The 144179-nt window shown below is 52.6% G+C and overlaps 2 protein-coding genes across 2 annotated transcripts in view; one reads left to right on the top strand and one right to left on the bottom strand.

Moving 5' to 3' along the window:
• The first annotated feature begins 42661 nt into the window (after positions 1 to 42661).
• On the top strand, positions 42662 to 127109 carry LOC144952865 (cadherin-7-like). The gene is made up of 13 exons (XM_078883336.1): positions 42662 to 42754; positions 51363 to 51873; positions 58712 to 58810; positions 65913 to 66111; positions 71262 to 71381; positions 72866 to 73033; positions 85777 to 85964; positions 86833 to 87107; positions 100205 to 100335; positions 110340 to 110458; positions 114804 to 114912; positions 116529 to 116876; positions 121130 to 127109. Exons 2-13 carry the CDS (start codon positions 51592 to 51594, stop codon positions 121696 to 121698), a joined length of 2607 nt encoding a protein of 868 aa, XP_078739462.1. The 5' UTR covers positions 42662 to 42754; positions 51363 to 51591; the 3' UTR covers positions 121699 to 127109.
• Positions 127110 to 138437: 11328 nt separating this feature from the next.
• LOC144952849 (guanine nucleotide-binding protein G(s) subunit alpha-like) overlaps positions 138438 to 144179 on the bottom strand; it is a 56006-nt gene continuing 50264 nt past the window's right edge. Inside the window, exon 10 of the mRNA XM_078883319.1 lies at positions 138438 to 138633. Within this exon, the coding sequence (XP_078739445.1) occupies positions 138487 to 138633 (147 nt within the window). The 3' untranslated portion in view covers positions 138438 to 138486. The remainder of the gene's footprint in view (positions 138634 to 144179) is intronic.

Raw genomic sequence — 144179 nt, 5'->3', positions numbered from 1 at the left:
AAGAACCAGCGGCATCTACATCTGCAGAACATGAAGAACCAGTGGCATCTACATCTGCAGAACATGAAGAACCAGTGGCATCTACAGGAGGTTATACAACTCTTAAAGCCATACCCCGTGTTTAGTGTTACACGCCGTACGACGTGTTTGGAATCTATAGAGAGTAAAGTTTTGGACTTACGAACACATCGACTAAGGAACAGACCTTTGGAACCTATCTCGTTCGTGAGTTAGGGGAGTCCCTGTAGAGGTTGTTGGATTATATCGCGCAAAAATGAATGCGTCGTTAAATCCGCCACCACCCGCCACACAGCCAATTAGTAAGATGTTTTCCAGGCTAACAAGTATAACCCGTAAAAACAAAGTTTTTCACTATAAATCCTTTATATGCGTGGCGGCTAGAGTCCTTTCGTCCTCTGGCTTGAGATGGCTGCCACCTATGGGTCAGATGATTGCATTGCACTATTAAGCAATTGCTAATTAAATATAATATTTTAGTCCTAAAAAGTGGAAAATTTTGGAAAAAAATTTTCACGAACATTAATTGTCACGCACAACGAGTCTGTGTGCAAAATGTCAGCTCGATTGGATCACGGGAAGTGGGTTAAAAAACGACCGAAGGATTTGCACGGTCGTAAGCGCGCAAGCAAGCGAACTTAATATAAAGGATTTAAAAACCTGCTGATTCATGACGAGTGTGTTGGAGGGTAAACCTACCACTACACCATTTACAATCGAGTACCGTCGTGACGTTCCGCCGGTTAATTGCAACCGGCATCCTCAGGCGCCATCCAGAATTGTGGAGAAATCCTCCTCCTGTTTCGGTCTCGAATAGAGGCACAAATGTGACGTCGTCACTTGCGAGCCAATCGGGTTGCGAGGGCCAGGTCATCTAAAACGTGACGTTACCGAAAGAACCAATGAGTGTGGATTCCTGCAGTCACGAAAGCTTCAAATCTGGATTGGGTGATTAAAACTAGATTTTTGCAAAAGCTTCGCAAGGGAAGCGTGGGGCCACGGCCTTTATGGACTATTGGCGTTTTTAATTTTGGGGGCTTTTGAATCATGGGGAGATGCGTCCCTTGGCTCCCTGATGATGCAGGGAAGTGTATATATATATTCTAGATTTTAAGCTTTCGTGACTGCAAGGATTCATATTCTTAGGATTCTTCGGTAAAGTGACGTAGGTGTAAAAATAAATGTAAAATTAATAAAAGTAATAATTTAAATAAAGTAATGAATCATTTCGATTTAAAGCTTCTTTCGTGACTACAGAGATTCATCTTCTTGGTTCTTTCGGTAAAGTCACGTAGAATGGAAATAATAAAATAATACAAATAAAACATAATACAATAATTTTCACTATTATTTTATTATGTTTTATTTTTATTATTTTATTATTTCCATTCTACGTGACTTTACCGAAATAACCAAGAAGATAAAAAATCATTATTTTATTTCTATTATTACTTTTATTAACTTCAATTTTATTTTCTACCTACGTGACTTTACCGAAGAAACCTACGAGTATGAACCCTTGCCCCAGTTCCTCCGCTCTGCCTACACGCCCCGTGTGCCAGAGGTCGCAACCGGGTACCCGATACCCGTACCCTACCCGATACCCGGCTACCCGTAGCCGGCCGGGTACGGGTACCCGTTTGCGACCCTGGTGCGGCCGGGTACGGGTACAGGTAGGCCGTGAGTCACTGGGTGAGTCACCGTTTGTCACTCATTTCCCAACGTCTTGTCTCTTCTCACAATTCAAGTTCCTAGAATCAACCCACCCGCGCCTGCAACGTGGCTTCATCCCAGAGGTCGCAATCGGGTACCCGTACCCTACCCGATACCCGGCCGGGTACGGGTAGCCGGGTATCGGGTAGGGTACGGGTACCCGATTGCGACCCTGGTGCGGCCGGGTACGGGTAAGGAATCAAAACCCGTTTGCGACCTCTGGCGATCACTCATGAATCCCCTTTCATTCAATCCACTCATCATCATCATCATGAAGTGCCCGTCGTCAATTTCGCCTTCACCAAATCCACGCATCGCGGATTGGCCCCCATCGCTTCCTCCTCTCGTCTGTTTCGCTCCCCTCGCCTCCCACCGTCACAAACAAACCACAACGATCCCTCCCCGTGTAGCCTTCACAGACTGTAGGGGCAAGTGCTGTTAGCAAGTAGCACCTATGAAGGCCGGCACGGCACACGAGGGGGTGGGTGGCCAGCACCACGCCGGGCCGCCTTTGTCTCCCTAGTGGCGATGTTTACTACGCACCGCACCAGGTACTCATTTGAGGCTGAGTCGACCTAGCGGAGGCCTCCCCACACCAGACACGTCTTCAGCCACCCGCGTGGCTTGCCCCCAGCGCTCACGAACCCGGCGAACGGTGACGGTGAATGTCGGAACCGTTCCTGGCAATCCTGCATGAGCACCTGATGCGGGGTGTGTGACACGTGAGCACTGGGGAGACAAAGGCGGCCGGGCGTGGTGCTCACCACCCCCCCCCCCCGTTGCGTCCTTCATCGGTGCTGCCAGTAGCTCACCGCGCTTGCCCAAGAATAGCTTGTTAAGGCTACACGGGGGCTCTCTGGCCGCGACTGGGCAATCGTGAATTCTGTGCGCAATTTGCTTGGTGCCAGTCACTCTGTGCACGAGTGTGCAAATCGTGGAGAGTGCGTGCCAGTGGGAGCGGAGAGGGGGAGTGGGAGAGTGAGAGAGAGGGGAGGGAGAGGGGAGAGAGAGGGGAGAGAGAGGGGAGAGAGAGGGGAGACGGCTGACCCACGCCGTGCCGGCCTTCAAGGAGCAGTGGGCGATGGAGGAGGCCGTGTGCTCGGTGGCAGATGACGGGGAGCTCTGCGTGCTGATATGAGCTACCCGTCGGAGGCCGTCGGACTGCGAGAAGGGCTGCGTGCAGAGCGAGAGTGAGCGAGAGAGTGAGCGAGAGAGTGAGCGAGAGAGTGAGCGAGAGAGTGAGCGAGAGAGTGAGCGAGAGAGTAAGCGAGAGAGTGAGCTAGAGAGTGAGCGAGAGAGAGAGCGAGAGGGTGAGCGAGAGAGTGAGCGAGAGGGTGAGCGAGAGAGTGAGCGAGAGAGAGAGCGAGAGGGTGAGCGAGAGAGTGAGCGAGAGAGTGAGCGAGAGAGTGAGCGAGAGAGTAAGCGAGAGAGTGAGCTAGAGAGTGAGCGAGAGAGAGAGCGAGAGGGTGAGCGAGAGAGTGAGCGAGAGAGTGAGCGAGAGGGTGAGCGAGAGAGAGAGCGAGAGAGAGAGCGAGAGGGTGAGCGAGAGAGTGAGCGAGAGAGTGAGCGAGAGGGTGAGCGAGAGAGAGAGCGAGAGAGTGAGCGAGAGGGTGAGCGAGAGAGTGAGCGAGAGGGTGAGCGAGAGAGTGAGCTAGAGAGTGAGCGAGAGAGAGAGCGAGAGGGTGAGCGAGAGAGTGAGCGAGAGGGTGAGCGAGAGGGTGAGCGAGAGAGAGAGCGAGAGGGTGAGCGAGAGAGTGAGCTAGAGAGTGAGCGAGAGGGTGAGCGAGAGAGTGAGCGAGAGAGTGAGCGAGAGGGTGAGCGAGAGAGAGAGCGAGAGAGAGAGCGAGAGGGTGAGCGAGAGAGTGAGCGAGAGGGTGAGCGAGAGGGTGAGCGAGAGGGTGAGCGAGAGAGTGAGCGAGAGGGTGAGCGAGAGGGTGAGCGAGAGGGTGAGCGAGAGAGAGAGCGAGAGAGTGAGCGAGAGAGTGAGCGAGAGGGTGAGCGAGAGAGTGAGCGAGAGAGTGAGCGAGAGGGTGAGCGAGAGGGTGAGCGAGAGAGTGAGCGAGAGAGCGAGCGAGAGAGCGAGCGAGAGGTGGGGGTTTACATAAAACAAAGTTTAAGAAGTTTAAATTAAAAAAAATTACGAAATGATGAACGAAGCAAAGTGCCGAATACACCGAGCATCTTATTGTTTCCACTGATCATAAAAAAAAAAGAGATGGGAGAGAGAGGGGAGCGAGTGCGCTGATGTGAGCTGGGCACGGGGAGATTCCATCACCAAAACCACCTCCAGCTGATGTTGTGGACGAGTTGAGATGTTGACTACCTCGCCTGGTACACAGGAGGTCGTGGGTTCGATCTCTCACTCATCATCATCACTGTGGCTGGGAGATGTTGACTACCTCGCCTGGTACACAGGAGGTCGTGGGTTCGATCTCTCTCATCATCATCACTGTGGCTAGGAGATGTTGACTACCTCGCCTGGTACACAGGAGGTCGTGGGTTCGATCTCTCTCATCATCATCACTGTGGCTAGGAGATGTTGACTACCTCGCCTGGTACACAGGAGGTCGTGGGTTCGATCTCTCTCATCATCATCACTGTGGCTAGGAGATGTTGACTACCTCGCCTGGTACACAGGAGGTCGTGGGTTCGATCTCTCTCATCATCATCACTGTGGCTAGGAGATGTTGACTACCTCGCCTGGTACACAGGAGGTCGTGGGTTCGATCTCTCTCATCATCATCACTGTGGCTAGGAGATGTTGACTACCTCGCCTGGTACACAGGAGGTCGTGGGTTCGATCTCTCTCATCATCATCACTGTGGCTAGGAGATGTTGACTACCTCGCCTGGTGTACAGGAGGTCGTGGGTTCGATCTCTCTCATCATCATCACTGTGGCTAGGAGATGTTGACTACCTCGCCTGGTGTACAGGAGGTCGTGGGTTCGATCTCTCTCATCATCATCACTGTGGCTAGGAGATGTTGACTACCTCGCCTGGTGTACAGGAGGTCGTGGGTTCGATCTCTCTCATCATCATCACTGTGGCTAGGAGATGTTGACTACCTCGCCTGGTGTACAGAAGGTCGTGGGTTCGATCTCTCTCATCATCATCACTGTGGCTAGGAGATGTTGACTACCTCGCCTGGTGTACAGGAGGTCGTGGGTTCGATCTCTCTCATCATCATCACTGTGGCTAGGAGATGTTGACTACCTCGCCTGGTGTAAAGGAGGTCGTGGGTTCGATCTCTCTCATCATCATCACTGTGGCTAGGAGATGTTGACTACCTCGCCTGGTGTACAGGAGGTCGTGGGTTCGATCTCTCTCATCATCATCACTGTGGCTAGGAGATGTTGACTACCTCGCCTGGTACACAGGAGGTCGTGGGTTCGATCTCTCTCATCATCATCACGGTGGCTGGGAGATGTTGACTACCTCGCCTGGTGTACAGGAGGTCGTGGGTTCGATCTCTCTCATCATCATCACGGTGGCTGGGAGATGTTGACTACCTCGCCTGGTACACAGGAGGTCGTGGGTTCGATCTCTCACTCATCATCATCACGGTGGCTGGGAGATGTTGACTACCTCGCCTGGTGTACAGGAGGTCGTGGGTTCGATCTCTCTCATCATCATCACTGTGGCTATGAGATGTTGACTACCTCGCCTGGTGTACAGGAGGTCGTGGGTTCGATCTCTCTCATCATCATCACTGTGGCTAGGAGATGTTGACTACCTCGCCTGGTGTACAGGAGGTCGTGGGTTCGATCTCTCTCATCATCATCACTGTGGCTAGGAGATGTTGACTACCTCGCCTGGTGTACAGGAGGTCGTGGGTTCGATCTCTCTCATCATCATCACTGTGGCTAGGAGATGTTGACTACCTCGCCTGGTACACAGGAGGTCGTGGGTTCGATCTCTCTCATCATCATCACGGTGGCTGGGAGATGTTGACTACCTCGCCTGGTGTACAGGAGGTCGTGGGTTCGATCTCTCTCATCATCATCACGGTGGCTGGGAGATGTTGACTACCTCGCCTGGTACACAGGAGGTCGTGGGTTCGATCTCTCACTCATCATCATCACGGTGGCTGGGAGATGTTGACTACCTCGCCTGGTGTACAGGAGGTCGTGGGTTCGATCTCTCTATCATCATCATCACGGTGGCTGGGAGATGTTGACTACCTCGCCTGGTGTACAGGAGGTCGTGGGTTCGATCTCTCACTCATCATCATCACGGTGGCTGGGAGATGTTGACTACCTCGCCTGGTGTACAGGAGGTCGTGGGTTCGATCTCTCACTCATCATCATCACGGTGGCTGGGAGATGTTGACTACCTCGCCTGGTGTACAGGAGGTCGTGGGTTCGATCTCTCACTCATCATCATCACGGTGGCTGGGAGATGTTGACTACCTCGCCTGGTATACAGGAGGTCGTGGGTTCGATCTCTCACTCATCATCATCACGGTGGCTGGGAGATGTTGACTACCTCGCCTGGTGTACAGGAGGTCGTGGGTTCGATCTCTCTCATCATCATCACGGTGGCTGGGAGATGTTGACTACCTCGCCTGGTGTACAGGAGGTCGTGGGTCCGATCTCTCTCTCATCATCATCACGGTGGCTGGGAGATGTTGACTACCTCGCCTGGTGTACAGGAGGTCGTGGGTTCGATCTCTCTCATCATCATCACGGTGGCTGGGAGATGTTGACTACCTCGCCTGGTGTACAGGAGGTCGTGGGTCCGATCTCTCTCTCATCATCATCACGGTGGCTGGGAGATGTTGACTACCTCGCCTGGTATACAGGAGGTCAGTCGACCCATGGCACCTGCGGGGTTTGTCCCGTGACCTCTGGCAGCCTTCGACACTTCACATCATCAGCAGCAGCGGTAAACCATCGTCATCGTGGTGCGTATTTAATGTGGCGCTGCACTCTGATGTTGTAGGAGAAAACGTTTATTACAAAGTCCGTTTAATAAAGTAGAACGCGTCGTCTATATTTATTGAAAGTTGCGCAATTTTGATGTGACGTCACATTTCTCAAACTCATACCCCGCCCTCGTCACACATCGTCACAAATGTCTGACAATGAGAGACACAGTGAGACACAGTGAGACAGTGAGACACAGAGACACAGTGAGACAGAGAGACACAGAGAGACACAGAGAGACACAGAGACACAGTGAGACACAGAGAGACACAGAGTGACACAGAGAGACACAGAGAGACACAGAGACACAGTGAGACACGGAGACACAGTGAGACACAGAGAGACACAGAGTGACACAGAGAGACACAGAGAGACACAGAGACACAGTGAGACACAGAGACACAGTGAGACACAGAGACACAGTGAGACAGAGAGAGACACAGAGTGACACAGTGAGACACAGAGAGACACAGAGTGACACAGAGAGACACAGAGTGACACAGAGAGACACAGAGTGACACAGAGAGACACAGAGACACAGTGAGACACAGAGAGACACAGAGTGACACAGAGAGACACAGAGAGACACAGAGACACAGTGAGACACAGAGACACAGTGAGACACAGAGAGACAGAGAGAGACACAGAGAGACACAGTGAGACACAGAGACACAGTGAGACAGAGAGACACAGAGAGACACAGAGTGACACAGATAAACAGTGAGACACAGAGACACAGTGAGACAGAGAGAGACAGAGACACAGAGAGACACAGTGAGACACAGAGACACAGAGAGACACAGTGAGACACAGTGAGACACAGAGACACAGAGTGACACAGATAAACAGTGAGACACAGAGACACAGTGAGACAGAGAGAGACAGAGACACAGAGAGACACAGTGAGACACAGAGACACAGAGAGACACAGTGAGACACAGTGAGACAGAGAGACACAGTGAGACACAGAGACACAGAGAGACACAGTGAGGCACAGAGAGACACAGAGATACAGTGAGACACAGAGACACAGAGACACAGTGAGACACAGAGACACAGAGAGACACAGTGAGGCACAGAGAGACACAGAGACCCACGGAGACACAGAGACACAGTGAGAAACACAGAGACACAGTGAGACAGAGAGACACAGAGACACAGAGACACAGAGAGACACAGAGACACAGTGAGACAGAGAGACACAGAGACACAGTGAGACACAGATACACAGTGAGACACAGAGACACAGTGAGACAGAGAGACACAGAGACACAGTGAGACACAGTGAGACACAGAGACACAGTGAGACAGAGAGAGACAGAGACACAGGGAGACACAGAGACACAGTGAGACAGAGACACAGTGAGGCACATAGAGACACAGAGAGACACAGAGAGACACAGAGACACAGTGAGACAGAGAGACACAGAGAGACACAGAGACGTGAGACACAGAGAGACACAGAGTGACACAGAGAGACACAGTGAGAGACACAGAGACACAGAGAGACACAGAGACACAGTGAGACAGAGAGAGACACAGAGTGACACAGAGTGACACAGTGAGACACAGAGAGACACAGAGACCCACGGAGACACAGAGACACAGTGAGAGACACAGAGACACAGAGACACAGAGAGACACAGAGACACAGTGAGACAGAAAGACACAGAGACACAGAGACACAAAGAGACACAGAGACACAGAGACACAGAGAGACACAGTGAGACAGAGAGACACAGAGACACAGTGAGGCACAGAGAGACACAGAGACCCACGGAGACACAGAGACACAGTGAGAGACACAGAGACACAGTGAGACAGAGAGACACAGAGACACAGTGATACAGAGAGAGACAGAGACACAGTGAGACACAGAGACACAGAGACACAGTGAGACAGAGAGACAGAGAGAGACACACAGAGACACAGAAAGACACAGAGACACAGTGAGACAGAGAGACACAGAGAGACACAGAGAGACAAGGGGGAGACACAGAGACACAGTGAGACAGAGAGAGACAGAGACACAGAGAGAGACAGAGACACAGGGAGACAGAGAGAGACAGAGACACAGAGAGACAGAGAGAGACAGAGACACAGAGAGAGACAGAGACACAGTGAGACAGAAAGACACAGAGACACAGAGACACAGAGAGACACAGAGACACAGAGACACAGAGAGACACAGTGAGACAGAGAGACACAGAGACACAGTGAGGCACAGAGAGACACAGAGACCCACGGAGACACAGAGACACAGTGAGAGACACAGAGTGACACAGTGAGGCACAGAGAGACACAGAGACCCACGGAGACACAGAGACACAGTGAGAGACACAGAGACACAGAGACACAGAGAGACACAGAGACACAGTGAGACAGAAAGACACAGAGACACAGAGAGACACAGAGACACAGAGAGACACAGTGAGACAGAGAGACACAGAGACACAGTGATACAGAGAGAGACAGAGACACAGTGAGACACAGAGACACAGAGACACAGTGAGACAGAGAGACAGAGAGAGACACACAGAGACACAGAAAGACACAGAGACACAGTGAGACAGAGAGACACAGAGAGACACAGAGAGACAAGGGGGAGACACAGAGACACAGTGAGACAGAGAGAGACAGAGACACAGAGAGAGACAGAGACACAGGGAGACAGAGAGAGACAGAGACACAGAGAGAGACAGAGACACAGTGAGACACAGACACAGTGAGACAGAGAGACACAGGAAGACACAGAGACACAGTGAGACAAAGAGAGACAGAGACACAGGGAGACACAGAGACACAGTGAGACACAGAGAGACACAGTGAGACACAGGAAGACACAGAGACACAGTGAGACAGAGAGAGACAGAGATACACAGAGAGACACAGGGAGACACAGAGACACAGTGAGACACAGAGAGACACAGTGAGACACCGGAAGACACAGAGACACAGTGAGACAGAGAGACACAGAGAGACACAGGGAGACACAGAGACACAGTGAGACAGAGAGAGACACAGTGAGACACAGGAAGACACAGAGACACAGTGAGACAGAGAGTGACACAGTGAGACACAGGAAGACACAGAGACACAGTGAGACAGAGAGACACAGAGAGACACAGGGAGACACAGAGACACAGTGAGACAGAGAGAGACACAGTGAGACACAGGAAGACACAGAGACACAGTGAGACAGAGAGACAGAGAGAGACAGAGAGACACAGAGAGACACAGGGAGACACAGAGACACAGTGAGACACAGAGAGACACACGAGACACAGGAAGACACAGACACACAGTGAGACAGAGAGACACAGTGAGACACAGAGAGACACACGAGACACAGGAAGACACAGACACACAGTGAGACAGAGAGAGACACAGGGAGACACAGAGACACAGTGAGACAGAGAGACAGAGAGACACAGAGAGACACAGGGAGACACAGAGACACAGTGAGACAGAGAGACAGAGACACAGAGAGACACAGAGACACAGAGACACAGAGAGACACAGAGACACAGTGAGACAGAAAGACACAGAGACACAGAGAGACACAGAGACACAGAGAGACACAGTGAGACAGAGAGACACAGAGACACAGTGATACAGAGAGAGACAGAGACACAGTGAGACACAGAGACACAGAGACACAGTGAGACAGAGAGACACAGTGAGACACAGGGAGACACAGAGACACAGTGAGACAGAGAGAGACAGAGACACAGGGAGACACGGAGACACAGTGAGACAGAGAGAGACAGAGACACAGGGAGACACAGACACAGTGAGACAGAGAGAGACACAGTAAGACAATGAGAGTGAGGGGGGGGGGAGGGTAATTAATTGATTCTTTAAGTGCGCGCTCTAATTTGTTTAATTTCCTTCATCTTATTTCGGGGGCGCGCGCGCATCTGGCGCGCGCGCCCCGAGGGCACGTGACCCGCGTCTGTCGGCCCTGGTTAGAAGCGAGCACGTGACGTGCGTGTGTGTGTGTGTACACACGTGTGTGTGTGTGTCTGTGTGTGTGTGTGTCTGTGTGTGTGTCTGTGTGTGTGTGTGTCTGTGTGTGTGTGTCTGTGTGTGTACACACACGTGTGTGTGTGTGTCTGTGTGTGTGTGTCTGTGTGTGTGTGTGTCTGTGTGTGTGTCTGTGTGTGTGTGTGTCTGTGTGTGTACACACACGTGTGTGTGTGTGTCTGTGTGTGTGTGTCTGTGTGCGTGTGTGTGTGTGTGTACACACGTGTGTGTGTGTGTGTGTCTGTGTGTGTGTGTCTGTGTGTGTGTGTGTCTGTGTGTGTGTGTGTGTGTGTCTGTGTGTGTGTGTCTGTGTGTGTGTGTGTCTGTGTGTGTGTGTGTCTGTGTGTGTGTGTGTCTGTGTGTGTACACACACGTGTGTGTGTGTCTGTGTGTGTGTGTCTGTGTGTGTACACACGTGTGTGTGTGTGTACACACACGTGTCTGTAAACGTCTGTGGCAGTGTTGTGAGTTCACGTTTGTACGTGATCTTCTATCGGTGCGTGTGCGTGTGTGAGTGGGTGGGGGCTTGTAGCCCTCAACCCTAATGACATTACCCAAAAGGCCACGGTACAACACAACCGGAATTAGCGCGTGACGTAGGCCCCAGGGGGACAGGTGTCTGTGACGTCATGTGGCCAAGCCCCATTGGTTGGAGCCAGGAGAGTGAACTCCCACTCCCCAGACTCTCGTAGGTAAAAAATACAATTAAAAATTACTCAAAGTAATAATGGAAATAAAATATGGGTCTCTGTGTGATGAGTCTGTGGGTCTCTGTGTGGTGAGTCTGTGGGTCTCTGTGTGATGAGTCTGTGGGTCTCTGTGTGGTGAGTCTATGGGTCTCTGTGTGATGAGTCTATGGGTCTCTGTGTGATGAGTCTACGGGTCTCTGTGTGATGCGTCTGTGGGTCTCTGTGTGGTGAGTCTATGGGTCTCTGTGTGATGAGTCTGTGGGTTTCTGTGTGGTAAGTCTGTGGGTCTCTGTGTGGTGAGTCTATGGGTCGGTGAGTCTGTGGGTCTCTGTGTGGTGAGTCTATGGGTCTCTGTGTGATGAGTCTGTGGGTCTCTGTGTGGTGAGTCTATGGGTCTCTGTGTGATGAGTCTGTGGGTCTCTGTGTGGTGAGTCTATGGGTCTCTGTGTTGTGAGTCTATGGGTCTCTGTGTGATGAGTCTACGGGTCTCTGTGTGATGAGTCTGTGGGTCTCTGTGTGGTGAGTCTGTGGGTCTCTGTGTGATGAGTCTACGGGTCTCTATGTGATGAGTCTATGGGTCTCTGTGTGATGAGTCCATGGGTCTCTGTGTGGTGAGTCTATGGGTCTCTGTGTGATGAGTCTATGGGTCTCTGTGTGGTGAGTCTATGGGTCTCTGTGTGATGAGTCTATGGGTCTCTGTGTGGTGAGTCTATGGGTCTCTGTGTGATGAGTCTATGGGTCTCTGTGTGGTGAGTCTGTGGGTCTCTGTGTGGTGAGTCTATGGGTCTCTGTGTGATGAGTCTGTGGGTCTCTGTGTGGTGAGTCTGTGGGTCTCTGTGTGATGAGTCTACGGGTCTCTGTGTGATGAGTCTATGGGTCTCTGTGTGGTGAGTCAATGGGTCTCTGTGTGATGAGTCTACGGGTCTCTGTGTGATGAGTCTGTGGGTCTCTGTGTGGTGAGTCTGTGGGTCTCTGTGTGATGAGTCTACGGGTCTCTGTGTGATGAGTCTATGGGTCTCTGTGTGGTGAGTCTATGGGTCTCTGTGTGATGAGTCTACGGGTCTCTGTGTGATGAGTCTGTGGGTCTCTGTGTGGTGAGTCTGTGGGTCTCTGTGTGATGAGTCTGTGGGTCTCTGTGTGGTGAGTCTATGGGTCTCTGTGTGGTGAGTCTGTGGGTCTCTGTGTGATGAGTCTGTGGGTCTCTGTGTGGTGAGTCTATGGGTCTCTGTGTGATGAGTCTGTGTGTCTCTGTGTGATGAGTCTATGGGTCTCTGTGTGATGAGTCTATGGGTCTCTGTGTGATGAGTCTGTGGGTCTCTGTGTGGTGAGTCTGTGGGTCTCTGTGTGATGAGTATGTGGGTCTTTGTGTGGTGAGTCTACGGGTCTCTGTGTGATGAGTCTACGGGTCTCTGTGTGGTGAGTCTATGGGTCTCAGTGTGATGAGTCTATGGGTCTCTGTGTGATGAGTCCATGGGTCTCTCTGTGGTGAGTCTATGGGTCTCTGTGTGAGTCTATGGGTCTCTGTGTGAGTCTATGGGTCTCTGTGTGAGTCTATGGGTCTCTGTGTGAGTCTGTGGGTCTCTGTGTAATTCTATGGGTCTCTGTGTGTGAGTTTGTGAGTCTATGGGTCTCTGTGTGAGTCTATGGGTCTCTGTGTGAGTCTATGGGTCTCTGTGTGAGTCTGTGGGTCTCTGTGTAAATCTATGGGTCTCTGTGTGTGAGTTTGTGAGTCTATGGGTCTCTGTGTGAGTCTATGGGTCTCTGTGTGAGTCTATGGGTCTCTGTGTGAGTCTGTGGGTCTCTGTGTAATTCTATGGGTCTCTGTGTGTGAGTTTGTGAGTCTATGGGTCTCTGTGTGAGTCTATGGGTCTCTGTGTGAGTCTATGGGTCTATGTGTGAGTCTACGGGTCTCTGTGTGAGTCTACGGGTCTCTGTGTGAGTCTACGGGTCTGTGTGTGAGTCTACGGGTCTCTGTGTGAGTCTACGGGTCTCTGTGTGAGTCTATGGGTCTCTGTGTGAGTCTATGGGTCTCTGTGTGAGTCTATGGGTCTCTGTGTGAGTCTACGGGTCTCTGTGTGAGTCTACGGGTCTCTGTGTGAGTCTATGGATCTCTGTGTGAGTCTATGGGTCTCTGTGTGAGTCTACGGGTCTCTGTGTGAGTCTACGGGTCTCTGTGTGAGTCTATGGGTCTCTGTGTGAGTCTATGGGTCTCTGTGTGAGTCTATGGGTCTCTGTGTGAGTCTATGGTCTCTGTGTGAGTCTATGGGTCTCTGTGTGAGTCTATGGGTCTCTGTGTGAGTCTATGGGTCTCTGTGTGAGGCTATGGGTCTCTGTGTGAGTCTATGGTCTCTGTGTGAGTCTATGGGTCTCTGTGAGAGTCTATGGGTCTTTGTGTGAGTCTATGGGTCTCTGTGTGGTGAGTCTATGGGTCTCTGTGTGAGTCTATGGGTCTCTGTGTGAGTCTATGGTGTCTGTGTGAGTCTATGGGTCTCTGTGTGAGTCTATGGGTCTCTGTGTGAGTCTGTGGGTCTCTGTGTGAGTCTATGGGTATCTGTGTGAGTCTGTGGGTCTCTGTGTGAGTCTATGGGTCTCTGTGTGAGTCTATGGGTCTCTGTGTGAGTCTGTGGGTCTCTGTGTGAGTCTATATCTCTCTGTGTGAGTCTATGGGTCTCTGTGTGAGTCTATGGGTATCTGTGTGAGTCTATGGGTCTCTGTGTGAGTCTATGGGTCTCTGTGTGAGTCTATGGGTCGCTGTGTGAGTCTATGGGTCTCTGTGTGAGTCTATGGGTCTCTGTGTGAGTCTATCGGTCTCTGTGTGAGTCTGTGGGTCTCTGTGTGAGTCTATAGCTCTCTGTGTGAGTCTATGGGGTCCTGTGTGAGTCTATGGGCCTCTGTGTGAGTCTATGGGTATCTGTGTGAGTCTATGGGTCTCTGTGTAAGTCTATAGCTCTCTGTGTGAGTCTATGGGTCTCTGTGTGAGTCTATGGGTCTCTGTGTGAGTCTATAGCTCTCTGTGTGAGTCTATGGGTCTCTGTGTGAGTCTGTGGGTCTCTGTGTGAGTCTATATCTCTCTGTGTGAGTCTATGGGTCTCTGTGTGAGTCTATAGCTCTCTGTGTGAGTCTATGGGGTCCTGTGTGAGTCTATGGGTCTCTGTGTGAGTCTATGGGTATCTGTGTGAGTCTATGGGTCTCTGTGTGAGTCTATGGGTCTCTGTGTGAGTCTATGGGTCTCTGTGTGAGTCTACGGGTCTCTGTGTGAGTCTACGGGTCTCTGTGTGAGTCTATGGATCTCTGTGTGAGTCTATGGGTCTCTGTGTGAGTCTACGGGTCTCTGTGTGAGTCTACGGGTCTCTGTGTGAGTCTATGGGTCTCTGTGTGAGTCTATGGGTCTCTGTGTGAGTCTATGGGTCTCTGTGTGAGTCTATGGGTCTCTGTGTGAGTCTATGGTCTCTGTGTGAGTCTATGGGTCTCTGTGTGAGTCTATGGGTCTCTGTGTGAGTCTATGGGTCTCTGTGTGAGGCTATGGGTCTCTGTGTGAGTCTATGGTCTCTGTGTGAGTCTATGGGTCTCTGTGAGAGTCTATGGGTCTTTGTGTGAGTCTATGGGTCTCTGTGTGGTGAGTCTATGGGTCTCTGTGTGAGTCTATGGGTCTCTGTGTGAGTCTATGGTGTCTGTGTGAGTCTATGGGTCTCTGTGTGAGTCTATGGGTCTCTGTGTGAGTCTGTGGGTCTCTGTGTGAGTCTATGGGTATCTGTGTGAGTCTGTGGGTCTCTGTGTGAGTCTATGGGTCTCTGTGTGAGTCTATGGGTCTCTGTGTGAGTCTGTGGGTCTCTGTGTGAGTCTATATCTCTCTGTGTGAGTCTATGGGTCTCTGTGTGAGTCTATGGGTATCTGTGTGAGTCTATGGGTATCTGTGTGAGTCTATGGGTCTCTGTGTGAGTCTATGGGTCGCTGTGTGAGTCTATGGGTCTCTGTGTGAGTCTATGGGTCTCTGTGTGAGTCTATCGGTCTCTGTGTGAGTCTGTGGGTCTCTGTGTGAGTCTATAGCTCTCTGTGTGAGTCTATGGGGTCCTGTGTGAGTCTATGGGCCTCTGTGTGAGTCTATGGGTATCTGTGTGAGTCTATGGGTCTCTGTGTAAGTCTATAGCTCTCTGTGTGAGTCTATGGGTCTCTGTGTGAGTCTATGGGTCTCTGTGTGAGTCTATAGCTCTCTGTGTGAGTCTATGGGTCTCTGTGTGAGTCTGTGGGTCTCTGTGTGAGTCTATATCTCTCTGTGTGAGTCTATGGGTCTCTGTGTGAGTCTATAGCTCTCTGTGTGAGTCTATGGGGTCCTGTGTGAGTCTATGGGTCTCTGTGTGAGTCTATGGGTATCTGTGTGAGTCTATGGGTCTCTGTGTGAGTCTATAGCTCTCTGTGTCATGAGTCTATGGCTCTCTGTGTGAGTCTATGGGTCTCTGTGTGAGTCTATAGCTCTCTGTGTGAGTCTATGGGTCTCTGTGTGAGTCTATCGCTCTCTGTGTGAGTCTATGGGGTCCTGTGTGAGTCTATGGGTCTCTGTGTGAGTCTATGGGTATCTGTGTGAGTCTATGGGTCTCTGTGTGAGTCTATAGCTCTCTGTGTGAGTCTATGGGTCTCTGTGTGAGTCTATAGCTCTCTGTGTGAGTCTATGGGTCTCTGTGTGAGTCTATCGCTCTCTGTGTGAGTCTATGGGGTCCTGTGTGAGTCTATGGGTCTCTGTGTGAGTCTATGGGTATCTGTGTGAGTCTATGGGTCTCTGTGTGAGTCTATAGCTCTCTGTGTGAGTCTATGGGTGTCTGTGTGAGTCTATAGGTCTCTGTGTGGTGAGTCTATGGCTCTCTGTGTGAGTCTATGGGTCTCTGTGTGAGTCTATAGCTCTCTGTGTGAGTCTATGGGGTCCTGTGTTAGTCTATGGGTCTCTGTGTGAGTCTATGGGTATCTGTGTGAGTCTATGGGTCTCTGTGTGAGTCTATGGGTCTCTGTGTGGTGAGTCTATGGCTCTCTGTGTGAGTCTATGGGTCTCTGTGTGAGTCTATGGGTCTCTGTGTGAGTCTATGGGTCTCTGTGTGAGTCTATGGGTCTCTGTGTGAGTCTATGGGTCTCTGTGTGAGTCTGTGGGTCTCTGTGTGAGTCTGTGGGTCTCTGTGTGAGTCTATGGGTCTCTGTGTGAGTCTATGGGTCTCTGTGTGAGTCTATGGGTCTCTGTGTGAGTCTATGGGTCTCTGTGTGAGTCTATGGGTCTCTGTGTGAGTCTATAGCTCTCTGTGTGAGTCTATGGGTCTCTGTGTGAGTCTATGGGTCTCTGTGTGAGTCTATGGGTCTCTGTGTGAGTCTATGGCTCTCTGTGTGAGTCTATGGGTCTCTGTGTGAGTCTATAGCTCTCTGTGTGAGTCTATGGGGTCCTGTGTTAGTCTATGGGTCTCTGTGTGAGTCTATGGGTCTCTGTGTGAGTCTATAGCTCTCTGTGTGAGTCTATGGGGTCCTGTGTTAGTCTATGAGTCTCTGTGTGAGTCTATGGGTCTCTGTGTGAGTCTATGGGTCTCTGTGTGAGCCTATGGGTCACTGTGTGGTGAGTCTATGGGTCTCTGTGTGAGTCTATGGGTCTCTGTGTGAGTCTATAGCTCTCTGTGTGAGTCTATGGGTCTCTGTGTGAGTCTATGGGTCTCTACGTGTGTCTATGGGTCTCTGTGTGGTGAGTCTATGGGTCTCTGTGTGAGTCTATGGGTCTCTGTGTGAGTCTGTGGGTCTCTGTGTGAGTCTATGGGTCTCTGTGTGAGTCTATGGGTCTCTGTGTGGTGAGTCTATGGGTCTCTGTGTGAGTCTATGGGTCTCTGTGTGAGTCTGTGGGTCTCTGTGTGAGTCTATGGGTCTCTGTTTGAGTCTATGGGTCTCTGTGTGAGTCTATGGGTCTCTGTGTGAGTCTATGGGTCTCTGTGTGAGTCTATGGGTCTCTGTGTGAGTCTATGGGTCTCTGTGTGAGTCTATGGGTCTCTGTGTGAGTCTATAGCTCTCTGTGTGAGTCTATGGGTCTCTGTGTGAGTCTATGGGTCTCTACGTGAGTCTATGGGTCTCTGTGTGAGTCTATGGGTCTCTCTGTGAGTCTATGGGTCTCTGTGTGAGTCTATGGGTCTCTGTGTGAGTCTATGGGTCTCTGTGTGAGTCTATAGCTCTCTGTGTGAGTCTATGGGTCTCTACGTGAGTCTATGGGTCTCTGTGTGAGTCTATGGGTCTCTGTGTGAGTCTATGGGTCTCTGTGTGAGTCTATGGGTCTCTGTGTGAGTCTATGGGTCTCTGTGTGAGTCTATGGGTCTCTGTGTGAGTCTATGGGTCTCTGTGTGAGTCTATAGCTCTCTGTGTGAGTCTATGGGTCTCTGTGTGAGTCTGTGGGTCTCTGTGTGAGTCTATATCTCTCTGTGTGAGTCTGTGGGTCTCTGTGTGAGTCTATGGGGTCCTGTGTGAGTCTATGGGTCTCTGTGTGAGTCTATGGGTCTCTGTGTGAGTCTATGGGTCTCTGTGTGAGTCTACGGGTCTCTGTGTGATGAGTCTATGGGTCTCTGTGTGAGTCTATGGCTCTCTGTGTGAGTCTATGGGTCTCTGTGTGAGTCTATGGGTCTCTGTGTGAGTCTATGGGTCTCTGTGTGAGTCTATGGGTCTCTGTGTGAGTCTATGGGTCTCTGTGTGAGTCTATGGGTCTCTGTGTGAGTCTATGGGTCTCTGTGTGAGTCTATGGGTCTCTGTGTGAGTCTGTATGGATGTTGAACTTTTTTCGCTCCGTTCCTAGCCAACCGTGTTTGTCGCATGTGCTGAGGGAAGGACACGAAACTTTACACAAGAGGCAGTTTCACATAAGTGAGCGTGTCAATCTCGACTACGGCAATCTCGGTTTGAAGTTTTCGTGACTGCAGGGATCCATACTCTTTGGCTATTACGGTAAAGTCACGTGGCTAGACAAAAAACATTATATAAATCACGACGTTTCGATTGCAACACAAGCAATCGTCATCAGGTGCAGAAACCTCTCTCCCACTTCAGCAAAAAAATAATGTTCTTGCTGTGGTTTTGCGAATACAACACATAAAGTCAGCTAACATAACAGTCAACACCCTACCTGGTTGATTACGTTTTTTACTAAAAATATAGTTTACTAAAACCAAAGTTTACTAAAAATAAAGTTTACTAAAACTATAGTTTACTAAAACTATAGTTTACTAAAAATATAGTTTACTAAAACTATAGTTTACTAAAAATATAGTTTACTAAAACTATAATTTACTCAAAATAAAGTTTACTAAAAATATAGTTTACTAAAAATATAGTTTACTAAAAATATAGTTTGCTAAAAATAAAGTTTACTTAAAGTATAGTTTACTCAAAATATAGTTTACTAAAATATAGTTTACTAAAAATAAAGTTGACTAAAAATATAGTTTACTAAAAATAAAGTTTACTAAAACTATAGTTTACTAAAAATAAAGTTTACTTAAAGTATAGTTTACTAAAAATAAACACTATGAGATCTCTTTTACCAGTGGCAAAATATGATAGTAGGTTTTTACCCTTTTAACTGGTACAAAACTGACACCTTTATTCAAGGCATCATGTTTGCAATGACCACAACACAAGTAGTCAAAAAAGCAAACAAAAAGAAGCAACTCTGATAAGGATGATAATATGCACTGTCCTTGAAGTTGATTGGCCCACACCCGAGACGGCTTTCTTTAGAGCCTAGTCCCCATTGGTGTAGGGCCAGATGACACCAGAAGGCGTACAACGCATATTATCATCCTTATCAGAGTTGCTTCTTTTTGTTTGCTTTTTTGACTACTTGTGTTGTGGTCATTGCAAACATGATGCCTTGAATAAAGGTGTCAGTTTTGTACCAGTTAAAAGGGTAAAAACCTACTAAAAATAAAGTTTACTAAAACTATAGTTTACTAAAAATAAAGTTTACTTAAAGTATAGTTTACTCAAAATATAGTTTACTAAAATATAGTTTACTAAAAATAAAGTTTACAAAAAATATAGTTTACTAAAAATATAGTTTACTAAAACTATAGTTTACTAAAAGTATAGTTGACTAAAAATATAGTTTACTAAAAATATAGTTTACTAAAACTATAGTTTACTAAAAATAAAATTTACTTAAACTATAGTTTACTAAAAATAAAGTTTACTAAAAATATAGTTTACTAAAAATATAGTTTACTAAAACTATAGTTTACTAAAAATAAAGTTTACTTAAGTATAGTTTACTCAAAATATAGTTTACTAAAATATAGTTTACTAAAAATAAAGTTGACTAAAAATATAGTTTACTAAAAATAAAGTTTTCTGAAACTATAGTTTACTAATAATAAAGTTTACTTAAAGTATAGTTTACTCAAAATAAAGTTTACTAAAAATATAGTTTACTAAAAATAAAGTTTACTAAAACTATAGTTTACTAAAAATAAAGTTTACTAAAAGTATAGTTTACTCAAAATATAGTTTACTAAAATATAGTTTACTAAAAATAAAGTTTACTAAAACTATAGTTTACTAAAAATAAAGTTTACTAAAAGTATAGTTTACTCAAAATATAGTTTACTAAAATATAGTTTACTAAAAATAAAGTTTACAAAAAATAAAGTTTACAAAAAATATAGTTTACAAAAAATATAGTTTACTAAAATATAGTTTACTAAAAATATAGTTTACTAAAAATATAGTTTACTAAAAATATAGTTTACTCAAAATAAAGTTTACTAAAACTATAGTTTACTAAAAATAAAGTTTACTTAAAGTATAGTTTACTCAAAATATAGTTTACTAAAATATAGTTTACAAAAAATAAAGTTTACTAAAGATATAGTTTACTAAAAATATATTTTACTAAAACTATAGTTTACTAAAAGTATAGTTGACTAAAAATATAGTTTACTAAAATTTAGTTTACTAAAAATATAGTTTACTAAAAATATAGTTTACTCAAAATATAGTTTACTAAAACTATAGTTTACTAAAAATATAGTTTACTAAAAATATAGTTTTCTAAAAATATAGTTTACTAAAAATATAGTTTACTAAAACTATAGTTTACTAAAAATATAGTTGACTAAAAATATAGTTTACTCAAAATATAGTTTACTAAAAATATAGTTTACTAAAACTATAGTTTACTCAAAATATAGTTTTCTAAAAATATAGTTTACTAAATCTATAGTTGACTAAAAATATAGTTTACTAAAACTATAGTTTACTCAAAATATAGTTTACTAAAAATATAGTTTACTAAAAATATAGTTTACTAAAAATATAGTTTACTAAAAATATAGTTTTCTAAAAATATAGTTTACTAAATCTATAGTTTACTAAAACTATAGTTTACTAAAAATATAGTTTACTAAAAATATAGTTTACTAAAACTATAGTTTACTAAAACTATAGTTGACTAAAAGTATAGTTTACTAAAAATATAGTTTACTAAAACTATAGTTTACTAAAAATATAGGTTACTTAAACTATAGTTTACTAAAAATATAGTTTACTTAAAGTATGGTTTACTAAAAGTATAGTTTACTAAAACTATAGTTGACTTAAAGTATAGTTTACTAAAACTATAGTTTACTAAAAATATAGTTGACTAAAAGTATAGTTTACTAAAACTATAGTTGACTAAAAATATAGTTTACTTAAAGTATGGTTTACTAAAAGTATAGTTTACTAAAACTATAGTTTACTAAAACTATAGTTGACTAAAAGTATAGTTTACTAAAACTATAGTTTACTAAAAATATAGTTGACTAAAAGTATAGTTTACTAAATCTATAGTTTACTAAAAATATAGGTTACTTAAACTATAGTTCACTAAAAATATAGTTTACTTAAAGTATGGTTTACTAAAAGTATAGTTTACTAAAACTATAGTTGACTAAAAGTATAGTTTACTAAAACTATAGTTTACTAAAAATATAGTTGACTAAAAGTATAGTTTACTAAAACTATAGTTTACTAAAAATATAGGTTACTTAAACTATAGTTTACTAAAAATATAGTTTACTTAAAGTATGGTTTACTAAAACTATAGTTGACTAAAACTATAGTTGACTAAAAATATAGTTTACAAAAAATATAGTTTACTAAAACTATAGTTGACTAAAAATATAGTTTATTAAAACTATAGTTTACTAACAATATAGTTTACTAACACTATAGTTTACTAACTATAAAGTTTACCATCGCAGGGGGAATTCCCCAGTGTTCATGGTTCACATCAGCCACGCTTGATCCGCTGCTGGATGAAGGCCTCCGCACAAAGCGCTGTCGTCTCACACGACCCACAGACCGGCGCGGAATCAGGAGGACTTCAATCGTCGATGGCCACATCACTGCTGCAAAAGAGCCTTAGCTGCTAAAATATAATAAGTATAACCCGTAAAAACAAAGTTTTTCACTATAAATCCTGTATATGCGTGGCGGCTAGAGTCCTCTCGTCCTCTGGCTTGAGATGGCTGCCACCTATGGGTCAGATTATTGCATGGCACCATTAAGCAATTGGTAATTAAATATAATATTTTTGTCCTAAAAAGTGGAAAATTTTTTCACGAACATTAATTGTCTCGCACAACGAGTCTGTGTGCAGAATGTCAGCTCGATTGGATCACGGGAAGTGGGTTAAAAAACGACCGAAAGATTTGCACGGTCCTAAGCAAGCAAGCGAACTTAATATAAAGGATTTAAAAATAGTTTCAATGATGGCCAGGTGGCTTCAAAAAGACAGTTACATATCTCAGTGGGCCTTAGCGAATGAAATTAAATGTTGCTTGCTGTGGATTTCACACCTGATAATGATTGCTTGTGTTGCAATCGAAACGTCGTGATTTAATTGATGTTAAAGTCACGACGTTTCGGCCACAACGAGAGTAACCGGGAACGGCTGCTTGCGTTGTGGCCGAAACGTCGTGAGAAGTATTTTATTATGTTTTATTTTTATTATTTTATTGTTTCCCCTCTACGTGACTTTACCGAAAGAACCAAGAAGATGAATCCCTGCAGTCACGAAAGAAGCTTTCAATCGAAATTTTATTGATGTTATTTTCTACCCATGTGACTTTACCGAAAGAACCACATGGTATAGACTACGGCGTCCCAACAGCTGCGAGGAGGGAGAACGTTCCAGACGGCCACGCAACCGCAGCCGCTAGCGATGAGCCGTGACCGTCAAGTAGCCCCTCGGGAACGAGCGAACCTGGTTGTTTTTTAAATCCTTTATATTAAGTTCACTTGCGCGCTTGCTTGCTTGCTTGCCTACGACCGTGCAAATCTTTTGGTCGTTTTTTAACCCACTTCCCGTGATCCAATCGAGCTGACATTTTCCACGCAGACTCGTTGTGCGTGACAATTTCTTTTCCTGAAAATTTTTTTCAAAATTTTTACACTTTTTAGGACAAAAATATTATATTTAATTACCAATTGCTTAATGGTGGCAGGCAATCATCTGACCCATAGGTGGCAGCCATCTCAAGCCAGAGGACGAGAGGACTCTAGCCGCCACGCATATAAATGATTTATAGTGAAAAACTTTGTTTTTACGGGTTAATTTTTTTCTTCTTGGTTTTTTCGGTAAAGTCACGTAAAGAACCAAGAAGATGAATCCCTGCAGTCACGAAAGCTTTAAATCGAAATCTGGTTGTTTTTGTCGAATCGGAACTGAATGGGCATGGCAGTTCCAAGTTTAAGGAACTTACGGGGAGGGGTGGGACGGAGGGACCTCAGGCAGAGACAATGTGTGTTCGTGGGGAGGTCTGTATTCTAATAAATGGGGGGAGCGGTGGCGCAGTGGTTAGCGTGCTGCACTACGAACTTGGCGACCCGGGTTCGATTCCCGCTCACGGCAAACACCACTGACGATTATCTAAACCGGTCCTGGGCCTCCCCTAGGTCGACTCAGCCTCAAGTGAGTACCTGGTGCGGTGTGTAAACATCGCCGCTAGGGAGACAAAGGCGGTCGGGCGTGGTGTTGGACACCCACCCCCTCGTGTGCCGCGCCGGATTTCATAGGCGCTCGCTAACAGCACTTGCCCCAACAGTCTGTTCAGGCTATACGGGGGGGTCTTTGTTTTTTGCTCCGTAAGCTCTGTGTTGTGTGTGAGCCTAATCAGTGTCCTTCAGTTAAAGTTGAGCGTCCACTCTCCCCCCCCCCCCCATTGCCCCAAGCAACGTGGGCCTGACCTCCCCCATTTAAACACATTTACGATCCATCATCTGCATCAGCCCCTCTTAACAGGAGGCTGCAGATCAATTCGAGTGTCTCAGCACAAAGACAAAGATCCCCCGGGTAGCCTGAACAGACTATTGGAGCAAGCGCACATGAAGGTGGCGAGAAACCACGCCCGGCCGCCTTTGTCTCCCCAGTGGCGACGCTCACACACAGTGACCCAGGCAGTCGGTTGAGGCTGAGTCGACCTAGGGGAGGCCCAGGACCGATTCAGATACAGTGAGGGAAAAAGTATTTGATCCCCTGCTGATTGTGTACGTTTGCCCACTGACAAAGAAATGATGAGTCTATAATTTTGATGGTAGGTTCATTTGAACAGTGAGAGACAAAATAACAACAACAAAATCCAGAAAAACGCATGTCAAAAATATTGTAAATTGATTTACATTTTAATGAGGGAAATAAGTATTTGACCCCCTCTGAAAAACATGACTTAGTACTTGGTGGCAAAATCCTTGTTGGCAATCACAGTGGTCAGACGTTTCTTGTAGCTGGCCTCGTCAAGGGTGATGTTGGCGGTGAGCGGGAATCGAACCAACAACAACAACAACCGCCATTCGCTACTAAGTGGCGGTGACGTCACCACGACGCTTGTGCCAGGCCATGTGCACCTTGAGGCCACGTGAAGTGTCGAACGCCCGCTGGCAGGAGGTCACGGGGCAGACCCAGCAGATGCCGCGGGTCGACTGACTGAGATGACCGAGATGACTGACTGATGCACCACCTGTGCCCCCTACTGTACCAACTTGCTGTGCTTTAGCCACCCGGCGCTCCGCTCGTTGTTGTGAGCGTCGCTCCTCCGCCCTCCGTTGTTGTTGGAGGGCGACTGCATCCAACTGCCCAGTAGCGTCCTTCACGAGCCTCCTCCACTGAGGCCGATCTTGACACCACTGGTACCAGTCATTGGCAAGTCCACTCAGCTCCACGTCCTCCTGTACCACATCACTCCATCTCTTCTCTAGCCCGTGCCGCGCCCGTTTAGCCCCCTCGATCCGGCCGAACAAAAGCTGTTAAGGCATGCGGTGACTCGGCATGCGGGCTACATGACCCAGCCAACGCAGCCTTGCCTGCCGGAGGAGCTCACCGATGGGACTTTGCCCAGATCTCTCAAGGATTTGTGAGCTCCTCACACAATCCAGCCTGGTTAAACCCAGGATGGATCGTAGGAAGGCCAGCCTAAATGTTTCCAACCGTCGAAGATGCTCCATTAGGGGGGTCCACGTTTCACAAGCGTAGAGAAGGGAGGGAATGACCGTGGCCGAGAAGACCTGAAGCTTCGCGCGGAGCGACAGACCAGGTAGCTTCCACACAGCGTTACGCAACCGATGAAAAGATATTTCCGCTCGACTGATTCGGAGGGAGACCTCTGCTGTTAAACTGGAGCCGGTCATAAGCACACTGCCCAGGTATGGGAAACTCTCCACTCTCTCCACTACTGCCCCATCAACGATTGGGAGTTATGGGGGTGGAGTGTGCGATGGTACAAAATACCCAGGCAGGTGCTTAATTTTGGTGGGGCTGATGGTAAGGCCCCACCTCTTAGTGGCACGCTCCAGTCTCAGCAGCAGCGTCTCCAACTCCTCTTCTGAATGAGCAGCTATTACCAAATCATCTGCATACATAACGTGGTTGACCAATAGGGAGCCATCCCTTGATCGCACCCGGGCGTCGATCAGCCTCCCATTATATCTGTACCCAATTTAAAATTAGCTATTGAAGGCTTCATAAACTACGTGATCAAAATAGATGTTAAATAATGTGGGAGCCAGAGGACATCCCTGTCGCACTCCAAGGTGTACAGGGAAAGGCTCTGACTCCCGGCCACGTAGTTTTACCCGGGCCCGCTCACAATCATGAAGATCCTTAATGATCGTGAGCAGAGGGTCAGGGACTCCGAAAGCACGAAGAACAACCCAGAGCCCAGGCCTACTGATGGTCTCATAGGCCTTGACCAGGTCAATAAAGCAGAGATGTAGGTATTGTTGGAATTCCCTACACTTCTGCTGTAGCAGACGGACACAAAATATGGCATCTGTGCAGGACCGCCCTTTCCTGAAACCGCATTGGGGCTCCGCAAGCCTCTCCTCAGCATGCCTAGCAAGGCGATGTTGAATAATCCTTGCCAGGACCTTTCCCGGCACACTGAGGAGTGAGATACCCCTGTAGTTGTTACAGTCTGTGCGGTCCCCCTTCTTAAAGAGGGGGACCACCAGGGCATACTTCCAATCCTGCGGAACCCGTCCAGTGGTCCAGACTGTTGTTATGAGGTCATGTAGGGCAATCTGTGCACAAACGCCACCCTCCCTCAGCATTTCGATTGGGAGATCATCTCTGCCCGGTGCCTTTCCTGGTCTCAGACTCCGGATCGCCTTCAGTACTTCCTCAACAGCTGGCACCTCAGCCAGCCACTCACAGGGGGTGACCTCTTCCAATATTTGAGGCACCGCAGCCTCAGCAGGGTTATCCCCACTTTGTGCCATGATGTTTTCCTGGCTGAGAGATTTTCCCTCCCCCAGGACTTCACAGAAATGCTCAGCAAATCTGCAAACCTGTTCCTGAGGGTCGGAGATTGGATCACCGTTTTTTCCCCTAATGATGGTAATAGGTTTGGCGCTGCAGGTTACTTTTTTGATGGAGTTAAATAGCGATTTGTGATCGCGGGCCACTGAGGCAGACTCCATTTCCTCAGCAACCCGCGACCACCACCCATCCTTGCAGCGCCTTACGGCTCTCCGAACCTCCGAGCGAAGGTTGCGGTAAACCTCCTCATTCTCTGATGTGGGATGCTGTAGCCAATGAGAGTGGGCCTGTCGCTTTTTGTCAACTAACCTGAACACCTCCTCTGTCAGCCAGGGTTTCTGGGGAGGTCTGGACCGCGTACCCAAAGCAGCCATTGCAGCTGCATGAGTCACAGTCTTAAACCTCGCCCATTTACCCTCGACATCAGGAGGAGTGGGGGACGATGCCAACCCCAGCTGCAAGTGATGATGAAATTCTCGCTTGCAACTTTCATCAGCTAACTGAGACCAGGCCACTTTTGGTTGGAATGGGGTCCTGGGTGTACACCCACCACCGGAGTGGAAGAATGGCAGGCGCATCTTACAGATGACTAGTCGATGGTCAGAGGGCAGATCAGCTCCACGGTAAGTCCTGGTGTCAAGGACATGGGCTCGCATCCACTGGTCCGTCACTATGAAGTCCAGCAGATGTTCTTGCTTGGACCCGGCATGCATCCATGATGTTGTGTGGATGCGCCGATGCCGGAAGAGCGTGTTGGTAATTATAAGCCCATGGGCTGCACAAAAATCTAGCAGCCTCCTACCGTTGTTATTGAGCTGATCTGGTTCATGCCTTCCAATCACTCCAGACCAGGTGCCAGCATCATGACCAACTCGGGCATTGAAGTCACCCAACAAGATGACTCTGTCCCGAGTGGCCACTTTAGCCAGCACCTGTGACAGGAGGTCATAGAAGGCATCTGACTCATTGGCTTTGCCTGCATCCTTCCACGGATGTTCGTCTTCGGTGGGGGCATAAGTAACTACGACCACCACTCCTCGCCTCCGGTTGATGGGAAGTGGAGCCCACAGACACACACACACAGACACACACACATACACACACACATACACATACAGACACACACAGACACACACACATACAGACACATACACATACAGACACAGACACACACACACAGACACATACACAGACACACACACAGGTATAGACACACACACAGACACACACACATATAGACACACACATACAGACACACACAGACACACACACACAGACACACACACAGACAAACACACAGACACACACACAGACACACACACACAGACACACAGACACACACACAGACACACACAGACGCACACACATATAGACACACACACATACACAGACACACACACAGACACACACACAGACACACACACATATAGACACACACACATACAAACACACACACAGGCACACACACACAGACACATACACAGGTATAGACACACACACAGACACACACACATATAGACACACACACACACAGACACACACACAGGCACACACACACAGGCACACACACACAGACACACACACACAGACACACACACAGACACACACACAGACACACACACAGACACACACACACAGACACACACACAGGCACACACACACAGACACATACACAGGTATAGACACACACACAGACACACACGCGCACGTATTTAGCACACACGGGGAAATCCGTTCCCCGCCCCGGTCATCTTCCTGTGCGTGTGTCTGTGTGGTTGTTGGGGCGTGTGTGTCTGTGTCTGTTTGTGTGTGTGTGTGCATTGAGGTGTGTGTGTGTGTCTGTGTGGTTGTTGGGGCGTGTGTGTCTGTGTGGTTGTTGGGGAGTGTGTGTGTCTGTGTGTGTGGTTGTTGAGGCGTGTGTGTGTGTTGTTGAGATGTGTGTGTGTTGTTGAGGTGTGTGTGTGTGTGTGGTTGTAGAGGTGTGTGTGTGTGTGTGGTTGTTGAGGTGTGTGTGTGTGTGTGGTTGTTGAGGTGTGTGTGTGTGTTTGTTGGGGTGTGTGTGTGGTTGTTGGGGCGCGTGTGTGTGTGTCTGTGTGTGTGGTTGTTGAGGTGTGTGTGTGTGTGGTTGTTGAGGTGTGTGTGTGTGTGGTTGTTGAGGTGTGTGTGTGTGGTTGTTGGGGCGTGTGTGTGTGTCTGTGTGTGTTGAGGTGTGTGTGTGTGTGGTTGTTGAGGTGTGTGTGGTTGTTGGGGTGTATGTGTGTGGTTGTTGGGGTGTGTGTGTGTCTGTGTGTGTGTGTCTGTGTGTGTGTGGTTGTTGGGGTGTGTGTGTGTGTAGTCGTTGGAGGGTGTGTGTGTGGTTGTTGAGGTGTGTGTGTGTGGTTATTGAGGTGTGTGTGTGTGGTTGTTGAGGTGTGTGTGTGTGGTTGTTGAGGTGTGTGTGTGTAGTTGTTGAGGTGTGTGTGTGTTGAGGTGTGTGTGTGTTGAGGTGTGTGTGTGTGTGTGTGTTGAGGTGTGTGTGTGTGTGCTGAGGTGTGTGTGTGTGTTGAGGTGTGTGTGTGTTTGTGGTTGTTGAGGTGTGTGTGTGGTTGTTGAGGTGTGTGTGGTTGTTGAGGTGTGTGTGTGTGTGTGGTTGTTGAGGTGTGTGTGTGTGTGTTGTTGAGGTGTGTGTGTGTGTGGTTGTTGAGGTGTGTGTGTGTGTGGTTGTTGAGGTGTGTGTGTGTGTGGTTGTTGAAGTGTGTGTGTGTTGTTGAGGTGTGTGTGTGGGGGGGGGGAGGAGTGGTGGCGCAGCGGTTAGCGCGCGATACGAACCCCTTAGATCGATTCCAGCTCACGGCCACCAACACCCTGTGACGATTATCTGAATCGGTCCTGGGCCTCCCCTAGGTCGACTCAGCCTCAAATGAGTACCTGGTGTGCAGTGTGTAAATATCGCCATTGGGGACACAAAGGCGGCCGTGCGTGATGCTGGCCACCTCGTGTGCCGTTCCGGCCTTCATAGGTGCTCGCTAGCAGCACTTGCCCCTACAGTCTGTTAAGGCTACACGGGGGATCTTTGTTATTTTGTTGTGTGTGTGTCTGTGTGTATGAGCCTGTGTCTGTCTGTGTCTGTGTGTGTGTGTCTGTGTGTGTGTCTGTGTGTGTGTCTGTGTGTCTGTGTTATTTTTGTTGTGTGTCTCTGTGTGTGTGTGTCTGTGTGTGTGTGTCTGTGTGTGTGTGTCTGTGTTATTTTTGTTGTGTGTGTGTGTTTCTGTGTGTGTGTCTGTGTGTGTCTGTCTGTGTGTCTGTGTGTGGGTCTGTGTGTGTGTCTGTGTGTGTGTCTGTATGTGTGTCTGTGTGTGTGTGAGCCTGTGTCTGTCTGTGTCCCTGCTGCTTTCCCTACCGCCCTGCCCAACGGAAAGCGCCTTTCCGTGCATTGTGTGGAGACACGGGGAGACACAAACACACACACACGTGTACACACACACACACACACGTGTACACACACACACTTATACATTCACACGTGTACACACACTCACACACGTGTACACACACACACTCACACACACGCACGTGTACACACACACACACACTTACACACTCACAGATACACACACACACTCACACGTGTACACACACACTCACACGTGTACACACACACATACACACACAAGTGAACACACACACACACACGTGTACACACACACACTCACACACAAACACACACGTGTACACACACACATACACACACACGAGTACACACTCACAGATACACGTGTACACACACTCACACACTCACACGTGTATACACACATACACTCACAGATACACAAAAGAACACACACACACACTTGCACACTCACAGATATACACACACTCACACGTGTACACACTCACACGTGTACACACACACACGCACACATTCACACGTGTACACGCACACACACTCAACCTGTTCTGCAGAGTGAGTGAGTTTAGTTTGTGTGATCTCCCCCTGTTCTACAGAGTGAGTGAGTGGAGTTTGTGTGATCTCCCCCTGTTCTGCAGACACCCACTCACCCATTCAATCACACACCCACCTACTCACCCATTCAATCACTCACCCACCCACTCACCCATTCAATCACTCACCCACCCACTCACTCATTCAATAACTCACCCACCCACTCACCCATTCAACACTTACCCACCCACTCATCCATTCAATCACTCACCCACCCACTCACCCATTCAATCACTCACCCACCCACTCACCCACTCACCCATTCAATCACTCACCCACCCACTCACGCATTCAATCACTCACACACCCACTCACCCATTCAATCACTCACCCACCCACTCACCCATTCAATCACTCAACCACCCAATCACCCATTCAATCACTCACACACCCACTCACCCATTCAATCACTCACCCACCCACTCACCCATTCAATCACTCACCCATCCAAATCTCACCCATTCAATCACTCATCCACCCACTCACCCATTCAATCACTCACCCACCCACTCACCCATTCAATCACTCACCCACCCACTCACGCATTAAATCACTCACACACCCACTCACCCATTCAATCACTCACCCACCCACTGACCCATTCAAATCACTCACCCATCCAAATCTCACCCATTCAATCACTCACCCACCCACTCACCCATTCAATCACTCACCCACCCACTCACCCATGCAATCACCCACTCACCCATTCAATCAATCACCCATCCAAATCTCACCCATGCAATCACTCACCCACCCACTCACCCATTCAATCACTCACCCACCCACTCACCCATTCAATCACTCATTCACCTACTCACGCATTCAATCACTCACACACCCACTCACCCATTCAATCACTCACCCACCCACTGACCCATTCAATCACTCACCCATCCAAATCTCACCCATTCAATCACTCACCCACCCACTCACCCATTCAATCACGCACCCACCCACGCACCCATTCAATCACTCACCCACCCACTCACCCATTCAATCACTCACCCACCCACTCACCCATTCAATCACTCAACCACCCACTCACCCATTCAATCACTCAACCACCCACTCACCCATGCAATCACCCACTCACCCATTCAATCAATCACCCATCCAAATCTCACCCATTCAATCACTCGCCCATACAAATCTCACCCTCACCCATTCAATCACTCATCCATACAAATCTCACCCATTCAATCACCCACCCACCCACTTACCCATGAAATCACTCACCCACCCACTCACCCATTCAATCACTCACACACCCACTCACCCATTCAATCACGCACCCACCTACTCACTCATTCAATCACTCACCCACCCACTCACCCATTCAACACTTACCCACCCACTCACCCATTCAATCACTCACCCACCTACTCACCCATTCAATCACTCACCCACCCACTCACCCATTCAATCACTCACCCACCCACTCACTCATTCAATCACTCACCCACCCACTCACCCATTCAACACTTACCCACCCACTCACCCATTCAATCACTCACCCACCCACTCACCCATTCAATCACTCACCCACCCACTCAAGCATTCAATCACTCACACACCCACTCACCCATTCAATCACTCACCCACCCACTCACCCATTCAACACTTACCCACCCACTCACCCATTCAATCACTCACACACCCACTCACCCATTCAATCACTCACCCACCCACTCACCCATTCAATCACTCAACCACCCACTCACCCATTCAATCACTCACACACCCACTCACCCATTCAATCACTCACCCACCCACTCAAGCATTCAATCACTCACACACCCACTCACCCATTCAATCACTCACCCACCCACTCACCCATTCAATCACTCAACCACCCACTCACCCATTCAATCACTCACCCACCCACTCACCCATTCAATCACTCACCCATCCAAATCTCACCCATTCAATCACTCACCCACCCACTCACCCATTCAATCACTCACCCACCCACTCACCCATTCAATCACTCACCCACCCACTCACCCATTCAATCACTCACCCACCCACTCACGCATTCAATAACTCACACACCCACTCACCCATTCAATCACTCACCCACCCACTGACCCATTCAATCACTCACCCATCCAAATCTCACCCATTCAATCACTCACCCACCCACTCACCCATTCAATCACTCACCCACCCACTCACCCATTCAATCCCTCACCCACCCACTCACCCATTCAATCACTCACCCACCTACTCACGCATGCAATCACTCACCCATCCACTCACCCATTCAATCACTCACCCACCCACTGACCCATTCAATCACTCACCCATCCAAATCTCACCCATTCAATCACTCACCCACCCACTCACCCATTCAATCACTCACCCACCCACTCACCCATGCAATCACTCACCCACCCACTCACCCATTCAATCACTCACCCACCCACTCACCCATTCAATCACTCACACACCCACTCACCCATTCAATCACTCACCCACCCACTCACCCATTCAATCACTCACACACCCACTCACCCATTCAATCACGCACCCACCCACTCACCCATTCAATCACTCACCCACCCACTCACCCATTCAATCACTCACCCACCCACTCACCTATTCAATCACTCAACCACCCACTCACCCATTCAATCACTCACCCACCCACTCACCCATTCAATCACTCACCCACCCACTCACCCATTCAATCACTCAACCACCCACTCACCCATTCAATCACCCACTCACCCATTCAATCAATCACCCATCCAAATCTCACCCATTCAATCACTCGCCCGTACAAATCTCACCCTCACCCATTCAATCACTCATCCATACAAATCTCACCCATTCAATCACTCACCCACCCACCCACTTACCCATAAAATCACTCACCCACCCACTCACCCATTCAATCACTCACCCACCCACTCACCCACCCACTCACCCATTCAATCACTCACCCACCCACTCACCCATTCAATCAATCACCCATCCAAATCTCACCCATTCAATCACTCACCCATCCAAATCTCACCCATTCAATCACTCACCCACCCACTCACCCATTCAATCACTCACCCACCCACTCACCCATTCAATCACTCACCCACCCACTCACCCATTCAATCACTCATCCATCCAAATCTCCCCATCTCACACATTCACCCACTCACACTCTCACCCCAACACCACTCACCATCTCACACTCTCACCCCAACACCACTCACCATCTCATCCCTCGCTCTAACCCTCTCACCCACATCGCACATGACAAGGAGGCGCGTGTGTCGAGCGAGGGGGAGGGAGGGAGGGAGCGAGAGACACTGCGAGATGACGAAGGGACCCAAATAAAATCGGACAACGACTGACACGGGCTTAGCCACGGGAGCGTGAACAGCGACACGGAGAGACACACACAGACACACACACAACAACAACACACACATACACACAGATACACACACACACAGAGATACTCACACATACACACAGATACACACACACACACAGATACACACACACACATACACACAGACAGCAACAATAACAACACCCACATACACACCGACACACACACACAGATACACACAGATACACACACAACAACAACACACACATACACACAGATACACACACACTCACATACATATACACAGACACACACACACTCACATACATACACACTCACACACACATACACACAGATACACACACACTCACTTACATACACACTCACACATACACACAGACACACACACACACTCACATACACACAAACACACACTCATACACACAGATACACACACACTCACACATACACACAGACACACACACACTCACATCCACACACTCACACACACATACACAACCGCCATTCGCCACTAAGTGGCGGTGACATCACCACGACGCTTGTGCCAGGCCATGTGCACCTTGAGGCCACGTGAAGTGTCGAACGCCCGCTGGCAGGAGGTCACGGGGCAGACCCAGCAGGTGCCACGGGTCGACTGACTGAGACGACTGGCTGATGCACCACCTGTGCCCCCTACTGTGCCAACTTGCTGTGCTTTAGCCACCCGGCGCTCCGCTCGTTGTTGTGAGCGTCGCTCCTCCGCCCTCTGTTGTTGTTGGAGGGCGACTGCCTCCACTCCTCACCTCTGGTTGATGGGAAGGCGAGCCCAAAGTAGCCTGGGGCTCACAGCTTCCCACACCTCACCGCCACGCTCCCACGCCCCCTTCATTATTTTCTTCAGAAGAAGAGCCACTCCCTCTTGTTTGGCAGTCTCCTACCCCGAGTAGAGGACTGTCCACCCCTCATGGTGGCAGGAGCGAGACCCGGTCTACCAATCCTCCTGAATGCCAGAGATCCAGGCGGTACCAGTCCAGCTCCCGACAGAGGAGTGGCAGCCTCTCCTCCGCAGTGAGCGTTCGAACATTCCACGTGGCCATCCGAAGTGGCTTTTTGTTGTTTCTGGAGGAGCCCCGAGGGTAAGGATTCAGTCTACTGGCTCCGGCAAATGGGGTTTGGCCAGGAGACGTCATAGACGCCTGTACCCCCGGGGCCTCCGGCACAAGCTTAATAACAGTTTGGTGGTAGTTAATTGAAGGTGGAGGGGTTACCAGCCCCTCGCACCCATCCAGAGCCCCCATTTGGCCGCTGTGGTGATTACGAACGCCATGAAGGGAAGGGCCAATCTAAATTGTCCCTCCCCCCACGGCACTGCCCACCACAGCATTTGCCCACCCACCTCCTCACACCCACCCACCTCTACACACCCACCCACCTCTACACACCCACCTCCACACACCCACCTCCTCACACCCACCCCACCTCCATACACCCACCCACCTACACACACCCACCTCCTCACACCTCCACCCACCCACCTCCTCACACCCACCCCACCTCCACCCACCCACCCACCTCTACACACCCACCCACCTCCACACACCCACCCCCCCACCTCCACCCACACCCACCACACACCCACCCACCTCCTCACACCCACCCACCTCCTCACACCCACCCACCTCCACACACCCACCACCTCACACCCACCCCACCTCCACCCACCCACCCACCCACCTCCACCCACCCACCTCCTCACACCCGACCCACCTCCACCCACCCACCCACCTTTACACACCCACCAACCTCCACCCCCCCACCTCCACACCCCCACCTCCACACACCCACCCCCCCACCTCCACCCACCACACACCCACCTCCACACACCCACCCACCTCCTCACACCCACCCACCTCCACACACCCACCCACCTCCACACACCCACCTCCACCCACCCACCCACCTCCACACACCCCCCCACCTCCACCCACCCACCTCCACCCACCCACCCACCTCCACACACCTTCACACACCCCCCCACCTCCACCCACCCACCTCCACACACCCACCCACCGACCTTCACACACCCACCTACACACACCCAGCTCCACCCACCTACACCCCCCCACCTCCACCCACCCCCCTCCACACACCCACCCACCTCCACCCACCCACCCACCTTCACACACCTTCACACACCCCCCCACCTCCACACACCCCCCCACCTCCACCCACCCACCTCCACCCACCCACCTCCACACACCTTCACACACCCCCCCACCTCCACCCACCCACCCACCCACCTCCACACACCTCCACACACCCCCCCACCTCCACCCACCCACCTCCACCCACCCACCTCCACACACCTTCACACACCCCCCCACCTCCACCCACCCACCTCCACCCACCCACCTCCACACACCTCCACACACCCCCCCACCTCCACCCACCCACCTCCACCCACCCACCTCCACACACCTTCACACACCCCCCCACCTCCACCCACCCACCTCCACCCACCCACCTCCACACACCTTCACACACCCCCCCACCTCCACCCACCCACCCACCCACCTCCACACACCTCCACACACCCCCCCACCTCCACCCACCCACCTCCACCCACCCACCTCCACACACCTTCACACACCCCCCCACCTCCACCCACCCACCCACCCACCTCCACACACCTCCACACACCCCCCCACCTCCACCCACCCACCCACCCACCTCCACACACCTTCACACACCCCCCCACCTCCACCCACCCACCTCCACCCACCCACCTCCACACACCTTCACACACCCCCCCACCTCCACCCACCCACCTCCACCCACCCACCTCCACACACCTTCACACACCCCCCCACCTCCACCCACCCACCTCCACACACCTTCACACACCCACCCACCTCCACCCACCTTCACACACCCCCCCACCTCCACCCACCCACCCACCCACCTCCACACACCTCCACACACCCCCCCACCTCCACCCACCCACCCACCCACCTCCACACACCTTCACACACCCCCCCACCTCCACCCACCCACCTCCACCCACCCACCTCCACACACCTTCACACACCCCCCCACCTCCTCACACCCACCCACCTCCACACACCCACCCACCTCCACACACCCACCTCCACCCACCCACCCACCTCCACACACCCCCCCACCTCCACCCACCCACCTCCACCCACCCACCCACCTCCACACACCTTCACACACCCCCCCACCTCCACCCACCCACCTCCACACACCCACCCACCGACCTTCACACACCCACCTACACACACCCAGCTCCACCCACCTACACCCCCCCACCTCCACCCACCCCCCTCCACACACCCACCCACCTCCACCCACCCACCCACCTTCACACACCTTCACACACCCCCCCACCTCCACACACCCCCCCACCTCCACCCACCCACCTCCACCCACCCACCTCCACACACCTTCACACACCCCCCCACCTCCACCCACCCACCCACCCACCTCCACACACCTCCACACACCCCCCCACCTCCACCCACCCACCTCCACCCACCCACCTCCACACACCTTCACACACCCCCCCACCTCCACCCACCCACCTCCACCCACCCACCTCCACACACCTCCACACACCCCCCCACCTCCACCCACCCACCTCCACCCACCCACCTCCACACACCTTCACACACCCCCCCACCTCCACCCACCCACCTCCACCCACCCACCTCCACACACCTTCACACACCCCCCCACCTCCACCCACCCACCCACCCACCTCCACACACCTCCACACACCCCCCCACCTCCACCCACCCACCTCCACCCACCTCCACACACCTCCACACACCCCCCCACCTCCACCCACCCACCTCCACCCACCCACCTCCACACACCTTCACACACCCCCCCACCTCCACCCACCCACCCACCCACCTCCACACACCTCCACACACCCCCCCACCTCCACCCACCCACCCACCCACCTCCACACACCTTCACACACCCCCCCACCTCCACCCACCCACCTCCACCCACCCACCTCCACACACCTTCACACACCCCCCCACCTCCACCCACCCACCTCCACCCACCCACCTCCACACACCTTCACACACCCCCCCACCTCCACCCACCCACCCACCTCCACACACCTTCACACACCCACCCACCTCCACCCACCTTCACACACCCCCCCACCTCCACCCACCCACCCACCTCCACACACCTTCACACACCCACCCACCTCCACCCACCCACCTCCACCCACACACCTCCTCACACCCACCCACCTCCTCACACCCCCCAAACCCCTTGACTCTTGGGCGAGTTCTCCCCAAGGACACGCCCTGGCTGGTTAGTCACAATGAAGACTTCCCGTCTGGTCTTTGTGTTTGTTTATTCTCCCGTTCATCGGCGATCTGGAGAGTTGTCCGATGTGATTTAATTGATCTGCTGGGGGTTTTGTTGTTGTTGTTGTTTCATCCACACGGATTGCCCTCCTTCCTGGATGGTTCTCAGGGTTTTATTTTTCGCGACCAATATCATCCATAATACAGGCTCCATTCATGGGGGGGAGGGGGGGGTCTAGCAGAGGTCGCAAACGGGTTTTGATTCCTTACCCGTACCCGTACCCGGCCGCACCAGGGTCGCAAACGCCTACCCGTACCCGTACCCGGCCGGGTAATTATATAAATGTGTCGTTAAACCCGCCACCACCCGACACAAAGCCAATTGGTCAGGCTGTGTCACGTGAACAGAACGTGCCAATCCTTGACTGGCACAGCACCACGGCGGGCTGTGTGCTGGAGAGTAAAACCCGCAACACTTCACAACGTGAGCTCGACGTTTTGCCAGTAATTGCAACCAGCGTCATCAGGACGACTGTCCCCCAGATCAGGGGGTTCATCGCCCCGGCGTTTGACTCCCACCTCCACGCGTCATTTTCAGACTCAGAACATTGTATTCATACTCGCAGGGGGAATTGGATGCGCTTTAAAGCCCTATTTCACAAGTGCATGCGTACGTACCTATCTTCCTGGTTCTTTCGGTAAAGTCACGTAGAAGGGAACTAATAAAATAAAAAATAAAAACATAATAATATTATATTATTTTATTTTTTTATTATGTTTTATTTTTATTATTTTATTATTTCCCTTCTACGTGACTTTACCGAAAGAACCAAGAAGATGAGTCCCTGCAGTCACGAAAGCTTTAAATCGAAACATACGTTCACTACTTTCGAAATCGGATTGGCTCGCCTTGTTTCAACATCAGAATTTTGTACTGGTAGGAACCTCCTGGTTACACCAGCCCACAGGGGATTCTTGTGTCCGTCGTGCAGGGAGGGGCTGGGTTGGGAGGGAGGGGCTGGGTGGGGAGGGGAGGGTGGGGAGGGGCTGGGTGGGGAGGGTGGGGAAGGGCCGGGTGGGGAGGGTGGGGAGGGGCTTGGCGGGGAGGGTGGGGAGGGGCTGGGTGGGAGGGTGGGGAGGGGCTGGGTGGGGAGGGGAGGGTGGGGAGGGGCTGGGTGGGGAGGGTGGGGAGGGGCTGGGTGGGAGGGTGGGGAGGGGCTGGGTGGGGAGGGTGGGGAGGGTGGGGCTGGGTGGGGAGGGGCTGGTCACCCCGTGGTGCCCTTATAAAACTCAACGTTTCACCTACTCACGCCGGCTTGTGCTCGCCCTCACAGTCGGGCATGTTTGCGGAACACACCACGCCCTGGCCGTTGACCCTGCAGGCCATTGACCGAGCAACCCAACAACGTTCCTACCAGCTCCCTCCGCAGCAGGACAATGTGTTGTTTACACCGCAGGAAAAAGCCGATGCGCTGCCCAGTAAGAGCGCCACTGGGTAAACAAACACAGTCCAGAAACAAGATGGTAGTGCAAAGTAGAAGAACGGTAAGCAGATCGCCCCAAACATACACACAAGACACAAATTAAATCATCCCCGTCCGAGCAGGCAAAGCTGTGGTTGCATTGCGTGCCCACGCCCATGGGAAGTTCTGCTATTCCGATGGTTGTGTGATGGGATGACAACGATTTACAATTTATCACCTCCCGCTTATTAATTAAGACTGCAACTGTGAGATCTCTCGGTGTGTTGGAGAGCAAACACGGCACAACGTTCACAATCGTGAATTGGTCTCGAAAAACAAAACATCTATACACGGTGTGCAGTTATAGCCTGACATGTTATTGTGGACTGGGTTGAACACAAAAAACACAACCCCATCCGTAGCTATTTCAGTCAAAGTGAGTTGGGGAGGCAGGAGGGTTTGGCCCATGCACGGTCAAATCTTGGCTGAGCCAACCCCTCCCCCACCACCTCCACCACCACCACCACCACCCCCCACCACCACTACCACCCCCAACAACCACCACCCCCAACCACCACCACCACCATCAACCACCACCACCACCACCACCCCCACCACCACCACCACCCCCAACCACCACCACCACACCTAACCACCACCACCACCACCCCCCACCACCACTACCACCCCCAACAACCACCACCATCAACCACCACCACCACCACCACCCCCAACCACCACCACCACCCCCAACCACCACCACCACCCCCACCACCACCACCACCCCCAACCACCACCACCACCCCCAACCACCACCACCACCACCACCCCCAACCAGCCACACAGAGGCAAACCCCTACGACGGCTCGGACATCATCCCAGGGTGGTGTCATTCGCTGTGGGGGGTGAGTTGGGGGGGGGACGTCCCCTTTAATGTGCAGGGCGCGATGACGCCGGAGTCTATACAAGTCGCGTGCCTTGGAGGTGACCTGCGACACACCAACAACATCGTCATCATCGTCGTCATCTTAACACGTGGCAGGCTTTCGCGACCAATATTATTCATAATCAACGTTTTTGGGTTAAGATCGCGTTATTTATAAAAAAAAAATGTGTAAATGTTGTGGTTTCACGCTTTAACACACCGGTGGGCTAAAGTAGTGAACTCTTTTGTCTTTTGTCAATGTGACACTTTTTTTTACTGATTGGCTGTGTCGGGTGGTGGAGGGTTACGACACATTTATAAATAACGCGATCTAAACCCAACAACGTTGATTATAAATCACCATCATGATCATCATCATCATCATAATAATTGGCATTCGTGTCGAAGGCGTCGTCCCCTTAATGCCTAGAGGCGCCTTGAAAGAATAAAAATAAAGGCCAATAGAAAACAAGTTCAAGTCGAGTTCAAGTTCATGTATTAGGTGTATAGCCCTGTGAGCCATTCGGCTCTTGAATCGGGTGCAACCGCAACGAACAAAAAACAAAAACACGAACGTTCTGCTGATGAGATACTAAAAGTCAAAACCAGTCATCGCCTACAAACATCTACATTCGTTGAAGCAAGCCTGGTTCTGCTGATGAGATACTAAAAGTCAAAACCAGTCTTCGCCTACAAACATCTGCATTCGTTGAAGCAAGCCTGGTTCTGCTGATGAGATACTAAAAGTCAAAACCAGTCATCGCCTACAAACATCGGCATTCGTTGAAGCAAGCCTGGTTCTGCTGATGAGATACTAAAAGTCAAAACCAGTCATCGCCTACAAACATCTGCATTCGTTGAAGCAAGCCTGGTTCTGCTGATGAGATACTAAAAGTCAAAACCAGTCATCGCCTACAAACATCTGCATTCGTTGAAGCAAGCCTGGTTCTGCTGATGAGATACTAAAAGTCAAAACCAGTCATCGCCTACAAACATCTGCATTCGTTGAAGCAAGCCTGGTTCTGCTGATGAGATACTAAAAGTCAAAACCAGTCATCGCCTACAAACATCTGCATTCGTTGAAGCAAGCCTGGTTCTGCTGATGAGATACTAAAAGCCAAAACCAGTCATTGTCTACAAACATCTGCATTCGTTGAAGCAAGCCTGGTTCTGCTGATGAGATACTAAAAGTCAAAACCAGTCATCGCCTACAAACATCTGCATTCGTTGAAGCAAGCCTGGTTCTGCTGATGAGATACTAAAAGTCAAAACCAGTCATCGCCTACAAACATCTGCATTCGTTGAAGCAAGCCTGGTTCTGCTGATGAGATACTAAAAGTCAAAACCAGTCATCGCCTACAAACATCTGCATTCGTTGAAGCAAGCCTGGTTCTGCTGATGAGATACTAAAAGTCAAAACCAGTCATCGCCTACAAACATCTGCATTCGTTGAAGCAAGCCTGGTTCTGCTGATGAGATACTAAAAGTCAAAACCAGTCATCGCCTACAAACATCTGCATTCGTTGAAGCAAGCCTGGTTCTGCTGATGAGATACTAAAAGTCACAACCAGTCATCGCCTACACATATCTATCAATTCGCAAGCGTCATCTGCAGCAAGCCTTAGCTCTGCTGATGAGCCATTGATGATCAAAACCTGTTCCCGAGTTGTGACTTGCATTCAGCCAATGCTGCTGAAAGATGTCTCAGAGGGGAGGGGGTGGAGGGTGGGTCGGGTGTTTAAACTGTTTGAAATGATGCGACTTAAATTGAACGCGGGTGTCCTTGGGCCATAGCGACGTGGGCACGGGAAGCTTCGCGAGACGTGAGGGAAGAGATCCGGGGAGATAATGAGACGAGGCAGGAAGGGGAGACCAAGGCGGACGGGGCAGACGCAACGCAACAAAGATCCCCCGTGTAGCCTTAGCAGACTGTAGGGGCAAGTGCTGTTAGCGAGTAACACCTAACACACACACACACAGACACACAGACAAAGATCCCCCGTGTAGCCTGTAACAGGCTGTAGGGGCAAGTGCTGTTAGCGAAAAGCACCTAACACATACACACAGACACACAGACAAAGATCCCCCGTGTAGCCTTAGCAGACTGTAGGGGCAAGTGCTGTTAGCGAGGAACACCTATAACGGCCGGCACGGCACACGAGGGGGTGGGTGGCCAACACCACGCCCGGCCGCCTTTGTCTCCCTAGTGGCGATGTTTACACACCGCACCAGGTACTCATTTGAGGCTGAGTCGACCTAGGGGAGGCCCTGGACCGGTTTCTTTTAATCGTCACCGACGTTGGGAATCGAACCCGGGTCGCTGGGTTCGTAGCGCAGCGCGCTAACCGCTGCACCACCGCTCCCACACGCTCACACACACGCGCGTTTCCCCTCTCACGCCCTCCCCGGCCACTCACTCCCCTCCCTCGCCCCTCTCTCAGCTTGTCCCCAGCAGCAGCAGCAGAAGCAGCAGCAGGAGGAGGGGACAGATCGCAGCGCAGCGGGAGCGGCTCCTCCACGCGTATCACAGGTACACACACAGAGACACACAGACACACACACTCACACACAGACACACACACTCACACACACACAGACACACAGACACACACACAGACACACACAGACACACACAGACACACACAGACAGACACACACACAGAGACACACACATACACACAGACACACATAGACACACACACACAGACACACACACAGACACACACACACACACAGACACACAGACAGACACACACAAACACACACACACAGACACACACACAGACACACACACACAGACACACACACACACACATAGACACACACAGACACACACACACACACAGACACACACACACATAGACACACACACACAGACACACACACACACAGACACACACATAGACACACACACACAGACACACACACAGACACACACACGGACACACACTCACAGACACACATACACAGACACACACACACACAGACAAACACACAGACACACAGACAAAGATCCCCTGTGTAGCCTGTAGCAGACTGTTGGGGCAAGTGCTGTTAGCGTATCTGTTTGAGTCCATGGGGACGTGTCTACGGGTGTCTGTGTAAGTCTTTGACTCAATGAAAGTCCGTTAGCCTCAATATGAAAGCCGATGGCTTAATTTAACTCTGTGGGTCTCTGTGTGAGCATGTGGGTGTCTATATTAATCTAAATCACTACGTAGGCGATACGGTCTATATGTGAGTCTATGGGTCTCTCTCTGAGTCTGTGGGTTCTGAGTCTATGGGTCTCTATGTAATTATATGGGTCTATATGTGAGTCTATGGGTCTCTGTCTGAGTCTGTGGGTTCTGAGTCTATGGGTCTCTGTCTGAGTATGTGGGTCTCTGTGAGTTTATGTGCGTCTATGGGTCTCTATGTAATTATATGGGTCTATGTGTGAGTCTATGGGTCTCTGTCTGAGTCTGTGGGTTCTGAGTCTATGGGTCTCTGTCTGAGTATGTGGGTCTCTGTGAGTTTATGTGCGTCTATGGGTCTCTATGTAATTATATGGGTCTATGTGTGAGTCTATGGGTCTCTGTCTGAGTCTGTGGGTTCTGAGTCTATGGGTCTCTGTCTGAGTATGTGGGTCTCTGTGAGTTTATGTGCGTCTATGGGTCTTTATGTAATTATATGGGTCTATGTGTGAGTCTATGGGTCTCTGTCTGAGTCTGTGGGTTCTGAGTCTATGGGTCTCTGTCTGAGTATGTGGGTCTCTGTGAGTTTATGTGCGTCTATGGGTCTCTATGTAATTATATGGGTCTATGTGTGAGTCTATGGGTCTCTGTCTGAGTCTGTGGGTTCTGAGTCTATGGGTCTCTGTCTGAGTATGTGGGTCTCTGTGAGTTTATGTGCGTCTATGGGTCTCTATGTAATTATATGGGTCTATGTGTGAGTCTATGGGTCTCTGTCTGAGTCTGTGGGTTCTGAGTCTATGGGTCTCTGTCTGAGTATGTGGGTCTCTGTGAGTTTATGTGCGTCTATGGGTCTCTATGTAATTATATGGGTCTATGTGTGAGTCTATGGGTCCCTATGTAAGTATGTGGGTCTCTATGTGAGTCTATGGGTCTCTGTGTGAGTCTGTGGGTTTTGTGAGTCTATGCGTCTCTGTGTAAGTCTTTGGGTGTTTCTGCAAGTATGTGGGTCTCTTTGGGAGGATGTGAGTATGTCTGTGCGTCTATAGGTCTCTATGTAATTATATGGGTCTCTGTGTGAGTTTATGGATCTCTATGTGAGTCTGTGCGTCTCTATGTGAGTCTATGGGTCTCTGTCTGAGTCTGTGGATTCTGAGTCTATGGGTCTCTATGTAATTATATGGGTCTATATGTGAGTCTATGGGTCTCTGTCTGAGTCTGTGGGTTCTGAGTCTATGGGTCTCTGTCTGAGTATGTGGGTCTCTGTGAGTTTATGTGCGTCTATGGGTCTCTATGTAATTATATGGGTCTATGTGTGAGTCTATGGGTCTCTGTCTGAGTCTGTGGGTTCTGAATCTATGGGTCTCTGTCTGAGTATGTGGGTCTCTGTGAGTTTATGTGCGTCTATGGGTCTCTATGTAATTATATGGGTCTATGTGTGAGTCTATGGGTCTCTGTCTGAGTCTGTGGGTTCTGAGTCTATGGGTCTCTGTCTGAGTATGTGGGTCTCTGTGAGTTTATGTGCGTCTATGGGTCTTTATGTAATTATATGGGTCTATGTGTGAGTCTATGGGTCTCTGTCTGAGTCTGTGGGTTCTGAGTCTATGGGTCTCTGTCTGAGTATGTGGGTCTCTGTGAGTTTATGTGCGTCTATGGGTCTCTATGTAATTATATGGGTCTATGTGTGAGTCTATGGGTCTCTGTCTGAGTCTGTGGGTTCTGAGTCTATGGGTCTCTGTCTGAGTATGTGGGTCTCTGTGAGTTTATGTGCGTCTATGGGTCTCTATGTAATTATATGGGTCTATGTGTGAGTCTATGGGTCTCTGTCTGAGTCTGCGGGTTCTGAGTTTATGGGTCTCTGTCTGAGTATGTGGGTCTCTGTGAGTTTATGTGCGTCTATGGGTCTCTATGTAATTATATGGGTCTATGTGTGAGTCTATGGGTCCCTATGTAAGTATGTGGGTCTCTATGTGAGTCTATGGGTCTCTGTGTGAGTCTGTGGGTTTTGTGAGTCTATGCGTCTCTGTGTAAGTCTTTGGGTGTTTCTGCAAGTATGTGGGTCTCTTTGGGAGGATGTGAGTATGTCTGTGCGTCTATAGGTCTCTATGTAATTATATGGGTCTCTGTGTGAGTTTATGGATCTCTATGTGAGTCTGTGCGTCTCTATGTGAGTCTATGGATCTCTGTGTGAGTCTGTGGGTCTATGTGAGTCTGTGGGTCTCTCTATGTAAGTCTGTGGGTCTCTATGTGAGTCTATGGATCTCTGTGTGAGTCTGTGGGTCTCTATGTGAGTCTATGGCTCTATGTGAGTCTGTGGGTCTCTCTATGTAAGTCTGTGGGTCTCGATGTGAGTCTATGGATCTCTGTGTGAGTCTGTGGGTCTCTGTGTGAGTCTGTGGGTCTCTCTATGTAAGTCTGTGGGTCTCTATGTGAGGCTATGGATCTCTGTGTGAGTCTGTGGGTCTCTATGTGAGTCTATGGCTCTATGTGAGTCTGTGGGTCTCTCTATGTAAGTCTGTGGGTCTCTATGTGAGTCTATGGATCTCTGTGTGAGTCTGTGGGTCTCTGTGTGAGTCTGTGGGTCTCTATGTGAGTCTATGGATCTCTGTGTGAGTCTGTGGGTCTCCATGTGAGTCTGTGGGTCTCTCTATGTAAGTCTGTGGGTCTCTATGTGAGTCTATGGATCTCTGTGTGAGTCTGTGGGTCTCTGTGTGAGTCTGTGGGTCTCTATGTGAGTTTATGGATCTCTTTGTGAGTCTGTGGGTCTCTATGTGAGTCTGTGGGTCTCTCTATGTAAGTCTGTGGGTCTCTATGTGAGTCTATGGATCTCTGTGTGAGTCTGTGGGTCTCTATGTGAGTCTATGGATCTCTGTGTGAGTCTATGTATCTCTGTGTGAGTCTGTGGGTCTCTATGTGAGTCTGTGGGTCTCTCTATGTAAGTATGTGGGTCTCTATGTGAGTCTATGGATCTCTGTGTGAGTCTATGGGTCTCTATGTGAGTCTATGGATCTCTGTGTGAGTCTATGCCTCTATGTGAGTCTGTGGGTCTCTCTTTGTAAGTCTGTGGGTCTCTATGTGAGTCTGTGGGTCTCTATGTGAGTCTGTGGGTCTCTATGTGAGTCTGTGGGTGTTTATGTGAGTCTGTGGATCTTTGTGTGAGTCTGTGGATCTCTGTGTGAGTCTATAGATCTCTGTGTGAGTCTGTGGGTCTCTATGTGAGTCTATGGATCTCTGTGTGAGTCTATGGATCTCTGTGTGAGTTTGTGGATCTCTGTGTGAGTCTATGGATCTCTGTGTGAGTCTGTGGATCTCTGTGTGAGTCTGTGGATCTCTGTGTGAGTCTATGGATCTCTGTGTGAGTGTGTGGGTATCTGTGTGAGTCTATGTATCTCTGTGTGAGTCTGTGGGTCTCTATGTGAGTCTATGTATCTCTGTGTGAGTCTGTGGGTCTCTATGTGAGTCTATGTATCTCTGTGTGAGTCTGTGGGTCTCTATGTGAGTCTATGTATCTCTGTGTGAGTCAGTGGGTCTCTGTGGGAGTCTGTGGGTCTCTGTTTGAGTCTGTGGGTCTCTATGTGAGTCTGTGGGTCTCTATGTGAGTCTGTGGGTCTCTATGTAAGTCTGTGGCTCTCTGTGTGAGTCTGTGGGTCTCTGTGTGAGTCTGTGGGTCTCTATGTGAGTCTGTGGGTCTCTGTGTAAGTCTGTGGGTCTCTGTGTGAGTCTGTGGGTCTCTATGTGAGCCTGTGGGTCTCTGTGTAAGTCTGTGGGTCTCTGTGTGAGTCTGTGGGTCTCTATGTGAGTCTGTGGGTCTCTGTGTAAGTCTGTGGGTCTCTGTGTGAGTCTGTGGGTCTCTATGTGAGTCTGTGGGTCTCTGTGTGAGTCTGTGGGTCTCTGTGTGAGTCTGTGGGTCTCTATGTGAGTCTGTGAGTCTCTGTGTGAGTCTGTGGGTCTCTGTGTGAGTCTGTGGGTCTCTATGTGAGTCTGTGGGTCTCTGTGTAAGTCTGTGGGTCTCTGTGTGAGTCTGTGGGTCTCTATGTGAGCCTGTGGGTCTCTGTAAGTCTGTGGGTCTCTGTGTGAGTCTGTGGGTCTCTATGTGAGTCTGTGGGTCTCTGTGTAAGTCTGTGGGTCTCTGTGTGAGTCTGTGGGTCTCTATGTGAGTCTGTGGGTCTCTGTGTGAGTCTGTGGGTCTCTGTGTGAGTCTGTGGGTCTCTATGTGAGTCTGTGAGTCTCTGTGTGAGTCTGTGTATCTCTGTGTAAGTCTGTGGGTCTCACCTGCGCACATGGTTTAATTACGCTTGGAGAGGGTGTGCTGAGTGTGCGGTGAGTGTGGTGTGAGTGTGGTGAGTGCTGTGTGAGTGTGGTGAGTGTGTGGTGAGTGAGTCAACGTGGTGGTGAGTAAGTGTGTGGTGAGCGTGGTGGTGAGTTGCGGGAAACGCACGCACGGATTCACAGGAAGGTCACAGGATGAGCTCCCCCCCTCCCCTCCCTTAACGGGATTTTTTTTATTTTTAAAAACAAAGGAAGCGAATAGCTTCTGGTGTCTGTGTTTGTGTGGGGAGCGGTGGCGCAGCGGTTAGGGCCTCTAGGGAGACAAAGGCGGCCGGGCGTGGTGCTAAACCACACATCTCCTTGTGTGTCACAATGCACATTCATAGGTGCTGCTAACAGCACTTGCCCCAACAGCCTGCTACAGGCTACACGGGGGATCTTTGTCTGTGTGTCTGTGTGTGTTAGGGGAGCGGTGGTGTAGTGGTTAGCGCGCTGCGCTACGAACCCGGCGACCCGAGTTCGATTCCCGCTCACGGCCACCACCGGTGACGATTATCTCAACCGTTCCCGGGCCTCCCCTAGGTCGACTCAGCGTCAACTGAGTGCCTGGTGCGGTGTGTAAACGTAACCACTGGGGGAGACAAAGGCGGTCGGGCGTGGTGCTGGCCACCCACCCACCCGTTCGTGTGCCGTGCCGGCCTTCATAGGCGCTCGCTTAACAGCACTTGCCCCAACAGTCTGTTCAGGCTATACGGGGGATCTTTGTCTTTTTGTCTGGTGATTGCACTCGTTGCGTTGGCAGGGAGTGTGCTAATGAGAGGCTTGCGGAGCCCCAAAGTCGTTTCAGAGACGTGAAATATAAAGACGGCACGGTGGCCAGGAGATGTTGACTACCTCGCCTGGTACACAGGAGGTCGTGGGTTCGATCTCTCTCGCATCATCATCATCACGGTGGCTGGGAGATGTTGACTACCTCGCCTGGTACACAGGAGGTCGTGGGTTCGATCTCTCTCTCATCATCATCACGGTGGCTGGGAGATGTTGACTACCTCGCCTGGTACAGAGGAGGTCGTGGGTTCGATCTCTCGCATCATCATCATCACGGTGGCTGGGAGATGTTGACTACCTCGCCTGGTGTACAGGAGGTCGTGGGTTCGATCTCTCTCTCATCATCATCACGGTGGCTGGGAGATGTTGACTACCTCGCCTGGTACAGAGGAGGTCGTGGGTTCGATCTCTCGCATCATCATCATCACGGTGGCTGGGAGATGTTGACTACCTCGCCTGGTGTACAGGAGGTCGTGGGTTCGATCTCTCTCTCATCATCATCACGGTGGCTGGGAGATGTTGACTACCTCGCCTGGTGTACAGGAGGTCGTGGGTTCGATCTCTCTCTCATCATCATCACGGTGGCTAGGAGATGTTGACTACCTCGCCTTGTGTACAGGAGGTCGTGGGTTCGATCTCTCTCTCATCATCATCACGGTGGCTGGGAGATGTTGACTACCTCGCCTGGTACACAGGAGGTCGTGGGTTCGATCTCTCTCTCATCATCATCACGGTGGCTGGGAGATGTTGACTACCTCGCCTGGTACACAGGAGGTCGTGGGTTCGATCCTGGCCCTGACGCCTGCTGTATGTTAGGAGTTTGTGTGTCTCTATCTCTTTCCCTGCGATGAGATGTTGACTACCTCGCCTGGTACACAGGAGGTCGTTGGTTCGATCCTGGCCCTGCTGCTAGACATCGCCACACGATGATGGATGATGATGATCAGACACTTCGATGAGCCGCTATCAATCGTGGTGGGCATGTCACTCCTGACAGAGAAATGTGCAGTAATCTAGAGTTGAAGCTTTTGTGGCTGCAGAAATTATACTCGTTGGTTTTTTCGGTAAAGTCACGTACGTAGAAATAAAATAAAAATAAAATTTTAAGAAATAAAATAAAAAATGAAAATAAAATAAATAAAATATTTTTTTTTTATAAATCACGACGTTTCGAACGCAACACGAGCGCTCACCTGATGAGTATTTGTGGTGAGGATGGGTGGTGAGTGTGGTGTGAGTGTGGTGTGAGTGGTGAGTGTGAGAGGTGAGTATGGGTGGTGAGTATGGGTGGTGAGTGTGGTGAGTGTGGTGAGTGTGGTGAGTATTTGTGGTGAGTGTGTGTTGATTGTGGTGAGTTTGAGTGGTGAGTGGTGAGTATGAGTGGTGAGTGTGAGTGGTGAGTGTGGTGAGTGTGGCGTGAGTGGTGAGTGTGAGTGGTGAGTGTGGTGAGTGTGAGTGGTGAGTGTGGTGAGTGGTGAGTGGTGAGTATGAGTGGTGAGTGTGAGTGGTGAGTGTTGTGAGTGAGTTTGGTGTGAGTGTGGTGTGAGTGGTGAGTGTGGTGAGTGTGGCGTGAGTGGTGAGTGTGAGTGGTGAGTGTGGTGAGTGTGAGTGGTGAGTGTGGTGAGTGTGAGTGTGGTGAGTGTGAGTATGAGTGGTGAGTGTGGGTGGTGAGTTGTGAGTGTGAGTGGTGAGTGTGGTGACTGTGGTGAGTGTGGCCTGAGTGGTGAGTGTGAGTGGTGAGTGTGGTGAGTGTGAGTGGTGAGTGTGGTGAGTGTGAGTGGTGAGTGTGGTGAGTATGAGTGGTGAGTGCGGTGTGAGTGTGAGTGGTGAGTGTGGTGAGTATGAGTGGTGAGTGGTGAGTGTGGTGAGTGTGAGTGGTGAGTATGAGTGGTGAGTGTGGTGAGTGTGAGTATGAGTGGTGAGTGGTGAGTGTGGTGAGTGTGAGTGGTGAGTGTGGTGAGTATGAGTGGTGAGTGTGGTGAGTGTGAGTATGAGTGGTGAGTGTGGGTGGTGAGTGGTGAGTGTGAGTGGTGAGTGTGAGTGGTGAGTGTCACGTGGTGAGTGTGACTGGTGAGTGTGAGTATGGGTGGTGTGAGTGTGTTGATTGTGGTGAGTATGAGTGGTGAGTGTGAGTGGTGAGTGTGGTGAGTGTGGGTGGTATGTGTGGTGAGTGTGTGTGTTGATTGTGGTGAGTGTGAGTGGTGAGTGTGGTGAGTGTGTGTGGTGAGTGGTGAGTGAGTGTGAGTGGTGAGTATGGGTGGTGAGCATTTCCTGTCGTCGGAAGCAGGAGTTTATGAAAACTCCCAGGGGGCTGCTCACAGGAAGTGCCCTGTAAGATCCTCAGGATGTATCCCAGCCATAGGAATGTGGAATTTCCACTAATGGCATTTAAGACTACCCCCTATCACAACCCCATCACTATCACAACCCTTACCCCTATCACAACCCTTACCCCAACACTACCCTTACTACCCCAACACTACCCTACCCCTATCACTACCCCTATCACTACCCCTGTCACGACCCTTACCCCCTCACTACCATTACCCCTATCACTACCCCTACCCCTATCACTACCCCTACCCCTATCACCACCCCTACCCCAACACTACCCCTATCACCACCCCTACCCCTATCACTACCTCTACCCCTATCACCACCCCTACCCCAACACTACCCCTATCACCACCCCTACCCCTATCACTACCTCTACCCCTATCACAACCCCTACCCCAACACTACCCCTATCACCACCCCTACCCCTATGACGACCCCTAGCCCATCACTACCCTTACTACCCCTATCACGACCCCTACCCTTGAACTCCTCCTACTCAGCTCCTGAACTCTAACCTCTCTCTTCTCCCCACAGGGGGCTCGCTTCACCTGCGACGGAGTTCAAACTGACCAATCCCGCGCCTCCGACTGCAACAGCCAATCTCGCTCCGGCGCGGAAAGTTTAAAAACATGTCGAGCCATCCCTAGACTCGAGGGGGTGACTGCTGCAGCACATGCAGCGAGGGCATTTTAATCTCACCTCAAACGTTTTTTAAACTAAATCCCTGATTCTACATTTCAAATTCTAACCAATTTCCAAAAAAATGGCCGTAACGCATCTCCTCCCCTGCTGCTTCCTATTGGCTGTTGACCTGGCACTGGGGACCCACGTGACCGCGGCCACCCAACCGGAGGACGGCAAGTGGGCGGTCCCCCAGGGCAAATGGGCAGGTTTTGCCTTTGATGGTGCGGGGCTTGTGCCGGAAGAAGGCGCCGGGCCTACCCACGACGGGGGGTCCAGGAGGCGGACCCCGAGGAGCTGGGTGTGGAACCAGTTCTTCGTGGTGGAGGAATACACGGGCACAGAGCCGATCAAAGTAGGACGGGTAAGAAGCGTATCCATGCTTACATTTTTTTTGGAGCTTTCGTGACTCCAGGAATTATTCTTTGGTTCTTTCGGTAAAGTCAACCCAGCTTAAATAGACGCTCCAAGCGTGGTGGCGTTTCATTTAGATGCTGTCGCCTCGACAGACCTGTCTTCACCTGAGGATGGCTACTTGTGTTGTGGCCGAAACGTCGTGAGAATTATTTTATTATGTTTTGTTTTTATTATTTTATTACTTCCCTTCTACGTGACTTTACCGAAGGAACCAAGAAGAAGATAAAATAATAATATTATTTAATTTATTATTTTATCTTTATACGTGACTTTACCGAAAGAACCAAAGAACGTATCCATACTCTTAGTTCTTTCGGTAAAGTCACCATGTAGGTAAAAAAGATGAAATTAAAGTTAATTAAAATAAAACAATAAAATCACGACGTTTCGGAGGCAACACAAGCTTCCGTCTTCAGGTGAAAGTGTCACAGCAAAATATTTGTATCAAGTGAAGAGAAGTCCCAAGAGGCACGACCTTATACTGGTAGGAACGAAGTGAACCAGCCTACAATAGATTATATCGTCCGTCCGTCCGTCCGTGTAGCAACATCGCCCCCTACTGCAAACACTTGGCAGGACCCTACAAAACCCTTTAGACTCAGTGACGCTTTCCTGGCTAAACAAGTGTAACATTCCCTTATAATTCCCTGAGATAGCTTTTAATTAAAACATTCAAATTACAAATTAACTCACAGCGGCCTAAAGCCTACAGCTAGGCCTAAAGCCTAGAACTAGGCCTCAAACTCTCCCTTCGTATCGTACCCCCGCGTGTGTGAAAGGGAGTTAATGTTTAACAATGTTACATTGCTGATGTTTTTTTTTAAACAGAAACATTTAGATTTAAAGCTTTTACATTAATAATTAAAACATTCAAATTACAAATTAACTCACAGCGGCCTAAAGCCTACAGCTAGGCCTAAAGCCTAGAACTAGGCCTCAAACTCTCCCTTCGTATCGTACCCCCGCCATTTCATTTTATTGTAGCCATTCATTTGTTCGTTCCTACCAGCCCACCCCGCAGGGACCTGTTATACTGGTTAAGAGGGGAGGAGCCATCTACATTACAAAGGCTCAGTTCCAGCAGCAGCACTGACCACCTCACAACTCTTTCTCTCCCATGGCCCATCTTGGCTAAAAAGATAAAGATACACAGAGAGAGAACACGTTTTCTCTCTCTGTGTATCTTTATGATGTCTGTCTGCTTATATGTCTGTCTATAGTTTTCTGGTTAGATTTTTGTTGCTATTTTTTTTATACCTGATGACGATTGCTTGTGTTGCAATGGAAACGTCGTAGTATGCTATTATTTAATTTATTATTTTATCTTTATACGTGACTTTACCGAAAGAACCAAAGAATAATTCCTGCAGTCACGAAAGCTCCAAAATTAAGATCCTCGGAGTTGTCGTTGATCCTGAGCGCTCAGTCGCATTTTGTTTCTGCAGAACCTCGCCACTTTACACCTCCCCACATCCCTCCCCTCCCCGTTCACCACGCCACTCACCTCCCTACATCTCCTAAGACCCACACACCTGTGCCGCATAACACACTCACCTGTACCCCATAATACACTCACCTGTACCCCATAATACACACACCTGTGCCTCCTAATATACACACCTGTGCCGCATAACACACTCACCTGTACCCCATAATACACTCACCTGTACCCCATAACACACTCACCTGTACCCCATAATACACTCACCTGTACCCCATAATACACTCACCTGTACCCCATAATACACTCACCTGTACCCCATAATACACTCACCTGTACCCCATAATACACTCACCTGTACCCCATAATACACTCACCTGTACCCCATAATACACACACCTGTGCCGCATAATACACTCACCTGTACCCCATAATACACTCACCTGTACCCCATAATACACTCACCTGTACCCCATAATACACTCACCTGTACCCCATAATACACTCACCTGTACCCCATAACACACTCACCTGTACCCCATAATACACACACCTGTACCCCATAATACACTCACCTGTACCCCATAATACACTCACCTGTACCCCAAAATACACACACCTGTACCCCATAATACACTCACCTGTACCCCATAACACACTCACCTGTACCCCATAATACACACACCTGTACCCCATAATACACTCACCTGTACCCCATAACACACTCACCTGTACCCCATAATACACACACCTGTACCCCAAAATACACTCACCTGTACCCCATAATACACACACCTGTACCCCATAATACACTCACCTGTACCCCATAATACACTCACCTGTACCCCATAATACACACACCTGTACCCCATAATACACTCACCTGTACCCCATAATACACTCACCTGTACCCCATAATACACTCACCTGTACCCCATAATACACTCACCTGTACCCCATGACACACTCACCTGTACCCCATAATACACTCACCTGTACCCCATAATACACTCACCTGTACCCCATAATACACTCACCTGTAACCCATAATACACTCACCTGTACCCCATAATACACTCACCTGTACCCCATAATACACTCACCTGTACCCCATAATACACTCACCTGTACCCCAAAATACACTCACCTGTACCCCATAATACACTCACCTGTACCCCATAATACACTCACCTGTACCCCATAATACACTCACCTGTACCCCATAATACACTCACCTGTACCCCATAATACACTCACCTGTACCCCAAAATACACTCACCTGTACCCCATAATACACTCACCTGTACCCCATAATACACTCACCTGTACCCCATAATACACTCACCTGTACCCCATAATACACTCACCTGTACCCCATAATACACTCACCTGTACCCCATAATACACTCACCTGTACCCCATAATACACTCACCTGTACCCCAAAATACACTCACCTGTACCCCATAATACACTCACCTGTACCCCATAATACACTCACCTGTACCCCAAAATACACTCACCTGTACCCCATAATACACTCACCTGTACCCCATAATACACTCACCTGTACCCCATAATACACTCACCTGTACCCCATAATACACTCACCTGTACCCCATGATACACACACCTGTACCCCATAATACACTCACCTGTACCCCATAATACACTCACCTGTACCCCATAATACACTCACCTGTACCCCATAATACACTCACCTGTACCCCATGATACACACACCTGTACCCCATAACACACTCACCTGTACCCCATAATACACTCACCTGTACCCCATAATACACTCACCTGTACCCCATAATACACTCACCTGTACCCCATAATACACTCACCTGTACCCCATAATACACTCACCTGTACCCCATAATACACTCACCTGTACCCCATAATACACTCACCTGTACCCCATAATACACTCACCTGTACCCCATAATACACTCACCTGTACCCCATAATACACTCACCTGTAACCCATAATACACTCACCTGTACCCCATAATACACTCACCTGTACCCCATAATACACTCACCTGTACCCCATAATACACTCACCTGAACCCCATAATACACTCACCTGTACCCCATAATACACTCACCTGTACCCCCATAACACACACACCTGTACCCCATAATACACTCACCTGAACCCCATAATACACTCACCTGTACCCCATAATACACTCACCTGTAACCCATAATACACTCACCTGTACCCCCATAACACACACACCTGTACCCCATGATACACACACACACCTGTACCCCATAATACACTCACCTGTACCCCATAATACACACACCTGTACCCCATGATACACACACACACCTGTAACCCATAATACACTCACCTGTACCCCATAATACACTCACCTGTACCCCATAATACACTCACCTGTACCCCATAATACACTCACCTGTACCCCATAACACACTCACCTGTAACCCATAATACACTCACCTGTACCCCATAATACACTCACCTGTACCCCATAATACACTCACCTGTACCCCATAATACACTCACCTGTACCCCATAATACACTCACCTGTACCCCATAATACACTCACCTGTACCCCATAATACACTCACCTGTAACCCAAAATACACTCACCTGTACCCCATAATACACTCACCTGTACCCCATAATACACTCACCTGTACCCCATAACACACTCACCTGTACCCCATAATACACTCACCTGTACCCCATAACACACTCACCTGTAACCCATAATACACTCACCTGTACCCCATAATACACTCACCTGTACCCCATAATACACTCACCTGTAACCCAAAATACACTCACCTGTACCCCATAATACACTCACCTGTACCCCATAATACACTCACCTGTACCCCATAATACACTCACCTGTACCCCATAATACACTCACCTGTAACCCAAAATACACTCACCTGTACCCCATAATACACTCACCTGTACCCCATAATACACTCACCTGTACCCCATAATACACTCACCTGTACCCCATAATACACTCACCTGTACCCCATAATACACTCACCTGTACCCCATAATACACTCACCTGTACCCCATAATACACTCACCTGTACCCCATAATACACTCACCTGTACCCCATAATACACTCACCTGTACCCCAAAATACACTCACCTGTACCCCAAAATACACTCACCTGTACCCCATAATACACTCACCTGTACCCCATAATACACTCACCTGTACCCCATAATACACTCACCTGTACCCCATAATACACTCACCTGTACCCCAAAATACACTCACCTGTACCCCATAATACACTCACCTGTACCCCATAATACACACACCTGTACCCCAAAATACACACACACACCTGTACCCCATAATACACTCACCTGTACCCCATAATACACTCACCTGTACCCCAAAATACACTCACCTGTACCCCATAATACACTCACCTGTACCCCATAATACACTCACCTGTACCCCATAATACACTCACCTGTACCCCATAATACACTCACCTGTACCCCATGATACACACACACACCTGTACCCCATAATACACTCACCTGTACCCCAAAATACACTCACCTGTACCCCATAATACACTCACCTGTACCCCATAATACACTCACCTGTACCCCATAATACACTCACCTGTACCCCATAATACACTCACCTGTACCCCATAATACACTCACCTGTACCCCATAATACACTCACCTGTACCCCATAATACACTCACCTGTACCCCATAATACACTCACCTGTACCCCATAACACACACACCTGTACCCCATAATACACTCACCTGTACCCCATAATACACACACCTGTACCCCATAATACACTCACCTGTACCCCATAATACACTCACCTGTACCCCATAATACACTCACCTGTACCCCATAATACACTCACCTGTACCCCATAATACACTCACCTGTACCCCATAATACACTCACCTGTACCCCATAATACACTCACCTGTACCCCATAATACACTCACCTGTACCCCATAATACACTCACCTGTACCCCAAAATACACACACCTGTAACCCATAATACACACACCTGTGACCCATAATACACTCACCTGTACCCCATAATACACTCACCTGAAACCCATAATACACACACCTGTGACCCATAATACACTCACCTGTACCCCATAATACACTCACCTGTACCCCATAATACACTCACCTGAAACCCATAATACACACACCTGTGACCCATAATACACTCACCTGTACCCCATAATACACTCACCTGTACCCCATAATACACTCACCTGTACCCCATAATACACTCACCTGTACCCCATAATACACTCACCTGTACCCCATAATACACTCACCTGTACCCCATAATACACTCACCTGTACCCCATAACACACACACCTGTACCCCATAACACACACACCTGTACCCCATAATACACTCACCTGTACCCCATAATACACTCACCTGTACCCCATAATACACTCACCTGTACCCCATAATACACTCACCTGTACCCCATAATACACTCACCTGTACCCCATAATACACTCACCTGTACCCCATAATACACTCACCTGTACCCCATAACACACACACCTGTACCCCATAACACACACACCTGTACCCCATAATACACTCACCTGTACCCCATAATACACTCACCTGTACCCCATAATACACTCACCTGTACCCCATAATACACTCACCTGTACCCCAAAATACACACACCTGTAACCCATAATACACACACCTGTGACCCATAATACACTCACCTGAAACCCATAATACACTCACCTGTACCCCATAATACACTCACCTGTACCCCATAATACACTCACCTGTACCCCATAATACACACACCTGTAACCCATAATACACTCACCTGTGACCCATAACACACACCTGAAACCCATAATACACACACCTGTACCCCATAATACACACACCTGTGACCCATAACACACACCTGAAACCCATAATACACACACCTGTACCCCATAATACACACACCTGTGACCCATAACACACACACCTGTGACCCATAACACACACCTGAAACCCATAATACACACACACACACCTGTACCCCATAACACACACACCTCTACCTCCTAATATACACACCTGTGCCGCATAATACACACACCTGTACCCCATAATACACTCACCTGTACCCCATAATACACACACCTGTACCCCATAATACACACACACACCTGTACCCCATAATACACTCACCTGTACCCCATAATACACACACCTGTACCCCATAATACACTCACCTGTACCCCATAATACACACACCTGTACCTCCTAATATACACACACACCTGTGACCCCCAGGTTCACCTGGAGGCTGACCAGGGTGATGACTCGGTGCGCTATGAACTATGGGGGGAGGGAGCTGGGACCGAGTTCACAGTGGACACACGCACGGGAGAGGTGAGGACGGGAGATGGTCGCTCACCTGCACACTCACCTGCACACTCACCTGTAGACTCACCTACACACTCACCTGTAGACTCACCTACACACTCACCTGTAGACTCACCTACACACTCACCTGTAGACTCACCTACACACTCACCTGTACACTCACCTGTACACTCACCTACACACTCACCTGTACACTCACCTACACACTCACCTACACACTCATCTGTACACTCACCCACACACTCACCTACACACTCACCTACACACTTACCTGCACACTCCACTCACCTGTACACTCACCTGTACACTCACCTATACACTCACCTACACACTCACCTGTACACTCACCTACACACTCACCTACACGCTCACCTACATACTCACCGACACACTCACCTACACACTCACCAGTACACTCACCTGCACACTCCCCTACACACTCACCTATACACTCACCTACACACTCACCTACACACTCACCTACACACTCACCTGCACACTCCACTCACCTGTACACTCACCTGTACACTCACCTGTACACTCACCTACACACTCACCTACACGCTCACCTACACATTCACCTGTACACTCACCTACACACTCACCTACACACTCACCTACACACTCACCTGCACACTCACCTACACACTCAACTACACACTCACCTCCACACTCACCTGTACACTCACCTACACACTCACCTATATACTCACCTACACACTCACCTATACACTCACCTGTACACTCACCTACACACTCACCTGTACACTCACCTACACACTCACCTACACACTCATCTGTACACTCACCCGCACACTCACCTACACACTCCCCTACACACTCACCTATACACTCACCTACACACTCACCTACACACTCACCTACACACTCACCTGCACACTCCACTCACCTGTACACTCACCTGTACACTCACCTGTACACTCACCTACACACTCACCTACACGCTCACCTATACATTCACCTGTACACTCACCTACACACTCACCTACACACTCACCTACACAATCACCTACACACTCACCTGCACACTCACCTACACACTCAACTACACACTCACCTGCACACTCACCTACACACTCAACTACACACTCACCTCCACACTCACCTGTACACTCACCTACACACTCACCTATATACTCACCTACACACTCACCTATACACTCACCTGTACACTCACCTACACACTCACCTGTACACTCACCTACACACTCACCTACACACTCATCTGTACACTCACCCGCACACTCACCTACACACTCACCTGTACACTCACCTACACACTCACCTGTACACTCACCTGTACACTCACCTACACACTCACCTGTACACTCACCTACACACTCACCTACACACTCATCTGTACACTCACCCACACACTCACCTACACACTCACCTACACACTTACCTGCACACTCCACTCACCTGTACACTCACCTGTACACTCACCTATACACTCACCTACACACTCACCTGTACACTCACCTACACACTCACCTACACGCTCACCTACACACTCACCTGCACACTCCCCTACACACTCACCTATACACTCACCTACACACTCACCTACACACTCACATACACACTCACCTGCACACTCCACTCACCTGTACACTCACCTGTACACTCACCTATACACTCACCTACACACTCACCTGTACACTCACCTACACACTCACCTACACACTCACCTTCACGCTCACCTACACACTCACCTACACACTCACCTACACACTCACCTGTACACTCACCTGCACACTCACCTACACACTCATCTGTACACTCATCTGTACACTCACCCGCACACTCACCTACACACTCACCTACACACTCCACTCACCTGTACACTCACCTACACACTCATCTACACACTCAACTACACACTCACCTACACACTCACCTGTACACTCACCTACACACTCACCTACACACTCACCTGTACACTCACCTACACACTCACCTCCACACTCACCTGTACACTCACCTACACACTCACCTGTACACTCACCTGCACACTCACCTGCACACTCACCTACATACTCACCTACACACTCACCTACACACTCACCTGTACACTCACCTACACACTCACCTACACACTCACATGTACACTGACCTACACACTCACCTGCACAGTCACCTACACACTCACCTGTACACTCACCTACACACTCACCTGTACACTCACCTGTACACTCACCTACACACTCACCTGCACACTCACCTGCACACTCACCTACATACTCACCTACACACTCACCTACACACTCACCTGTACACTCACCTACACACTCACCTACACACTCACATGTACACTGACCTACACACTCACCTGCACAGTCACCTACACACTCACCTGTACACTCACCTACACACTCACCTGTACACTCACCTACACACTCACCTGTACACTCACCTACACACTCACCTGTACACTCACCTACACACTCACCTGTACAATCGCCTACACACTCACCTGTACACTCACCTGTACACTCACCTACACACTCACCTGCACACTCACCTGCACACTCACCTACATACTCACCTACACACTCACCTACACACTCACCTGTACACTCACCTACACACTCACCTGCACACTCACCTGTACACTGACCTACACACTCACCTGCACAGTCACCTACACACTCACCTGTACACTCACCTACACACTCACCTGTACACTCACCTACACACTCACCTGTACACTCACCTACACACTCACCTGTACACTCCCCTACACACTCACCTATACACTCACCTACACACTCACCTACACACTCACCTACACACTCACCTGCACACTCCACTCACCTGTACACGCACCTATGCACTCACCTGTACACTCACCTACACACTCACCTACACACTCACCTACACACTCACCTGTACACTCACCTGTACACTCACCTACACACTCACCTACACACTCACCTGTACACTCACCTACACACTCACCTACACACTCACCTATATACTCACCTACACACTCACCTATACACTCACCTGTACACTCACCTACACACTCACCTACACACTCACCTACACACTCACCTAAACACTCACCTACACACTCACCTACACACTCACCTACACACTCACCTAAACACTCACCTACACACTCACCTACACACTCACCTACACACTCACCTACACACTCACCTGTACACTCACCTGTACACTCACATTTGTACTCACACATACACTCACCGATACTTGCACATATGCTCACCTGTGCACTCACATATAAACTCACCTGTACACACATTTGTACAACAACAACAACCGCCATTCGCCACTAAGTAGCGGTGACGTCACCACGACGCTTGTGCCAGGCCAAGTGCACCTTGAGGCTACCACGTGAAGTGTCGAACGCCCGCTGGCAGGAGGTCACGGGGCAGACCCAGCAGGTGCCACGGGTCGACTGACTGAGATGACTGAGATGACTGAGATGACCGAGATGACTGGCTGATGCACCACCTGTGCCCCCTACTGTGGCAATGCACAACAACAACAACAACCGCCATTTGCCACTAAGTGGCGGTGACGTCACCACGACGCTTGTGCCAGGCAAACAAAGATCCCCCGTGTCGACTGTTGGGGGCAAGTGCTGTTAGCGAGTAGCAGCAGCACCTGTGAAGGCCGGCAACTGTGGCACACGAGGGGGTGGGTGGCCAGCACCACGCCAGGCCGACTTGGTTTCCACCTGGCGGCGATGTTTACCACACACCGCAAGCGGAAACTCATTTGAGGCTGAGTCAACGTAGGGGAGGCCCAGGGCCGATTCGGATAAACTCACTCTGTAGAACAGGGGGAGATCACACAAACTCCACTCACTCATTCTGTAGAACAGGGGGAGATCACACAAACTCCACTCACTCTGTAGAACAGGGGGAGATCACACAAACTCCACTCACTCACTCTGTAGAACAGGGGGAGATCACACAAACTCCACTCACTCTGTAGAACAGGGGGAGATCACACAAACTCCACTCACTCACTCTGCAGAACAGGGGGAGATCACACAAACTCCACTCACTCTGTAGAATAGGGGGAGATCACACAAACTTCACTCACTCACTCTGTAGAACAGGGGGAGATCACACAAACTCCACTCACTCTGTAGAATAGGGGGAGATCACACAAACTACACTTACTCTGCAGAACATGGGGAGATCACACAAACTCCACTCACTCACTCTGTAGAACAGGAGGAGATCACACAAACTCCACTCACTCACTCTGTAGAACAGGGGGAGATCACACAAACTCCACTCACTCACTCTGTAGAACAGGGGGAGATCACACAAACTCCACTCACTCACTCTGTAGAACAGGGGGAGATCACACAAACTCCACTCACTCACTCTGTAGAACAGGTGGAGATCACACAAACTCCACTCACTCACTCTGTAGAACAGGGTGAGATCACACAAACTCCACTCACTCACTCTGTAGAACAGGGGGAGATCACACAAATTCCACTCACTCACTCTATAGAACAGGGTGAGATCACACAAACTCCACTCACTCTCTCTGTAGAACAGGGGGAGATCACACAAACTCCACTCACTCTGTAGAACAGGGGGGAGATCACACAAACTCCACTCGCTCACTCTGCAGAACAGGGGGAGATCACACAAACTCCACTCGCTCACTCTGTAGAACAGGGGGAGATTACACAAACTCCACTCACTCACTCTGTAGAACAGGGGGAGATCACACAAACTCCACTCACTCACTCTGTAGAACAGGGGGAGATCACACAAACTCCATTCACTCACTCTGTAGAACAGGGGGAGATCACACAAACTCCACTCACTCACTCTGTAGAACAGGGGGAGATCACACAAACTCCACTCACTCACTCTGTAGAACAGGGGGAGATCACACAAACTCCATTCACTCACTCTGTAGAACAGGGGGAGATCACACAAACTCCACTCACTCACTCTGTAGAACAGGGGGAGATCACACAAACTCCACTCACTCACTCTGTAGAACAGGGGGAGATCACACAAACTCCACTCACTCACTCTGTAGAACAGGGGGAGATCACACAAACTCCACTCACTCACTCTGTAGAACAGGGGGAGATCACACAAACTCCATTCACTCACTCTGTAGAACAGGGGGAGATCACACAAACTCCACTCACTCACTCTGTAGAACAGGGGGAGATCACACAAACTCCACTCACCCACTCTGTAGAACAGGGGGAGATCACACAAACTCCACTCACTCTCACTCTGTAGAACAGGGGGAGATCACACAAACTCCACTCGTGGCGCTAACCGCGCCACGAGTGGATATAAAATAATTGAGAATTATTTTGAATAAAACATAATAAACTAATTGAGAATTATTTTAAATAAAACATAATAAACTAATTGAGAATTATTTTAAATAAAACATAATAAAATTATTTAGAATTATTTAAAATAAAACATAATAAAATAATTGAGAATTATTTTGAATAAAACATAATAAACTAATTGAGAATTATTTTAAATAAAACATAATAAAATTATTTAGAATTATTTAAAATAAAACATAATAAAATAATTGAGAATTATTTTGAATAAAACATAATAAAATTATTTAGAATTATTTTAAATAAAACGTAATAAACTAATTGAGAATTATTTTAAATAAAACATAATAAACTAATTGAGAATTATTTTAAATAAAACATAATAAAATTATTTAGAATTATTTAAAATAAAACGTAATAAAATAATTGAGAATTATTTTAAATAAAACATTATAAAATTATTTAGAATTATTTAAAATAAAACGTAATAAAATAATTGAGAATTATTTTAAATAAAACATAATAAACTAATTTAGAATTATTTAAAATAAAACATAATAAAATAATTGAGAATTATTTTATTATGTTTTATTTTTATTATTTTATTACTTCCCTTCTACGTGACTTTACCGAAAGAACCAAGAAGATGAAACCGGCGCCCTCTGGCGGTCGCATGTTGTTTGTGAACAATAGAAAGACCACGATCGAGATTTGAAGTTTTCGTGACTGCAAGGATTCATAAAACCACAATACCTGCAGTCATAATTGCAGGTATTGCGGTCAATGCAAACATGACTCCTCGTAAAAAAGGTGTCAGTTTTGTTGCCAGATAAAAGGGTAAAAAAACATTTTTCATATTTTGCTACTCGCAAATGAGGTTCCAATAGTGTAAATGTTTACCCCGAGCTCTCATACTCTGATGGTGCATTATCTTTGAGTTGTGCGCCTTTTGGCGTCATCTGGTCCAACACCATGTGAGACTAGCCTCTAAGGAAAGCTGTCTCGGTTGTGGACCAATCAACTTCAAGGACAGTGCACAAACATTATCAGAGTTGTGTGTTTTGTTTGCATTACGACTGCAGGTATTGTGGTCTATGCAAACAATCATCTCTCAATATCTCAATCATCTCCCAATCTCTCGATCTCTCAATCTTCCAATCATCTCCCAATCTCTCAATCTCTCAATCATCTCTCAATCTCTGAAACCCACAATCTCTCAATTATCTCCCAATCTCTCAATCATCTCCCAATCTCTCAATCTCTCAATCATCTCCCAATCTCTCAATCTCTCAATCATCTCTCAATCTCTCAATCATCTCTCAATCTCTCAAACCCACAATCTCTCAATTATCTCTAAATCTCTCAATCATCTCCCAATCTCTCAATCTCTCAATCAACTCTCAATCTCTGAAACCCACAATCTCTCAATTATCTCCCAATCTCTCAATCATCTCCCAATCTCCCAATCTCTCAATCATCTCCCAATCTCTCAATCTCTCAATCATCTCTCAATCTCTCAAACCCACAATCTCTCAATTATCTCTAAATCTCTCAATCATCTCCCAATCTCTCAATCTCTCAATCATCTCTCAATCTCTCAAACCCACAATCTCTCAAACATCTCTCAATCTCTCAATCAACTCTCAATCTTCCAATCATCTCCCAATCTCTCAATCCCTCAATCTCTCAATCTCCCAATCTCTCAATCATCTCCCAATCATCTTGCAATCTCTCAATCATCTCCCAATCTCTCCTGCGACACAACCTCAGGTGTTCGTGATGCGGCGGCTGGACCGCGAGTCCCGGGACCGGTACCGGCTCCAGGCTCGCGCCACGGACTCCGCTACGGGGCGAGTGCTCGCACCGCCGTCCGACTTCGTGGTGACCGTGCAGGACGTCAACGACAACGAGCCTCGCTTCGTGGGCAAGCAGCCCTACTACGGCACGGTGCAGGAGATGGCCAGTGCAGGTACTCGCACACAGTGCAGGTGCTCACACACAGTGCAGGTGCTCACACACAGTGCAGGTGCTCACTCACAGTGCAGGTGCTCACACACAGTGCAGGTGCACACACACAGTGCAGGTGCTCACTCACAGTGCAGGTGCTCACGCACAGTGCAGGTGCTCACACACAGTGCAGGTGCTCACTCACAGTGCAGGTGCTCACTCACAGTGCAGGTGCTCACTCACAGTGCAGGTGCTCGCACACAGTGCAGGTGCTCACTCACAGTGCAGGTACTCACTCACAGTGCAGGTACTCACTCACAGTGCAGGTGCTCACTCACAGTGCAGGTGCTCACTCACAGTGCAGGTGCTCACACACAGTGCAGGTGCTCACTCACAGTGCAGGTGCTCACACACAGTGCAGGTGCTCACTCACAGTGCAGGTGCTCACACACAGTGCAGGTGCTCACTCACAGTGCAGGTGCTCACTCACAGTGCAGGTGCTCACTCACAGTGCAGGTGCTCACACACAGTGCAGGTGCTCACACACAGTGCAGGTGCTCACTCACAGTGCAGGTGCTCACACACAGTGCAGGTGCTCACACACAGTGCAGGTGCTCACTCACAGTGCAGGTGCTCACACACAGTGCAGGTGCTCACACACAGTGCAGGTGCTCACACACAGTGCAGGTGCTCACTCACAGTGCAGGTACTCACTCACAGTGCAGGTGCTCACTCACAGTGCAGGTGCTCACACACAGTGCAGGTGCTCACACACAGTGCAGGTGCTCACACACAGTGCAGGTGCTCACACACAGTGCAGGTACTCACTCACAGTGCAGGTGCTCACACACAGTGCAGGTGCTCACACACAGTGCAGGTGCTCACACACAGTGCAGGTGCTCGCACACAGTGCAGGTGCACACACACAGTGCAGGTGCACACACACAGTGCAGGTGCTCACACACAGTGCAGGTGCTCACACACAGTGCAGGTGCACACACACAGTGCAGGTGCTCGCACACAGTGCAGGTGCTCACTCACAGTGCAGGTGCTCACTCACAGTGCAGGTACTCACTCACAGTGCAGGTGCTCACACACAGTGCAGGTGCTCACTCACAGTGCAGGTGCTCACACACAGTGCAGGTACTCACTCACAGTGCAGGTGCTCACTCACAGTGCAGGTGCTCACTCACAGTGCAGGTACTCACTCACAGTGCAGGTGCTCACTCACAGTGCAGGTACTCACTCACAGTGCAGGTGCTCACTCACAGTGCAGGTACTCACTCACTGTGCAGGTGCTCACTCACAGTGCAGGTGCTCACTCACAGTGCAGGTACTCACTCACAGTGCAGGTGCACACACACAGTGCAGGTGCTCACACACAGTGCAGGTGCTCACTCACAGTGCAGGTGCTCACTCACAGTGCAGGTACTCACTCACAGTGCAGGTGCTCACTCACAGTGCAGGTACTCACTCACAGTGCAGGTGCTCACTCACAGTGCAGGTGCTCACTCACAGTGCAGATACTCACTCACAGTGCAGGTGCTCGCACACAGTGCAGGTGCTAATCTATATTTGAAGTTTTCGTGACTGCAAGAATCCATACTCTTTGTTTCTTTCGGTAAAGTCACGTGGGTATAAAAATAATAATACAATAAAACAATAATAAATGAAAACAACTCAATTAAATCACGACGTTTCGGAGGCAACACAAGTCTCCGTCTTCAGGTGGGACCGTCACAGCCAAATTTACTGCATCAAGTGAAGAGAAATCCAAGAGACAAGACCTTAAATACTGAATTTCGATTTAAAGCTTTCGTGACTGCAGGGATTCATCTTCTTGGTTCTTTCGGTAAAGTCACGTAGAAGGGAAATAATAAAATAATAATAAAAATTACATAATAAAATACAATTGTATTGTATTTTATTGTTTTATTTTAAATTTGGCTGTGACGAAATAATAAAATAATAAAAATTTTACATAATAAAATACTATTGTATTTTATTATGTTTTATTTTATTACTTTGATTTATTTTTATTATTTTATTATTTTCCTTCTACGTGACTTTACCGAAAAAACCAAGAAGATCTTATATATACTGGTTTAGGGGAGGGGGGAGGAGCTTATCTAAATGTGTCTGGGAGGGTGTGGGGGGGGGAAGTGGGCGGGGCTAGGAGAGTGTGGGGGGGGGGGGGAAGTGGGCGGGGCTATGAGAGTGGGGGGAGGAAGTGGGCGGGGCTAGAAGTGTATCAGCTTTACCTTTTTTTCTAGCCCCGCCCACTCCAGCCACCCTCCCAGTCCATGACTGCCACATTTAGATAAGTATAAAATAAAATAAATTAAATCACGACGTTTCGGGCGCAACACAAGCGCCCGTCATCAGGTGGGACAACCACAGCAAGAAGCAACTGCTGAAGCTTAGGACCCTGGACCCCCTCGTCCTGCTTGTCCTTCTAAGGGCCGGGACGCTGTGCGGGCCAGTGGTGAGACTCTGGGACTCCCGGCTCTACGTCCTTGTGAGGGCGAGTTCCGAGGAAGCCAGAGTCCAGACCCGCACCTTGGTTGGGTCGGGTCAGGTAGCCTCCCCTAGGGGGATTGTAGCCGGAGGACCCCAGAGCATAGCCAGAGTAGTGTATCTAGGCTGTGTACCTAGGCTGTGTACCTAGGCTGTGTACCTAGGCTGTGTACCTAGGCTGTGTACCTAGGCTGTGTCGCTAGGCTGTGTACCTAGGCTGTGTCGCTAGGCCGTGTACCTAGGCCGTGTACCTAGGCCGTGTACCTAGGCCGTGTACCTAGGCCGTGTACCTAGGCCGTGTACCTAGGCCGTGTACCTAGGCCGTGTCGCTAGGCTGTGTACCTAGGTTGTGTACCTAGGCTGTGTACCTAGGCTGTGTCGCTAGGCTGTGTACCTAGGCCGTGTACCTAGGCCGTGTACCTAGGCCGTGTACCTAGGCCGTGTCGCTAGGCTGTGTACCTAGGCCGTGTACCTAGGCCGTGTACCTAGGCCGTGTACCTAGGCCGTGTACCTAGGCCGTGTCGCTAGGCCGTGTACCTAGGCCGTGTACCTAGGCCGTGTACCTAGGCCGTGTCGCTAGGCTGTGTACCTAGGCCGTGTACCTAGGCCGTGTCGCTAGGCTGTGTACCTAGGCCGTGTACCTAGGCCGTGTACCTAGGCCGTGTACCTAGGCCGTGTACCTAGGCCGTGTACCTAGGCCGTGTACCTAGGCCGTGTACCTAGGCCGTGTACCTAGGCCGTGTACCTAGGCCGTGCACCTAGGCCGTGCACCTAGGCCGTGTACCTAGGCCGTGTACCTAGGCCGTGCGCCTAGGCCGTGCTCCTAGGCCGTGCTCCTAGGCCGTGCGCCTAGGCCGTGCGCCTAGGCCGTGCGCCTAGGCCGTGCTCCTAGGCCGTGCTCCTAGGCCGTGCTCCTAGGCCGTGCGCCTAGGCCGTGCGCCTAGGCCGTGCGCCTAGGCCGTGCGCCTAGGCCGTGCGCCTAGGCCGTGCGCCTAGGCCGTGCGCCTAGGCCGTGCGCCTAGGCCGTGCGCCTAGGCCGTGCGCCTAGGCCGTGCTCCTAGGCCGTGCTCCTAGGCCGTGCGCCTAGGCCGTGCTCCTAGGCCGTGCGCCTAGGCCGTGCGCCTAGGCCGTGCGCCTAGGCCGTGCTCCTAGGCCGTCTGCCTAGGCCGTGTGCCTAGGCCGTGTGCCTAGGCCGTCTGCCTAGGCCGTGTGCCTAGGCCGTGCTCCTAGGCCGTCTGCCTAGGCCGTGTGCCTAGGCCGTGCTCCTAGGCCGTGCTCCTAGGCCGTCTGCCTAGGCCGTGCGCCTAGGCCGTGCTCCTAGGCCGTCTGCCTAGGCCGTGCGCCTAGGCCGTGCTCCTAGGCCGTGTGCCTAGGCCGTGTGCCTAGGCCGTGCTCCTAGGCCGTCTGCCTAGGCCGTGCGCCTAGGCCGTGCTCCTAGACCGTCTGCCTAGGCCGTGCGCCTAGGCCGTGCTCCTAGGCCGTGTGCCTAGGCCGTGCGCCTAGGCCGTGCTCCTAGGCCGTCTGCCTAGGCCGTGCGCCTAGGCCGTGCTCCTAGGCCGTGCTCCTAGGCCGTGCTCCTAGGCCGTCTACCTAGGCCGTCTACCTAGGCCGAGCGCCTAGGCCGTGCGCCTAGGCCGTGCGCCTAGGCCGTGCGCCTAGGCCGTCTACCTAGGCCGTCTACCTAGGCCGTGCGCCTAGGCCGTGCGCCTAGGCCGTGCGCCTAGGCCGTGCTCCTAGGCCGTCTGCCTAGGCCGTGTGCCTAGGCCGTGTGCCTAGGCCGTCTGCCTAGGCCGTGCGCCTAGGCCGTGTTCCTAGGCCGTCTGCCTAGGCCGTGTGCCTAGGCCGTGCTCCTAGGCCGTCTGCCTAGGCCGTGCGCCTAGGCCGTGCTCCTAGGCCGTCTGCCTAGGCCGTGCTCCTAGGCCGTGTGCCTAGGCCGTGCTCCTAGGCCGTGCTCCTAGGCCATCTGCCTAGGCTGTGCTCCTAGGCCGTGTGCCTAGGCCGTGCTCCTAGGCCGTGCTCCTAGGCCGTGCTCCTAGGCCGTGCTCCTAGGCCGTGTGCCTAGGCCGTGCTCCTAGGCCATCTGCCTAGGCCGTGCTCCTAGGCCGTGTGCCTAGGCCGTGCTCATAGGCCGTGCTCCTAGGCCGTGCTCCTAGGCCGTGCTCCTAGGCCATCTGCCTAGGCCGTGCTCCTAGGCCGTGCTCCTAGGCCGTGCTCCTAGGCCATCTGCCTAGGCCGTGCTCCTAGGCCGTGCTCCTAGGCCGTCTGCCTAGGCCGTGCTCCTAGGCCGTCTGCCTAGGCCGTGTGCCTAGGCCGTGCGCCTAGGCCGTGCTCCTAGGCCGTGTGCCTAGGCCGTGCTCCTAGGCCGTGCTCCTAGGCCGTCTGCCTAGGCCGTGCTCCTAGGCCGTCTGCCTAGGCCGTGTGCCTAGGCCGTGCGCCTAGGCCGTGCTCCTAGGCCTTGTATCTAGGCCGTGTACATAGGCCGTGTACATAGGCCGTGTATCTAGGCCGTGTATCTAGGCTGTGTCGCTAGGCTGTGTATCTAGGCTGTAACAGAGTATCAGGACTGTTGGAGTGTTGTATTATAATAAAGAAGTTACCTCTACACGTGTCTCTGGAACCCATTACACATGTGTTGTGTGTGTGTGTGCACGGCAGGTACACTGGTGATGCGCGTGGAGGCTACAGATGCTGACGACGCCTCGTACGGGAATGCGGCGAAGCTGGTGTACACGCTGCAGGAGGGGGCCGAGTATTTCAGCATCAACGCCAGCACAGGTGCTCGACTCTCACACTCACCTGCGCTCACGAACACTCGCGACAAAGGCAAAGATGCCACGTGTAGCCTCAGCCCGACTTCTTGGGGCAAGTGCTGTTGTTAATGCTACCCCCATCCCCTCCCTTTGATGCTGCTAATCCTGCATAATGCATGGGCATAATATGACTTTGAAACCCCCCGCCCACCTCCTACGCATTTCACAAGTAGTGACTAATCCCATATCTGCATTTCCCATAAATATGCTAAATTCCTCTTGATATGCAAATTATTTTGTCAAGGCGCTCTTCTTCCCCCTCCAACCCAGCTTAAATATACGCTCCAAGCTTGGTGGTGTTTCATTCTTCACCTGAGGACGGCTGCTTGCGTTGTGGCCGAAACGTCGTGAGAATTGTATTTTATTATCTTTTATTTTTATTATTTTATTACTTCCCTTCTACGTGATGACTTTACCGAAAGAACCAAGAAGATGAATCCCTGCAGTCACGAAAGAAGCTTTACATCGAAATGCAAGTGCTGTTAGCGAGTAGCAGCACCTATGAAGGCCGGCACGGCACACGAGGGGGTGGGTGGCCAGCACCACGCCCCCCAGTGGCGATGTTTACTACACACCGCATCAGGTACTCATTTGAGGCTGAGTCGACCTAGGGGAGGCCCAGGACTCGTTTAGATAATCGTCACTGATGGTGGCCGTGAGCAGGAATGGAACCCCGATGGCCGGGTGCGTAACCCAGTGCGCTACCCACTACACTACCCACTACACTACCCACTACACTACCCGCTACACTACCCGCTACGCTACCCGCTACGCTACCCGCTACGCTACCCGCTACACTCCCCACTACGCTACCCACTACACTACCCACTACACTACCCACTACACTACCCACTACGCTACCACTCTCCCATTTATATATAAAGATCCCCCGTGTAGCCTTCACATACTGTAGGGGCAAGCACCGTTAGCGAGCACCTATGAAGGCCGGCACGGCACACGAGGGGGTGGGTGGCCAGCACCACGCCCCCCAGTGGCGATGTTTACTACACACCGCATCAGGTACTCATTTGAGGCTGAGTCGACCTAGGGGAGGGAGGCCCGGACCAGTGTCCGATAATCGTCGCTGAGTGTCGGTGGCCGTGAGTGGGAATCGAACTCGGGTCGCCGGGTTCGTATCGCTCCCCGCACCTCACCCACCCTCACCTGTGCCCTCACCTGTGCCCTCACCTGTGCCCTCACCTGTGCCCACCCTCACCTGTGCCCTCACCTGTGCCCTCACCTGTACCCTCACCTGTGCCCTCACCTGTGCCCTCACCTGTGCCCTTACCTGTGCCCTCACCTGTGCCCACCCTCACCTGTACCCTCACCTGTACCCTCACCTGTGCCCTTACCTGTGCCCACCCTCACCTGTGCCCTCACCTGTGCCCTCACCTGTGCCCTCACCTGTGCCCTCACCTATGCTCATTTCTACCAACCCACCCCCGCCAGGTGAGCTGCACACGGTGCATGGCAACCTGGACCGCGAGGCGTTGCCGTGGCTACGCGCCGTGGTGACGGCCCGCGACATGGGCGGGTTGCAGGGGGGGCTCGTCGCCACGGCGACCGTGAGCGTCACCCTGGGAGACGTCAACGACAACCCGCCACGCTTCACCAACGGTGAGGAGATGGGGGGTGACGTCACTGACCGGGGTACTCACTCACAGGTACTCACTCACAGGTACTCACTCACCAGGTACTCACTCACCAGGGTACTCACTCACAGGGACCGCCCTACGTAGCCAACCGCCATGATCAGAGGTGCAGGGGAAGGGCAACAAACTATGGGTGTCTGTGTGGTGAGTCTATGTGATGAGTCTATGGGTGTCTGTGTGGTGAGTCTATGTGATGAGTCTATGGGTGTCTGTGTGGTGAGTCTATGTGATGAGTCTATGGGTGTCTGTGTGGTGGGTCTGTAGGTCTCTGTGTGGTGAGTCTATGTGATGAGTCTATGGGTGTCTGTGTGGTGAGTCTATGTGATGAGTCTATGGGTGTCTGTGTGGTGAGTCTATGTGATGAGTCTATGGGTGTCTGTGTGGTGGGTCTGTAGGTCTCTGTGTGGTGAGTCTATGTGATGAGTCTATGGGTGTCTGGGTGATGAGTCTGTGGGTCTCTGGGTGATGCGTCTATGGGTCTCTGTGTGGTGAGTCTGTGGGTCTCTGTGTGGTGAGTCTGTGGGTGTCTGGGTGATGAGTCTATGGGTGTCTGTGTGGTGAGTCTATGGGTCTCTGTGTGGTGAGTCTATGGGTCTCTGCGTGGTGAGTCTATGGGTCTCTGTGTGAGTCTATGGGTCTCTGTGTGGTGAGTCTATGGGTCTCTGTGTGGTGAGTCTATGGGTCTCTGTGTGGTGAGTCTATGGGTCTCTGTGTGGTGAGTCTATGGGTCTCTGTGTGATGAGTCTATGGGTCTCTGTGTGAGTCTATGGGTCTCTGTGTGGTGAGTCTATGGGTCTCTGTGTGGTGAGTCCATGGGTCTCTGTGTGATGAGTCTATGGGTCTCTGTGTGAGTCTATGGGTCTCTGTGTGGTGAGTCTATGGGTCTCTGTGTGGTGAGTCTATGGGTCTCTGTGTGGTGAGTCTATGGGTCTCTGTGTGGTGAGTCTATGGGTCTCTGTGTGGTGAGTCTATGGGTCTCTGTGTGATGAGTCTATGGGTCTCTGTGTGAGTCTATGGGTCTCTGTGTGGTGAGTCTATGGGTCTCTGTGTGGTGAGTCCATGGGTCTCTGCCAGGCCACGTGCACCTTGAGGCCACGTGAAGTGTCGAACGCCCGCTGGCAGGAGGTCACGGGGCAGACCCAGCAGGTGCCACGGGTCGACTGACCGAGATGACCGAGATGACTGGCTGATGCACCACCTGTGCCCCCTACTGTGCAAACTTGCTGTGCTTTAGCCACCCGGCGCTCCGCTCGTTGTTGTGAGCGTCGCTCCTCCGCCCTCTGTTGTTGTTGGAGAGTGACTGCCTCCAACTGCCCAGTAGCGTCCTTCACGAGCCTCCTCCACTGAGGCCGATCTTGACACCGCTGGTACCGGTCATCGGCAAGTCCACTCAGCTCCACGTCCCCCCGTACCAAAACACAGGCACTCCTTGACATACGAGATAGACGCGTTCCCGGAAAAGGGACGCGTATCTCAACATCGCGTTAGCTCAACAGCAATTTCCCCGTGAGAAAGAATGTGCAAAGGGAGCGGGTTTCGGGAATTCCACTCACACTCGCAAAACATAATCGCCTTCATTGTCCTCGCCGATATCAACACAATACGTGTACGTCAACACGATATAAGACGTTAAATTAAGAGGAAAATCACGTAAACTCTCATCTACTTCCTATAAAGCGAAAATTAAGAAATACGGGAACACATTCCTGCTGCGGAGGGAGCTGGTAGGAACGTTGTCGGGTTGCTCGGTCAATGGCCTGCAGGGTCAACGGCCAGGGCGTGGTGTGTTCCGCAAATATGGCCGACTGTGAGGGCGGGCACAAGCCGGCGTGAGTAGGTGAAACGTTGAGTTTTATAAGGGCACCACGGGGTGACCAGCCCCTCCCCACCCAGCCCCACCCCACCCAACCACCACCCAGCCCCACCCTCCCCACCCAGCCCCTCCCCACCCAGCCCCACCCCACCCAACCACCACCCAGCCCCACCCTCCCCACCCAGCCCCACCCCACCCTCCCCACCCAGCCCTTCCCCACCCTCCCCTCCCCACCCAGCCCCTCCCTCCCCACCCTCCCCTCTCCACCCAACCCTTCCCTCCCCACCCAGCCCCTCCCCACCAAGCCCCTCCTCACCCTCCTCACCCAGCCTCTCCCTCCCCACCCTCCCCTCCCCACCCAGCCCCTCCCCACCCTCCCCTCCCCACCCAGCCCCTCCCTCCCCGCCCAGCCCCACCCTCCCCACCCAGGCCCTCCCCACCCTCCCCTCTCCACCCATCCCCACCCCTCCCATTTTTGGATTCACGACGGACGGACGGACACAATAATCCGTGTGGGCTGGTGTAACCAGGAGGTTGCTACCAGTGTAACTTACTAGTAACTAAGCCCGAGTTGCCTTGTTGAGACGAGGCGATGAGTGATGGTGTACATGTAGTGGTGGTATTGACGTGCGCCGACTGTGACAGTGATGGATCACGGGGCGGCGCGGGGTGCGGGGTTGGGCACGCGTTGTGGGCGTGGTGTGGACGCGCGCGCCGGGAGTGACAGATGACGAGGCGGCGCGGAGTGAGTGGTGAGGCACGATGAGATGTGGGAAAAGAGGATCGTAGCCAGCACCCGGCGATTGGTCGAATAAGTGGGTGCTCGCAGCGACGTCCGCAGGTGGGGTATAAAGGGGGACGCGCGAGAGCACTCGGGGAGAGTTACCCAGTTGAAGACCCGAAGACGGAGCTGAAGACCTAGTGAAGCCGAGCAGCTCAGTGGCGTTAGTCGCCGAGTAGCTAAGTGGATGTTGGTCATCCGAGTAGCTCAGTGGCGTTAGTCGCCGAGTAGCTAAGTGGATGTTGGTCATCCGAGTAGCTCAGTGGGCGTTAGTCGCCAAGTAGCTAAGTGGGTGTTTGTCACCCGAGTACTAAGTGGATGTTGGTCATCCGAGTAGCTCAGTGGCGTTAGTCGCCAAGTAGCTAAGAGGATGTTGGTCATCCGAGTAGCTCAGTGGGCGTTAGTCGCCAAGTAGCTAAGTGGGTGTTTGTCACCCGAGTACTAAGTGGATGTTGGTCATCCGAGTAACTCAGTGGGCGTTAGTCGCCAAGTAGCTAAGTGGGTGTTTGTCACCCGAGTACTAAGTGGATGTTGGTCATCCGAGTAGCTCAGTGGGCGTTAGTCGCCAAGTAGCTAAGTGGGTGTTTGTCACCCGAGATACAAAGTAGGTGTTAGTCACCTGTAACCAAGTTTGATAAAATAAAGAGTGTGTTACCCGTGAAGTCGTCTCCCGTGGAGTTACTACATTACAACTGGCGTCAGAAGTAAACCTGTCTTCAAGAAGTATGGACACAAGGAAGACTACCCGTACCCACGAGCGAGGTCGGGATGACGACGGCGTACCGGGGACACCAACCTCGGGAGGAGAGGACGAGGAGTGGCCGCCGATGCAGCACCTCGCGGTGATGGCCGACGCTCTGCTTGCCTCCGACACCAGCCTCCAAGACGCACACTCCCGGTTGGCGGAGTTGCTGCTCGCCGCCGCTGCAATCTTGGCCGAGATCTCCGTTCCAGCGGGCGGGAAAACGGCTGCGGGGTTGGAGGAAGGAGCGAGGCTGGCGGGATCCCGCCAAAAGGCGCTTCGCGCCGAAAGTCTGGAAGTTCCCGCCGTTTTTGAGGGGCCGCCATTGATTGGCGGGAAAGACGGACGCCACGTGGCCGGACACCTCCGCGCAGCGCAGCCCACGTCATCAGCGCGCGCCGGAGCCCTCCATTTTGCGCCTGACAACCGAGCCGACATTTTACACAACTCCAGCGGAGCGCGGGAAAATCTCTCCGACGTCGACGACGATCGGGTCCTCCAGCAAAGATTGCCCGCGCTGTCGGCGTTCAAGGCGGATGGGGGCGACTGGGGAGCCTTCCAACGAAGGTTCCTCGCTCATCAGGAGATGTCGGGGTGGTCCGACACCACTGCCCTGCGTGCGTTGCCAGCGATGCTTGACGACGACGCGCTTGCAGCCTTCACATCTGCTGCAAGGTCGTCCCGCTCTACGCTCCAGGCCGCACTACACCTGATGGCGAAGGTGTTCGGGCCGCCCTCCACGTGTCGCCACCAGTTCTACGATCGGCGGAAGGTGGCTGGGGAAACGACGCTAGCCTACCGCACGGCACTGCTCGCCTTGGCGGACGCGGCTTTTCCCCGCATGGATAAGGAGGGGAAGGACGCCATGGTGACGGAGCAGCTGCTGGTGTTGGCCCACGAGTTGGGGGTCCCCATCAACGTGGCAGACGAGATGGAGATCTGCTCCCTGGCGATCGCCACGAGCATTCATGCGTACGAGGTCCTCAAACGCAGGCCGGGGGTCGTCTGCAAATGGCCGGGGAACGCGGCACTGGCCGCCACGATCGCCGAACCTCAGCCAGCTGCGGTGCAGGAGCGGGCCTTCGCTGCATCGCGTCCGGGGGAGTGGAGAACGGGAGGTCGTTCGCCCACACGTTCGCCCCGCAAGCTGGAGCAACCGAAACCTACGACGTCCGTCGTCTGCTACAACTGCGGCCTTCGGGGTCACGTCGCAGCCGGGTGCCGGGCCCCGCGTCCGCGCGCCGCAGGACCACGTCGGGACGACGACCAGGGCCAAAAGTCATCCCAACAAAACCCGGCAAGTCGCGGCACCTCACACGTTCGGTCCACAAACACGGCACATTCGGGTCGCCGCTTCGCGGTGGGGGGTTCGCGGCTGGGTGCCGGGGGTTCATTTCGGCGAGGGGGGTCCGTACGCGGCCCGCAAGCAGTCGAGTGGTCCGAATTGGCCCACAGGATCGTGGCTGCGTCAGCCGGGTCGTCCGTGGTAACGGGGTTCATTGACGGGGTTGAGGTCCGGGTGCTTGTTGACACGGGTGCGTCGGCCACCATCATCTCGGACCTTATTTATAACATTCTTCCCGTCCAAAGTAGACCCCTTCTGCCAGTAGACGTGCCATTTTATGCGGCGAATGGGGGATCCCTGGGGATCATCGGCCAGATTCGGGCGACTATTTGCATTGGGGACATTAAATTAGCGGGCCCTATTTTTGTATCATCATCGCTGGCCGTTCCCTGTTTGCTAGGTACGGACTTTTTGTCAAAAATGCCCATCAAAATTCTTATTGATCAGGCCTGCATAGAGCTTCCGTCAGGTCGGCGGGTTGCCTTCTTGTCGAGCCCTATCAAAGTGCGCACGGTTTGTGCGACGGTGCAGGCGCTGGCGACTCACACTGTACGGGTACCCCCGGGATCGCAAATGTTAGTACCCCTTCGGTTCAGGAAGCCACTCGAGGTGGGTGCGGAGGCACAGGGGGTGCTGTTGGGGCCGTCAAACAGAGCCAGTAAGGGCCTCGACTTAGCGGTTGCTCAAACCGTGGTGAGAGGGGACAGTGAGCCGTTCGTGATGGTCCTGAATACGGGGTCGCGGCCGGCCGTAATTGCGCAGGGAACGGTGCTGGCTCACGCCGCGCCGCTGCCCGTTGAGGAACGGCTCGTGGCTCAAGCAGATTTTACTGTCGAGTCGCATCCTCAAAGTGATGAGGGGACTGAGTGGCTGGACTCGCTGTGTGCGGGTTCTGCTAACTTGTCCGGGGTGCAATTGGGAGCATTGAGGGGTTTGCTCATCGAGTTTGCTGACGTGTTCAGCAAACATAAGTACGATATCGGCTGCACTGACCTGTTGCGCCACCACATAGCTACAGGGGACGCGGCCCCTATTCGTCAGAATCCCTTCCGGCTCAGCCCGGCCGAGAAGGAACATGTGCAATCGGCGGTTAATGATATGTTGGCGGCCGATATCATTTCGCCCTCTTCTAGTCCGTGGGGTGCTCCTATTGTCCTAGTAAAGAAACAGGACGGGTCCTTGCGGTTTTGTGTCGATTTCCGCCGCTTAAACAAAATCTCGATGGCGGACGCGTATCCGCTCCCCAGGATGGATGAGTCGCTGGATGCCTTGGCGGGAGCGCAGTTTTTTTCCACACTCGATCTGCTTTCTGGATTTTGGCAATTGCCACTCGATAACGAGTCTAAACCTAAAACTGCTTTCCGGACACCTGGGGGCCTTTTTGAATTCAACCGTTTGCCCATGGGCTTACATTCCGCTCCCGCCACGTTCCAGAGACTCATGGAATTGGTTTTGTCGGGCCTCCAATGGGATACCTGTTTGATTTATCTTGACGATATTATCGTCTTTAGTCGGACTTTCGAGGAGCACCTCCAGCGACTGAGAGCGGTGTTCCTCAGGATGCGTTCCGCTAAGCTTAAATTTAAACCGGCTAAATGTTTTCTGCTTCGGGAATCGGTCAGGTATTTGGGCCATATCGTGAGTCGTTCAGGGATCTCGACGGACCCTGCTAAGACGCATTGCGTCAGCTCATGGCCAACGCCAACCTCGGTCACGGAGGTTCGTAGTTTCATTGGTTTTGCCTCCTATTACCGTCGTTTTGTCAAGCAATTTGCCACCATAGCCAAGCCCCTGCACGCTTTGACGGCTAAGGGTGTGAGGTTTCACTGGGGGGCAGAGGAGGAGGATGCGTTCTGCTCCCTCCGTGACGCTTTGGTGCAGGCTCCCCCCTTGTGTTACCCCGATTTCACACAACCGTTTTTGCTTGACACGGACGCCAGCAATACGGGTATCGGGGGGTGCTCTCACAGTTGGTCGGGGGGGTTGAACGGGTGGTCGCCTACGGTAGTAGGGTTCTTTCCCCCGCAGAACAACGCTATTGCGTAACTCGTCGTGAATTGTTAGCCATTGTGTTTTTTACACAGCAATTCAGGCCGTATCTTTACGGCCGTCATTTTACGGTCCGCACGGACCATGCGGCTCTACAATACGCTATGCGCGTGGCGCAGCCATCGGGCCAATTGTCCCGATGGTTGGAGGTCCTTCAAGACTACCAATTCACGACGATTTACCGCAAGGGGTTGCGGCACTCAAACGCGGACGCCTTGTCGCGGTTGCCGCCGTGCACGGACTGCACATGTTTGTTGGGATCAGCGCGGTGCAAACCCCCGGTCGCCGGCACCCCGGGAGTTGCGCTCGCCGCCACTGACACCCCGGGAGAGGACGCCACCACGGGGAGGGATTCGCTGTTGTCGTTGCCCCTCATTGAGTGGGGCCGCCTCCAGATGTCCGACAGCTCCCTACTTACGCTGCGTCGGAAAGTTGGCGCTCCCGAACAAGGGGAGGCGCGGGTCGGTTCCTGGGTGTGCAGACAGGGCCTGTTGATGAGGTGGGACAACATGTCCCGGCGTCACGTGCTCGTTGTGCCTGTTGCTATGCGGGGTAGGGTTGTTCTGGCAGCTCATGAACGGCTCATGCATCTGGGTTTTCACAAAACGCTCGCCCTAATCCAGCGAGACTATTATTGGCCGGGGATGGGTAACGACGTGGCGAATATTCTTAAGGGATGCGTAGGGTGCGCCAAAAGGAAACCGCCACCATTGGCAGCTAATCCACCGCTGCAATCCATTCAGGTTTCGCGTATAAACGAATTGGTAGCGTTGGACATCTTGGGGCCCTTTCCGGTTACACCAAGGGGAAATAGGTTCCTGCTGGTTGGCGTGGAATACTTCACCCGATGGCCTATGGCATGGCCGCTCGCCAACCAGTCGGCTGCGGCGGTGGCGGACGCCTTTGTCCAGGGTTATGTGTTGGACAAGGGCGCCCCCGAACGCTTGCTGACGGATCAAGGGAAAAATTTTTCGAGCGTTTTGTTGCGCGAGGTGTGCGACCTGTTGGGTACAAAGAAAGTGCGTACTTCCCCCTACCACCCGCAGACGGACGGGATGGTTGAGCGTCTGAACAGAACGATTACGTCTATGTTGTGCCAACAGGTCTGCGACGATCAGGTTGATTGGGACTTACAGGTGCCGGGGGTACTCGCGGCCTATCGAATGGCCCCTCATGCGGCGACAGGGTTTTCCCCATTTTTTCTTATGTATGGGCGGGAGGCCGATCCGGCCATGGACGTCCAACTGGGGATTTCCCAGCCACGTGCAAAATCTAAATTGGCAGACCACATCAAATTTAATATCGCCAAATTGACTGAAGCGCGGGAGGGGGCAAGGTTGAATTCGCGGTCGCGGCAAATTGCAAACGAGAAATTGCATGAGCGGAGGGTGCATACGCATGATTGGAAACCAGGCGATAAGGCCTGGCTGCATTGTCCACATGCACCGTTGGCTACGTCCCCCAAGTTGTTGAGACCTTGGAGGGGACCGGTGGAGATTGTGCGGGTTGCACGGCCCCAGAGTATACAGATTAAATGGGGGAAACGCCGTTGGTATGTGCACCCCTCCCGACTGAAGCCCTATGCGGCACCGTGTGACCCCGTTCTGTGCCGTGACGACCGGGCGTGTGATGTGACCGTCGACTCGGGGAGGGAGGTGTCGCAGGCTGCTCCTCACGTGTCTCCACCTGACCCACCCCCAGGTGCCTCGGGCTTGACGGCTGCTGACCGTCGAGAGCCTGAACCCCGGGGCACGCACGAGTCCTCGATGCCTGGCCGATGTCTTCCTGAACCGCCGGCACCACCGGACGTTCAACCGCGTCTGGTGCCGTACGACGGACCGGCAAGGCGGACTCGGGCTAGGTCTCAACAATTTTCATGAGGACGGGTTTTTTTTGTGCTCTACACCGAGCTCGCCCGGTGTTCCCCTCTGCCGGGATAATGTCCCGTTGTAGGGACGCTCGGAAGAAAAGGGGACACTGCACGAGTCGAAAGAAAAAAAAAAAATTTCCATTTATTTTTTTGTATACACATTGCTATTGTCACTCGCCGGTTTGTATATATTGTTCTGTTGTCGCGGTGGCATTGGTTGAGGGTTGCGGATGGTGGTGTTCGCGTCGTGTTGTGTTGTTAGCTTAGTTGTTGTTCTTGTTGTTGTGTTGTGTTACGGGGCACACAGGGAGGGTTTGTAATTTTTGTAGCAGCCGGGGCGGCTGCGAGCTATGTGGTAGGGGGTGATGTAGTGGTGGTATTGACGTGCGCCGACTGTGACAGTGATGGATCACGGGGCGGCGCGGGGTGCGGGGTTGGGCACGCGTTGTGGGCGTGGTGTGGACGCGCGCGCCGGGAGTGACAGATGACGAGGCGGCGCGGAGTGAGTGGTGAGGCACGATGAGATGTGGGAAAAGAGGATCGTAGCCAGCACCCGGTGATTGGTCGAATAAGTGGGTGCTCGCAGCGACGTCCGCAGGTGGGGTATAAAGGGGGACGCGCGAGAGCACTCGGGGAGAGTTACCCAGTTGAAGACCCGAAGACGGAGCTGAAGACCTAGTGAAGCCGAGCAGCTCAGTGGCGTTAGTCGCCGAGTAGCTAAGTGGATGTTGGTCATCCGAGTAGCTCAGTGGCGTTAGTCGCCGAGTAGCTAAGTGGATGTTGGTCATCCGAGTAGCTCAGTGGGCGTTAGTCGCCAAGTAGCTAAGTGGGTGTTTGTCACCCGAGTACTAAGTGGATGTTGGTCATCCGAGTAGCTCAGTGGCGTTAGTCGCCAAGTAGCTAAGAGGATGTTGGTCATCCGAGTAGCTCAGTGGGCGTTAGTCGCCAAGTAGCTAAGTGGGTGTTTGTCACCCGAGTACTAAGTGGATGTTGGTCATCCGAGTAACTCAGTGGGCGTTAGTCGCCAAGTAGCTAAGTGGGTGTTTGTCACCCGAGTACTAAGTGGATGTTGGTCATCCGAGTAGCTCAGTGGGCGTTAGTCGCCAAGTAGCTAAGTGGGTGTTTGTCACCCGAGATACAAAGTAGGTGTTAGTCACCTGTAACCAAGTTTGATAAAATAAAGAGTGTGTTACCCGTGAAGTCGTCTCCCGTGGAGTTACTACATTACATACACGCCGCGAGGTGCTGCTGCACGCTGGAGCGAGCGAGTCGCCGTACCGCACTGGCTACTGGCAACCAGTGCCGGATAATTATCCTCGTAGCAAAAGTAGCTACACGTATAGTAGTAGTCAGAGGTGGGACAAAGTCATTGTTATGCAAGTCCAAGTCGAGTCGCAAGTCATCAAATTCATGACTCGAGTCTGACTCGAGTCCAAGTCACATGACTCGAGTCCACACCTCTGGTAGTAGTAGATACACGTGTAGTAGTAGCTACACGTGTAGTAGTAGTAGCTGCACGTGTAGTAGTAGCTACACGTGTAGTAGTAGCTGCACGTGTAGTAGTAGTAGCTACACGTGTAGTAGTAGCTACACGTGTAGTAGTAGTAGCTACACGTGTAGTAGTAGTAGCTACACGTGTAGTAGTAGCTACACGTGTAGTAGTAGTAGCTACACGTGTAGTAGTAGCTACACGTGTAGTAGTAGTAGCTACACGTGTAGTAGTAGCTACACGTGTAGTAGTAGCTACACGTGTAGTAGTAGCTGCACGTGTAGTAGTAGCTACACGTGTAGCAGCTACTACACGTGTAGTAGTAGCTACACGTGTAGTAGTAGCTACACGTGTAGTAGTAGCTACACGTGTAGTAGTAGCTACACGTGTAGTAGTAGTAGCTACACGTGTAGTAGTAGTAGCTACACGTGTAGTAGTAGCTGCACGTGTAGTAGTAGCTACACGTGTAGTAGTAGTAGCTACACGTGTAGCAGCTACACGTGTAGTAGTAGCTACACGTGTAGCAGCAGCTGCACGTGTAGTAGTAGCTACACGTGTAGTAGCTACTACACGTGTAGCAGCTACTACACGTGTAGTAGTAGCTACACGTGTAGCTACTACTACACGTGTAGTAGCTACTACTACACGTGTAGTCGTAGCTACACGTGTAGTAGTAGCTACACGTGTAGCTACTACTACACGTGTAGTAGCTACTACTACACGTGTAGTCGTAGCTACACGTGTAGTAGTAGCTACACGTGTAGCTACTACTACACGTGTAGTAGCTCTCACATGGTGTTGGACCAGATGACGCCAAAAGGCGTCATCAGTTTTGTTGCCAGATAAAAGGGTAAAAAAACAATTATCACATTTTTTCTTCTGGCAAATGAGGTTCCAATGGTGTAAATGTACCCATGTTTTATTACATTTTTTTGACTCGTCATGCAGTCACGATGTTGCAGATGATGGACAGATGCAGCTTCCTGCCATGGTCATTGAGCTACTCTGACCAGCGCCTTCCTGCCACTCCTGCTTGCATCTTGACTCACTTGGGGATTCGAGTCGTACAAAATGATAACTGCATTTTAAGCATCTACACTATGAGATCTCTTTTACCAGTGGCAAAATATAGTAGTAGGTTTTTACCCTTTTAAACTGGTACAAAACTGACACCTTTATTCAAGGCATCATGGGGACTAGGCTCTAAAGAAAGCTGTCTCGGGTGTGGACCAATCAACTTCAAGGACAATGCACATTATTATCATTATCAGAGTTGATTCTTTTTGTTTGCTTTTTTGACTGCTTGTGTTGTGGTTATTGCAAACATGATGCCTTGAATAAAGGTGTCAGTTTTGTACCAGTTTAAAAGGGTAAAAACCTATTACTGCATTTTAAGGGGCCACTTTAGCCAGCACGTTGGAGAGCATGTCATAGAATTCATCTGATTCATCAGCCCTTGCCTACATCCGTCCGCGCACGTTCATCTTCGGTGTGCGTGTCAGCCATCACCACTATTCCTCACTTCCTGTCCATGGGGAGGTAAGCTCACAATAGTCTGGGATTCACATCTTCCTACACCTCACCGTCACGCCCCCACATCCTGACTCATTCAGAGGACGGGCAATAATCTTTGGTTCTTTCGGTAAAGTCACGTGGGTAGAAATATAATTTAATAAAACAGATCACGACGTTTCGATCGCAACACAAACAATCTTCATCGGGTGGAAGCTAGTAGTGTGAAGCTGAGTGTGGGACACGTGGGGGGGAAAGTAACTCGGAAAAATCTGCTAGTTAACGGCAGGAAAGATGGAAACAACCACAACCATCTTCTTGGTTCTTTCGGTAAAGTCACGTAGAATGGAAATAATAAAATAATAAAAATAAAACATAATTAAATAATTCTCACGACGTTTATTATTTTATTATTTCCATTCTACGTGATGACTTTACCGAAAGAACCAAGAAGATGAATCCCTGCAGTGACGAAAGCTTTAAATCGAGATTCAACCACAACCAGTTAAGGCTCTACCTGGCTAATAACATCCTTCCAATGATTGCTTAATTTGTATCCATCTTCTCGTTGAGACACTTTATTGGTTAGTGTGAACTCTCCTTTGGCTCCCCAGTGGCGATGTTTGATGATGGTGATTATGATTGGTGAATAACTAATGGATGTCGACAATGATGGTGGTGGTTGTGGTGATGGCAGTGATGATAATGGTGATGATGTTGATGATGGCAGTGATGGAAATGGTGATGATGTTGATGATGGTTGTGGTAATGGCAGTGATGACGATGGTGATGATGTTGGCAGTGATGGTAATGATGGTAACGATGATGGTGGTGGTGGTGGTGATGGCAGTGATGGTAATGGTGATGATGGCGGTGATGATCATGGCGGTGATGATGGTGATGATGATGTTGATGATGTTGGTTGTGTTGGTGATGGCAGTGACGATGGTAATGATGATGATGGTGGTGGTGATGGCAGTGATGGTAATGGTGATGATGATGGCAGTGATGGTAACGATGATGATGATGATGACGTTGATGATGATGACGTTAATGATGATGACGATGACGTTGATGATGACGTTGATGTTGATGATGACGACGCAGCCTCCTACGAGCTCTCGGTGCGTGAGGGCGCCGCGCTGGGCGAGGAGCTGGGCCGCCTCGGGGTGACGGACGCGGACGAAGGCCCCAACGCGGAGGCGGCCTTCCGCGTGATGCCCTCCCCCTCCTCGGCGCTCGTGCACGTGCACACGGACCCCGCCTCCAACCAGGGCGTCGTCACCCTCACTCAGGTACATCCTACACCTCCACCTCCTCCACCTCCTCCTCCTCCTCTACCACCTCCACCTCCTCCTCCTTGAGGTCACCTCCTCTCGCTCAGCTCCTCGCTCACCACGCTAACAACACTCACCATGCTCATGACACTCACCATGCTCACCACGCTCACCAACGCTCACCACGCTCACCACGTTAAGCACACTAACCAGGCTAACCGCGCTCACCGACACATTCTCCACAAACAACAGGAATTTTAGTGAAGGGATAACACAAATGCAACACGTTTTCTCATTGCAAATACGTACATTTCTAAATATCACTGTCCTGGTCACAAAAGCAAAGTTTGTGGGAATAGCCATTTTCTGTATGTTTGAGGCATAAACAATTGCAGAAATACCGCTTAGTACCCTGGAAGAAATTGGTTTGTTACACAGTGTCATCTATGAATTGCGAGCACCGTCTTGACACCCTCCCAACAGTGTCCCGTCAAAGTCTGAGCCACATGCAGCCACTGACTGCTACCTGCCCATGTCTCACCGCGTCATCTCACCAACTCACTGTGTCTCCCCCTCTACCCCCCCCCGTGTCCCCCCTTGTCCCCCCCCCCCCCGTGTCCTCCCTCCCGTGTCCCCCCTCTACTCTCCCCGTGGCTCCCCCGTGTCCCCAATTTGTCCCCCCCGTGTCTCCCCTCTCCTGCCCCCGTGTCCCCCCTTGCCCCCCCACCCCCCGTGTCCCTACCTTGTCTCCCCCCCCCCCTTGTCCCCCCTCCCGTGTCCCCCCTCTACTCTCTCGATGTCCCCACCTTGTCCCCCCCCGTGCCCCCCCCTCTCCCCCCCCTTGCCCCCCCCTCTCCCCCCACCACCCCCCCCCCCACACCAACAGCGGCTGGACTACGAGCGGCAGAGTTCCCACACGCTGCGTGTGCAGGTGCTGAGCGTGGCGCGTCCCCACGGCGGCGGTGGTGGTGGTGGTGGTGGCTCCGTGCCGTGGGGCTCCCCGCACGAGGCGGCGCTGCTGCTGCGGGTGGTGGACGAGGACGAGGCGCCCGTCTTCTCGGCGCCGCGCTACCGCTTCCACGTGGCCGAGGCCGCCCCGCCGGGCACCGCCGTGGGCTCCGTGACGGCACGAGACCCCGACCACGCGCGGAGGCCCGTCCGGTGCGTGTGTGTGTACGTGTGTGTGTTTTTATATGTGCGTGCGTGTGTGTGCGTGTGCGTGTGTGTTTGTGCGTGCGTGTATGTGTATGTGTGTGTGCGTGCGTGCGTGTGTGCGTGTGCGTGTGTGTTTGTGCGTGCGTGTATGTGTATGTGTGTGTGCGTGCGTGTGTGCGTGTATGTGTATGTGTGTGTGCGTGCGTGTGTGCGTGTATGTGTATGTGTGTGTGCGTGCGTGTGCGTGTTTAATTAATAAGCTTGTGCCGGAGGCCCCGGGGGGACAGGCATCTATGACGTCTCCTGGCCAAACCCCATTTGGCGGAGCCAGGAGATTGAATCTTTTTCCTCAAGGCTCCTCCAGAAACAACAAAAAACCACTACGCGTGGCCACGTGGAATGTTCGAAAGCTCACTGCGGAGGAGAGGCTGCCACTCCTTTGTCTGGAGCTGGACTGGTACCGCCTGGATTTCTGTGGCATTCAGGAGGTCCAGTGGACCGGCTCTGGCTCCTGCCACCATGAGGGGTGGACAGTCCTCTACTCGGGGCAGGAGACTGCCAAACAACAGAGTGTGGCTCTTCTTCTGAACAAAAGAATGAAAGGGGCGTGGGAGCGTGGCGGTGAGGTGTGGGAAGCTGTAAGCCCCAGGATACTTTGGGCTCGCCTTCCCATCAACCGGAGGCGAGGAGTGGTGGTCGTGGTTACTTATGTCCCCACCAAAGACGAACATCCGTGGAGGGATGCAGGCAAAGCCGATGAGTCAGATGCCGTCTATGACCTCCTGTCACAGGTGCTGGCTAAAGTTGCCACTCTGGATAGAGTCATCTTGTTGGGTGACTTCAATGCCCGAGTTGGTCATGATGCTGGCACCTGGTCTGGAGTGATTGGAGGGCATGGGCTAGATCAGCTCAATAACAACGGTAGGAGGCTGCTAGATTTTTGTGCAGCCCATGGGCTTGTAATTACCAACACGCTCTTCTGGCATCGGCGCATCCACACAACATCATGGATGCATGACGGGTCCAAGCAAGAACATCTGCTGGACTATATAGTGACGGACCAGCGGATGCGAGCCCATGTCCTTGACACCAGGACCTACCCTGGAGCTGATCTGCCCTCTGACCATCGACTTGTCATCTGTAAGATGCGCCTGCCACTCTTCCACTCCGGTGGTGGGTGTACACCCAGGACCCCATTCAAACCCTTAGTGGCATGGTCCCAGCTAGCTGATGAAAGTTGCAAGCGAGAATTTCATCATCGCTTTCAGCTGGGGTTGCATCGTCCCCCACTCCTCCTGATGTCGAGGGTAAATGGGCGAAGTTTAGGACTGTGACTCAGGCAGCTGCAATGGCTGCTTTGGGTACGCGGTCCAGACCTCCCCAGATACCCTGGCTGACAGAGGAGGTGTTCAGGATGGCTGAGAAAAAGCGACAGGCCCACTCTCATCGTCTACAGCATCCCACATCAGAGAATGAGGAGGCTTACCGCAGCCTTCGCTCGGAGGTTCGGAGAGCCGTGAGGCACTGCAAGGATGGGTGGTGGTCGCGGGTTGCTGAGGAGATGGAGTCTGTCTCAATAGCCCGCGATCACAAATACCTATTTGACTCCATCAAAAAAGTAACCTGCAGCGCCACATCTATTACCATCATTAGGGGAAAAAACGGTGATCCAATCTCCGACCCCCAGGAACAGGTTTGCAGATTTGCTGAGCATTTCTGTGAAGTCCTGGGGGAGGGAAAATCCCTTCACATGGAAAACATCGTGGGACACAGTGGAGATGACCCTGCTGAGGTTGCGGTGCTTCAAATATTGGGAGAAGAAGTCACCCCCTGTGAGTGGCTGGCAGAAGTGTCATCTGTTGAGGAAGTACTGAAGGCGATCCAGAGTCTGAGACCAGGAAAGGCACCGGGCAAAGATGATCTCCCAAGCGAAATGCTGAGGGACGGTGGTGTGTTTGCACAGACTGCCCTATATGACATCATAACAACAGTCTGGACCGCTGGACGAGTACCGCAGGATTGGAAGGATGCCCTGGTGGTCCCCCTCTTTAAGAAGGGGGACCGCACAGACTGTAACATCTACAGGGGCATCTCAATCCTCAGTGTGCCGGTAAAGGTCCTGGCAAGGATTATTCAACATCGCCTTGCCAGGCACGCTGAGGAGAGGCTTGCGGAGCCCCAATGCGGTTTCAGGAAAGGGCGGTCCTGCACACATGCCATATTTTCTGTCCGTCTGCTACAGCAGAGGTGTAGGGAATTCCAACAAGACCTACATCTCTGCTTTATTGACCTGGTCAAGGCCTATGATACCATTAATAAGCCTGGGCTCTGGGTTGTTCTTCGTGCTTTCAGAGTCCCTGACCCGCTGCTCACGATCATTAAGGACCTTCATGATGGTGAGCGGGCCCGGGTAAAACTACATGGCTGGGAGTCGGAGCCATTCCCTGTTCAGGGATGCCCTCTGGCTCCCACATTATTTAACATCTTTTTCGACCACATAGTTCGTGAAGCCTTTGATGGCTGTACCAGAGGAATTTCCATCTGGTACAGATACAATGGGAGGCTGATCGATGCCCGGGTGCGGTCAAGGCATGTCTCCCTATTGGTCAACCACATTATGTATGCCGATGATCTGGTAATTGCCACTCACTCAGAGGAGGAGTTGGAGGCGCTGCTGCTGAGACTGGAGCGTGCCACTAAGAGGTGGGGCCTTACCCATTCGCCCCACCAAAACTAAGCACCTGTCTGGGTATTTTGTACCATCGGACACTCCACCCCCACATTTCCCAAACGGTGATGGGGCAGTAGTGGAGAGAGTGGAGAGTTTCCCATACCTGGGCAGTGTGCTCATGACTGGCTCCAGTATGACACAGAGGATTCACTCCGAATCAGTCGAGCGGCATTATCTTTTAACCGGTTGTGGTACGCTGCGTGGAAGCTACCTGGTCTGTCGCTCCTCACGAAGCTTCAGGTCTACTCAGCCACAGTCATTCCCTCCCTTCTGTACGCTTGTGAAACGTTGACCCCCCTAATGGAACATCTTCGCCAGTTTGAAACATTTAGGCTAGCCTGCCTGCAATTCATCCTGGGTTTAATCAGGCTGGATTGTGTGAGGAGCTCACAAATCCTTAAAAGATCTGGACAAAGTCCCATCGATGAGCTCCTCCGGCAGGCAAGGCTGTGTTGGCTTGGTCATGTAGCCCGCATGCCCAGACACCGCATGCCTAAACAGCTTTTGTTCGGCCGGATAGAGGGGTCTAAATGGGCGCGGCACAGGCTAGAGAAGAGATGGAGTGACGTGGTACAGGAGGACGTGGAGCTGAGTGGACTTGCCTATGACTGGTACCAGCGGTGTCAAGATCGGCCTCAGTGGAGGAGACTCGTGAAGGACGCTACTGGGCAGTTCGAGGCAATCGCCCTTCAACAACAACGGAGGGCAGAGGAGCGATGCTCACAACAACGAGCGGAGCGCCGGGTGGCTAAAGCACAGCAAGTTTGCACAGTAGGGGGCACAGGTGGTGCATCAGCCAGTCATCTCGGTCATCTCAGTCAGTCGACCCATGGCATCTGGGTCTGCCCCGTGACCTCCTGCCAGCGGGCGTTCGACACTTCACGTGGCCTCAAGGTGCACTTGGCCTGGCACAAGCGTCGTGGTGACGTCACCGCCACTTAGTGGCGAATGGCGGTTGTTGTTGTCTCACCTGCGGTGTGTCTCACCTGGGATGTCTCACCTGGTGCGTGTCTAACCTGGTGCGTGTCTCACCTGGGGCGTGTCTAACCTGGTGCGTGTCTCACCTGGGGTGTGTCTAACCTGGTGCGTGTCTCACCTGGGGCGTGTCTAACCTGGTGCGTGTCTCACCTGGGGCGTGTCTAACCTGGTGCGTGTCTCACCTGGGGCGTGTCTAACCTGGTGCGTGTCTCACCTGGGGTGTGTTTCACCTGGGGTGTCTCTCACCTGGGGTGTCTCTCACCTGGGGTGTGTCTCACCTAGTGTGTGTCTCACCTGGTGTGTGTCTCACCTGGGGTGTGTCTCACCTGGGGTGTGTCTTGGTGTGTGTCTCACCTGGTGTGTCTCACCTGGTGTGTCTCACCTGGTGTCTCATCTGGTGTGTCCGTGTCTCACCTGGTGTGTCTCATCTGGTGTGTCCGTGTCTCACCTGGTGTGTCCGTGTCTCACTCTGTGTGTGTCTCACTCTGTGTGTGTCTCACCTGGTGTGTCTCACCTGGTGTGTCCGTGTCATACCTGGTGTGTCCGTGTCTCACCTGGTGTGTGTGTCTCACCTGGTGTGTGTATCTCACCTGGTGTGTGTGTCTCACCTGGTGTGTGTCTCACCTGGTGTGTGTGTCTCACCTGGTGTGTCCGTGTCTCACCTGGTGTGTGTCTCACTCTGTGTGTGTCTGACTCTGTGTGTGTCTCACCTGGGGTGTGTCTCACTCTGTGTGTGTCTTACTCTGTGTGTGTCTCACTCTGTATGTGTCTCACCTGGAGTGTGTCTCACTCTGTGTGTGTCTCACTCTGTGTGTGTCTCACTCTGTGTGTGTCTCACCTGGTGTGTGTCTCACTCTGTGTGTGTCTCACTCTGTGTGTGTCTCACTCTGTGTGTGTCTCACCTGGGGTGTGTCTCACTCTGTGTGTGTCTTACTCTGTGTGTCTCACTCTGTGTGTGTCTCACCTGGAGTGTGTCTCACTCTGTGTGTGTCTCACTCTGTGTGTGTCTCACCTGGTGTGTGTCTCACCTGGTGTGTCTCACTCTGTGTGTCTCTCACTCTGTGTGTGTCTCACTGTGTGTGTCTCACTCTGTGTCTCACTTGGTGTGTGTCTCACTCTGTGTGTCTCTCACTCTGTGTGTCTCACTCTGTGTGTGTCTCACTGTGTGTGTCTCACTCTGTGTGTCTCACCTGGTGTGTGTCTCACTCTGTGTGTGTCTCACTCTGTGTGTGTCTCACTCTGTGTGTCTCACTTGGTGTGTGTCTCACTCTGTGTGTGTCTCACTCTGTGTGTGTCTCACCTGGTGTGTGTCTCACCTGGTGTGTCCGTGTCTCACCTGGTGTGTGTCTCACCTGGTGTGTGTCTCACTCTGTGTGTGTCTCACTCTGTGTGTGTGTCTCACCTGGTGTGTGTGTCTCACTCTGTGTGTGTCTCACCTGGTGCGTGTCTCACCTGGTGTGTCCGTGTCTCACCTGGTGTGTGAATCACCTGGTGTGTGTCTCACTCTGTGTGTGTCTCACTCTGTGTGTGTCTCACCTGGTGTGTGTCTCACCTGGTGTGTGTGTCTCACCTGGTGTGTGTGTCTCACCTGGTGTGTGTGTCTCACCTGGTGTGAGTCTCACCTGGTGTGTGTGTCTCACCTGGTGTGTGTGTCTCACCTGGTGTGTGTCTCACCTGGTGTGTGTGTCTCACCTGGTGTCCGTGTCTCACCTGGTGTGTGTGTCTCACTCTGTGTGTCTCACCTGGTGTGTGACTCACCTGGTGTGTGTGTCTCACCTGGTGTCCGTGTCTCACCTGGTGTGTGTGTCTCACCTGGTGTGTGTCTCACCTGGTGTGTGTGTCTCACTCTGTGTGTGTCTCACCTGGTGTGTGTGTCTCACCTGGTGTGTGTGTCTCACCTGGTGTGTCCATGTCTCACCTGGTGTGTGTGTCTCACCTGGTGTGTGTGTCTCACTCTGTGTGTGTCTCACCTGGTGTGTGTGTCTCACCTGGTGTGTGTGTCTCACTCTGTGTGTGTCTCACCTGGTGTGTGTCTCACTCTGTGTGTGTCTCACCTGGTGTGTGTGTCTCACCTGGTGTGTGTGTCTCACTCTGTGTGTGTCTCACCTGGTGTGTGTGACTCACCTGGTGTGTGTGTCTCACCTGGTGTCCGTGTCTCACCTGGTGTGTGTGTCTCACCTGGTGTGTGTTTCACCTGGTGTGTGTGTCTCACCTGGTGTGTGTCTTACTCTGTGTGTGTCTCACCTGGTGTGTGTCTCACCTGGTGTGTGTCTCACTCTGTGTGTGTGTCTCACTCTGTGTGTCTCACCTGGTATGTGTGTCTCACTCTGTGTGTGTCTCACTCTGTGTGTGTCTCACCTGGTGTGTGTCTCACCTGGTGTGTGTCTCACCTGGTGTGTGTCTCACTCTGTGTGTGTCTCACCTGGTGTGTGTGTCTCACCTGGTGTGTGTGTCTCACCTGGTGTGTGTCTCACCTGGTGTGTGTGTCTCACCTGGTGTGTGTGTCTCACTCTGTGTGTGTGTCTCACCTGGTGTGTGTGTGTCTCACCTGGTGTGTGTCTCACTCTGTGTGTGTCTCACCTGGTGTGTGTCTCACCTGGGGTGTGTCTCACTCTGTGTGTGTCTCACTCTGTGTGTGTGTCTCACTGTGTGTGTTTCACCTGGTGTGTGTCTCACCTGGTGTGTGTCTCACTCTGTGTGTGTCTCACCTGGTGTGCGTGTCTCACCTGGTGTGTGTCTCACCTGGTGTGTGTGTGTCACTCTGTGTGTCTCTCACTCTGTGTGTGTCTCACCTGGTGTGTGTGTCTCACTCTGTGTATGTCTCACTCTGTGTGTCTCTCACTCTGTGTGTGTCTCACTCTGTGTGTGTCTCACTCTGTGTGTGTCTCACCTGGTGTGTGTCTCACTCTGTGTGTGTCTCACTCTGTGTGTGTCTCACTCTGTGTGTGTCTCACTCTGTGTGTGTCTCACTCTGTGTGTGTCTCACCTGGAGTGTGTCTCACTCTGTGTGTGTCTCACTCTGTGTGTGTCTCACTGTGTGTCTCTCACTCTGTGTGTGTCTCACCTGGTGTGTGTCTCACCTGGTGTGTCTCACTCTGTGTGTCTCTCACTCTGTGTGTGTCTCACTGTGTGTGTCTCACTCTGTGTGTCTCACTTGGTGTGTCTCACTCTGTGTGTCTCTCACTCTGTGTGTCTCACTCTGTGTGTGTCTCACTGTGTGTGTCTCACTCTGTGTGTCTCACCTGGTGTGTGTCTCACTCTGTGTGTGTCTCACTCTGTGTGTGTCTCACTCTGTGTGTCTCACTTGGTGTGTGTCTCACTCTGTGTGTCTCACTCTGTGTGTGTCTCACTCTGTGTGTGTCTCACCTGGTGTGTGTCTCACCTGGTGTGTCCGTGTCTCACCTGGTGTGTGTCTCACCTGGTGTGTGTCTCACTCTGTGTGTCTCACCTGGTGTGTGACTCACTCTGTGTGTGTGTCTCACCTGGTGTGTGTCTCACCTGGTGTGTCCGTGTCTCACCTGGTGTGTGTGTCTCACCTGGTGTGTGTGTCTCACCTGGTGTGTGTCTCACCTGGTGTGTGTCTCACTCTGTGTGTGTGTCTCACTCTGTGTGTGTGTCTCACTCTGTGTGTCTCACTCTGTGTGTGTCTCACTCTGTGTGTGTCTCACCTGGTGTGTGTCTCACCTGGTGTGTCCGTGTCTCACCTGGTGTGTGTCTCACCTGGTGTGTGTCTCACTCTGTGTTTGTCTCACTCTGTGTGTGTGTCTCACCTGGTGTGTGTCTCACCTGGTGTGTGTGTCTCACTCTGTGTGTCTCACCTGGTGTGTGACTCACTCTGTGTGTGTGTCTCACCTGGTGTGTGTCTCACCTGGTGTGTCCGTGTCTCACCTGGTGTGTGTGTCTCACCTGGTGTGTGTGTCTCACCTGGTGTGTGTCTCACCTGGTGTGTGTCTCACTCTGTGTGTGTGTCTCACTCTGTGTGTGTGTCTCACTCTGTGTGTCTCACTCTGTGTGTGTCTCACTCTGTGTGTGTCTCACCTGGTGTGTGTCTCACCTGGTGTGTCCGTGTCTCACCTGGTGTGTGTCTCACCTGGTGTGTGTCTCACTCTGTGTTTGTCTCACTCTGTGTGTGTGTCTCACCTGGTGTGTGTCTCACCTGGTGTGTGTGTCTCACTCTGTGTGTGTCTCACCTGGTGACGTCACCGCCACTTAGTGGCGAATGGCGGTTGTTGTTGTTGTTGTCTCACCTGGTGTGTCCGTGTCTCACTCTGTGTGTCTCTCACTCTGTGTGTGTCTCACCTGGTGTGTGTCTCACCTAGTGTGTGTCTCACCTGGTGTGTCCGTGTCTCACTCTGTGTGTGTCTCACCTGGTGTGTGTCTCACTCTGTGTGTGTCTCACTCTGTGTGTGTCTCACCTGGTGTGTGTGTCTCACCTGGTGTGAGTCTCACCTGGTGTGTGTCTCACCTGGTGTGAGTCTCACCTGGTGTGTGTCTCACCTGGTGTGTGTCTCACTCTGTGTGTGTCTCACCTGGTGTGTGTCTCACCTGGTGTGTGTCTCACCTGGTGTGTGTCTCACCTGGTGTGTGTGTCTCACCTGGTGTGTGTGTCTCACCTGGTGTGTGTCTCACCTGGTGTGTGTGTCTCACCTGGTGTGTGTGTCTCACCTGGTGTGTGTGTCTCACCTGGTGTGTCCGTGTCTCACCTGGTGTGTGTGTCTCACCTGGTGTGTGTCTCACTCTGTGTGTGTGTCTCACCTGGTGTGTGTGTCTCACCTGGTGTCCGTGTCTCACCTGGTGTGTGTGTCTCACCTGGTGTGTGTGTCTCACCTGGTGTGTGTGTCTCACCTGGTGTGTGTCTCACTCTGTGTGTGTGTCTCACCTGGTGTGTCCGTGTCTCACCTGGTGTGTGTCTCACCTGGTGTGTGTGTCTCACTCTGTGTGTGTCTCACCTGGTGTGTGTGACTCACCTGGTGTGTGTGTCTCACCTGGTGTCCGTGTCTCACCTGGTGTGTGTGTCTCACCTGGTGTGTGTGTCTCACCTGGTGTGTCTCACCTGGTGTGTGTGTCTCACCTGGTGTGTGTCTCACTCTGTGTGTGTCTCACCTGGTGTGTGTCTCACCTGGTGTGTGTCTCACTCTGTGTGTGTGTCTCACTCTGTGTGTGTCTCACCTGGTGTGTGTGTCTCACTCTGTGTGTCTCACTCTGTGTGTGTCTCACCTGGTGTGTGTCTCACCTGGTGTGTGTCTCACTCTGTGTGTGTCTCACTCTGTGTGTGTCTCACCTGGTGTGTGTGTCTCACGTGGTGTGTGTGTCTCACCTGGTGTGTGTCTCACCTGGTGTGTGTCTCACCTGGAGTGTGTCTCACTCTGTGTGTGTCTCACTCTGTGTGTGTCTCACTGTGTGTCTCTCACTCTGTGTGTGTCTCACCTGGTGTGTGTCTCACCTGGTGTGTCTCACTCTGTGTGTCTCTCACTCTGTGTGTCTCACTCTGTGTGTGTCTCACTGTGTGTGTCTCACTCTGTGTGTCTCACCTGGTGTGTGTCTCACTCTGTGTGTGTCTCACTCTGTGTGTGTCTCACTCTGTGTGTCTCACTTGGTGTGTGTCTCACTCTGTGTGTCTCACTCTGTGTGTGTCTCACTCTGTGTGTGTCTCACCTGGTGTGTGTCTCACCTGGTGTGTCCGTGTCTCACCTGGTGTGTGTCTCACCTGGTGTGTGTCTCACTCTGTGTTTGTCTCACTCTGTGTGTGTGTCTCACCTGGTGTGTGTCTCACCTGGTGTGTGTGTCTCACTCTGTGTGTCTCACCTGGTGTGTGTCTCACTCTGTGTGTGTCTCACCTGGTGACGTCACCGCCACTTAGTGGCGAATGGCGGTTGTTGTTGTTGTTGTCTCACCTGGTGTGTCCGTGTCTCACTCTGTGTGTGTCTCACCTGGTGTGTGTCTCACCTAGTGTGTGTCTCACCTGGTGTGTCCGTGTCTCACTCTGTGTGTGTCTCACCTGGTGTGTGTCTCACTCTGTGTGTGTCTCACTCTGTGTGTGTCTCACCTGGTGTGTGTGTCTCACCTGGTGTGAGTCTCACCTGGTGTGTGTCTCACCTGGTGTGTGTCTCACTCTGTGTGTGTCTCACCTGGTGTGTGTCTCACCTGGTGTGTGTCTCACCTGGTGTGTGTCTCACCTGGTGTGTGTGTCTCACCTGGTGTGTGTGTCTCACCTGGTGTGTGTCTCACCTGGTGTGTGTGTCTCACCTGGTGTGTGTGTCTCACCTGGTGTGTCCGTGTCTCACCTGGTGTGTGTGTCTCACCTGGTGTGTGTCTCACTCTGTGTGTGTGTCTCACCTGGTGTGTGTGTCTCACCTGGTGTCCGTGTCTCACCTGGTGTGTGTGTCTCACCTGGTGTGTGTGTCTCACCTGGTGTGTGTGTCTCACCTGGTGTGTGTCTCACTCTGTGTGTGTGTCTCACCTGGTGTGTCCGTGTCTCACCTGGTGTGTGTCTCACCTGGTGTGTGTGTCTCACTCTGTGTGTGTCTCACCTGGTGTGTGTGACTCACCTGGTGTGTGTGTCTCACCTGGTGTCCGTGTCTCACCTGGTGTGTGTGTCTCACCTGGTGTGTGTGTCTCACCTGGTGTGTCTCACCTGGTGTGTGTGTCTCACCTGGTGTGTGTCTCACTCTGTGTGTGTCTCACCTGGTGTGTGTCTCACCTGGTGTGTGTCTCACTCTGTGTGTGTGTCTCACTCTGTGTGTGTCTCACCTGGTGTGTGTGTCTCACTCTGTGTGTCTCACTCTGTGTGTGTCTCACCTGGTGTGTGTCTCACCTGGTGTGTGTCTCACTCTGTGTGTGTCTCACTCTGTGTGTGTCTCACCTGGTGTGTGTGTCTCACGTGGTGTGTGTGTCTCACCTGGTGTGTGTCTCACCTGGTGTGTGTCTCACCTGGTGTGTGTGTCTCAATCTGTGTGTGTGTCTCACCTGGTGTGTGTGTGTCTCACCTGGTGTGTGTCTCACTCTGTGTGTGTCTCACCTGGTGTGCGTGTCTCACCTGGTGTGTGTCTCACCTGGTGTGCGTGTCTCACCTGGTGTGTGTCTCACCTGGTGTGTGTGTGTCACTCTGTGTGTCTCTCACTCTGTGTGTGTCTCACCTGGTGTGTGTGTGTCACTCTGTGTGTCTCTCACTCTGTGTGTGTCTCACCTGGTGTGTGTGTGTCACTCTGTGTGTCTCTCACTCTGTGTGTGTCGCACCTGGTGTGTGTGTGTCACTCTGTGTGTCTCTCACTCTGTGTGTGTCTCACCTGGTGTGTGTGTGTCACTCTGTGTGTCTCTCACTCTGTGTGTGTCTCACCTGGTGTGTGTGTGTCTCACCTGGTGTGTCCGTGTCTCACCTGGTGTGTGTCTCACTCTGTGTGTGTCTCACCTGGTGTTTCCGTGTCTCACCTGGTGTGTCCGTGTCTCACCTGGTGTGTCCGTGTCTCACCTGGTGTGTGTGTCTCACCTGGTGTGTGTCTCACTCTGTGTGTGTCTCACCTGGTGTGTCCGTCTCTCACCTGGTGTGTCTCACTCTGTGTGTGTCTCACCTGGTGTGTCCATGTCTCACCTGGTGTGATTCTCACCTGGTGTGTCCGTGTCTCACCTGGTGTGAGTCTCACCTGGTGTGTCCGTGTCTCACCTGGTGTGTGTCTCACCTGGTGTGAGTCTCACCTGGTGTGTCCGTGTCTCACCTGGTGTGAGTCTCACCTGGTGTGTCCGTGTCTCACCTGGTGTGTCCGTGTCTCACCTGGTGTGTGTCTCACCTGGTGTGAGTCTCACCTGGTGTGTCCGTGTCTCACCTGGTGTGTGTCTCACCTGGTGTGTCCGTGTCTCACCTGGTGTGAGTCTCACCTGGTGTGAGTCTCACCTGGTGTGTGTGTCTCACCTGGTGTGTCCGTGTCTCACCTGGTGTGAGTCTCACCTGGTGTGTGTCTCACCTGGTGTGTCCGTGTCTCACCTGGTGTGAGTCTCACCTGGTGTGTCCGTGTCTCACCTGGTGTGTCCGTGTCTCACCTGGTGTGTGACTCACCTGGTGTGTCCGTGTCTCACCTGGTGTGTGTCTCACCTGGTGTGTCCGTGTCTCACCTGGTGTGAGTCTCACCTGGTGTGTCCGTGTCTCACCTGGTGTGTGTCTCACCTGGTGTGTCCGTGTCTCACCTGGTGTGTGTCTCACCTGGTGTGTCCGTGTCTCACCTGGTGTGTGTCTCACCTGGTGTGTCCGTGTCTCACCTGGTGTGAGTCTCACCTGGTGTGTCCGTGTCTCACTTGGTGTGTGTCTCACCTGGTGTGTCCGTGTCTCACCTGGTGTGTGTCTCACCTGGTGTGTCCGTGTCTCACCTGGTGTGAGTCTCACCTGGTGTGTCCGTGTCTCACCTGGTGTGTGTCTCACCTGGTGTGTCCGTGTCTCACCTGGTGTGTGTCTCACCTGGTGTGAGTCTCACCTGGTGTGTCCGTGTCTCACCTGGTGTGTGTCTCACCTGGTGTGAGTCTCACCTGGTGTGAGTCTCACCTGGTGTGTCCGTGTCTCACCTGGTGTGTGTCTCACCTGGTGTGTCCGTGTCTCACCTGGTGTGAGTCTCACCTGGTGTGAGTCTCACCTGGTGTGAGTCTCACCTGGTGTATCCGTGTCTCACCTGGTGTGAGTCTCACCTGGTGTGAGTCTCACCTGGTGTGAGTCTCACCTGGTGTGTCCGTGTCTCACCTGGTGTGAGTCTCACCTGGTGTGTCCGTGTCTCACCTGGTGTGAGTCTCACCTGGTGTGAGTCTCACCTGGTGTGTCCGTGTCTCACCTGGTGTGAGTCTCACCTGGTGTGTCCGTGTCTCACCTGGTGTGAGTCTCACCTGGTGTGAGTCTCACCTGGTGTGTCCGTGTCTCACCTGGTGTGAGTCTCACCTGGTGTGTCCGTGTCTCACCTGGTGTGTCTCACCTGGTGTGTCCGTGTCTCACCTGGTGTGTGTCTCACCTGGTGTGAGTCTCACCTGGTGTGTCCGTGTCTCACCTGGTGTGTGTCTCACCTGGTGTGAGTCTCACCTGGTGTGTCCGTGTCTCACCTGGTGTGTGTCTCACCTGGTGTGTCCGTGTCTCACCTGGTGTGTGTCTCACCTGGTGTGAGTCTCACCTGGTGTGTCCGTGACTCACCTGGTGTGTCCGTGTCTCACCTGGTGTGAGTCTCACCTGGTGTGTCCGTGTCTCACCTGGTGTGTGTCTCACCTGGTGTGAGTCTCACCTGGTGTGAGTCTCACCTGGTGTGTCCATGTCTCACCTGGTGTCTCACCTGGTGTGTCCGTGTCTCACCTAGTGTGAGTCTCACCTGGTGTGTCCGTGTCTCACCTGGTGTGTCTCACCTGGTGTGTCCGTGTCTCACCTGCCCAGGTACCGCGTGGAGGGGGCCTTGGCGCGCGTGTTCCAGGTGGACGCGGCGAGCGGGCAGCTGAGCACGCGGGAGGCGCTCGACCGCGAGAGCACGAGCCTCTACAACGTGAGCGTGCGCGCACACGAGGAAGGTACCGAAACACTCGCAACACTCGCAACACTCACTCACAACACTCGCTCACTCACTCGCTCGCTCACTCACTCACTCACCACTCACACCACTCACTCACTCACAACACTCACTCACAACACTCACTCACAACACTCACTCACAACACTCACTCACAACACTCGCAACATTCACTCACTCACTCACAACACTCACTCACAACACTCACTCACAACACTCACTCACAACACTCACTCACTCACTCACAACACTCACTCACAACACTCACTCACAACACTCACTCACAACACTCACAACACTCACTCACAACACTCACTCACTCACTCACAACACTCACTCACAACACTCACTCACAACACTCACTCACAACACTCACTCACAACACTCACTCACAACACTCACTCACAACACTCGCAACATTCACTCACTCACTCACAACACTCACTCACAACACTCACTCACAACACTCACAACACTCACTCACAACACTCACTCACAACACTCACAACACTCACTCACAACACTCACTCACTCACTCACAACACTCACTCACAACACTCACTCACAACACTCACTCACAACACTCACTCACAACACTCACTCACAACACTCACTCACAACACTCGCAACATTCACTCACTCACTCACAACACTCACTCACAACACTCACTCACAGCACTCACAACACTCACTCACAACACTCACTCACTCACTCACAACACTCACTCACAACACTCACTCACAACACTCACTCACAACACTCACTCACAACACTCGCAACATTCACTCACTCACTCACAACACTCACTCACAACACTCACTCACTCACTCACTCACACCACCCACTCACACCAGTAGTGAGTTAGTGGTGATTGAGTGGTGACTGAGTGAGTGATTGGTGAGTGGTGAGTGAGTGAGTGAGTGATTGACTGAGTGACTGAGTGAGTAAGTGATGAGTGAGTGGTAACTGAGTGAGTGGTGAGTGAGTGGTGAGTGAGTGAGTGGTGAGTGACTGAGTGAGTGAGTAGTGAGTGGTGAGTGAGTGGTGAGTGAGTGGTGAGTGAGTGGTGAGTGAGTGGTGAGTGACTGAGTGAGTGAGTAGTGAGTGGTGAGTGAGTGAGTGAGGAGTGGTGAGTGAGTGGTGAGTGAGTGGTGAGTGAGTGGTGAGTGAGTGAGTGAGTGGTGAGTGAGTGAGTGGTGAGTGAGTGACTGAGTGAGTGAGTGGTGAGTGAGTGGTGAGTGAGTGAGTGGTGAGTGAGTGAGTGGTGAGTGAGTGGTGAGTGAGTGGTGAGTGGTGTGAGTGAGTGAGGAGTGGTGAGTGAGTGGTGAGTGAGTGGTGACTGAGTGAGTGAGTGGTGAGTGAGTGGTGAGTGAGTGGTGAGTGAGTGAGTGAGTGGTGAGTGAGTGAGTGGTGAGTGAGTGGTGAGTGAGTGGTGAGTGAGTGAGTGAGTGGTGAGTGAGTGAGTGAGTGGTGAGTGAGTGGTGAGTGAGTGAGTGAGTGGTGAGTGAGTGGTGAGTGAGTGGTGAGTGAGTGAGTGGTGAGTGAGTGGTGAGTGAGTGGTGTGAGTGAGTGAGGAGTGGTGAGTGAGTGGTGAGTGAGTGAGTGGTGAGTGAGTGGTGAGTGAGTGACTGACTGAGTGACTGAGTGACTGAGTGAGTGAGTGGTTAGTGAGCGGTGTGAGTGAGCTAGTGGTGTGAGTGAGTGGTGAGTGAGTGAGTGACTGAGTGAGTGAGTGAGGAGTGAGTGAGGAGTGGTGAGTGAGTGGTGAGTGAGTGGTGAGTGAGTGGTGAGTAAGTGGTGAGTACTCTGTGTGTCTCCAGGTGTGCCAAGCCAAGCGAGCCGTGTCTGGGTGGAGGTGGTGGTGACTGAGTGAGTGAGTGGTGAGTGAGTGGTGAGTGAGTGCTGAGTGAGTGAGTGAGTGGTGAGTGAGTGGTGAGTGAGTGGTGAGTGAGTGGTGAGTGAGTGGTGAGTGAGTGAGTGGTGAGTGAGTGGTGAGTGAGTGGTGAGTGAGTGAGTGAGTGGTGAGTGAGTGGTGAGTGAGTGGTGAGTGAGTGGTGAGTGAGTGAGTGAGTGACTGAGTGAGTGAGTGAAGAGTGAGTGAGGAGTGGTGAGTGAGTGGTGAGTGAGTGGTGAGTGAGTGGTGAGTAAGTGGTGAGTACTCTGTGTGTCTCCAGGTGTGCCAAGCCAAGCGAGCCGTGTCTGGGTGGAGGTGGTGGTGACTGAGTGAGTGAGTGAGTGGTGAGTGAGTGGTGAGTGAGTGGTGAGTGAGTGGTGAGTGAGTGAGTGAGTGAGTGGTGAGTGAGTGAGTGAGTGGTGAGTGAGTGGTGAGTGGTGAGTGAGTGGTGAGTGAGTGGTGAGTGAGTGGTGAGTGAGTGAGTGAGTGGTGAGTGAGTGGTGAGTGAGTGAGTGAGTGGTGAGTGAGTGGTGAGTGAGTGGTGAGTGAGTGAGTGGTGAGTGAGTGGTGAGTGAGTGAGTGAGTGAGTGGTGAGTGAGTGAGTGGTGAGTGAGTGGTGAGTGAGTGGTGAGTGAGTGAGTGAGTGGTGAGCGACTGAGTGGTGAGTGAGTGGTGAGTGAGTGGTGAGTGAGTGGTGAGTGAGTGAGTGGTGAGTGAGTGAGTGGTGAGTGAGTGGTGAGTGAGTGGTGACTGAGTGAGTGAGTGGTGAGTGAGTGGTGAGTGAGTGAGTGGTGAGTGAGTGGTGAGTGAGTGGTGACTGAGTGAGTGGTGAGTGAGTGAGTGGTGAGTGAGTGGTGAGTGAGTGGTGAGTGGTGTGAGTGAGTGAGGAGTGGTGAGTGAGTGGTGGTGAGTGAGTGGTGAGTGAGTGGTGAGTGAGTGCTGAGTGAGTGAGTGAGTGGTGAGTGAGTGGTGAGTGAGTGGTGAGTGAGTGAGTGAGTGGTGAGTGAGTGAGTGGTGAGTGAGTGGTGAGTGAGTGGTGAGTGAGTGAGTGGTGAGTGAGTGGTGAGTGAGTGAGTGAGTGGTGAGTGAGTGGTGAGTGAGTGGTGAGTGAGTGAGTGAGTGGTGAGTGAGTGGTGAGTGAGTGGTGAGTGAGTGAGTGGTGAGTGAGTGGTGAGTGAGTGGTGAGTGAGTGAGTGAGTGGTGAGCGACTGAGTGGTGAGTGAGTGGTGAGTGAGTGGTGAGTGAGTGGTGAGTGAGTGGTGAGTGAGTGAGTGAGTGGTGAGTGAGTGAGTGGTGAGTGAGTGGTGAGTGAGTGGTGACTGAGTGAGTGAGTGGTGAGTGAGTGGTGAGTGAGTGAGTGGTGAGTGAGTGGTGAGTGAGTGGTGAGTGGTGTGAGTGAGTGAGGAGTGGTGAGTGAGTGGTGGTGAGTGAGCGGTGAGTGAGTGAGTGAGTGGTGAGTGAGTGAGTGGTGAGTGAGTGGTGAGTGAGTGGTGAGTGAGTGGTGAGTGAGTGAGTGACTGACTGAGTGACTGAGTGAGTGAGTGGTTAGTGAGCGGTGTGAGTGAGCTAGTGGTGTGAGTGAGTGGTGAGTGAGTGAGTGAGTGACTGAGTGAGTGAGTGAGGAGTGAGTGAGTGGTGAGCGACTGAGTGGTGAGTGAGTGGTGAGTGAGTGGTGAGTGAGTGGTGAGTGAGTGAGTGAGTGGTGAGCGACTGAGTGGTGAGTGAGTGGTGAGTGAGTGGTGAGTGAGTGGTGAGTGAGTGAGTGAGTGGTGAGTGAGTGAGTGGTGAGTGAGTGGTGAGTGAGTGGTGACTGAGTGAGTGAGTGGTGAGTGAGTGGTGAGTGAGTGAGTGGTGAGTGAGTGGTGAGTGAGTGGTGAGTGGTGTGAGTGAGTGAGGAGTGGTGAGTGAGTGGTGGTGAGTGAGTGGTGAGTGAGTGAGTGAGTGAGTGGTGAGTGAGTGAGTGGTGAGTGAGTGGTGAGTGAGTGGTGAGTGAGTGAGTGAGTGGTGAGCGACTGAGTGGTGAGTGAGTGGTGAGTGAGTGGTGAGTGAGTGGTGAGTGAGTGAGTGGTGAGTGAGTGAGTGGTGAGTGAGTGGTGAGTGAGTGGTGACTGAGTGAGTGAGTGGTGAGTGAGTGGTGAGTGAGTGAGTGGTGAGTGAGTGGTGAGTGAGTGGTGACTGAGTGAGTGGTGAGTGAGTGAGTGGTGAGTGAGTGGTGAGTGAGTGGTGAGTGGTGTGAGTGAGTGAGGAGTGGTGAGTGAGTGGTGGTGAGTGAGTGGTGAGTGAGTGGTGAGTGAGTGCTGAGTGAGTGAGTGAGTGGTGAGTGAGTGGTGAGTGAGTGGTGAGTGAGTGAGTGAGTGGTGAGTGAGTGAGTGGTGAGTGAGTGGTGAGTGAGTGGTGAGTGAGTGAGTGGTGAGTGAGTGGTGAGTGAGTGAGTGAGTGGTGAGTGAGTGGTGAGTGAGTGGTGAGTGAGTGAGTGAGTGGTGAGTGAGTGGTGAGTGAGTGGTGAGTGAGTGAGTGGTGAGTGAGTGGTGAGTGAGTGGTGAGTGAGTGAGTGAGTGGTGAGCGACTGAGTGGTGAGTGAGTGGTGAGTGAGTGGTGAGTGAGTGGTGAGTGAGTGGTGAGTGAGTGAGTGAGTGGTGAGTGAGTGAGTGGTGAGTGAGTGGTGAGTGAGTGGTGACTGAGTGAGTGAGTGGTGAGTGAGTGGTGAGTGAGTGAGTGGTGAGTGAGTGGTGAGTGAGTGGTGAGTGGTGTGAGTGAGTGAGGAGTGGTGAGTGAGTGGTGGTGAGTGAGCGGTGAGTGAGTGAGTGAGTGGTGAGTGAGTGAGTGGTGAGTGAGTGGTGAGTGAGTGGTGAGTGAGTGGTGAGTGAGTGAGTGACTGACTGAGTGACTGAGTGAGTGAGTGGTTAGTGAGCGGTGTGAGTGAGCTAGTGGTGTGAGTGAGTGGTGAGTGAGTGAGTGAGTGACTGAGTGAGTGAGTGAGGAGTGAGTGAGTGGTGAGCGACTGAGTGGTGAGTGAGTGGTGAGTGAGTGGTGAGTGAGTGGTGAGTGAGTGAGTGAGTGGTGAGCGACTGAGTGGTGAGTGAGTGGTGAGTGAGTGGTGAGTGAGTGGTGAGTGAGTGAGTGAGTGGTGAGTGAGTGAGTGGTGAGTGAGTGGTGAGTGAGTGGTGACTGAGTGAGTGAGTGGTGAGTGAGTGGTGAGTGAGTGAGTGGTGAGTGAGTGGTGAGTGAGTGGTGAGTGGTGTGAGTGAGTGAGGAGTGGTGAGTGAGTGGTGGTGAGTGAGTGGTGAGTGAGTGAGTGAGTGGTGAGTGAGTGAGTGGTGAGTGAGTGGTGAGTGAGTGGTGAGTGAGTGACTGACTGAGTGACTGAGTGAGTGAGTGGTTAGTGAGCGGTGTGAGTGAGCTAGTGGTGTGAGTGAGTGGTGAGTGAGTGAGTGAGTGACTGAGTGAGTGAGTGAGGAGTGAGTGAGGAGTGGTGAGTGAGTGGTGAGTGAGTGGTGAGTGAGTGGTGAGTAAGTGGTGAGTACTCTGTGTGTCTCCAGGTGTGCCAAGCCAAGCGAGCCGTGTCTGGGTGGAGGTGGTGGTGACTGAGTGAGTGAGTGGTGAGTGAGTGGTGAGTGAGTGCTGAGTGAGTGAGTGAGTGGTGAGTGAGTGGTGAGTGAGTGGTGAGTGAGTGAGTGAGTGGTGAGTGAGTGAGTGGTGAGTGAGTGGTGAGTGAGTGGTGAGTGAGTGAGTGGTGAGTGAGTGGTGAGTGAGTGAGTGAGTGGTGAGTGAGTGGTGAGTGAGTGGTGAGTGAGTGGTGAGTGAGTGAGTGAGTGGTGAGTGAGTGGTGAGTGAGTGAGTGAGTGAGTGGTGAGTGAGTGGTGAGTGAGTGAGTGAGTGGTGAGTGAGTGGTGAGTGAGTGGTGAGTGAGTGGTGAGTGAGTGGTGACTGAGTGAGTGAGTGAGTGGTGAGTGAGTGGTGAGTGAGTGGTGAGTGAGTGAGTGAGTGGTGAGTGAGTGGTGAGTGAGTGGTGAGTGAGTGAGTGGTGAGTGAGTGGTGAGTGAGTGAGTGGTGAGTGAGTGGTGAGTGAGTGGTGAGTGAGTGGTGAGTGAGTGGTGAGTGAGTGGTGAGTGAGTGAGTGAGTGGTGAGCGACTGAGTGGTGAGTGAGTGGTGAGTGAGTGGTGAGTGAGTGGTGAGTGAGTGGTGAGTGAGTGAGTGAGTGAGTGGTGAGTGAGTGAGTGGTGAGTGAGTGGTGAGTGAGTGGTGACTGAGTGAGTGAGTGGTGAGTGAGTGGTGAGTGAGTGAGTGGTGAGTGAGTGGTGAGTGAGTGGTGACTGAGTGAGTGAGTGGTGAGTGAGTGGTGAGTGAGTGAGTGAATGAGTGAGTGGTGAGTGAGTGGTGAGTGAGTGAGTGAGTGGTGAGCGACTGAGTGGTGAGTGAGTGGTGAGTGAGTGGTGAGTGAGTGGTGAGTGAGTGAGTGAGTGGTGAGTGAGTGAGTGGTGAGTGAGTGGTGAGTGAGTGGTGACTGAGTGAGTGAGTGGTGAGTGAGTGGTGAGTGAGTGAGTGGTGAGTGAGTGGTGAGTGAGTGGTGAGTGGTGTGAGTGAGTGAGGAGTGGTGAGTGAGTGGTGGTGAGTGAGTGGTGAGTGAGTGAGTGAGTGGTGAGTGAGTGAGTGGTGAGTGAGTGGTGAGTGAGTGGTGAGTGAGTGACTGACTGAGTGACTGAGTGAGTGAGTGGTTAGTGAGCGGTGTGAGTGAGCTAGTGGTGTGAGTGAGTGGTGAGTGAGTGACTGAGTGAGTGAGTGAGGAGTGAGTGAGGAGTGGTGAGTGAGTGGTGAGTGAGTGGTGAGTGAGTGGTGAGTAAGTGGTGAGTACTCTGTGTGTCTCCAGGTGTGCCAAGCCAAGCGAGCCGTGTCTGGGTGGAGGTGGTGGTGACTGAGTGAGTGAGTGGTGAGTGAGTGGTGAGTGAGTGCTGAGTGAGTGAGTGAGTGGTGAGTGAGTGGTGAGTGAGTGGTGAGTGAGTGAGTGAGTGGTGAGTGAGTGAGTGGTGAGTGAGTGGTGAGTGAGTGGTGAGTGAGTGAGTGGTGAGTGAGTGGTGAGTGAGTGAGTGAGTGGTGAGTGAGTGGTGAGTGAGTGGTGAGTGAGTGAGTGGTGAGTGAGTGGTGAGTGAGTGGTGAGTGAGTGAGTGGTGAGTGAGTGGTGAGTGAGTGGTGAGTGAGTGAGTGAGTGGTGAGCGACTGAGTGGTGAGTGAGTGGTGAGTGAGTGGTGAGTGAGTGGTGAGTGAGTGGTGAGTGAGTGGTGAGTGGTGAGTGAGTGAGTGGTGAGTGAGTGGTGAGTGAGTGGTGACTGAGTGAGTGAGTGGTGAGTGAGTGGTGAGTGAGTGAGTGGTGAGTGAGTGGTGAGTGAGTGGTGACTGAGTGAGTGAGTGGTGAGTGAGTGGTGAGTGAGTGAGTGAGTGAATGAGTGAGTGGTGAGTGAGTGAGTGGTGAGTGAGTGGTGAGTGGTGTGAGTGAGTGAGGAGTGGTGAGTGAGTGGTGGTGAGTGAGTGGTGAGTGAGTGAGTGTGTGGTGAGTGAGTGAGTGGTGAGTGAGTGGTGAGTGAGTGGTGGTGAGTGAGTGGTGACTGAGTGAGTGAGTGGTGAGTGAGTGGTGAGTGAGTGAGTGAATGAGTGAGTGGTGAGTGAGTGAGTGGTGAGTGAGTGGTGAGTGGTGTGAGTGAGTGAGGAGTGGTGAGTGAGTGGTGGTGAGTGAGTGGTGACTGAGTGAGTGAGTGGTGAGTGAGTGGTGAGTGAGTGAGTGAATGAGTGAGTGGGTGACTGAGTGAGTGGTGAGTGAGTGGTGAGTGGTGTGAGTGAGTGAGGAGTGGTGAGTGAGTGGTGGTGAGTGAGTGGTGAGTGAGTGAGTGTGTGGTGAGTGATTGAGTGGTGAGTGAGTGGTGAGTGAGTGAGTGAGTGAGTGAGTGAGTGACTGAGTGAGTGAGTGAGGAGTGAGTGAGGAGTGGTGATTGAGTGGTGAGTGAGTGGTGAGTGAGTGGTGAGTGAGTGAGTGAGTGACTGAGTGAGTGAGTGAGGAGTGAGTGAGGAGTGGTGAGTGAGTGGTGAGTGAGTGGTGAGTGAGTGGTGAGTAAGTGGTGAGTACTCTGTGTGTCTCCAGGTGTGCCAAGCCAAGCGAGCCGTGTCTGGGTGGAGGTGGTGGTGACTGAGTGAGTGAGTGAGTGGTGAGTGAGTGGTGAGTGAGTGCTGAGTGAGTGAGTGAGTGGTGAGTGAGTGGTGAGTGAGTGGTGAGTGAGTGAGTGAGTGGTGAGTGAGTGAGTGGTGAGTGAGTGGTGAGTGAGTGGTGAGTGAGTGAGTGGTGAGTGAGTGGTGAGTGAGTGAGTGAGTGGTGAGTGAGTGGTGAGTGAGTGGTGAGTGAGTGAGTGGTGAGTGAGTGGTGAGTGAGTGGTGAGTGAGTGAGTGGTGAGTGAGTGGTGAGTGAGTGGTGAGTGAGTGAGTGAGTGGTGAGCGACTGAGTGGTGAGTGAGTGGTGAGTGAGTGGTGAGTGAGTGGTGAGTGAGTGGTGAGTGAGTGGTGAGTGAGTGGTGAGTGGTGAGTGAGTGAGTGGTGAGTGAGTGGTGAGTGAGTGGTGACTGAGTGAGTGAGTGGTGAGTGAGTGGTGAGTGAGTGAGTGGTGAGTGAGTGGTGAGTGAGTGGTGACTGAGTGAGTGAGTGGTGAGTGAGTGGTGAGTGAGTGAGTGGTGAGTGAGTGGTGAGTGGTGTGAGTGAGTGAGGAGTGGTGAGTGAGTGGTGGTGAGTGAGTGGTGAGTGAGTGAGTGTGTGGTGAGTGAGTGAGTGGTGAGTGAGTGGTGAGTGAGTGGTGAGTGAGTGAGTGTGTGGTGAGTGAGTGAGTGGTGAGTGAGTGGTGAGTGAGTGGTGAGTGAGTGACTGACTGAGTGACTGAGTGAGTGAGTGGTTAGTGAGCGGTGTGAGTGAGCTAGTGGTGTGAGTGAGTGGTGAGTGAGTGAGTGACTGAGTGAGTGAGTGAGGAGTGAGTGAGGAGTGGTGAGTGAGTGGTGAGTGAGTGGTGAGTGAGTGGTGAGTAAGTGGTGAGTACTCTGTGTGTCTCCAGGTGTGCCAAGCCAAGCGAGCCGTGTCTGGGTGGAGGTGGTGGTGACTGAGTGAGTGAGTGAGTGGTGAGTGAGTGGTGAGTGAGTGCTGAGTGAGTGAGTGAGTGGTGAGTGAGTGGTGAGTGAGTGGTGAGTGAGTGAGTGAGTGGTGAGTGAGTGAGTGGTGAGTGAGTGGTGAGTGAGTGGTGAGTGAGTGAGTGGTGAGTGAGTGGTGAGTGAGTGAGTGAGTGGTGAGTGAGTGGTGAGTGAGTGGTGAGTGAGTGAGTGGTGAGTGAGTGGTGAGTGAGTGGTGAGTGAGTGAGTGGTGAGTGAGTGGTGAGTGAGTGGTGAGTGAGTGAGTGAGTGGTGAGCGACTGAGTGGTGAGTGAGTGGTGAGTGAGTGGTGAGTGAGTGGTGAGTGAGTGGTGAGTGAGTGGTGAGTGGTGAGTGAGTGAGTGGTGAGTGAGTGGTGAGTGAGTGGTGACTGAGTGAGTGAGTGGTGAGTGAGTGGTGAGTGAGTGAGTGGTGAGTGAGTGGTGAGTGAGTGGTGACTGAGTGAGTGAGTGGTGAGTGAGTGGTGAGTGAGTGAGTGGTGAGTGAGTGGTGAGTGGTGTGAGTGAGTGAGGAGTGGTGAGTGAGTGGTGGTGAGTGAGTGGTGAGTGAGTGAGTGTGTGGTGAGTGAGTGAGTGGTGAGTGAGTGGTGAGTGAGTGGTGAGTGAGTGACTGACTGAGTGACTGAGTGAGTGAGTGGTTAGTGAGCGGTGTGAGTGAGCTAGTGGTGTGAGTGAGTGGTGAGTGAGTGAGTGAGTGACTGAGTGAGTGAGTGAGGAGTGAGTGAGGAGTGGTGAGTGAGTGGTGAGTGAGTGGTGAGTGAGTGGTGAGTAAGTGGTGAGTACTCTGTGTGTCTCCAGGTGTGCCAAGCCAAGCGAGCCGTGTCTGGGTGGAGGTGGTGGTGACTGAGTGAGTGAGTGAGTGGTGAGTGAGTGGTGAGTGAGTGCTGAGTGAGTGAGTGACTGACTGACTGAGTGGTGAGTGCTGTGTCTCTCTCCAGGTGTGCCCAGCCAAGCGAGCCGTGTCTGGGTGGAGGTGGTGGTGACGGACATCAACGACAACGCCCCCCTGCCCGAGCCCACGGCCGCTCACTCGTGCGACATCGTTGCCGAGGGACAGGTGAGCGACGCTCACAACAACGAGCGGAGCGCCGGGTGGCTAAAGCGCAGCGAGTTGACACAGTAGGGGGCACAGGTGGTGCATCAGCCAGTCGTCATCTCGGTCAGTCGACCCGTGGCACCTGCTGGGTCTGCCCCGTGACCTCCTTCCTGCCAGCGGGCGTTCGACATTTCACGTGGCCTCAAGGTGCACCTAGCCTGGCACAAGTGTCGTGGTGACGTCACCACCACTTAGTGGCGGTTGTTGTTGTTGTGCAGGGGTGGGGGGCAGTGGTGGTGTAGCAGTGAGCGCTGCGCTATGAGCCCGGCATTCACGGTTTGATTACTGAAGCCGGTCATGGGCCACCCCTAGGTCGACTCAGCCTCAAATGAGTACCTGGTGTAGCGGTGTGCAAACATCGCCACTGGGGGAGACAAAGGCGGCCGGGCGTGGTGGTGGCCACCCACCCCCTCGTGTGCCGTGCCGGCCTTCATAGGTGCTGCTACTCGCTAACAGCACTTGCCCCAACAGTCTGTTGGGGCTACACGGGGGACATTTGTGTCTGTCCACGTGTGTGTGGGTGGGTGCACGTGTGTGTGTGTACACGTGTGTGTGTGTGTACACGTGTGTGTGTGGGTACACGTGTGTGTGTGTGTGTGCCGCATGTCTACATGAAGCTTCAGGTCTTCTCAGCCACAGTCATGCCCTCCCTTCCCTACGCTTGGGAAATCTGGACCCCCCCCTAATGGAGCATCTTCGCCAGTTAGAAACATTTAGGCCGGCCTGCCTATGATACATCGTGGGTTTAACCTGCAGGCTGGATTGTGTGAGGAGCTCACAAATCCTTGAAAAATTTGGGCAAAGTCCCATCGGTGAGCTCCTCCGGCAGGCAAGGCTGCGTTGGCTGGGTCATGTAGCCCGCATGCCCAGCCACCGCATGCCTAGACAGCTTTTGTTCGGCCGGATCGAGGGGGCTAAACGGGCGCGGCACGGGCTAGAGAAGAGATGGAGTGATGTGGTACAGGAGGACGTGGAGCTGAGTGGACTTCAACATAGATTCGAAGCTTCCGTGACTGCAAGGAATCATCTTCTTGGTTCTTTCGGTAAAGTCACGTAGAAGGGAAATAATAAAATAATAAAAATAAAACATCATAAAATACAATTCTCACGACGTTTCGGCCACAACGCAAGCAGCCGTCCTCAGGTGAAAAACGGGTCTGTCGGAAAGAGACGCTTCAGACGCTGTCTTTCCGACAGACCTGTTCTTCACCTGAGGACGGCTGCTTGCGTTGTGGCCGAAACGTCGTGAGAATTGTATTTTATGATGTTTTATTTTTATTATTTTATTATTTCCCTTCTACGTGACTTTACCGAAAGAACCAAGAAGATGAATGCCTGCTGCAGTCACGAAAGCTTCGAATCGAAATGCAAGGAATTACTCTTTGGTTATTTCGGTAATAGAATATAACATCAAAGACTAACGTAATTCGACCTTTCGATCGCAACACAAGCAACCGCCATCAGGTAAGAACGTATGAGAAGAAAACAACCACGGTCAACTTAGCAACACAGCACCGAGAGCCGGACAACGCAACAGCCAACACCGCACGTGGGCTGAACAATGCTCCTAGAAAAACTGACAAACACAAAGTGGTGATGGTGGTGGTGAGTGTGGTGGTGAGTGTAGTGGTGAGTGTAGTGGTGAGTGTAGTGGTGAGTGTAGTGGTGAGTGTAGTGGTGAGTGTAGTGGTGAGCTGGTGGTGAGGGTGGTGGTGAGGGTGGTGGTGAGGGTGGTGGTGAGTGTAGTGGTGAGTGTGGTGGTGAGTGTAGTGGTGAGTGTGGTGGTGAGCTGGTGGTGAGGGTGGTGGTGAGGGTGGTGGTGAGTGTAGTGGTGAGTGTGGTGGTGAGTGTAGTGGTGAGTGTAGTGGTGAGCTGGTGGTGAGGGTGGTGGTGAGGGTGGTGGTGAGGGTGGTGGTGAGTGTAGTGGTGAGTGTAGTGGTGAGTGTAGTGGTGAGTGTAGTGGTGAGTGTAGTGGTGAGCTGGTGGTGAGGGTGGTGGTGAGGGTGGTGGTGAGGGTGGTGGTGAGTGTAGTGGTGATTGTAGTGGTGAGTGTGGTGGTGAGTCTAGTGGTGAGTGTAGTGGTGAGTGTAGTGGTGAGTGTAGTGGTGAGTGTAGTGGTGAGCTGGTGGTGAGGGTGGTGGTGAGGGTGGTGGTGAGGGTGGTGGTGAGTGTAGTGGTGATTGTAGTGGTGAGTGTGGTGGTGAGTCTAGTGGTGAGTGTAGTGGTGAGTGTAGTGGTGAGTGTAGTGGTGAGTGTAGTGGTGAGCTGGTGGTGAGGGTGGTGGTGAGGGTGGTGGTGAGGGTGGTGGTGAGTGTAGTGGTGAGTGTAGTGGTGAGTGTGGTGGTGAGTCTAGTGGTGAGTGTAGTGGTGAGTGTAGTGGTGAGTGTAGTGGTGAGTGTAGTGGTGAGCAGGTGGTGAGGGTGGTGGTGAGGGTGGTGGTGAGGGTGGTGGTGAGTGTAGTGGTGAGTGTAGTGGTGAGTGTAGTGGTGAGCTGGTGGTGAGTGTGGTGGTGAGTGTAGTGGTGAGTGTAGTGGTGAGTGTGGTGGTGAGTGTGGTGGTGAGTGTAGTGGTGAGTGTAGTGGTGAGTGTAGTGGTGAGTGTAGTGGTGAGCTGGTGGTGAGGGTGGTGGTGAGGGTGGTGGTGAGTGTAGTGGTGAGTGTAGTGGTGAGTGTAGTGGTGGTGGTGGTGGTGAGTGTAGTGGTGATGGTGGTGGTGAGTGTAGTGGTGGTGAGTGTGGTGAGGGTGGTGATGGTGGTGAGTGTAGTGGTGAGTGTAGTGGTGAGTGTGGTGGTGAGTGTGGTGGTGAGTGTGGTGGTGAGTGTAGTGGTGAGTGTGGTGGTGAGTGTAGTGGTGAGTGTAGTGGTGAGTGCAGTGGTGAGTGTAGTGGTGAGTGTAGTGGTGAGCTGGTGGTGAGTGTGGTGGTGAGTGTAGTGGTGAGCTGGTGGTGAGGGTGGTGGTGAGTGTAGTGGTGAGTGTGGTGGTGAGTGTAGTGGTGAGTGTGGTGGTGAGTGTAGTGGTGAGTGTAGTGGTGAGTGTGGTGGTGAGGGTGGTGGTGAGTGTAGTGGTGAGTGTAGTGGTGAGTGTGGTGGTGAGTGTAGTGGTGAGTGTGGTGGTGAGTGTAGTGGTGAGTGTAGTGGTGAGTGCAGTGGTGAGTGTAGTGGTGAGTGTAGTGGTGAGCTGGTGGTGAGTGTGGTGGTGAGTGTAGTGGTGAGCTGGTGGTGAGGGTGGTGGTGAGTGTGGTGGTGAGTGTAGTGGTGAGTGTAGTGGTGAGTGTAGTGGTGAGTGTAGTGGTGAGTGTAGTGGTGAGCTGGTGGTGAGTGTGGTGGTGAGTGTAGTGGTGAGTGTAGTGGTGAGTGTAGTGGTGAGTGTAGTGGTGAGTGCAGTGGTGAGTGCAGTGGTGAGTGTGGTGGTGAGTGTAGTGGTGAGTGCAGTGGTGAGTGTAGTGGTGAGTGTGGTGGTGAGTGTGGTGGTGAGTGTAGTGGTGAGTGTAGTGGTGAGTGTGGTGGTGAGTGTGGTGGTGAGTGTAGTGGTGAGTGTGGTGGTGAGTGTAGTGGTGAGTGTAGTGGTGAGTGCAGTGGTGAGTGTAGTGGTGAGTGTGGTGGTGAGTGTAGTGGTGAGTGCAGTGGTGAGTGTAGTGGTGAGTGTAGTGGTGAGTGTAGTGGTGAGTGCAGTGGTGAGTGCAGTGGTGAGTGTAGTGGTGAGTGTAGTGGTGAGTGTGGTGGTGAGTGTAGTGGTGAGTGTGGTGGTGAGTGTAGTGGTGAGTGTGGTGGTGAGTGTAGTGGTGAGTGCAGTGGTGAGTGTAGTGGTGAGTGTAGTGGTGAGTGTGGTGGTGAGTGTGGTGGTGAGTGTAGTGGTGAGTGTGATGGTGATGGTGGTGGTGAGTGTAGTGGTGATGGTGAGTGTAGTGGTGAGTGTAGTGGTGAGTGTAGTGGTGAGCTAGTGGTGAGTGTAGTGGTGAGTGTGGTGGTGAGTGTAGTGGTGAGTGCAGTGGTGAGTGTGGTGGTGGTGAGTGTAGTGGTGAGTGTGGTGGTGAGTGTAGTGGTGAGTTGGTGAGGGTGGTGAGTGTAGTGGTGAGCTGGTGAGTGTAGTGGTGAGCGTGGTGGTGAGGGTGGTGGTGAGTGTAGTTGTGAGTGTGGTGAGTGTAGTAGTGGTGAGTGTGGTGAGTGTAGTAGTGGTGAGTGTGGTGAGTGTAGTGGTGAGCGTGGTGGTGAGGGTGGTGGTGAGTGTGGTGAGTGTAGTGGTGAGTGTGGTGAGTGTAGTGGTGAGGGTGGTGAGGGTGGTGAGCTCACCCTCCTCTGCTCTGCAGGTTCTCGCCGTCCTGGGAGCCGTGGACCTTGACGAGGCCCCCAACACGAGGCCGTTCAACTTCTCCAGCAGAGACGCGCACCCCAACGTGACGCTGAGGGACAACGGAGGCACGGAGACACACACATAGACACAGGGAGACACGTGGGGAGACACAGAGAGACACACAGGGAGACACGCAAGGAGACACAGGGAGACACAGGGAGACACAGAGAGACACCGGGAGACACGGGGAGACACAGAGAGACAGGGAGACACGTGGGGAGACACGCGCCCATTCAACTTCACGGAGACACACGCAGAGACACAGAGAGACACGGGGAGACACAGGGAGACACGGGGAGACACAGGGAGACACGGGGAGACACAGGGAGACACGGGGAGACACAGGGAGACACGGGGAGACACAGAGAGACACACACAGAGACACAGGGAGACACACGGGGAGACACGTGGGGAGACACAGAGAGAGACACGGGGAGACACGGGGAGACACGGGGAGACACGGGGAGACAATGAGACACAGGGAGACACGGGGAGACAGGGAGACACGGGGAGACACAGGGAGACACGGGGAGACAGGGAGACACAGGGAGACACAGAGAGACACGTGGGGAGACACTCGCCCATTCAACTTCTCCAGCAGAGACGCGCACCCCAACGTGACGCTGAGGGACAACGGAGGCACGGAGACACACACAGAGACACAGGGAGACACGGGGAGACAGGGAGACACAGGGAGACACAGGGAGACACGGGGAGACACACAGAGAGAGACACAGGGAGACACGGGGAGACACGAGGAGACAGGGAGACACAGGGAGACACGGGGAGACACAGGGAGACACAGGGAGACACAGTGAGACACCGGGAGACACAGGGAGACACAGAGACATAGGGAGACATTGGGAGAGAGACACAGGGAGACACGTGGGGACACGTGGAGAGACAGGGAGACACAGAGAGAGACACACACAGGGAGACACGTGGGGAGACACAGGGAGACACAGAAAGACACACAGGGAGACGCAGGGAGACACGCGGGGAGACACGGGGAGACACGTGGGGACACACAGAGAGAGACACACACAGGGAGACACGTGGGGACACGTGGGGACACAGGGAGATACACAGGGAGACACCGGGAGACACACGGGGAGACACGTGGGGAGACACAGGGAGACATGTGGGGAGACACGTAGGGACACAGGGAGACACAGGGAGACACGTGGGGAGACACGTGGGGAGACACGTAGGGACACAGGGAGACACCGGGAGACACATGGGGAGACAGAGAGAGACACACACAGGTAGACACGTGGGGACACACAGGGAGACACAGGGAGACACGTGGAGACACGTGGGGACACACACAGGGAGACACGTGGAGACACGGGGAGACACGTGGGAACACAGGGACACACAGGGAGACAGGGAGACACGTGGGGAGACACGGGGAGACACGTGGGGAGACACCGGGAGACACAGGAAGACACACAAGGAGACACAGGGAGACACGGAGACACAGGGAGACACAGGGAGACACGGGGAGACACGTGGGGACACGCAGGGAAACACGTGGAGACACGTGGGGAGACAGGGAGACACAGGTAGACACAGGGGTGGGGACATCTTGCCGAGTCTCACTGCGTCTTCTCTTCCCCCCCCCCGTGTCCCCTCCCCGTCTCCCCTCCCCTCCCCCCCCGCCTCCCCCCCCCCCGTGTAGACGGCACAGCGAGCGTGTTGTCCCGAGTCTCGGGCCGCCTGCACGAGTCTCCGCTCTCGCTGCTCGTGCTCGTCACCGACTCGGGCTCGCCGCGGCTCACGGGCTCCGCACGCCTCCTGCTGCACTCGTGCCCCTGCAGCAGCAGCGGCAGTAGCAGCAGCGGCAGCAGGAGCAGCAGCAGTAGCAGCAGCGGCAGCAGGAGCAGCAGCAGGAGCAGCAGCGGCGAGCCTCACCAGTGTCCCCTGGCGGGCTCGGGGGGCCCGGGGGGACGCGCCGGGGCCTCACGGCGCGCGGGTCTCAGCCCGCAGGCGATCGCAGCCCTCGTGGGCAGCGTGCTGATGCTCACTGGTGCGGAGACACCGGGGGGGGGACACGGGGGGGGGGGGGGACACGGGGGGGGGGACACGGGGGGACACGGGGATATTGGGGAGACAGGGAGACACCGGGGATGATGGGAGACACGGGGGGACACGGGGACATTGGGGAGACAGGGAGACACGGGGAGAAGCAGCGACACACACACAGGGGATCTGTGGACACGGCAACCCACACGGAGATTCAAGTGCAGAGAGACACAGGGAGATAGACATTCACACATGAGGGTGCTAAGACTCATTCACCGTGGAACACAATCCTTACGGAGATGCTGCCTCGTGTAGAAGGCAATCGAGGGGCTGTACGGGAACTCCGCTTGCAAACATTCGACTTACGAACTTTCAGAGGTTCGAACAAACCTGGTCCCGTATGTCCAGTTGCCTGCTCGGACCGAGAGTCGTAAGTTCAACCACCGTGGCGGTGGTGGCATCTACATCTGCAGAACGTGAAGAACCAGTGGCATCTACATCTGCAGAACGTGAAGAACCAGTGGCATCTACATCTACAGAACATGAAGAACCAGTGGCATCTACATCTACAGAACGTGAAGAACCAGTGGCATCTACATCTGCAGAACCTGAAGAACCAGTGGCATCTACATCTGCAGAACGTGAAGAACCAGTGGCATCTACATCTGCAGAACGTGAAGAACCAGTGGCATCTACATCTGCAGAACGTAAAGAACCAGTGGCATCTACATCTGCAGAACGTGAAGAACCAGTGGCATCTACATCTGCAGAACGTGAAGAACCAGTGGCATCTACATCTGCACAAGGTGAAGAACCAGTGGCATCTACATCTGTAGAACGTGAAGAACCAGTGGCATCTACATCTACAGAACGTGAAGAACCAGTGGCATCTACATCTACAGAACGTGAAGAACCAGTGGCATCTACATCTGCAGAACGTGAAGAACCAGTGGCATCTACATCTGCAGAACGTGAAGAACCAGTGGCATCTACATCTGCAGAACGTGAAGAACCAGTGGCATCTACATCTGCAGAACGTGAAGAACCAGTGGCATCTACATCTGCACAAGGTTAAGAACCAGTGGCATCTACATCTGCAGAACGTGAAGAACCAGTGGCATCTACATCTGCAGAACGTGAAGAACCAGTGGCATCTACATCTGCAGAACGTGAAGAACCAGTGGCATCTACATCTACAGAACATGAAGAACCTGTGGCATCTACATCTGCACAAGGTGAAGAACCAGTGGCATCTACATCTACAGAACATGAAGAACCAGTGGCATCTACATCTGCACAAGGTTAAGAACCAGTGGCATCTACATCTACAGAACGTGAAGAACCAGTGGCATCTACATCTGCACAAGGTTAAGAACCAGTGGCATCTACATCTGCACAAGGTTAAGAACCAGTGGCATCTACATCTACAGAACGTGAAGAACCAGTGGCATCTACATCTGCAGAACGTGAAGAACCAGTGGCATCTACATCTGCAGAACATGAAGAACCAGTGGCATCTACATCTGCAGAACGTGAAGAATCAGTGGCATCTACATCTGCAGAACGTGAAGAACCAGCGGCATCTACATCTGTAGAACGTGAAGAACCAGTGGCATCTACATCTGCAGAACGTGAAGAACCAGTGGCATCTACATCTGCAGAACGTGAAGAACCAGTGGCATCTACATCTGCAGAACGTGAAGAACCAGTGGCATCTACATCTGCAGAACGTGAAGAACCAGTGGCATCTACATCTGCAGAACGTGAAGAACCAGCTGCATCTACATCTGCAGAACGTGAAGAACCAGTGGCATCTACATCTGCAGAACGTGAAGAACCAGTGGCATCTACATCTGCAGAACGTGAAGAACCAGTGGCATCTACATCTGCAGAACGTGAAGAACCAGTGGCATCTACATCTGCAGAACGTGAAGAACCAGTGGCATCTACATCTGCAGAACGTGAAGAACCAGTGGCATCTACATCTGCACAAGGTGAAGAACCAGTGGCATCTACATCTACAGAACATGAAGAACCTGTGGCATCTACATCTGCACAAGGTTAAGAACCAGTGGCATCTACATCTGCAGAACGTGAAGAACCAGTGGTATCTGCATCTGCAGAACGTGAAGAACCAGTGGCATCTACATCTGCAGAACGTGAAGAACCAGTGGCATCTACATCTGCAGAACGTGAAGAACCAGCGGCATCTACATCTGCAGAACGTGATAGAAAATTAATAGATTATGACGTTTCGATCGCAACACAAGCGACCTGAAGACGGTCGCTTGTGTTGCGATCGAAACGTCGTGATCTATTAATTTTCTACCTACTGTACGTGACTTTACCGACAGAACCAAAGAGTATGGATCCCTGCAGTCACGAAAGCCTCAACTCAATCATAGAAGTGTCAAGGTGACAGGAGGCACGCTGATGATTGTACCGAGTCGTGGACCAGTAGAGATTGTAGCATTTTATCAAATCCTTTAAACCCATTTTGGTTCGAACGCACAACACCGTCGGAGCCTTCTCACCAATGTTCACACACACGGAGCGAAAACGACGAGGCGACATCCACACCGCTTGCTGTGTGACGTCGTCGTTGGGTCGCGCGCAGTGACGCGTGAAATCCAAGCGACAGCCGTCACCACCACGGTGCCGGATCGTAGGCCATTCTTGCTGCCGGGGTAGAGGGGGGGGGCACAGACGTTGCCTCATCTTGTTGAGGCCGCTGGTTCCCGAGGCCTCTCCCTGTTGGGCGCCGGCCGCAGGGGTTCCGCCGTCTCCCGATCCCTCGCTCGTGTGTGAACAGCTGCTGCCGCCGCTGGGCTCATCGCTCGCGGGAGAAGGGCTGCCGCCCGCCGGCTCTCCTCCCTGGGTCGCTCCACCGCGAGTCCGCGAGTCCGCGAGTCCTGCTTGTGGGGCATGGCTCGTTGCCGGCTCCCGGTCGCCTGAGAGCACCCTATTGCCTCTCCGCCAATCAAACGCGACGCCTTCCCTCACACAACCCTGCGCAGCAATCACACGCTCTGAACGGGAGGTCAGGGGTCGGAGGGAAAATGACGTTGCTCGCGTCCGCGTCGCCGATTGGGGGTTTTCGTTACGGGTGGTTTTTAAAGGGCTGTAGGACGGGCATTCGCAAGGGAAGTTAGTCCGTACGCGGTGCGGGGGTTCGCAGCGGCAAGATGATGCGTACACCCGTGGAGCACCGACCACACACGCTGTGAGCGTACACACACACAGCGCCACGCGCTTTCACACGCTCGTCGAAACCACACGAGGCTGTGATTAGTTATTAATGATTTATTACTGGCCGACTGTGAGCTACTGTTGAGTCAGTAGGAATCGGCGAGGCAGGCTTACACTATTTCCCGATGGTCTGTACCCTGTTCGGTTGTGACTTAAACTTCTTTGGCTATTGCGCTCAACACCGTCTCTCTCTCTCTCTCCCTTTCTCACGGTTCGCCACTCCTGGGCGCCTGTCCTCGCAGCACTTCGACTCGTCCCGCGGACGTTCGATTAGCTGCCCTGAAGAGACGACCGCCCCGGTAGCTGACTCGAGAAGCAAGAGACCGTTTACCTTTCTGCGTCCCCCTTTTATTCGTTACCCACATCAAAGCAAAGCCGTCGTTGATCCGAGGGCCTTCTCGGCCAATCGGATTGCTCGTCTTGCGCCGCAGCACTCGGCGCTCTCATCGCCGCCCACATCCCGGTTTCCATATCAAAGGGACCGCCGCTGGCTGCTGCGCCGACGGCCGTGCACAAGCACATTCACCCTGCCAATCAGACGCCCACCCTGGCTTCCTGCCGTTCGTTGTTGCTGCGCCTCCCTACCTGCCTGCCGATCCGTGTGTGGGGTTGTGCCTTAACCGTGGTGGCCATGTAACCTCAACCCAAGTCACAGCGCCGCGGTGCGAGTTAGCATCGGGGGAGATCGCCCAATTCCCTGGCCGCAGGAAACCGTGAAGATTATCCCTATGAGAGGGCTTCAGGGTGAAAACCTGTCGACCATGTGACCTCCCCTCGGAGCTCTATGGGGGGAGGGGGAAATGTGGGGGGTGGTGAGGGGGAAGCAGTGTCGGCCCCGTCGTTTGGTGGTGGCGAGGTCGCAGATGGGGCGCCCCCAGAGTGGCTTCGCGGCGGCGGCATCACAATCTCTTACGCCGGCCGCAGACGTCGCTAACCTACCTCCCTCTCCTCCCTCCCTCTCCTCCCTCCCCTCCCTCCCTCCCTCTCCTCCCCCGCCGGTGCCCGCAGCCCTGGCGCTGCTGCTGCTGGCGCTGCGTCGCCGCTGCGCCAGGACGCTGCGCACCGACTGCACGGATGGCGCGAGCGACGGGGGCGACGACCTCGTGCGCGACAACGTCATCAGCTACGACGACGAGGGCGGCGGCGAGGAGGACACGCGAGCCTTCGACGTGACCGCCCTCGCCGCCCCTCGCCACCATCGCCCCCCTCGTCCGTCGTCGTCGCCGTCGTCGCCGCCGTCGTCGGCACGGCGGAGCCCGCGGGCGGGGAGGCCGCGCGGCGGCGCCGGCGTGTCGGCGTTTGTCGCCGAGCGGCTGTGCCGGGCGGACGGGGACGAGGCGGCGCCGCCGTACGACTCGGTGCAGGTGTACGGCGACGAGGGCGGGGACTCCGTGGCCGGCTCGCTCAGCTCCCTCGGCTCGGCTCGTGGCGACGGCGATGATGATGACGACGCCGCGGGCCGCTATGACTACCTGGACGAGTGGGGGCCCCGCTTTGAGAAGCTGGCGCAGATGTATTCGCGTGGCAGCGATGAGGAGGATGATGATGGTGGTGGTGGTGGAGGTCTGCATTATTAGTCTGCTTTTTATTTGTTGCCAACTTGGGGGGGGAGGAGGGGAGGGTTTCCTTTTGTAATATCGCGAACAATATTATTGGTAATAAAGTGGGTTTTGTTTTTTCTACTTGGGCTAGATCGCGCAAGTATTAATGTGTCGTCAAACACGCCACTGCCAGTCGACATGGCCAACGAGTAAGGGTTTGTCACGTATACAAGAAACTTAGATGCTACGTAGGTAAAAAATAAAATTAAAAGTTAATAAAAGTAACTTTTATTAACTTTAATTTTATTTTTACCTACGTGACTTTACCGAAAAAACCTAAGAGTATGAATCCTTGCAGTCACGAAAGCTTCAAATATAGAACTTAGATGCTAGTTGAGCACACCGGTGGCGTTGGAGAGTAAACTCAAGACATCTCCTCTCCAACACGTGCTGCTACTCGTAACTAATTTGTTTGGTAGTTTCCTGCCACGAGTAGAGGACCATCCACCCCTCATCGTGGCAGGAGCCAGAGCCGGTCCATCGGACCTCCTGAATGCCGCAGAGATCCATGCGGTAATGGTCCAGCTCCCGACAGAGGAGTAGCAGCCTCTCCTCCGCAGTGAGCGTTCGATCATCCCACTGTTGAACTCGTAACTAATTTGTTTGGTAGTCTCCTGCCCCGAGTAAAGGACCGTCCACCCCTCATAGTGGCAGGATCCAGAGCCGGTCCACCAGACCTGAATGCCGCAGAGATCCAGGTGGTACCGGTCCAGCTCCCGACAGAGGAGTGGCAGCCTCTCCTCCGCAGTGAGCGTTCGAACATCCCACTGCTGAACACGTAACTAATTTGTTTGGCAGTCTCCTGCCCCGAGTAGAGGACCGTCCACCCCTCATGGTGGCAGGAGCCAGAGCCGGTCCACCGGACCTCCTGAATGCCGCAGAGATCCAGGTGGTACCGGTCCAGCTCCCGACAGAGGAGTGGCAGCCTCTCCTCCGCAGTGAGCGTTCGAACATCCCACTGCTGAACACGTAACTAATTTGTTTGGCAGTCTCCTGCCCCGAGTAGAGGACCGTCCACCCCTCATGGTGGCAGGAGCCAGAGCCGGTCCACCGGACCTCCTGAATGCCGCAGAGATCCAGGTGGTACCGGTCCAGCTCCCGACAGAGGAGTGGCAGCCTCTCCTCCGCAGTGAGCGTTCGAACATCCCACTGCTGAACACGTAACTAATTTGTTTGGCAGTCTCCTGCCCCGAGTAGAGGACCGTCCACCCCTCATGGTGGCAGGAGCCAGAGCCGGTCCACCGGACCTCCTGAATTCCGCAGAGATCCAGGCGGTACCAGTCCAGCTCCCGACAGAGGAGTGGCAGCCTCTCCTCCGCAGTGAGCGTTCGAACATCCCACTGCTAAACTCGTAACTAATTTGTTTGGCAGTTTCCTGCCCCAAGTAGAGGACCGTCCACCCCTCATGGTGGCAGGAGCCAGAGCCGGTCCACCAGACCTCCTGAATGCCACAGAGATCCAGGTGGTACCGGTCCAGCTCCCGACAGAGGAGTGGCAGCCTCTCCTCCGCAGTCAGCGTTCGAACATCCCACTGCTGAACTATTAACTAATTTGTTTGGTAGTTTCCTGCCCCGAGTAGAGGACCATCCACCCCTCATGGTGGCAGGAGCCAGAGCCAGTTCACCAGACCTTCTGAATGCCGCAGAGATCCAGGCGGTACCGGTCCAGCTCCCGACAGAGGAGTGGCAACCTCTCCTCCGCAGTGAGCGTTGGAACATCTCATTGCTGAACACGTAACTAATTGGGCGCCTCTTGTTTTAAGTGACAAACTTCATTAATTAGCCGTGTCTGGTTGTGATGGCGGGTTTAACGACACATTTATATATTAGCCCTACTACGTCTTTAACTCTTTTTTATTTAGATATGTTCCGTAATTAGATTTTGTATTGCAATTATTTGTAGCGTTTGCAGTGGAACCTAATTTGCCACGTTTTCCTTCACGCGTCTCATTCAACTCTCACCTTCACTCAACTCATTCACCTCTCACCTTCACGCAACTCATTCACCTCTCACAACACCACCAACACCACCACGTGACGCTCCCATTCAATACCTGGCACGCGGTGCACTCGTGAGCGACCGGGGTGATACAACCTCCCCATGCATCTCTCTTGGCTTACGAGCAACCAACCATTACGACGGCTCGTAATGGTTTCGTGGCAAGGTCGTGGTGGTGGTGGCAGTGGCGCAAGTGAAGTGGTAAAACTTGTGCCTCACAGCACGAAGCACCAGCGCGTTTCATTCCCAACAGAGGTTCTATGTTTATCTCCCCCCACCCCCCTCCCCCCCACACGTCACATTCTTGGGGTGAACCCCGATCTGTTTCCAGAGACCCGAAAGCCAATCACACTCTGTGGGCCCCTTCGAACTAAACCGGAAGTATTGCATCTAACACCTTAACGTCAAAGCGACGGCCCCCCAAAACGAGGGGCCCGGGGCTGCTCGCCCCAATTCGGCCTTTACCCCCTAGGGACGCCTCCTGTTGAGTGGGTGGGTGGGTGGAGAGTTCTGAACAATGACACGGCCACCCGTTCACTCCGCCATGAGCTGCTGGGACTTGTTTGTGCACGCAACGCCGCGATCGCCGCTGTGCGTGTCGTCAAATCGTCTTCCTACGTCTTGGCGAACACTTTCGTGGCCCCACGAGGAATCATTTATTGTCTCTCCCGGAAGGTGCGCTTATCGTGGGGACATCTTTTTCTTTTTTTACAGAAGCAGCGTGATTCGATTTTTTTTCCCATTCAATTAATCCTCGTTGATTTTTTCTTTTTCTGCTCTTTTTTTCGCGTCAAAATTTCCAGTACAAATAACGTGACGTCGATGCCAAACACGAGAGATGCAATATTCACGTCTCGAATGGACAATCAGATGTCACTGAAAGGACATTGGGGGAAGACGGCGACTTCAGTTACGTGAGTCATTTAAACTACTGGATCCAGTTGGCAGGCAAACGTCATGGATAGAGCAAAATGGAAGGCCATGAATTGGTCTTTGATAAACGGGTATTTCTTCTTCTTGGTTCTTTCGGTAAAGTCACGTAGAAGGGAAATAATAAAATAATAAAAATAAAACATAATAAAATAATTCTCACGACGTTTCGGCCACAACGCAAGCAGCCGTCCTCAGGTGAAGAACAGGTCTGTCGGGAAGACAGCGTCTAAATGAAACACCACCACGCTTGGAGCGTCTATTTAAGCTGCTGGGTTGGAGGGGGGGGAAAGTGCACATTGACAAAATAATTTGCATATCAAGAGGAATTTAGCATATTTATGGAAAATGCATAAATGCGACTAGTACTACTTGTGAAATGCGTAGGAGGTGGGCGGGGGGTTTTCAAAGTCATATTATGCACGTGCATTATGCAGGATTAGCAGCATCAAAGGGAGGGGATAGGGGTAGCATTAATAAAGGGAAGGAATGTTAATAGTATGTAGCTGCAGTAACTAAACAACCACGTAAAAAGCTAAAGTATAAACTACATAGTATCATCAGTATGCTAAACATACTCTCAATAAGCTGAGCTACTAACAGTAATACATTACAATTCTAGGTCGCAAAAAATAAAATATGTTTCCAGCTAAACTTTTTAAACTTTTTCCTTACATCACACGGGTCTATCCCGTACTATTTTATTAATGATCAGAACCTCCAGATCATGTGCTGTAGATTTGCCGCCCAGCTCATCTTGCATCAGCTCTTCGCACCTTGACGGATCGTTCACCATCGCACAAAATATCTCGAGAAAGCAAAAAAAAAAATTCGATCCGTTACTGCTGATGGCGTTCCCTCCCTCCCCCCACACCCACCCACCCCCCGACTCCGTGTTGTCTGGCACCGGTTCTTGACCATACATCACCACCCGCTGCTGCTCGGTGCGGGTTTTGATGACGGGGGGTGACCGGGTTCGATGACAAGTTCCGATTCCAAGGGAAATCTCGCGTCGGGGTCGCGAACATCACGGCGCGTTTGGACCGAGACCTCGCCACGTGCTCCGGTGTGATTCTCACTCGTGCGAGGATGTGGTGGGGCGGGGGGGTCTGTGTGAAGATCCGTGGAAATGCGAGGGTCCCCTCGTCGTGTTGCAGTATTTGCTGATGTTTCTCGATGTATGTTATTTTTTATGAGAATTGTTTTTTTACCCTTCTATCTGGCAACAAAACTGACACCTTTTTTTAACAAGGAGTCATGTTTGCATTGACCACAATACTTGCAGTCGTAATGCAAACAAAAACATAACTCTGATAATGTGCACTGTTCTTGATGTTGATTGGTGCATTGTCTTTGAGTTGTGCGCCTTTTGGCGTCATCTGGTCCAACACCATGTGAGACTAGGCTCTAAGGAAAGCTGTCTCGGGTGTGGACCAATCAACTTCAAGGACAGTGCATATCATTATCAGAGTTGTGTTTTTTGTTTGCATTATGACTGCAGGTATTGTGGTCTATGCAAACATGACTCCTTGTAAAAAAAGGTGTCAGTTTTGTTGCCAGATAGAAGGGTAAACAACCAATTATCATATCTGTTACTGGCAAATGAGGTTCCAATGATGTTATTTTTAGTTTTTTTACTCAAACTGTTCGCAAATGGATTTTTTTCCTACCTTCATGAAGTCTTTATTTGTAACAAGGGTTTACCGGTAGATGTTAGAAAATATTACTCGGATTATTTTATTATAATAATAATAGGGTTTTTACCGCTTTCGTAACTGCAGGGATTCATCTTCTTGGTTCTTTCGGTAAAGTCACGTAGAAGGGAAGTAATAAAATAATAAAAATAAAACATAAGAAAATAATTCTCACGACGTTTCGGCCACAACGCAAGCAGCCGTCCTCAGGTGAAGAATTCATTCATTCTACGTGACTTTACCGAAAGAACCAAGAAGAGGGTTTTTACCCTTTTATCTGGCACAAAACTGATACCTTTATACAAGGGATCATGTTTGCATTAACCACAATACCTGCGGTCAAAATGCAAACAAAAAACAGCACTCTGATAATGTATGGATTGTCCTTGAAATTGATTGGTCCACACCAGAGACAGCTTTGTTATAGCCCAGTCTCATATGGTATTCGACCAGACGACGCCAAAAGGCACAAAAGTGCGCCTATAAAGGTGTCAGTTTTGTGGCAGATAAAAGGGTAAAAAAACCTATTATTATATTTTGCTACTGACAAAGGAGGTCTCATGATGATATTATGATTTTGTCATATTCACTCAGCGTTACGGCTTGTTTTGTTTTACATTCTCTTTGGGGTTGTGGCATCTGTGTGCCGACTGGCTACATCTTTCTCCTGCGAACGTGTTCCACCACTGCAAAGGGCTCACGCGCCTTATCAACCCTCGCGGTGTCAATACAGAAAACTTTTAATAAAGTTGGATGCTGTATACAGCGGGGACTCCTCTGCTTACGAACGCCCGAATTGCGAACTTTGCAACTTTCAGAGATACGAACAAAGCTGGTCCATATGGATTTGACGTTTTCGTGACTGCAAGGATTCGGTAAAGTCACGTAGGTAAAACATGTAAATAAATTAAATCACGACGTTTCGGGCGCAACACAAGCGTCCTTCTTCAGGTGAAGACTAGTGACTTCTTGTCTCGTCTGTTAAAAACTCTAACAGATAGGTGAACATCCTCCCCGTAGAGGGCATTCATTCTAGATTTGAAATTGACACAACTTAAGCGTTTGTGCTTTCGCTAAGTTTCCCCCTACCTGAAGAAGGATGCTCGTGTTGCGCCCGAAACGTCGTGATTTAATTTATTTTAACTTTTATACCTACGTGACTTTACCGAAAAAAAACTAAAGAGTACTGCGGCCTCCAATTCCAAGGCATCGACCACATTGTAATCACCTGCTGTCTTCACTCCTTTAATGGAGGAACGGATGAGATCGACTCTGTGTCTGGACAGACAATTGATTGAATAACACGTCTAAAAACACATTCCTCCTGCGGAGGGAGCTGGTAGGAACGTTGGGTTGCTCGGTCAATGGCCTGCAGGGTCAACGGCGGCGTGGTGGATTCCGCAAATATGGCCGACTGTGAGGGCGGGCACAAGCCGGCGTGAGTAGGTGAAACGTTGAGTTTTATAAGGGCACCACGGGGTGACCAGCCCCACCCTCCCCACCCAGCCCCACCCTCCCACCCAGCCCCTCCCCACCCTCCCCACGCAGCCCCTCCCTCCCGAACCCAGTCCCTCCCTGCACGACGGACACAATAATCCCCTGTGGGCTGGTGTAACCAGGAGGTTCCTACCAGTAAAAACTCTCCACTCTCTCCCATTACTTGGCGAGCCGTACACACACACATAACAGAGGCGGGAGCGGGCGAGACAAGGCAGCGGGTTTGATATAATATAATTCTCCTCGTCAGCAATTATACAAAGTGTGGAACGTGGTGGACAAGTCACAGACACAGGGACACGAGTAAAAACCCAGCCAGGGAGAGCAGTCCGCCCTGCCGCATCAACGACAATGACAGACATACTTATTGCTACAAATGTGCCCTCCGAATACTCCTCAAAACCCCCCCTCCACCCCACCCACCTACCTACCCCCCCACCCGCACCCCCCCCCCACACCCCGGGCTCAATAAACGGTTGCACAAATTTTGCATAAATTAACGTAACGGACAAGAATACTTTTATAATGAACCTTGGGTTGTCGTCCTGTTTGTTTTCTTATCTCATTCCTGGTGGTGGTGGCCGGATGGGTGGCTGGGTTCGTGGGTGGATGGGTGGGATGGGTGGTTGGCTTCGTGTGTGGATGGGTGGGATGGGTGGTTGGGTTCGTGGGTGGATGGGTGGGATGGGTGGTTGGGTTCGTGGGTGGATGGGTGGGATGGGTGGTTGGCTTCGTGGGTGGATGGGTGGGATGGGTGGTTGGGTTCGTGGGTGGATGGGTGGGATGGGTGGTTGGGTTCGTGGGTGGATGGGTGGGATGTGTGGTTGGGTTCGAGGGCACCATGCCCTTCAGGTTAATTCTGGCGAGTGGTCACTCGTGGCCTGCGTGCCGACTGGGACAATGACCGCCACCTCTCCCCCTCTCATCTCTCCACCTCCAAGCGGGGCCCGCTCCTAGCATGAGACTCCATCGGCAGGCTCCTCCAGCCATCTCCCCCTCCACTCAAGACTCCTCATGGGTTCACATTACAACCGCTGAGTCACCCATCCACCTACCCCTGCAACCATCCACCTATACATCCCCACCCATCCACCTACCCAGCCCCCCCCAACCCATCCACCTACCCAGCCCCCCCTCCACCCATCCACCTACCCATCCATCCACCCACCGACCCACTTACCCACCCACTTACCCATCCACCCACCTACCCACCCATCCACCCACCTACCTACTTACCCACCTAATTACCCACCTAATTACCCACCTACCCACCCACTTACCCATCCACCTACCCACCCACCTACCCACCCACCTACCCACCCACCATAAACTCAGCCCGTGTTTAAGAATCCTGTTTGTGGTAAGGAATCCGAATTAGCCACCCATTCCAACCCCCTAACAAATGTACAGCACGCGTCCACCGTAAACACCGAGGCGGGGTGAGGGAGGAGGAGTGGAGTGGGGGGGGCTGTAGGGGGTGGGGGGCACGGACATCTTGGGCAGCAACGCAGCTTTCAACACGGGCGTCCACATCACCCATCTTCTGTACAGTTCTGAAAAGACGCTGCTGCTGCTGCTGCTGCGTCTGTGTGCGCTTCGGCACTTGCCCTCCCGCCACCCCCTCCAACACAAGCAGTCTGTTAGAAGGCTATACAGGGGACCTTTGTCTTTTTCTCAGCTCTCTCAGCATCATCATCATCATCTCTCTCTTACTCTCCGCGCGTATAATACAACGAACAAACGGACGGCCGCTTCCTGAACAATGCGAACTGGGGGATCCACCAGAGCCGGAGGCGGGAGAGGCCCAGAACTGGAGCAGGAGAGGAACAGGAGAGGACCATGGCACCAACAGGATAGGAGCAGGATAGGAGCAGGGCACCAACAGGATAGGAGCAGGGCTGGACCAGAACTGGACCAGGGTAAGTCCAGGACTGGAGCAGAATAGATCAAGGACTGGACCAGAACTGGACCAGGGTAAGTCCAGGACTGGAGCAGAATAGATCAAGGACTGGACCAGGGCTGGACCAGGATAAGTCCAGGACTGGACCAGAACTGGATCAGGATCGACCAGAACTGGACCAGAACTGGACCAGGGTAAGTCCAGGACTGGATCAGGACTGGATCAGGATGAGTCCGGAGCAGGGCTGGACCAGGATAGAACCAGACCAGGCCTGGACCAGGGCAAGACCAGGACTGGACCGATCACGTGACCCTGCATCATTCTCTCCCTCTCTCCGTTTGTCGTCCTGGGAATTGTCGAACACGTGGTTCGCACGTGGTTCGCACGTGGTTCGCACGTGGTTCGCACGTGGTTCGCACGTGGTTCGCACGTGGTTCGCACGTGGTTCGCACGTGGCACGGAGGGGTTTGGCATCTTGGAGGGGGGGGGGGGCCCAGGAGGCTACGTGGGGGTGAGGGGGGGGCAGGCAACACTGAGGCATCGCGTCGTCAACACTGCAGCGGGGGAGGGGGGTGCAGACCCCCTAAAATTGGCAACAAAAAACTGTCCCCCCACGCCTTGACCCACCCCCCCCCCCCAAAAAAAAGAAATACACGAGCAGCAGCAGCAGCGGTGGGGGGCGATGGTGGTGGTGGCAATGAGAGAGCCCCCCCCTACCCACCTTGAACTGGGTCAGGGCTCCCACTCAATACCCCCCCCCTGCCCCCACAACTCTCAATACAACACGGGGGGGGGGAGTCCCGGTGCGCAAGCCGAGAGCCTCCCAACAGCCGGTACGGAACAGACTCGGCAACGCATATCCCGCGCGCGTACGTGTGTGTGTGTACGTGTGTGTGTGTGTACATGTACGTGTGTGTACGTGTGTGTACATGTGTGTACATGTGTGTGTACATGTGTGTGTACATGTGTGTGTACATGTGTGTGTACATGTGTGTGTACATGTGCGTGTGTGTAAATGTGCGTGTGTGTACATGGGTGTGTGTACATGTGTGTGTACATGTGCGTGTACATGTGCGTGTACATGTGCGTGTACATGTGCGTGTACATGTGCGTGTACATGTGTGTGTACATGTGTGTAAATGTGCGTGTGTGTAAATGTGTGTGTACATGTGTGTGTGTATACATGTGCGTGTGTGTACATGTGCGTGTGTGTACATGTGTGTGTACGTGTACATGTGTGTACATGTGTGTGTACATGTGTGTACATGTGCGTGTGTGTACATGTGTGTACATGTGTGTGTGTACATGTGCGTGTGTGTAAATGTGTGCGCGCGCATGTGAGCATGTGCGGGTGTGAACGCGCGCGTATGTTGAACTCATTTTTGCGCAACAATCGTCACTGTGTGTGCGCGCTTGTGATACAAAGGTGATTCTGCGGCTCGCCAACAGCACTTGGCCCAGCGGTCTGCTAGAGGCGACACGGGGGACCTTTGTCTGTGTGCTGTGGATGAATTTGCGTCTCGGCCCACCCACCCCGCGCGCTTTCAATGTGGCCGGGAAATAGGGGGGGTGATGGGTGGGTGGGGGGGGAATCGACTAAAAAATGAAACTATTTTTTATTTTACAAGGTAAGGCCCATTAAGCTGCTACCTGGCCACAAGTGATAGCCCAACGAAGTGGCTCATCACGTGGACATGTATAGCAGCGAAGAATACTACGAAACGTGCGTTTCAGAACGTGGGGGGGTGACCGAAGAACCGCGAGACAAACCCACGCGACCACCACGGCGAGAGAAAATCTCAAACTCCAAATATACAGCAGCAGGCGTCACAAGCTTGGGGTCAAAGCCACGAGTCTCCTGTATACCAGGCAAGGTATGATAATTGTTTTTTTACCCTTTTATCTGGCAACAAAACTGACACCTTTCTTTTACGAGGAGTTATGTTTGCATAGACCACAATACCTGCGGTCATAATGCAAACAAAAAAACACAACTCTGATAATGTATGTGCACTGTCCTTGAAGTTGATTGGTCCACACCCGAGACAGCTTTCCTTAGAGCCTAGTCTCACATGGTGTTGGACCAGATGACGCCAAAAGGCGCACAACTCAAAGACAACGCACCATCAGAGTATGAGAGCTCGGGGTAAACATTTACACCATTGGAACCTCATTTGCCAGTAAAAAATATGATAATTGTTTTTTTACCCTTTTATCTGGCAACAAAACTGACACCTTTTTTACAAGGAGTCATGTTTACATAGACCACAATACCTGCGGTCATAATGCAAACAAAAAACATAACTCTGATAATGTACGCACTGTCCTTGAAGTTGATTGGTCCACACCCGAGACAGCTTTCCTTAGAGCCTAGTCTCACATGGTGTTGGACCAGATGACGCCAAACATGACTTCTTGTAAAAAAAAGGTGTCAGTTTTGTTGCCAGATAGAAGGGTAAAAAACCAGGCAAGGTAGTTAACATTTCGCCAACGCGGGATAGGGGAGGGGAGGGAGGAGGGAGGAAGGGGTGAGAGGGGAGGACAGATGTGACTGGGACCAGCAATGCACAATCACCACCCAACCAACTCCGAGCTCCGACTCACTCGTCTCGATAGGGGACAGCCATTGCCAAGGCATAGGTATCTCTCACGATGCAGGTGAGGGGACTACGGGGGGGGGGGTCTAGAGGGTTAGACCCAGATGCCATGGGTTGAGATGACTGGCTGATGCACCACCTGTGCCCCCTACTGTGCCAACTTGCGGTGTTTTATCCGCCCAACGCTCCGCTCGTTGTTGTGAGCGTCGCTCCTCCGCCCTCCGTTGTTGCTGGAGGGCGACTGCCTCCAACTGCCCAGTAGCAGCGTCCTTCACGAGCCTCCTCCACTGAGGCCGATCTTGACACCGCTGGTACCAGTCATCGGCAAGTCCACTCAGCTCCACGTCCTCCTGTACCACATCATTCCATCTCTTCTCTAGCCCGTGCCACGACTGTTTAGACATCTGCATCCGGCCGAACAAAAGCTGTTTGAGATGTGGTGGCTGGGCATGAGAGGGGCTTCATGACCCAGCCAAAGCAGATTCGCCTGCCGGAGGAGCTCACCAATGGTACGGTGTCCAATCTTTCAAGGATTTGTGAACTCCTCACAAAATCCAGCGCAAACCCAGGATGGGTCGCAGGCAGGCAAGCCTGAAGGTTTCTAACCGGCGTAGATGATGTCCCGTGAGTGGAGTCAGCATTTCGCAAACAGAGAAAGGAGGGCATGACTGTGGCCAGTAACACCCGAAGCTTTGTGCGGATCAACAGACCAGGAAGCTTCTACAGCATTACGCAAGCGATGAAAAGCTAATGCCGCTCGACTGATTTGGAGACCTCTTCTGTCAAACTGGAGCCGGTCAGACGCACACTGCCCAGGCACGAAAACGTCCCAACTCTCTCCACAACTGCCTCGCCAATGGGGAGTTGAGGGGGTGGCGAGTTTGATGACACACAATGCCCAGGCAAGCACTTCGTCTAGGAGAGGCCAATGGTAAGGCCTCACACCTTTGTAGCATGCTCCAGGTCAAGCAGCAGCGCCTCAAACTCTTATCCGAGTGAGCAGCAATCACCATATCGGCATACATCAAGTGGTTGACCAATAGGGAGCCATCCCTCGACCGCACCCGGGCATCGATCAGCCTCAGTTTGTATCTGTACCAGATGGAAATTCCTCTGGTACAGCTATGGAAAGCTTCACACACTACACGGTCGAAATCGATGTCAAATAATGTACATGCCAGAGGACATCCCTGTCGCACCCCAAGGTGAACAGGGAATGGCTCCGACTCCTGGCCAGGTAGCTTTACACGGGCCTGCCAACCCTCATGAAACACCTTAATGTTTGTGAGCAGAATCAGGAACTCCGAAAGCATTAAGAACCACCCAGAGTCCTATAGACTGTATCATAGGCCTTGACCAGGTCAATATAGCAGAGATGTAGGTCCCTTTGGAATTCCCTACACCTCTGCCGTAACAGACGGAGAGAAAATATGGCGTCTGTGCAGGACTGCCCTGGCCTGAAACCACAGAGGCTCCACAAGCCTCTCCTCAGCGTGCCTTGCAAGGCGATCTTGTAGACATTTCTGGCACACAACGGAGGAAAATTCATCTAGTTGTTCATCTGTGTAGTCTCCCTTACTAAAGAGGGGAGCCACCAGGGCATCCTTCCAATCCTGCAAAGCCTGCCGAGTGGTCCACTGTATTGTCATGTAAGGTAGTCTGCTCACAAACACCACCACCCTTCAACAGCTCACTTGGGAGATCATCTCTGCCCGGCGCCGTCCCTGGTCTCAAGACCCTGGACCTCCTCCTGTAATTCAACAGACGTCACTTTGGCCAGTCACTCAACGGGGTTCCTTCTTCCAACATTTGAGGCACTGCCGTTTCAGCGGGGTCATCCCCACCTGCCCCATGATATATTCTGAGCCAAGCGGATCACTTCCCCCAAGCTCTCAGAAATGCTCTGCAAATCTGCAAACATGGTTCCTGGGGGCCGGAGATCGGATTCACTTTCTTTCCCCCAAAGGATGGTGATAGGTGTGGTGCTGAAAGTTACTATTTTAATGGAAGAAGTGATTTGTGATGATTCCACAACCTCAGAAACTTGCGACCACCACCCCTCACTGCAGCGCAACACAGCTCTCCGAACCTCCAAGCGAAGGCTGCAGTAAGCCTCCTCATTCACCGCTGTGGGATGCTGTAGATGGCGAGTGGGCCAGTTGATTTTCTCCCCAGCAAGCTGTAACAACTCCGCTGTCAGCCAGGGTCTTTGGGGGAGGTTTGAACTGGGTACCTAAAGCAGCTATTGCAGCTATACGTGCCACACGCATTTCCCCTCGGCATCAGGAGGGGGAGCGATGCAAACCCCAGCTGCAAGCGAAATTATCGTTTGCAACTTTCATCAGCCGAGAGACCAGGCTACTGTGGATGTGAATGAGGTCCTTGATAGACACCCAGCACCGGAGATGAATGGCAGGTGAATCTTAGAAATCGCACAAACTCACCAATACAATTACACACACACACTGGTACTCCAATACTGACACTCAAGAGCTACTGACACGAGAGATCTCAGCATGGATGGTAGCAGACAGTGGATCGGGAAGGTAGTGCCCCTTTTCCACTGCCACATCCGAGCAGAGCCAGTTCATGGGGACCCTGACGTGGTATGGATGGGGGTTTTTCCACTGAACACATCTGAACCGAGCCAGTTCATGGGGGCCCTGGCATGGTATGGATGGGTGTTTTTCCACTGAACACATCAGAACCGAGCCAGTTCATGGGGGCCCTGGCGTGGTATGGATGGGTGTTTTTCCACTGAACACATCTGAACCGAGCCAGTTCATGGTGTTCCTGGCATGATACGGGTCGTGTTTTTCCACTGAACACATCAGAACAGAGCCAGTTCATGGGGGCCCTGACATGGTACGGGTGGTGTTTTTCCACTGAACACATCTGAACCGAGCCAGTTCATGGGGGCCCTGGCATGGTATGGGTGGTGTTTTTCCACTGAACACATCAGAACCGAGCCAGTTCATGGGGGCCCTGGCATGGTATGGGTGGTGTTTTTCCACTGAACACATCAGAACCGAGCCAGTTCATGGGGGACCTGGCACGGCACGGATTGGTGTTTTTCCACTGGGGCTGTTTGCCGAGCCGAGCTAGAACCGAACCGTGGTCGATTCTCTGCTACTGCTGCTCGCACAAGACGACGTCTGGGTCTGGGTCCAAACAGGGTCGAGGGGGTCAAGCGGGGCCAGGGGCGAGGGCTAATGACGCCTTCGTTGGCGCTACTCTGCCTTGTGCAGTCGAAAAACAAACACTCGCCGGCTCCCATGAGCCGCTCTTGGCCCGACTCGGCTCAAACGCGGTTCGGCCGTGCAATGGGAAAGCGTTGAAAGAGGGCCAGTGGAGGGCGACTTGTGTAAGTGGTCGGTGCTGAGAGGAGCAGGGAAGGAGGGAGGGAGGAGAGGGGAGGAACGGAGGGAGACATTTTATGGAGGGAAAGCGACACAGGGAGTAACACAGGGAGCGACGCAGCGATTGAGACGCAGAGTGGTTGTGCCACCAGCCAATGAGTTTAAGCGGGGTGGGCACTGTGCGTGTGTACGCGTGTGTACGCGTGTGTACGCATGTGTACGCATGTGTAGGTGTGCATGTGTGTACGTGTCCGCACATGTACATGCATGTGTGCGTGTAGGCATGTGTGCGTGTCCATGCGTGTACGTGTGCACGTGTACGTGTGCGTGTGCACGTGTACGTGTGCGTGTGCGCGCGTGTCCATGCATGTGTGTGTGCAGACGTGTGTGTGTGCAGACGTGTGCGTGTCAATGCACGCGTGTACATGCGTGCGTGCGCGTGTGTGTGTGTACGTGTGTACACGTGTGTGTGTACGTGCGTGTGTGTACGTGCGTGTGTACGTGCGTGTGTGTGTACGTGCGTATACGTGCGTGTGTGTACGTGTGTGCATGTACGCGTGTGCATGTACGCGTGTGCGTGTACGTGCGTGTGTACGTGCGTGTGCACGTGCGTGTGCACGTGTGTGTACGCGCGCGCGTGAGACCGAGGCAATGGCTGAGAACGCCACTCTGCCACACTGTACAGCAAGCATACAAAATACAGCATCTGTAGCTAAACACCTTAACTTATCCAATATCACCATCATCACCACCACCACCACCAGCATTCATCATCGCCGCCACCACCACCACCGCCACCGCCATCACCACCGTCATCATCACCATTATACTGTTAACTTTATTATTCTTGCTTGCAGCGGTGCCGGTAGTGGTGGTGGTGGCGGTTGATTACTAACCCCCCCCAGCCCCTACCCACCCAAACTTTTATACTTCCACGGCAAAGAGTTCAGTTCCGTCTCCGCCACGGGTGTCGCTCGCGGTGGCGGTGGCGGCGGTGGCGGCGACCCGGGACGGGTCGTCCGCCCGCCGACCAAAGTCCGTGCCAGCGGCAAACTCGCCGCCGCTAAAACCGCCCGCCCGCTCGCTCGCCCGCCCGCCCGCCCGCCCGCTCGCCCCGGATGGACAACCCAGCAGGCGAGCGGGCCACCTCCACCCTCCTCCACCACCTCCAACTCCTCGCCCGGATCAAGGTAGTGTGTAAAAAAAAAATGAAACAATCAACAACAAAAACAAGCCCCCACCCCCCCCCCACCCCAATAGCAGAACGGCGGTGGTTGTTGCGGTCGCTGTGGTTGTAGTCGTGGTTGTAGTTGTGGTTGTAGTTGTGGTTGTAGTTGTGGTTGTAGTTGTGGTTGGTTGCTCCAGTATCATCACCACCACCACCAATCAGCAGCCGGGGTGGGGGGGGGGGGCATGCCACAGCTGTTGCCGCCACCACCCCCCCCACCACCCCCCCCACCACCACCCCCACCACCACCCCCCCACCACCCCCCCCACCACCACCCCCCCCCCACCACCACCCCCGTTGACCCAGATCCCGATCAGCGGCGGTGGAGGTTGTTGTGGTTGTGGCAGTGATGACATCACCACCATCGCCAAACCAAGCCCGGCACCATCACCACCGTCGTCGTCATCACCGTCACCCATCATCATCATCATCACCAAGCCCGGCACCATCACCACCACCACCAGCACCCCATCATCAATACCACCACCTAAAGCTGGCACGATCTTTACCGTCACCATCACCACCAACATCTGGCACAGCATCTCGCGGATGGGCACATCAGCCTCGCCAAAACCAACACGGCGGTGACGGTCGTGGTGGTGGTGGTGGTGGTTACCATCATCTCGTCATCACCGTACCACCACCACCAGCAGCAGCACCAACAGCCGGTGGGGCGCAGACATTGTCGGTCAAGGTACAGCAGCCACCCCCCCCCACCCCCCCCGGGGAAAACCCACCCAGGGTGCTTTGGTAGCGGTTGCGGTGATCGTTGGTAGCGACAGCATCATCAGCATCATCAGCATCAGCATCATCATCAGCGGCGGTGGCGGTAACGGCGTAGGCCCACGGCAATGCGATCAGTGCCACGATCAACAGCAGTGGCGGTTGTTGTAGTTGTGGTTGTTGTCGTGGTTGTGGTTGCCACAGCATCGCCACCAACAGCAGCCGTTGTTGTGGTTGTTGTTGTGGTTGTAGTCGCGGTTGTAGTCGCGGCCATGGATGTGGTTGCTACAGCATCACCGCCATCACCACCATTGGCGGTGGGCGGCCAGGACCACCAGCCACCACCACCGCCCCCCCACCACCCCGCACCGTGCCCCCAACCGGCACCACGGCTCACAGTTCAACTTCGTGCCGCACCTCGGAGATCACCGCCGCGGCGTTCTTGTGCCGCCCACCGCCCCCCCCCCCACGGCACATCGGCGGTGGAGTCGGAGCCGGGCGCCTCCATCCGCGGCACCGCGAACACCGAATACGGCTTCTCGGTCACGGCCCAAAGTTGCCGCCGCCGTCACCGCCGCCCGGCGTATCCGGCGGGCTGGGCTTGGCGGTGGCGGTGGAGGGAAGGTCGTGTTGGTTGCACGGCTAGCTGGGGGTCAGGGGGTCAGGGAGTTGGGGGGGAAGGGGGTACGGCCAAGATCGGGGGTCTTCCAGACAGCCAGACGGGGGGGGGGGGGGTGACGGCTGCGGCTGCTCTCTCTGGGTGGCGGCGGTGATGACGGGGGGGGAAGTGGGGCGAGGGGGGGGGGGGCAAGTGGGGGGGGGGGAGCGAGTGGGCGCGTCACAAGAGCTCGTATTGGCGCAGGTGCATGCGCTGGATGATGTCGCGGCAGTCGTTGAAGACGCGACGGATGTTCTCCGTGTCGACGGCGCACGTGAAGTGGGGGTAGCAGTAGTGGCGGCCGTCACCGCTCGCCGTGCTGATTCTCTGCGCGGGGGGGGGGGGGCGGAGACACGGTGGTGAAGGAAATTGACTGGCAGAGAGAGAAACTCACTGGCGTAGAAACTCGCAGAGAGATTCGCTCGCACGGAGACTCGCTTCAGAGGGCTCACAGACATTGATCAATCCTCCCATTGTATCCGTACCGGATGGAAATTCATTTGGTACTAAGCCGTCAAAGAAGATGTTGAATAATGTAGGAGCCAGAGGACATCCGTGTCTCGCACCCCGAGATGAACAGGGAATGGCTCCGACTCCCGGCAACGTAGATTTACCCGGGCCCGCTCACCATCATGAAGGTCCTTAATGATCATGAGCAGAATCAGAGACTCCGAAAGCTCGAAGAACAACCCAGAGCCCAGGCCTACTGATGGTATCATCGGCCTTGACCAGGTCCATAAGTTTCGATTTAAAAAACTTTCGTGACTGCAGGGATTCATCTTCTTGGTTCTTTCCGTAAAGTCACGTAGAAGGGAAGTAATAAAATAATAAAAATAAAACATAATAAAATAATTCTCACGACGTTTCGGCCACGACGCAAGCAGCCGTCCTCAGGTCAAAACCAGGTCTGTCGGGGAGACAGCGTCTGAATGTTTTATTTTTATTATTTTATTACTTCCCTTCTACGTGACTTTACCGAAAGAACCAAGAAGACAGGTCAATAAGGCGGAGATGTAGGTCTTGTTGGAATTCCCTACACCTCTGCTGGAGGTCACAGGCAGAAAATATGGCATCCGTGCAGGATTTCCCTGGCCGGAAGCCACATTGAGGCTCTGCAAGCCTCTCCTCAGCGTGCCTGGCAAGGAAGCGATGTTGAATAATCCTTGCCAGGACCCTCCCCACCCTGAGAACGGAGATGCACCGGTAGTTGTTGCAATCAATTGGGCCCGAACCCTTCTTAAAGGAGCGGGGGACCACCAGGGCATCCTTTCAACCCTGCGGGAGCGTTCTGTGGTCCAGACAGTTGCGATGTCATGTAAGGCAGTCTGCACACAGACGCTCGCTCACGCACGCTCACGCACGCTCACGCACGCTCACGCACGCTCACGCACGCTCGCGCACGCTCACGCACGCTCACGCACGCTCACGCACGCTCACGCACGCTCACGCACGCTCACGCACGCTCACGCACGCTCACGCACGCTCACGCACGCTCACGCACGCTCACGCACGCTCGCGCACGCACGCTCACTCACGCTCGCGCACTCACTCACGCTCGCGCACTCACACTCACTCACGCTCGCGCACTCACTCACGCTCGCGCACTCACTCACGCTCGCGCACTCACTCACGCTCGCACACTCACGCTCGCACACTCACTCACGCTCGCGCACTCACTCACGCTCGCGCACTCACACTCACTCACGCTCGCACGCTCACTCACGCTCGCGCACTCACTCACGCTCGCGCACTCACGCTCGCGCACTCACTCACGCTCGCACACTCACTCACGCTCGCGCACGCACACTCACTCACGCTCGCACACTCACTCACGCTCGCGCACTCACTCACGCTCGCGCACGCACACTCACTCACGCTCGCGCACTCACTCACGCTCGCGCACGCACACTCACTCACGCTCGCACACTCACTCACGCTCGCGCACGCACACTCACTCACGCACTCACACTCACTCACGCTCGCACACGCACACTCACTCACGCTCGCACACTCACTCACGCTCGCGCACGCACACTCACTCACGCACTCACACTCACTCACGCTCGCGCACGCACACTCACTCACGCACTCACACTCACTCACGCTCGCGCACGCACACTCACTCACGCTCGCACACTCACTCACGCTCGCGCACGCACACTCACTCACGCACTCACACTCACTCACGCTCGCGCACTCACTCACGCTCGCGCACGCACACTCACTCACGCTCGCGCACTCACTCACGCTCGCGCACGCACACTCACTCACGCTCGCACACTCACTCACGCTCGCGCACGCACACTCACTCACGCACTCACACTCACTCACGCTCGCGCACGCACACTCACTCACGCTCGCACACTCACTCACGCTCGCGCACGCACACTCACTCACGCACTCACACTCACTCACGCTCGCACACTCACTCACGCTCGCACACTCACTCACGCTCGCGCACGCACACTCACTCACGCTCGCGCACTCACTCACGCTCGCGCACGCACACTCACTCACGCTCGCACACTCACTCACGCTCGCGCACTCACTCACGCTCGCGCACTCACTCACGCTCGCACACTCACTCACGCTCGCACACTCACTCACGCTCGCGCACTCACTCACGCACTCACACTCACTCACGCTCGCGCACTCACTCACGCTCGCACACTCACTCACGCTCGCACACTCACTCACGCTCGCGCACTCACTCACGCTCGCGCACTCACTCACGCTCGCACACTCACTCACGCTCGCACACTCACTCACGCTCGCGCACTCACTCACGCTCGCGCACTCACTCACGCTCGCGCACGCACACTCACTCACTCACGCTCGCACACTCACTCACGCTCGCGCACTCACTCACGCTCGCGCACGCACACTCACTCACTCACGCTCGCACACTCACTCACGCTCGCGCACTCACTCACGCTCGCGCACTCACTCACGCACGCTCACTCACTCACGCTCGCGCACTCACTCACGCTCGCACACTCACTCACGCTCGCGCACTCACTCACGCTCGCGCACTCACTCACGCTCGCGCACTCACTCACGCTCACTCACGCACGCTCACTCACTCACGCTCGCACACTCACTCACGCTCGCGCACTCACTCACGCTCGCGCACGCACACTCACTCACTCACGCACGCTCACTCACTCACGCTCGCGCACTCACTCACGCTCGCACACTCACTCACGCACTCACACTCACTCACGCTCGCGCACTCACTCACGCTCGCGCACTCACTCACGCTCGCACACTCACTCACGCTCGCGCACTCACTCACGCTCGCACACTCACTCACGCTCGCACACTCACGCTCGCACACTCACTCACGCTCGCACACTCACTCACGCTCGCGCACTCACTCACGCTCGCGCACTCACTCACGCTCGCGCACTCACTCACGCTCGCACACTCACTCACGCTCGCACACTCACTCACGCTCGCGCACTCACTCACGCTCGCGCACTCACTCACGCTCGCACACTCACTCACGCTCGCGCACTCACTCACGCTCGCGCACTCACTCACGCTCGCACACTCACTCACGCTCGCACACTCACTCACGCTCGCACACTCACTCACGCTCGCGCACTCACTCACGCTCGCACACTCACTCACGCTCGCGCACTCACTCACGCTCGCGCACTCACTCACGCTCGCGCACTCACTCACGCTCGCACACTCACTCACGCTCGCACACTCACTCACGCTCGCACACTCACTCACGCTCGCGCACTCACGCTCACGCTCGCACACTCACTCACGCTCGCGCACTCACGCTCACGCTCGCACACTCACTCACGCTCGCGCACTCACTCACGCTCGCGCACTCACTCACGCTCGCGCACTCACTCACGCTCGCACACTCACTCACGCTCGCACACTCACTCACGCTCGCACACTCACTCACGCTCGCGCACTCACTCACGCTCGCGCACTCACTCACGCTCGCGCACTCACTCACGCTCGCACACTCACTCACGCTCGCAACACTCACTCACGCTCGCGCACTCACTCACGCTCGCACACTCACTCACGCTCGCACACTCACTCACGCTCGCACACTCACTCACGCTCGCACACTCACTCACGCTCGCGCACTCACTCACGCTCGCACACTCACTCACGCTCGCGCACTCACTCACGCTCGCGCACTCACTCACGCTCGCACACTCACTCACGCTCGCACACTCACTCACGCTCGCGCACTCACTCACGCTCGCGCACTCACTCACGCTCGCGCACTCACTCACGCTCGCACACTCACTCACGCTCGCGCGCTCACTCACGCTCGCACACTCACTCACGCTCGCGCACTCACTCACGCTCGCACACTCACTCACGCTCGCACACTCACTCACGCTCGCGCACTCACTCACACTCGCGCACTCACTCACGCTCGCGCACTCACTCACGCTCGCACACTCACTCACGCTCGCACACTCACTCACGCTCGCGCACTCTCACTCACTCACGCTCGCGCACTCACTCACGCTCGCGCACTCACTCACGCTCGCACACTCACTCACGCTCGCAGCGCTCACTCACGCTCGCACACTCACTCACGCTCGCGCACTCACTCACGCTCGCAGCACTCACTCACGCTCGCACACTCACTCACGCTCGCACACTCACTCACGCTCGCAGCGCTCACTCACGCTCGCGCGCTCACTCACAGCTCGCACACTCACTCACGCTCGCACACTCACTCACGCTCGCACACTCACTCACGCTCGCACACTCACTCACGCTCGCGCGCTCACTCACGCTCGCACACTCACTCACGCTCGCAGCGCTCACTCACGCTCGCGCAGCTCACTCACGCTCGCACACTCACTCACGCTCGCACACTCACTCACGCTCGCGCGCTCACTCACGCTCGCACACTCACTCACGCTCGCGCGCTCACTCACGCTCGCGCGCTCACTCACGCTCGCGCACTCACTCACGCTCGCACACTCACTCACGCTCGCACACTCACTCACGCTCGCGCACTCACTCACGCTCGCGCACTCACTCACGCTCGCGCACTCACTCACGCTCGCGCACTCACTCACGCTCGCACACTCACTCACGCTCGCGCACTCACTCACGCTCGCACACTCACTCACGCTCGCGCACTCACTCACGCTCGCACACTCACTCACGCTCGCGCACTCACTCACGCTCGCGCACTCACTCACGCTCGCAGCACTCACTCACGCTCGCACACTCACTCACGCTCGCACACTCACTCACGCTCGCGCACTCACTCACGCTCGCACACTCACTCACGCTCGCGCACTCACTCACTCACGCTCGCACTCACTCACGCTCACTCACTCACGCTCAGCGCACTCACTCACGCTCGCACACTCACTCACGCTCGCGCACTCACGCTCGCACACTCACTCACGCTCGCAGCACTCACTCACGCTCGCGCACTCACGCTCGCACACTCACTCACGCTCGCGCACTCACTCACGCTCGCGCACTCACTCACGCTCGCACACTCACTCACGCTCGCACACTCACTCACGCTCGCGCACTCACTCACGCTCGCGCACACTCACTCACGCTCGCGCACTCACTCACGCTCGCACACTCACTCACGCACACTCACACTCACTCACGCTCGCACACTCACTCACGCTCGCACACTCACTCACGCTCGCACACTCACTCACGCTCGCGCACTCACTCACGCTCGCGCACTCACTCACGCTCGCACACTCACTCACGCTCGCGCACTCACTCACGCTCGCGCACACTCACTCACGCTCGCACACTCACTCACGCTCGCGCACTCACTCACGCTCGCGCACTCACACTCACGCACACTCACTCACGCTCGCGCACTCACTCACGCTCGCAGCACT

This window comes from Lampetra fluviatilis, chromosome 70 (genome assembly GCF_964198595.1).
Source record: "Lampetra fluviatilis chromosome 70, kcLamFluv1.1, whole genome shotgun sequence".
Taxonomy (NCBI): Eukaryota; Metazoa; Chordata; class Hyperoartia; order Petromyzontiformes; family Petromyzontidae; genus Lampetra; species Lampetra fluviatilis.
The sequence above is the reverse complement of the archived record's forward strand: the minus strand, read 5'-3'. Positions and strand labels throughout refer to the sequence as shown.

Bases quoted from the DNA above. Each gene is read 5' to 3' on its own strand.
- LOC144952865 (XM_078883336.1), top strand. From the start codon at position 51,592: ATGGCCGTAACGCATCTCCTCCCCTGCTGCTTCCTATTGGCTGTTGAC. The intron at 85,965-86,832 runs GTACATCCTACA...CCACACCAACAG, and splicing joins GCGTCGTCACCCTCACTCAG to CGGCTGGACTACGAGCGGCA. The intron at 100,336-110,339 runs GTACCGAAACAC...GTCTCTCTCCAG, and splicing joins CGTGCGCGCACACGAGGAAG to GTGTGCCCAGCCAAGCGAGC.